Source organism: Oculina patagonica, chromosome 11 (assembly GCF_052425735.1).
Source record: "Oculina patagonica isolate OP01 chromosome 11, crgOcupat, whole genome shotgun sequence".
Lineage (NCBI taxonomy): Eukaryota > Metazoa > Cnidaria > Anthozoa > Scleractinia > Oculinidae > Oculina > Oculina patagonica.
In genome coordinates this window covers 17,323,534-17,431,569 of record NC_135768.1, presented here as the reverse complement: position 1 = coordinate 17,431,569, position 108,036 = coordinate 17,323,534, and the positions used below count along the sequence as shown (strand labels likewise).

At 39.2% G+C, this 108,036-nt stretch overlaps 1 protein-coding gene, 1 long non-coding RNA gene and 1 pseudogene across 2 annotated transcripts in view; 1 reads left to right on the top strand and 2 right to left on the bottom strand.

The window, feature by feature from the left end:
- The window catches only part of LOC144629701 (uncharacterized), a 17,305-nt gene extending 5,769 nt beyond the window's left edge, over positions 1 to 11,536 (top strand). The window contains exon 5 of the long non-coding RNA XR_013566410.1: positions 11,414 to 11,536. This is a non-coding gene — a long non-coding RNA (uncharacterized LOC144629701). The remainder of the gene's footprint in view (positions 1 to 11,413) is intronic.
- Positions 3,573 to 5,455, bottom strand: LOC144630649 (uncharacterized; annotated as a pseudogene).
- A 7,773-nt stretch (positions 11,537 to 19,309) lies between the features above and the next one.
- On the bottom strand, positions 19,310 to 104,322 carry LOC144630293 (low-density lipoprotein receptor-related protein 2-like). The gene is made up of 61 exons (XM_078488623.1): positions 103,906 to 104,322; positions 99,658 to 99,777; positions 98,796 to 98,909; positions 98,042 to 98,158; positions 97,018 to 97,143; positions 96,348 to 96,461; positions 95,647 to 95,766; positions 94,941 to 95,063; positions 94,316 to 94,435; positions 93,745 to 93,867; positions 93,440 to 93,657; positions 92,500 to 92,693; positions 90,558 to 91,478; positions 89,392 to 89,783; positions 88,781 to 88,906; positions 88,388 to 88,531; positions 87,415 to 87,657; positions 86,323 to 86,556; positions 85,187 to 85,432; positions 83,422 to 83,613; positions 81,922 to 82,107; positions 80,537 to 80,776; positions 79,544 to 79,697; positions 78,793 to 78,927; positions 77,774 to 78,042; positions 76,958 to 77,074; positions 75,591 to 75,815; positions 72,491 to 72,662; positions 64,990 to 65,387; positions 63,101 to 63,262; positions 60,470 to 60,741; positions 58,758 to 59,055; positions 56,045 to 56,315; positions 54,977 to 55,251; positions 51,785 to 51,953; positions 50,842 to 51,012; positions 49,232 to 49,449; positions 48,334 to 48,579; positions 46,841 to 47,365; positions 45,030 to 45,276; positions 42,958 to 43,943; positions 41,557 to 41,927; positions 40,658 to 40,940; positions 39,520 to 39,990; positions 37,945 to 38,089; positions 37,022 to 37,218; positions 36,175 to 36,318; positions 34,231 to 34,470; positions 33,006 to 33,263; positions 31,746 to 31,940; positions 30,158 to 30,395; positions 29,023 to 29,423; positions 28,096 to 28,218; positions 27,651 to 27,741; positions 27,175 to 27,303; positions 26,176 to 26,280; positions 22,806 to 22,940; positions 22,255 to 22,322; positions 21,192 to 21,279; positions 20,676 to 20,805; positions 19,310 to 20,111 (listed from the first exon to the last, which is right to left on the bottom strand). Exons 1-61 carry the CDS (start codon positions 103,994 to 103,996, stop codon positions 19,860 to 19,862), a joined length of 13,878 nt encoding a protein of 4,625 aa, XP_078344749.1. The 5' UTR covers positions 103,997 to 104,322; the 3' UTR covers positions 19,310 to 19,859.
- Between the last annotated feature and the right edge of the window lie 3,714 nt (positions 104,323 to 108,036).

The following is a 108,036-nucleotide window of genomic DNA, read 5'->3' as shown; positions in this document are numbered from 1 at the left end:
AATTAAGTTCCACGAAATATGCCCGTTTCATTTCCGCGAAATTGTGTTACTTAAGTGCCACTGTCAGAGAAAGTGTTCCAGGTGATGAAAGTCGGGTCAACCGATTTTGATGAAACTTGCTGCAGAAGTTGGCCTTGATGAGATATTCCAAAAGCCATTTGGGTTTGGTTTTCTGACTTTTACTTTAAAAGTTCTGGGGGTGGTCCCAAATGGAGGCTCCAGATCATCAAAAATCTTGTATTTGAAGGGGTAAGTTTGAACTTGTATAAAACGAAAACCATTTAACTTATTGACTAACTATTTGTATGCTGTTTTTCTACTATAAAGGCTCTTTCATATGATATGTGTTGTTTTGGCATAGAGGGTTCTGGCAGTGTGGGGTCCAGCACTAATATTGACTAAATTTTGATGAAAAAAACACTACTCAAAATTGCCAAATTTTAGATGTTCATAATTTTTAACTGCCGTAGTGTATAAAAAAGATACTTATATCAGGAGTTACCCCAATGTTAGTAGAATGAAAATCAACTGAGAAAAATTTGGGCCATGCAAGTTTTTAGTGCTTCAAAGACCCATTTTGAAGTACACCCTCACCTAATTTGCATAATGTCAACACCAATAGCTTAACACGCAAACTCAATATATTTATATTTAAACACTTCAATTTGCCCTGGTAAGGCTTACGTTTCTAAGATATTTATACAATAAGTATTGTGGTTGGGTTTACACTACTGTAGACTCTTGAAATTCAGTACTGACAAAATCAATCTAACTTGTGCTATTAAAAAGTTAAAATGCATACAATAAAGCAAGTCAGTAATAAGTATTCCTGGAGAGTGTACAATACTAATACATGACGTTCTTCCAAAAAAGCTTTGCTTACTTAACCAACTTACCTAAAAAAGTGTATAAATATAAACGGTTGGAAGCTAAACTTCCATCTTTCTCAAAATCCTGCAACTACAATCAGTTCATGGACAAATCGTATTTTCTGATAATCGGCTCCTCCTACATTTCTTTACATGGATCTATGTGAATAGTCTCTGATATAACAAATAAGCTTTCTATATTCGCTCAGTTCTTTGTCGCTTTTGCTGTCTTGGCATTTAGGGTTGTTTATCCGCCATTTTGGATGTGGTGGCGGGAGAACTGGGTCGAGAGTAGCCTGACGGAAACGAGTACACGCGACCTCCAGCAATTTGATATCTTTGTTTTTTTGTTCGAAAATCTATATTGTCAAATAAAACGTCAATAAAACAATTAAATATGCCTTTGCCATCTTGGCAAATATACAGATTTTCATATTTTAATCAGCCTGATATTTTGATTCCTTGCCCAAAATAAAATAAAAGACCTACAAAATGTTGTCTGGCTATTGTTAGGGGTGACCCTATTCGGCGGAATGGCGGAATGACGGAACGGCACGCGGAATGGCGGAATGGCGGAATATCCTAAAACACGGAATGACGGAATATCCTAAAACGCGGAATGACGGAATATCCTAAAACGCGGAATGACGGAATATTCTAAAACGCGGAATTGTGAAACATTAAAAAAGAAACAACAACAGCAACAAAAACAAACAAACAAAAGGAAATTTTAACTACTAACTTTCTCAGACAGCGATTTATATAAAGGCTAAGAATGTCGCTAATAATGATTCAGGTTCTTTAACTTGTGGATATTCGTTGCGGTGACAGAGAAACCAAGTTGTTTACGAGAGGGGCTAGCAGTTGAAAACCAGTTAACACTTAATATATTCCTTAAAATGACGGGTTCTTTATATATCTTCTTAATCGTTCGAGGACGTCGATCTCGAGCCGGGATTTCGTGGTAGGATATCGAGTGATCAAGTGAGGATTTCGTTAATTTACAGAAGACGTTCTCGCCCCGTTCGAGACAATGAAACGTACAAAGCCGAGGTACGTAAACGAAGCCGTTATAAAGAAAATGGAAGGGCCTGAAATTTATTGAGTTCGTACTGAGAAATAATAATAAAAGGAAACCAAAAAAAGGGGTGTCCGGTTGGTCACCCATCCAAGTACTAACCCCGACCAACAGGGCTTAACTTCGGCGATCGGACGAGAGCTGGTGCTTTCCTTGTGGTATCAGTCCCAGAGACGAGAAAAAAGTTACAAGAGTCATGCAAATAGAGAACAGAAATACCTGGTTAGGTGTAATGGATCTTTTGAACGATGCTATGACTGGACTTATACTGTTATAAACTGATTTACGCGCTCTTTCTGAGCCAAAGTTAAGCCCTGTTGGTCGGGGTTAGTATTTGGATGGGTTACCAACCGGAAACCCCTTGTTTTTGGTTTCCTTTTATTATTATTTCTCAGTACGAACTCAATAAATTTCAGGCCCTTCCATTTTCTTTATAACGGCTTCGTTTACGTACCTCGGCTTTGTACGTTTCATTGTCTCGAACGGGGCGAGAACGTCTTCTGTAAATTAACGAAATCCTCACTTGATCACTCGATATCCTACCATGAAATCCCGGCTCGAGATCGACGTCCTCGAACGATTAAGAAGATATATAAAGAACCCGTCATTTTAAGGAATATATTAAGTGTTAACTGGTTTTCAACTGCTAGCCCTCTCGTAAACAACTTGGTTTCTCTGTCACCGCAACGAATATCCACAAGTTAAAGAACCTGAATCATTATTAGCGACATTCTTAGCCTTTATATAAATCGCTGTCTGAGAAAGTTAGTAGTTAAAATTTCCTTTTGTTTGTTTGTTTTTGTTGCTGTTGTTGTTTCTTTTTTAATGTTTCACAATTCCGCGTTTTAGAATATTCCGTCATTCCGCGTTTTAGGATATTCCGTCATTCCGCGTTTTAGGATATTCCGTCATTCCGTGTTTTAGGATATTCCGCCATTCCGCCATTCCGCGTGCCGTTCCGTCATTCCGCCATTCCGCCGAATAGGGTCACCCATTGTTAGTGCACATTTGACTAACTTCTGCAGACGGTGAGGCCACTTTCACCAACAGTTGTTCCCTAAAGCGTGCAACAATTATGTTAATACTAAAACTCGCCATGCTTAAGAAAGAGGCAGTGTCTGCCTGAAAACTGAGTATGAGGGTGGGGGTTCGGTGAATTTTAATGGCAGGAGGCTATCTTCAAATCCTCCTGCATCTTCCACCCCCTTATTCGCTCTCTTTATTGACTATTCAATATGCGTGCAAACGTCTTGTGCCCCGTGCCTCTTCACCTGTATAAAAACTAGTGGCCTTCCCCCTCTTTGCACTATTAACCCTTTGTTATGATCAAATTACGGAACGTTGGCTGCGCAAACTTGTCTTCATTTTTGTTATTCTCTAGGGTATTTGTGTCATATATTTTAAGACCGAAAGGGAAGGAACTATCGCTTTATGTACAGTTATAACCCCGGGGGGGACTCGCATATGAAAGTGACGGGGATGCTCGTTGTCTAGCTTAGGGGTGTAAATTTCGGATTTTTGGTCTCGTTTAGGGTGTTCCGGGCAAAACGCCAATTTTTTTTAGCCATAATGGTCTCTTTTAGGGTTATACACGAAGAAATATACAAATATAAAATTCTATTCTTAGGTTTTTGGTATCTTTTAGGGGTCAACAAAAGGTTGAGCCACTCCCAGATTGGTCTCTTTTAGGGGTTCTTTTTAAAATTTCCGACGAGCATCCCGGTCCGTTTCATATAGGAGTCCCCCCGGAGTTATATTGTTATAACACTGATTTCTGTATCTATAACTTTCTTGTAAGTCGCTCATTTACATTGGCACTGGCAGAATTTAACTAGCTCAAACACTGCGGTAATAAATGGAGCTTTACGAGTGGCTGGGCCATCAACGTCCACTCCAAATGAATCACACATAGCTTTAAGGGTACATAACTTAAACTTTCGTAACGCATGGTCAAGTTTGTTAGCCACGAAAAGTTCACAAAGATTAATTTTTTCGTACATCAGAGGATGTTGAAGATCAATTTGTTTCTGTGCTTCTTCTATCAAATCCTGAAGAAGTTCTTTCCTTTCGATCGCTGCATCTTCACAGGCAGTGTCTTCCTCGCTTACTTCTTGACCTTTTTGTAACGTCGCCAGTCGGGAAAAATACCCTTTGATAGTTTGAACTTCAAGCCACTCGGATCTCGCGAACTTTCTCTTCAGATCCTCTGCGACGTCATCTGGCTTTGCTTTTAGTTTGCTTTTGGTACCTTCATTAAACACACGTGTGAGGTACTCCTTAACTTCCCCTGAAATTCGTACAGGAGGCTTCTGCTTCTTTAGAGCCCATCCCTGGCAAGCATGCTCGTCTGTTGTAGCATCACAGTGATAGTGACTGTCACCAATCTTCTGACTTTTTCCCTTGATAGAGGTTGTTGTAGCGGCCTACTGTCTTCGTACGGTGTCGTAAACAGATTCATTCTCGGGAAGCATGACGTGGCATCCAATATCCATATGCTCATCAGTATCTTCAAGAGTGCTAAAAGTCAAAATGCATGAAGGCTCCAAACATGAATATGTACTTGTGAGATCACTCTTACAAGCTTTGGACTTTGTTGTGCCCTTTTTTTGCTTCGGCCTAGTAACTTCGTGGCTCCACTCGCCTGCCCTCTCTAGCCCAGAAACATCCTGTTTACTTTAAAAGTCTTCAATCAACATGCCCTCGCCAACGCCGTATGCCTGCCAGACTCGTATACCATCTTGGCTATAAGAGAAGTCATAATATTTAGTAATTCCCGTGATCTTGTTGTTTTTAACGGCCTTTGACATTTTGGTTTTGTCGATTTTGCAAACTGCCACCCGAGTGCCTGCAATACCTGGTGGAGATTCTGATCCTTTTTTCACATCTTCTGCCGTTTGTACGTCATTGTTTTCTGCTACGTAATTTCTCAGACCCTGCTTGAATGGCGCGATTTTGCGGTCACAGAGATCCTTTCCTGCTTGAGGATCCGAAAAATCGTAACGTATGACCTCTACACCTGTTCGCTTGCTTGAAGAGTTAATAGTTGTCAAAAGAGAGGTGCTATGGTAGCAGCCCGCATTGTCACTGCGTAACACAGCTTTTGACACAGTTGGGTGTGTTTCCTTCACGGTAACAAGGACTTATTCGATTATACATGTCACGGAAAACCAATTTTGCTTGCAATCATCAAAGGCAGCCACATATGTATGAATCACATGCTCGCCGTTGCCTTCAGCTTGGCAGTCAGGGTGACCTGAATTGTGAATCACGGCAGAAAAATGCCAACTCAGGCCACGTTTCGCGAACCATTGAGATTGGGTTTCTCTAAATTTCATGGGTAGTAGCTTCATCGCCCAGTCGTTTATGACAATAATTGTTTTCTCGTCAAGTTGGCTTAATGCATCTTGCTTTGCTTGGTCTTGATGGAATGCCCTAAGCAGATGAGTTTTCTAGGCCTCAATGTCGCTAACCGCATGTTCAAACTCCCACTTTGCCCTTTCTTGCTGGTCTTTTGTAAGTTCTAACTCTTTGCTCTCAAGTTTCTTTTGTATATCTTTCAGAACGTTCTTTATGTTCTGGCAGTCTAAGCATGACATGTCATGGCTGTGGTTACAAGGAGAGGCAAATTCCGCTTTCTTTGGATCTGAGGGCCTCTTCACATGAGCCCGGTTAACGGGCTGCCTCGGTTACCAGGACAGATTTTGACGTCTTTTCATATGGAAAATTTTAGCCCGGTTGATGACGGGGATAAAATTCAAGAAACGAAACCAAAATTGCGACACATGAAGTTGCATCTTTTGCGACTATCGTAGCTTTATCGACCCTTGTAACTTTACTTATAAAGCTAATTCGCATATTTCTGAAGTGGAAATATATCCAAGGCAAAATAATGTCATTTTGACCTCCCAGTTACGAAAGGGAAGCTATTTTTTCAAAAAAGGTTGCGTCCCGGCGGCCGGGCTGAAGTGTTCATATGGGAAAATTTTCTTCCCGGTTACCGATATCTCGTTTGCAGAAACCGAGATATCGGTAACCGGGCTGGCCCGCCTTCTCATATGAACACATCAAAAAATTTACAAAGAAAGTAGGAGTGAGCCGATATCTCGGTAACTGGGCCAACCCGGTCAACCGGGATCATATGAAGAGGCCCTGATAATGCAAAAACTGTGCAGTGGTCAGCACAACATTCCCCTCGTCCCAAGTGACTCTTGAATTCACCTTTGAGATATTGTCTGCCTGCAGTTAGAGCTAATTTTAATTCTTCATTTTATTTCTATTTTTGTTATATGTTTTAGTTGTAAAGTTTGTTTTGTTTTTATTGTTACCTTCAGATTTTAGCATTTAGTTTCATTTGTTTTTGTTACTTGATCACAAAATTGCAACCGAAACCAGGAAGTTGAAATCGACATTCCAGAAATCATTTTCATTAGATACAATGATTAAATCTATGACGAAAGTCAAACATAAGTTAAACTAGTTTGAGATCTTTCAAATCCCAATTTTTAAGGATTTATGGATTCCTTAATTCATTCAACAATCTTCGAAGCCGGGCAGTCAACTGTAACACGCGCGTGACTAAAATGACCTTCGGTGTCACGAAACGAAGAAAACCGTACTTTTAATTTTCATTGAGAGGTTTAAAGTTAAAAGCGAATCTGGAAGTAATGTGTAGTGTAGCAATGTCATGCGTAAATGTTTCTTATAATGGTTCTGTCCATTGATGGTTGTCGGGTTTGAAAGCAATCTGTCATCACACTTGCTACCATGTTTGTCTCGTTTACTGTATATTACATTAAACATGCAAACAAAGTGGATTTGCATATTGCAGATTAGCTCAGATTTAATCTTAAAAAAGTTATTTTTCAAGTCTTTTTTTGTTTCTGTTTGTTTGTTTGTTTGTTTTGTTTTGTTCTGTGCTTGTTTGCTTTGTAAAGGGCTATTTCGTGTTGCACAACCGGCGTAATTTGAAAATTTATCATACGAATTTATATTATTCCTGTAACCTGATATTTAAAGCTTGCATGTAACACTCGACAGTCAACGCATGACCACATGCAGCAAAAACATATTTGCAACTCAAACTTTGTTTATTTTTGCCACGAATTGCAGTAATTGCATGATTATTTTAATACCTTACCGCTATTTTCGATGTGGGACGTCCTCTACTCCCGGAAGCGCCGGAACCTCCGTACTTCTCTTTGAGCCACGAGCTCATGTCACGCTTACAGTGTTGTAATGGAACCATAGAGCTGTCGTGGGCAGCCCATTCTACAGCACCGCAGGGATCTTCCTCCCCCTCCAAACGAGCACAATGCCATTGTACTATTCTGTGACTAATCGTTCAGGCTGGATAAAATAATTTCCAACAAGTTGTTTTTCTCTGGGGAGAAGACTGGGAACCGCTTATGACCCAGTTCTCTTCTTTACACGTCCAAGATGGAAGTCAGACTGAAATTTGTTTTTGTCGAATTTTATATCAATGTGATTTTAAACCAGTTTAATATTTGATAATCCGGTTTTGTCTTTAACATGTAGCAAAATCCATGAAAAGGACACGCGTTTTACCAGGTAAGAAAACACGGACATGGTTTCAGCTTAAAGTATAATGATAATATAAATATAAAGATTTGAGCTGCCGTGCAACGAGAAGTCAGTCGAAAAATATCTATACAAGACCACTTCTGGCAAAAGGGTACTGATAGAACTACTCAACTGCTTCAAAAAGCAATTCACAATTGAATCGGAGTGAAATGGAATGCTGTAAATAAATACTAGACAAAAAGATTTATTGTATACATTTTAAACTTTTTTAGTTGCAGTTACATTAGTTTTGTCAGTACTGAATTTTCTAATTCTTTGGCAATTCAAATGTCTACGGTAGTGTTCACTCAACAAAATTACTCATTGTACAGATTTCCAAGGAAAATATGCCACACCAAGGCAAACTGAAGTGTTTAAATGTAAATATATTGAGTTTGAGTGTTAAACTATTGGTGTTGACATTATGCAAATTAGGTGATGGTGTACTTCAAAATGGGTCTTTGAAGCACTAAAAACTTGCATGGCCCAAATTTTTCTCAGTTGATTTTCATTCTACTAACATTGGGGTAACTCCTGATATAAGTATCTATTATATACACTAAGGCAGTTAAAAATTATGAACATTTAAAATTTGGCAATTTTGAGTAGTTGTTTTTTCATCAAAATTTAGTCAATATTAGTGCTGGACCCCACACTGCCAGAACCCTCTATGCCAAAACGACACATTTCATATGAAAGAGCCTTTATAGTAGAAAAACAGCATACAAATAGTTAGTCAATAAGTTAAATGGTTTTCGTTTTATGTAAGTTCAAACTTACCCCTTCAAATACAAGATTTTTGATGATCTGGAGCCTCCATTTGGGACCACCCCCAGAACTTTTAAAGTAAAAGTCAGAAAACCAAACCCAAATGGCTTTTGGAATATCTCATCAAGGCCAACTTCTGCAGCAAGTTTCATCAAAATCGGTTGACCCGACTTTCATCACCTGGAACACTTTCTCTGACAGTGGCACTTAATATGTATAGATCGGTTCCAGCGAATTGCAAACTATTTATCCCGCAGTTAATAATCCAAATTTTGTGGATTCGCCAAACACAATTCCCTCCAAAAATTTCGTGCTGTTGTACAATTTTATTGATAAAAAAGAACTTTTCATGAGTTAATGTAAATGTTTTCATTAGTTCTTTCTGTAGTTACATTGTGCAAGCGCTGGCTGATCCGCTACCATGGCAACATGGCAACAAGGACATCTGTTATGGGTAAGTTTCCAAGTGCCCTTGTGTATTGATTTGTTGCCGGGCTTTCATAATGTTTTAAACTATTTTCAGGCAAATTAATAGCTTTTATGGCGGATGCAGAGTCGAAACAAACTTTTGTGTATGCAAGGATAAATTTTGGAATTTAAGTGCGCAAATTTTTACAAAGCGTATAAATCGAAGAAAAAGAGAAAATTCATGGTGAGAAAAATTACAGTAATAATTAACAAAAAAGCACGATTGAAATTGGATAATATTAAAACATTGTGAAAGAAAGGCATACACATAATTATCAAATAGTCAATTATGAAGGTGAATTGACCAACGAAGCGAATTTAGAAAGCTGAAATTTGAGCGCTTGCGTTTGTCGAAGCAAAACAATTGCTCCAATTCGCTAGGTGGTTTGATAAATTTAAATTAAATTTTACAATTATCAACTTGCTAATTGGTTGAAAATTTGTTCAAAAACTTTTCACTTTGAGAGTTAGGTCCTTTAGGTTGGAATGCTCATTTATCTGATTTACCGTAATGATTCGATTTAGCGCCCTCCTTCCAATAAGCGCCCCCTTCCGAATAAGCGCCCCCTTTGAATGTGTTTTTGTCAATAAGCGTCCCTATTCCAATAAGCGCCCCCATTCTAATAAACGCCCCATTCTTATAAGCGCCCCTATTCTAATAAGGCCCCCACTGTAGATAACTGCCACTACTGAAGTCATCAACGTCGAATAGATAAACTCGTGAACATTCACCCGTACCATACATGTATATATTTACTACTGAAATAAACAATTTTGTTTTAAAGTTAGTGAACCTTCAGCAATTTGTTACTGTTACAGTTTCTGTTATTGTTAGTAAATTCAATATTTATTGAAGTTTTGTTTTGAACATTTGGTTGTTTCTCAAAAAATTAAATTAGCGCCCTGTCCCGAATAAGCGCCCTGTCTCGAATAAGCGCCCTCCGTTGAGATGCCAAAAGTAAATAAGCGCCCCGGGCGCTAAATCGAATCATTACGGTATGGACATGCTGTTATTGCTAGTTATCAAATCTACCTAAAACCTCGCCCTACGAATCTTTTTGGACCGGTTCAGTGTTTTTTAGCTCCTTCCAGTTTGGGTGACCTTGAACGACCTTCAACAGTCATTATTCACAAAATCCGCCATGTTAATTTTCATATTGTGATGCAAATTACCTGCGTAATTTTTATAAAAACAAAAGAATTGAACACGAGGGCGTGCTGTAAAAGTGGTCTGCCTAGGGAACAACAAAGTTCAACAGCTAAAAATTTAGTCGTAAACAGATAGGAATGAAAAATTCTTCGGTTTCCTTTACCAATTATTCTGGACCTAGCGTATTCCTGCACTATATTTTCAGTGTGTAATGTTAACGATGATTGAGTTCTGACACAACATTATCATAACTGGCTTGCGAAGAACAAATTCAGTAAAGGTATACAATTCGTTTTAATTATTTCACATCTTATGGAGGAGAAATCTTATGAAGGAGAATCGGGGAAATTTGTGGGTTTTTTTTCAAGGTTTATGCGGTTTACAGTGTACCGTATGTATTCGATTAAACGCCCTGGGCGCTTAATAAATTTTTGCAACCTCGTTCCCAGGGCTTGAAATTTTTGGATCATTTGAGTGGGAGCTTATTCGAGGTGAAGGCGTACACGAGGCTGGACGCTTATTAAATTTTCACCATTTTCAGCAAGCAGTGAGTTTATTTTGCGAAATCTCTCAATACGCCCTCATTTTTATTTATTTTTATTTTTCTGTTTTTGTTTTTGGTTTGGAGTGGGAGCGATTATTTGAGGCTGGACGCTCATTAACTTTCTACCTTAAGGGTGGGTGCTTATTCGAAGTTAGGCGATTGATCGAATAAATACGGTACGGTATTTGGAGCGCCTTCGTGTTACACAATGAATGAGCTTTCTACTCGAACTCGAATATTTTAATATTCTCAAAATTGAATGCGTTTGTATTTACGGCCTGTTTACATGATTCCGGAATGACTTTCATTCCGGAACGAAACTCGTTCCGGAATAAAGTTCGTTCTGCATTTACATGACAGAGTCGACCGGCTCAACCAAAGGCATTTTCACGTGCGCGGCTTTCGCGCGAGATCAAAACAAGATGGCGCATGTTTCGCGCAAACATGTTTTTGTGCCCATAAATGGCCGTATCGGCAACTTTAACGAGTACTTTGACCATAGAGCTGCTGCTTTGGGCTAAACAGTAAATGCTATTATGTTTTTTCGCTCTGAATTCAAACTGTGGAGTCTGTATGCGGTTCATGAGTTGCGATTTCATATCGGAACGAAATTCGTTCTGTGTTTACATGATACCAGAATGAAATGTTATTCCAGAACGAAACTTTCATTCCGGAATGAAAACCGGAATGAACTCATTCCGGAATGACTTGACTTTCGCCTCGGTATCATGTAAACAGATACAGAGAAATGTATGGGGATGGAATGAACTCGTTCCGGAATGAAAGTCATTCCGGAATCATGTAAACAGGCCCTAAGTCACAAGAATTAAAAATGCATTTTTTAAGTCGTGAATTTTTTTACTGAAGGGCACATTTGTCTAGCTATTTTAAAGTGAACGAATTTTTCAGTATAATCATTACTCATGGAAGGATTTTCTGTATTTTTCCTTCAACAGTCCTAGCTTTGGATTCTCATGGATTCTCATGGACAGCAGGTAGCTGGCTGTGTTGACATAAAATAGATCTGGATCATGCTTGTATGGTTCTCCGCTAGGTAAAGAGAAGTAGTTTATGTCGAGACATATTTAGGTACAATGTGCACACGTAAGCTTTTAATTGCCGAGTGATCAAAATCCATTTTCTCCTAATTAGTCAGACAAGTGACAAAGCAATGTTGTCTTGATACGACAACAAATTTTTATAACTTATGTTAAAAGAATTATTCGGAAATCAGAAAGGAGAATTGATATTTTGATCTCAGGAAAAAGAGCTTTTAATTAACGCGCGCACCCATGTTGTTGAAGCTAAAATGAATTCTACGTTTCATTTTACGACACCATTTATTTGGACTACTTCAAATCGTTTAAATTCCTTTATCAAATTTTTTTTGTACATTTTGCTCCTTTTTCCCTTTTTTTTAAGTAAGGAGCAGCAAGAAAAACACTGGTTTTGACCAAAGTTTAAATTTATCTTACCTTCATATTTTCAAATTTTTCTGTTTGATTTCCTTTGATAACATGGGTACGCATTTTTGTCTATTTGACAACTCAATATGTTACGTTTTTATTTTTCAAGCAAGATTTATTACAAAAATCAGACACTTATTTTCTTACGATGCTTTTCGCTAAAATTTGCACCATTTCGCTTGCGTTGCTGGTTTTGATGTGTAATCGTAGAAATAAGAATTTGTCTCAATATTTTACCATAAAGTCAAATTTTTCTGTATACTTATAAGTTGTTTGTAAATATGTATTGTAAAACACGACAACTTTTTCTTGAATCTCTATATAGTTTTGTTTGAGCAATGTGTCTTCTCGACACTTTTATTTTACAAAGTTTCTTGAAGAATTATTTCTAATATCATACTTAGTTTAGCAAAAGCGTTTCGTTTTATCGATGTTATTCTTTGTAGTTTTCAAAACATGCTAGTACTTAGAAATGTAGTTAATTAATATTACGACTTGTACATCAGTTTAATAATAAATTATACTTTTAATAAAGTTGAAATAAACAAACAGTTCTATTCAACAAATGACTCTTGCTTTATTTAACATAAGACAAAAAATATTGCGCTTTTAAAAGGGGCCTGGAAACTAGACAGAATGTAGGCTATCTCTTTTACTTCATTTTGACTATGAAGGGTTGCCAAACACGGGAAAAATTTCTGCACTTGTAAACAGAGTCTAGTAATAAATCAAAATAAATGCCGTTTTTTGATGGGTAAAATCTGTTTGCAAACTGCAAAGATTTTTCCCGCCAAAAGACTTAGTTTATTTTTGACTTATTAAAATACGCCATTTAAAAGCTCAGACTTTTTTCCCGCCAAAAGACTTAGTTTTTTTTTCCGACTTTTTCCAAAAAGACTTTGAAATTTTTAAGCCTCAAAAACTTTTAATCTTTCTGACGCGTGTCACTATTCAGGCAAAGTCTTGGTAGTGTTCTTTTCTGCAATATTTTCCCTCGAAAAGTAAATGTCCAACAAGCTTGCTAGATCTTTATTGAATTCATTTGCACGGTTTTAGCTTGGAACTCGACGATCTGGGCTTGTGATATCTTCAGCACGATGAAACAGGGACAAAAACCTTTTTCACACCGGCCTGCAAGAAATGAAACCAACATTAGAAATATCGAACAAGCTAGCTTCTTGAATAAAATAGTGATTCATGATAAACTTTATAATAAAACATGACGGTTTATAGTATGAGACAACAAACATGATTCAAAGCAAAGATTTTCAAGTAAGGAAATGGTTGTACGATCGATCATTCACCAAAAACGTTGTTTACCGTGACTACCGGGAAAACTAGCCCGTAACAATGCACGAATTTAACACGGAATTCAAAGTTCTTTTGAATGCCTTCTTTTAACCTTGTATAAAAAATAGTTCTGACTCTTCCCCTCCATTTTTAGCTTTCAAAATGTGTGGCCATCGATATAATTGATGAAAATCTAAATGAATGATTAAAAAAAAAATACGTATACTAAAACATCAAAGTCTTAAAAAGCTAAGAACAAAATAAAAATTACATTTAGAGCCAGTGTTACCAACGGTCAGACATAAGACGACAAGAGTTGAAAAATGGATTTCGCTCATATTCTTCATGATTCTTAGCACGGGTAGGCCCTTAACATGAAACAAATCACTGTATTCTTTGCTTGGCTAAATATCGATTTGTTTACAAGAAAATCTAACAAATGGTGGTTTTCGAAATAAAGCTTTGCTGGCCGAAATCATTTATCTTCCACTGCTACAAAGTTCGAAGTTGATATAAAGCAAAATGCTAATACTACTCACGCCTGTTTACGTTGAACAGTTGAGACTGGACTGTTTTAAAGAATGCATTGAAAAGAACTGTCACTTCAAGACGAATAAATGAGTTACAAATGTCCCGACGAGAAAATCGGATAACCAGCTTTGCGAAGGACTTAGGTTTTGTCTTAAATGAAGAATACATCGTTTACAATGAATCAACAAGGTGAGCAAGTCTATGTTCGTATTGGACACAGTTGAAAATCACATTGGAAAATTAACCTTTGCGCGAAATGTTAACATTTAGTTGATAAGATCGACTTTGTCAGGGTCACTGAAACTGACACTTTTAAGCAGCTTTGAGACTCGAAAGCATCGCACTAAATCATTTTCCCAGGAAATCCTTCTGGTATCGCAAAGAATAATAATCATCTTTCAAATACCAAATTTTCGACCAATTATTTCGCTTCACACATACTAAATAAGGCGATAAGTTTGACCTATTTTGAACCAGATCAAAAGTGTGTCAAATAAATTTTACCATATTTTGTAAATAAAAGGACTCAAAAAGCTGAAATTACTTTCAACGTCCTTTTTTTGATGCGAAGCTAACAAACTCGGCGTAAATTTTGAGCTCCAAAAACGTCATTTTTGCTGTATTCAAGTATTGTCGATTTTCGCGAAAACAAATCGATTTTTCGCCAAAAAAGTATACAGTGATTGGTTTCATATTAAAGCCTATCTGTGGTAAGAATATAAGCGAAAACAATTTTTTGACACTTGCAAAGAATTTTCGACATTGTTTGATTTTTGTGCACATGTGTTCTTAAACCGTTTCAAAGGAAGAAGTTGAGTGCTACCTTAATATTTTGAAATGTACTTTCAAAAACAGTTATTGAAGCAAAGAAGATTCTCTCCCCACACCCATTAACTCCCACAAGGGTTACGTCATCGGTTAGAGACAAATAATTCTTTTGTTTGCGTCCTAGATATGTGTTCTTCTAAACAACTTATCTAAACGACTACAAAGACAAATACTGCTTAAAACACTTACCATTACAGTCCATCAAAAGCTCGATTTGCAAATCCCGCCATGGTGTGTTGTTTGCCAGACTTGGATGATGTTCTTTCGTAAAAATTGAAGATTTCGTTGCAGGGCCGGGTTTGCCTTGGTCATTTGAAAATAAAACAAAACCAGAAAATTAACATTTCACTAGCAAATAAAACAACATACACAATACATACATAATACAGTGGTTTACAAATACGAAATGATGCTCACCGCTATAAGTGCTGTCACATCTTTTCGCTCCTTAAGCAAGCCTGAAATGAAAAAAAGGAAATGTGAAACTGTGATATTCCAACAAGGAAATCCTTAAGGTCATTGCCCCGAAATAAAACTGAACATAGATTTTTAACCAAACTTCGCCTACTGGTTTATTACTTTAAGGGAACTAAAATTTTAAAATAAAAAAGGGGGGTCACCAGATTCGTTTAGGAGCAGGAAGACCATGTATATTCCATATAATTCCTTTATAATTCCTCTGCGAGTACTGGCAAAGTACACTTTTTTAGCGATAATTTATTTTTCAAACACATGAATTGATCTGTTTTCATTTTGCAGAAAGAATTTGATCGCTACACCCAAAATATGAGTAAAAATTGATAGGTCACCAGGCTCGTTTAGGAGAAAGCGACAATTCACTTCTCTCGCGGACTAAGCCGCATAGAAAAAAGCCGCCATTTTGTTGATGTGTGTGTGTGCGCGCGCGTAATTACGCGTAAAATTCTGCGCAGTTAGGATGCGCAATGCAATACAGGGCAATTACCTTAAGTCGTAAAGCTGTGATAATAGCAAAGCGCGCGAGTGACGTCACGACTCAAACAAGACTCAGACAAACAAACCGACATGGTGGACGATTTTCCTAAAACACTTACTAAAACAGCCGGTTTTCCAAAACACTTTCATAAAACGAAAACTTCGCCTAGATTCCTTCTATTTCCCTCACAACACGCTGATGTTTTCTAAGCCTCGTGGGGTTATATACATTTGCATTCTATTTTTAGACCTCGCGCGCTTCACTATTAAAAACTGTAAAGTGCTTCCAACTCATGATCAGTAGCCATCAAGAGCGTTTCGGTTTCAAATGAGCACCAATCGATCACTCTTAACACTGATCGCCGGATGGCTGATAGAAAAATGTTTTCATCAATTACAGGAAATGCCTATTGCAAAATGAAAATGTAAAAACCCGAGCCGGGCCGTCAAATATTAAAGAATTCATTTCTTATCACTCAATTGAATAATGAACAAACTGGTTTTCCTGCACCGGTCTCCAAAGTGCATTATTAAGCAACTGAAATTACTTATTCTTGGACCTGGCCTGTATTTTATCAGAATGACTTGCGGGCGCTATATTAAATCAAAGCGGCTATAAGCCACTAAACTCGAAAAAATTATTATGAAACAAGAATCGAAAACAACAAACTGACAAATAAAAATTTGCCAAAACAAATGATTTAAACTTTCCACACTTCAGTGCACTTCACCACTTAGTTTGATTTTCATCTTGCTGCTAATATCGAGAGCACGCCGAAAGGCCAAGAGGTAGCTAGAGTTCCCATCCGTTGCAAATTGTTTTCTTTCTTTTTCTTTTTGAAGGTTAAGCAAAATAAAATCATTGGAAAAATTACGTTCTGCTCTATTTCAAGAGAACTGAAGTTGATACAATATTTCGGCTTGTAATTAAGCATGTTGATATTAGAAATGTAGGTAATCAGAGAACAGGACTAATTAAATTCTCTAGAGGCCTTAAAACACTTGCACGCATTGCATGCCTATATATGTTTAACAGGAATCGAGGGAAGGACGGAAGGAGTGAAATTCACTTCGCTCACTACAACTCTTTTCCGAGTTAAAAATGATCGAGTCAGCAAGTACAAATAATAGCCGATTCAACCGTTGTCTCTAAAAATTTACCAACCTGAAAAACTCCCACGAAGTCGTAAATGCCACATTCAGAAACAGCGAGCTCGAATACTTCACCAGGATTTAGCGCTAGCACGTGTAGCTTGCGTTTGCGTCAAAATCATCCCTTTAGGTCAAAATTCTGCCCAATTGTCCACATCTTGCCACGGAGCATATCTACCTTCTTGTATTGACGTAACAATCTTGTTTTACCAGCTTATTAGTGTTGCAAACTTTGCCTTTTTCTAAGAGAGCAAGAACCAGCGAAGGTGATATCAAACTGAGCTTGTGATGAATAATTATCAGAGTCAGCACACACATCACACCACTTTTGGAATAATCTGCAATGATTTGCAATGTAAATTTGTAGACGGGACCAGTTTCGCGCCAAAAACAACCTCATTTAAAAGTTTGTCTTACATTTAAAGCTTGAACTGACTTTACGGGACTCTGTCACGGCTGGGTTTAGTAAACTTTATTAATTTTTGACAAATACTCGCTATAAAACTTAATGTTTGCGAAGAAATTACTTCTATGGATCTAAATGACAAAACCATACCTTAATTACATCAAACAAATATGTCTCTCGGGCGTTGTAATTGAAAGTTACTAAATTCAGTAACTTTGAAAACTGTTCAGCCTAGCAGTTTTTCGAAAACTCTTATCGCAAACCGTTTTAATCTTCTTCAATTTTTGTCAATCCATACCTTCGTTTCTGCAAGTTTGACAAATCTATGGACAAATGAACAATTTGAGGTCATTTTGACGTCAAAATTTGTTGCCAACGCAACGTCATATGAGGTGAAAGATACCCAATATTAAAACTTTTGAGGCTAATTACTCAAAATTACCGGTACAGGGTAAAAAGTTCTTGCTTTTGATATATTTTTATCTAACTGACAAAAGGAACATTTTTGCTAATTATGAAGAAAAATTCTGTAGTAGATAGTAGACTATAGGATTCGAGGTATTGAAGGAGGTGAGTTACGAGGAAGAAGAAGAAGCTATGTTATTTTTTCATAAATTTTAGGCTCAGTCTAAATCCCACCTACAAAATTTTTCTAAAAATTGTTAGATTGTTTGTTTTGTCCATTTCACCGTCTAATTTTTAAGATTCTAGCCTCGAAAGTCCAAAAATAAGGTCTTAGTCATTGACCACTTTGGTCGTTGCTATGGCAACCATTAGTGACGTCACGTTGTTTAAATTTGTTCATTAGTAAAACGTTTACAAAATTGTACTAAAAGTTTAACCTCAACGTAATTTAAAATATGTCAGATCTACCTGGAAAACGGACTTTTTTGTGGGGGGGGGGGGGGGGAAGGGAGGTGTTTTTATAGTTTAAACACTACAATATCTAGATGCAGATTTTAGCCGATCTAAAATAGATGTGAACGTAACACTTTCACACATCAAAGACGTGATTACACGCTTCCTTATGCACATACAATTTCCGGAGACTAGGGATATATTTTTCCATCATTTTTTTCACTAAGTTTGGGTCCGTATAGCCCTCATGCATGTTTACGTCAGACTGGCTAGTTTTACCACCACGCCTCGCTTTCGAAGTGCAAACTTGTAAATATTACCATGAACGAATTCCCAAAGCACAAAGATGAAAAGAATACCCACGTGAAAACTGCCTGAAGGCGGCAGATGTTTGAGAATAGTTCGCGTAAACGAGGCTTGGTGGCGAATTTTGAGCATATGACGCTATCATGTACAAGGCCGATTCCGTAAGTTTGTCCGTCCGTATTTTTGCCCCATTCTACAGTGTAATAACGTGGCATATTTTGCGCGATCTTTTGCCCTAAAATGGTAAAATGGCGCAATGGTGGAATAATAAACAAGGGTATTCTGTGAGTTAAAGGGGTAAAAAAGCTTCTGGGGAAAGCGTATGTTTCTAAGTTTGGACACGAGTTTGACAGTAAGTTGGAGACGGGAGGTGTGACGTCAAAGCTTTCCCACAGGTAACAACATTGACCTTTCTTTATTTGTTAACGTTGCCTTTAAATATCACACTACATCAATAAACGTTTAAAACCTACAGCAACCTTTTTTTACAAGGCCACGGTTTTTTTACAAACAATTTAACAACCTATAAATAAATAGCTATCTGACCATTTCAAACAATTTCTTTCGACTGCAAACATATACACCTTATTTTAAAGACCTAACACTTGTAAATATGCGCCAAATAAATACCTGACGTTTTCAACTTCTTTGCTTAAAGTTGTGAAGGAACATTACACCATTCTAAAATATTTCATTATATAACTAAATAATATAACTTAATTATTGCGGTCAAACCAGGCAATGCTGATTTTGGTTTCCTCGAATGATGCGAGATGCGTTTCTTGGCAGCATTGTATAATATATTCGCGACAACTTCGGAAAGTACTCAATTTTTTTCAGGAATCTCCGAGTACGAACTTTGCTGATGAGTGGCTGTGAGCCTTCCAGTGACTCCAATAAGATCTTGGCAATAAGTTACATCAGAAACCTGGTTACATGCAATAACGCTACATAATGTGCCTAAAAGGCGAGTTGGCCCACCAAATTTGCATTGTACGATTACTTTTCCAAGTTGTTTAGGTTTTACACCAAGCTTTATATTCAAAAGGCCTTTAGCCTTTTCCAGTCTTAAATTAAAAAAAAAATCCTGACTTTTTAAGACTTGGCACTCTCAACGTTTCGTTGTTAAATTACTGTCCAAGATTTACGTTTTCTACAGAAATTTCGAGGAAACTGGGCGCCAGTTTGTTTGATTTTAGCGCGTTTTTTTAAAGCGATCCCATAAGCGCTCGCGACGAATGCCTGGGCTTGTGTAGAACAATTTAAAATAACCGTTGCATAGCAACTTGCGACTAGGTGAATAAATAACTGGATTCAGACTAACATCTGATTACATTAATACAAAACAGCGCATAGCAAGTATAAATGTTAGATTCAATTTCTAGAAGAAACATGTCAAATTTGAGCCAACTTTGCTCCAAACGAAGCGAGAAATCTCCAAACTTCTTGTGCGCAAACAGTTCTTCCTGAAACAGTGCCGTTGCTTCACTTTAGCTTGGGATATAGTCTCTTCCCCGAGACTTGCATCTTTAAATTCTTCTCGGGATGGTGTTTATAAATTATGGGCGTGGTCCAATCAAGGCGACACGTGACATTCATAAGCTTTTATGGTCAGCAGTTTGTCTCTTGATTCCCAGAAGCATCGCCGTTCATATTCTCAGAACTTCCCCAGAACACGGTCCCCGTCCCAGACTTCCGCGACCCATTGTGCGCCAATAGGGCTTCGTATACGGGGTTTGAAAAGTCCGCTTTGCTCCTACGGTACTCCACTTTTGGCGGGTCTTTATCGCGGAACACCTCCGAGCCCAAACTGGTTTCTGAGCGGTAAACAGATTCGTAGACAGGGTTTGAGAAGGTTGTAGCCTGAAAGAAAAAATATTGAAAAGATATCATTATTTTTTTCGTAACGTGAAGAAAACTTGCCAGCACACCGGCCTTTGAAGCTTACCAAGAAATCCCCTCATAAGTGAGAGTTACAGAGTAGGGGAAAAGTGGGGGATACCAAAGGACTTCACCCCCACCTACAAGTAAGAGTTAGAGGGGAGGGAAGGGGTGAGGGATATCAGAAGACCCCTTCCCCCTCACAAGTGAGAGCAGGGAGTTGGGGAGGGGTGCAGGATACCAAAGGGCCCCACAAGCGAGAGTTAGAGAGTAGGGTAGGGTTTGGGATACCAGAGGAACCCCCACCCACAAGCGAAAGTTATAGAGTAGGGGAGGGATGTGGAATACCGGAGGACCCCCCGCCTTTACAAGCAAGAACAGGGAGTAGGGGAGGAGTGTGGGATACCAGAGGATCCCCCACAAGCGAGAAATAGGGAGTAGGGGAGGGATGTGGGATACCAGAAGACCCCCTCCCCCCACAAGCAAGAGTTAGGGAGTAGGGGAGGGGTGCTGTTGTGGAGGGGTTGCTTACTAACTCACAGTTACCTTTTCTTCTCGTAAGCTGTTCAACTCAGGATCAATATGGGGATCTTCATAGTCGTCGAGCATTTCTTCATAAAGAAAAGATGGATTTCCAACTTGCACCGTCATGCCACTATATTCAGCTTTCTTCGTGCTTTGTATGAAACAAAGTAAAAGTTAGTTTGTTCAAATGTAGCAAGGGCCAGCCGTTAGTAAAATTTAAAGGTGGCGGTTTGAACGTTTGTATACCAACTAGTGTGTGACCATTTAATTGAACTTTATTGAACAGTTCTTTCATGTGGTAGTTTATTTTGCTGTACAGGGTGGTTCCATCTTGTAAGTTTGTGGAAAACCCTAGTGTGTGACCATTTCAATGAAAGCTATTGAGCAGTACTTTCACGTGGTACTGTTTATTATGCTGTACAAGGTGGATCTAACTTTTAAGCCTGTGGATGAAACCCCAGTGTGCGATCATTCATACAAAAGCTATCGAGCAGTACTTTTATGTGGTACTGTTTCTATTGTCAGGTGAAAACTTACGTGCCACGTCGGCGGCAGTAACACAGAATGAGAACAGCGATCAACAGCAGCGCGACCATCACCACTGGTACGACAATCCGCGGCGTCACTGTTAAGAAAGACAAAACTCAGCACAGACACACACAAAAAAATAATAAAAAAAGTAGCGTGTTATTTATGTTACAGTAAAAACCCGCGAGTAAGAACCTATTGTTTTTCAGGTTAGGCTAAACAGGTTCTTACATAAAGGGTTTTTAGTAAACTCAACTGAGTTTATTGAGAAATTACTCGTTAAATATAAGCTTGAAAATATTTATTAATTAGAACCAATACAGGAAGAGACTAGCTCCTTCTCGAAACCTCGAAAATATTAAAACTGAAAACTTTAACCTCGGAAAATATTTATTAAATAACTACTAGTAGCACAGCCTGATAATATTCCAATTATAGACTAAGTGACTTGCATTGTCTATTTCAAAAGACAATGTAATATATTGTAGTGTAAGTAAGGACTGTAAGTAATTTAGCACGATCAGTAAGGAGAGATTGTAATGTATGTTTCTAAATAAAATTTTAATTGCAAAAACAAATAATAAATAAAAAAAAATAAAATAAAATAAAGGGTTTTTAGCACAAATTTAGGTTCTTAATTTCTGAAGAAAAAAATGCAATGTTGTTATAGAGATTTTAGTGGTATTCGGCCTTTTTCTTGTATAAAATATGCATACCACATAGTGTTTACGTCAAAATGAAGCAATAATCATATATTTTCCCAAAAGTATTTTTTATCAATTTTAGAAATTAAGAACCTGTTTCCAAAATTTAGGCTAAATAGGTTCTTATTAAAATGTTATCTAATTTGCAAATTTTAGCCTAACAGGTTCTTAAATGTTAGGTTCTTACTCGCGGGTTTTTACTGTATTTGCTTTGCTGCTTCACTAGCTAGATCCCTCGCTCCATTTGGCCTTGCCAGCTTTGCCGATTTACTCAATGAAAATCTATTCACAAGTTACTACTAAACATTCACAACAACGACAAGCTAAGAAAAGTATTTAACGTTATTATTAAGCAGGTAAGACCTTACCATCACTACCCACTCTTCCCATAACTTCAGGTTTCTTGCAGGATTTCGCCAACTTTCCATCTGAACATCTAAAATGACACAAACATACTGAGTTATACCGAAAAACTAAATTAATTTAAAAAATAAATAAATGGGAAATTACAGTGGCATTTCCACAAAGTGGCCCTTCGTCCACTGTTCCCGATGATGAAAATGAATGAATAATTTCCAGATTTACAAAGGAACAATTCTCTGGAGAGCATCACATGATCTGAAATGGGCAATTTACATACGTAGCTAAAGAGGTCTATTGGAATCTAGAGTGTTCGTTTTTGGGCAGGGAGGAAACCGGACAACCCGGAGAAAGACCCTCTGAGCAAGGACGAGAACCAACAACAAACTCAACCCACATATGACGTCGGATACGGTTATTGAACCCGGGTCACAATGGTTGGAAGCGAGCGCTCTCGTCATTGCGCATATGGCGCAGCTTGAAAAAGATTTTTTCACGTTTGTTATACAGGATTCAGACTGAGCAAGCGGACTCTTTTTTCTGCGTGACACTAACTTACCGGCACATTGCTTGGTTGGTGTCATTTGTGACAACACAGTCCAGATCACCGCATAACTTTCCATCTCGATTCTCTTCATAGCACGGGTCTAATGCACAAGTTTTGTTTCCAATGTACATGTATCCTTTTCGACATCTGGAAAAGAAAGAAAGGCAGTGAAATCTCACTTCTGAGCGCCATGCAGCTATACAACCACTGTTAAAGTGACTGAAGGTTTCGTGATCTTGTTTCGTAACGGCTAAAAGTGTAGCCTGAACAAACACTACAAAAAGACGTATCCTTTCGTGCGCTTAATGGTTCTTCCGCTAAAGATACCTCTAAGATTCAAACCGAATAAATTCCATATTAAGTAGCTATGCAGAGAAATGTGCATGGGTTAAGTTCGCGGGATCCAAGGAGAGCCTATGGTGCAGTTGTTGCTGTCATCAAGATGTAATTCATCTGAGGATAAATATGTGCTTCGTTATTAGTTTTGAATCATGCTTGTATGCTTAAAGGAGCTATGTCACGGCGATTGGCAGATTTTTGGTCTAAACTGTTCTGAAATTAGTGGTAGGCAACTAAACCAATAAGAAAAACATTATCTTTGAACATCTAAAGGAAGATATAACCTTAACTTGCGGATAGAAATAAACTTACGGCTATAAGTATCAATTTTTTTGATGACGCGCGGAAACAACTTAAAAACGTTAGTCTAACTTTTTCATGTTGCAATCCGTTCCCATCCGAGCCATCCGCAGCCAAAGATGCTCGTTAACAGTTTCAGTGCTCTAATATAGCAATTTTTAATAAAAATGGACTACCTAATTCTTACTAATTTTCGCGCGTACTTAATTTCGCGAAAAGTCGGAGGCCGAATTTCGCGAGTATCAATTTTCGCGATTGCAAGAAAAAGTACACCAAAAGTGTATTAAATTTCGCGATTTTGTCAGTGTTTTATTGATCAGTCGTCAAAGACTAAGGAACTACGGGAAATATACAAAGAACTGGCTCAGTGTAACTACAAGGAATCTGCAAACAGAAACTTTGGTGACTGCGCTTAAGAGGTTTTGGCTGATTTACAAGCTCACGAAAACAGTTATCAGAAGAAGGGTGCAGTCGAAAGTAAGACGGCAAAATATTTTCAAGTATAGAAAGTTGGAGTTTCAAACATTTAGAATTTTTATTAACTTTTGATATATAATATGGTATTAATTTTCGCGTGTTGCAATTTCGCGCAATGTTTTTTTCGCGCGTATAAAATTTCGCGATTATTTTGAAATCGCGAAAATCGCGAAAATTAGTACTCGCGAAAATTAGTAAGAATAGGGTATTATTTTTAAGTTTCCTGCGACACAAATATAAATTTTGGCTGTTCAAAACTCTGGTAAAATACGTGACATAGTCCCTTTAACAAATGAAAGTGTAGGAATAAATGTATTTGTATTCGGCAGAAATTATTGGCAGTGACAGAATGTATAATTTTGTATTGGCATGGAACGCATGTGCGCCGTTATGGCGCTAATTGAGTTTTTGTTTTTGTTGTTTACTTGTATAAGCTTCGGCAGATGTTATTTATTCATCTCTGTTTTTCAAAATTTTGTTTTTAGGACTCGCCGTGTTTTTTTGCTGCTGAATGCTTATCCTGCAATTTATATGAGTACTTCTAGGCTGTTTTTTTACCTCTAGCCCCCGGAGGTTTGTGTGCCTGCATTTGGTCCGGGAATACGTTTCCATTTTTCCCACTGGGTTTTTGGGTTTTCGTATCAGGCGGTTGCACAGGTCTTTTAGCATGAGATGTACTCTACTTTTTGGTGCGTAGTCTGTTTTTTTCTAGTAACTGATATTTTACATATGTACCGTACGCGGACGGCATTTTACTGAGGCCGAAGCTGCCTGCAATATATCCAATAATGCTGTGAGCCTCAGTAATTATCTATTATAATTATTGACCCTCCTAAAACCCTATTTTTCTCTCTCTGCATCATATCAACGATTTCAGTCGCTTCCACACTGATGTTTTGGTTCATGACTGCAATACGGTTGAACCCCGATAACTCGAACTCTGAAGGGAAACGAAAAATAGTTCGAGTTAGCGGGGTTTCGAGTTATCGGGGTCGATTGAATATTCAATTTGCCAAGTTAATAATTGATAGTTTATCTATTTTTCAGCACTTCAGTACACAGTACAGTGAAAATTAAACTGATCTCGTCAGAAACTCTCACACGATCATACATTTTTATGATAAGAGTGGAAAATGACTGAATGAATCTATTTCTAATTAAAATCAAATTGCTGTAGTATTCGTTTTAGTGTTTAAATCCGATTACACGACATGAAGAGCTATAAGATATCATTGGGCATACGTGGCGAGCTGCAAGAACCATAATTCGAGTTATCGGGGTAAATTTGACCCAAATTTTGTTCAAGGGAAATGAAATTTAGTTCGAGTTAGCGGGGTTTTCGAGTTATCCGAGTTCGAGTAAAAATGACTAAAAAGTGAGTTCAAATCCAAGGGAAATGGAAGTTAGTTCGAGTTAGCGGGGTTGTTCGAGTTATCCGAGTTCGAGTTACCGGAGTTCTACTGTATTCGATATATTGCAGAGAAAGAACAATAGGATTTTTGTGGGTCAGTAATTATTAACAGTAAGCTAGCTTCAGTACAGATTTTTCCGATATATACTTTTTGTATTTTTCTCTGTATACCTTTGATTACGTGTTATGATTAAGTGTGCAGTCTTTTCTTCAGGGAAGTGTTCGCACTCTGCCTGCCTTTTAATACTTGTTTGTACCTCATGTATTTATCCTTTATTCAATATTTTATTGTAATTTACATCGGACTCGGATGACTTGCCTGACTGCGAGTACGAGGGAGTGTTGGAAATGTTTAACATTTCAATCACTCCCTCGTCCTTGCAGTCAGGCATACAATGCATGTACAGCGAGAAGTGAACGAAAACAATGTGATACAAGTGCTGTATGTGGCAAAGAAATACATCTTACCTTCTCTCGCCGATGAATGTGTAACGATAGGTTTTATGGCTATCGGGCGCTTGTTTGCCTGTGCTTGGGAGCTTGGCAAATATCTCAGTTAACAACTGAGCTCTTCACGGGAGAGCGGACAAAATGGTTCGGTAAACAATGTGTTTCGATGTGGAGAGGGGAGATCAACTCGATAGAGCCACTAGCTAGGCTGCCGCCGAATCGGTATAAAGATCTATTGAGCATGCGAAAACAGACCTTTTCACGGCGGATAAAGTAATGCTTTGCAATATAAGAACAGGGGATTTTACTTGAGGTATTTTGTTTTCGAAGATGAAGAGCTGACCAAACAAAATATATTTGAGGTAATGTTCTATGAATGAAAAATAACGGACGCAAGATACTTACTTGCAGGCAAACTTGCCGTCTTGTACAATACAAGTTCCACCATGGCTACAGCTGAACAACGCACATGTCACTTCACACACTTCACCCATTGTTCGAGGTAGGCAGCTGAGCAAAGGAAAGTAACGCAACGACTATATATTACCGTAACGCAACGATTTATGCAGTAGTAACGCAACAACTAAATTACAAAATGGTGAAACACTTCGTAACGCAACAATTCCCTTTCAGTCAGTAACCCAAGAAATGCTAGAGTTTTATATTGTACTAATGGTAACAACGCAACAATAGGTCATTTTACAGTTGTCTGCTAAGCAACTGGCCTTTGAATGGTAGCGAGGCTGGAGGTGACCTTGCATTGATCCAAACCTTTCTGCTTTTCTCATGTAAATGCAAACTAGTTAGCATCAAAACAACTTGACTAATACAACAAAAACAGTGAAGTCTGTATCAAAACAAGGTTACCTCCACTGAGAAGACAAATTTAAAATGGTCTATTGGATTCTGTTCTGTTGTTGTAACATAACAACTAAATACTGCTGTAACGCAAACGTATACCATTGTAACACAACGACTAAATTCTGCTCCAACGTAACAGTTTATCCAGCCAGTAACGCAACAACTAAATCCTGCTATTAGGCAAAATAACACCATTGTAACGCAACAACTAAATACAACTCAAACGCAACAGACTAACCAGGCCATTACGCAACAACTGAATCTTGAGTTAACACAACAGTTCATCGTCTCAATAACGGATCCGAAATGAGCTCAATTGCCATGAAAAGAGACTCAAAGTAAATGACATCTTCGGCTCAACTACAGATCATCGGATAAGTCATGGACTCGAATCCCATTTGAACGCCAATGCTTGGGCTTTTGTTGCTTCGTTACTGGCAAGCTATCTTTCATTTCACTGTTTATCCGGTACTTGTAGAAGACCTTATCTTCCAAGTGGAATATTAATTATTTCTTTGTTATTTATCTAAGCGTGCAACTTACTTGCACTTCTGTTTACCATCCTGGAAGACACATGTCCCACCATTGAGGCATTTCAGTGTACATACCGCTGGCTTGTTTGTAGGCTCAATAGGTGTTTCACAGCGCATGCCTGTGAATCCTTTAGGACAACTAGAAATAGAAAGAATAAATAAACGCAAAGCAAATTGCCGGATTGAGGGCGTATAGTGTTTAATACATCACTTAGTAACTCAGTTTAGTTTTCAAAGATTCTTAACTAAGCAAGAAACACTTATTGTAACAGATAGTTTCCATTTCACTTTGCTTACTTAGCCGTTGATTTAGGTCAACTTATGTCTTGTTAGGCCTAAAAAATCTATAACTGCTCACTCTCCAACTTCACACTCAAGGAAAGAACATTGAGCGATTGGGTCGAGCTGGCATAAAATATAACATTAGGCAAGTAGTATTTTTCTATGCCGATCAACATAACAAACAAACAAAAAAGTACAACTCACAAACAAGTGGCGTTGTTCCTGATGTTGACACAAGTTCCCTTTCCACACAATCCAAGCCAACAAACTGGTGGAGGGCGTGGGGCCTGGGTAGCTGCAACAAAAAGAACGAAAATGTATAAAATAAGAGCAAGCGGTGGTTATTGCCGCTTATATTGCACAATTGCGAGTTTTTTTTTTGGCAATTATAAGCGGGAGAACTAAGGGAAGGAAACAGGGGTAGTAGTGAGGGGGGGGGGGGGTGGTACGGGAGGGTGAAAGAAAGGACTACAGAGGTTGCGGTACCCTGTTCCAGGCTCTTGGTCAGTGGGGAAGATCGAAAAAGCGGGCAAGCAAAGGAAGAATGAATAGGAGGCCTTCCCACTTTTCTTTCGTTCGCCTGTTTTTCGATCGGGACGGAAGAACGGGCGGGTGGAGGGGAAGAAATGTAAGTGACAACAATACTCACGCGTTTGGCAGTCTCCAGATTTGCCTGGGTCCCCTGTGGGACACACGCACACAGGTTTCCCAGGATTGGACAGGCACAAATGAGAGCACTTGTTCTTCCCAAATGCACAGTTGTTTACCAAGTCTAGGAAGATAATTTACACAAAACGATCAGCAAAATGAAATACAAATAAGGCAAAAAGCCGAATTTAGTACATGGGTTCAATAATAAATGCTATCTAACAAAACCTGTGAACATTCTCTCAATTGAAGGATATATAAGGAAGGCCAGCGCGCGAGGAGAGGGCAAGGCAAAGCTACGAATGAGCCATTTGCAGCTAACGCTCACATGGTACAAAATCCGCCATGTTGGAGGGAAAGCTTCGCTCTGGACATTCTAAACAAATGAAAGTTAAGCATGACTGATTGAAGTCGCTTTGTTTTGAATGTCCCAGCGGAATGCTTGTTCTCCAGCGAGGGGTTAATTTGTACCATGTGGCAGGCTTTTAGCCAGGAGTTAAAAACTAGGAATCCAAGATTTTTATAAAGCCAGACTTTGTCCCCATAGGAGGGCCTGAGGAGCATGCAAGGTGTTTTTCTGCAGATAAATGAGTGCAAAGGTACCTTACGATTTCCAAATTTGCTTAAAAAGCCTCTGTAAACAGTTATTCATATTAATTTTCTCTGAAAAGTGGCCATCCATAGGACTCCTGGACTCCCACCTGGCTAAAAGCCTGCCATGTGATCGTTAGCTGCAAAGAGTCCATTTTCCGCTAATACTTTCACTCTAAGACGCGAAAGATCTTTCCTCTCCTTACTACCCTCTTTCACCAATCGAAGTCACCAAAGCACGTCCTCATGAGAACACGCGAGGTTGCTTGGCAACCACTGTTGATTGACACCGAATTGCCACAATACATTTGCTGTAATAAAGAAACGTTTCCTTTACCATTGGGTACATATTGCTGCTGCTGTTGATACACGGCCAATCCAACAGGCCGCCTGAGCCCGTGCGCCAATACTGTCAGCGGACCTTGGCCAAACTTGTTTAACCTGCACAGCTTTCCGGATTGTACAGTGACATACAAGAAATTCTCGTGTAACGCAATCGTTGTCGGCATGTCACTGTCGGCAAACTGTCGCACAAGGTGTCTGTCACGCCCGTCAAGAGTCACGGATTCTACACGCCTTAGCTTTGAGTCACACCAGTAGAGTCGTTTTGCTGGAGCATCAAGTGCTAGGCCAACTGGCCATTTGAGTTTGCTTTGTACCAAAGCACTGAGGTTTCTTCCTTCCATGCGTGCTGTTTGAATGGCTGGCTGGTAACCAACTTCGGTCCAATACATCCGTCTGCAAAATGGCATAATTGTAATAATAATGCTAGTAATAATATTAATAACAGTAATAATAATAAACGGTCTTTCTGACAGTGTAGCATCGCCGAACAGACAGAAATAGTTATTTTGCCGGCACGGACCAGAGGACTGGGTCCGCGTAGAAGGGAGCATCATTAGATATGTATAGTTACAGATTTGAAACAGTCTAAGTGAGCACTTCACTCGAGCAACAAAATTTTATTTTACTCCGGGCGCATGACTCTTCAGTTTGTATTTGTTTCCCGCGCTTTTTACCAGTTTCATGTTTTCCCGCATTTTGCAATGGTCGGATGTTTTCTCGCGCTTTGTACCAGTTTCATGATACTTTGCGCCTTGCACGGGTTGCATGTTTTCCCGCGCTATTTTTACCAGTTGCGTGTTTTGTCTTGAAGTTCTGGTTAGTTTACTACGTGCTGTCTATAGCTACTGTGACTGCTTGTGGCAACTTTGTCGCTGGTTTTAATAGCGAAGCGCGAGAGGTCTAAAAATAGAGAGAAATAGAAGGAATCTAGACGAAGTTTCGGTTTGAACACCGGCCGTTTTAGAAAGTGTTTAAGGAAAATCGTCCACCATTTCGGTTTGTTTACGTTTGCCTGAGGGTTGTCTGAGAAGCGCGCTTCTCTATTAGAGCAGTAAAGTTTTAAAACCCATCATCAAACCCATCATTTCATGTCAGATTAAAACACTCTACGTCTTTAATCCTCTTACCCAGCCGGTGGATCAAGGACCAGAGCAAGTGGCATGTTGACACGTCCAGAGAACAGTGCGTATCTATAGTAACCATCCCTTGACGCTACTTCTATGACGCGCTTCTTAGCGTCGGTCCAGTAGATATTCCCGCTTAACCAGTCTACAGCTAAGCCTTCTGCTCTTCCAACTGGTACATGCAGATCCTGTATTTCCTGTTTGACGGCCCGTTTTATTCTATGGCTTGACTCTACTCTGTCTGCAAAGTGAACAGAAGAATTGATTAAAACAAACATGAGACGATAAAACTCTACTTTGAAAAATAGACGTGTCCAATGAGAAAAAGGTTAGCCGTTTTTTTAACATTTAAGAATGGACGAGGTCCAAAATGTGTAAAACAAAATAAATTTTCGCATGAAAGCTTCACACACCAGGTTTTTGCCCCACACTTCTTTCCACGAACCTTGAAGGCGAACGTATTCTGGGTTTTCACGTGACGTCATCAAAATTCTCTTATCCAGAATCACGATACCCCTGAGTTTTTATCTTACACTGGTTATTAGACGTCCTTAATGTATATCTTGTTGAAGGTTTTTAGCTCGATAGCATCCGCCGTCTTTCACATAGAGCGTTTTTAATTTCGTAGTTTCACGCCACACGAGATCAAAATGGCCGCTTGAAGGCTGTCACGTATACTTAAAAATGCCTCATCCTGTAATTTTTAACAATCTGAACAGTTGAAGTTTTGCGAGAAGTGTTTATGTGAATGTTTAAGTGTTCATGAAGGTGAACTGACCGCTTTTTATAGCAGAAGTGAATGCCAGATGTTTAATTGATTCCGGCGGCCGTGGTGCCCCTTCACACGGACTCCAACATAGCGTTTCCATACTGTGCTTTCTAATTGTGTGGAACATTTTAACGGATAACTCGAGTACGGAATACCGTACAGACCTGAGACTTGAAAAAGTAGACTATCTAGTAATTTTCTACAACCTGTAATGTTCTTGATTTTTTGGACTCAATAGCTTTGGATATTTTTTTTGTAGCGCGTATTTTTTTTGTAGCGCGTGACAGTAGCGTCATTGGCGTGACAGTAAAAGCCAGCAATATGTGTGAACGGGCCCTTGGGAGCGACTATCCTCCCTAACTCATTTGATATAGCGAGACAAAGGTTAGACAATAGCGAGAAACCTGATGGCAAGGGCCAACTTAATTAACGTAGTATTTCTTTCAGGATTGAAATGAGATATATCTTTAAACATCTAAAGGAAGAAATATGGGATAAAAATCAAGATACAGCTAGAAATATCGATTTTTTCGAAGACGCGGAAACAACTTGAAAATTCATTTCGATCCAAGCCATCCGCAGCCAAACACGCTTGTAAGCAGTTTCAGTGCACTAATATAGCAATTTTTAATAAAAATGGACTATTATTTTTAGGTTTCCTACGACACAAATATACAATTTCGCTGTTCAAAAATCTGTGACAAAGCCCCTTTAAGATTTTTGTTGTCGTATTTGTATAGGGAAAAATAGAGGCCTGGGTTACGCGCATAACAGCAAACAAGTCTCCCGAGTGGGGGAGTTAATGGTCACTGGTTTTGTTACCTGCAATTCTTGCCCGTTTTATCGTGCCTTTCCTCAAGTCAGTCCAGAACACCATCTGTTCTTCCCACCACACATCAAGCGCCCCTAGGGACCCCTGACTGTGAGCTACAGCTCCGTACGATCCTGTACCATTGCCGTCTAATCCCAGATGTCTGATGTCACCTCCAGTTGGGAAAAGAAGAGATGGAGCTTTTCCTGGAGGAAAAAAAACTTCACTGCAACTCATGAACTGCATATACAGTGGAACCCCTTTAATACTGACACCAATAGGACAGGGGCGCGTGTCGTTTCAACCAAAAAAAAAAAAAAAAAAAAAAAAAAAAACAAAAAAAATATCTCCCCAACCAAATATGGTGGATGTCCTTATAACAGAGGTGGAGTGTGTATGTATTTTGCTCTCATTCGGACCAAGTCCGTAATAGGGAGGTGTCGGAAAGTAGAGGTTCGACTGTACACTTGTGCTTGAATAACAGCCACCTAAGTTACCACAAGGCAAGGGAAACATTATTCCATATAAGATCAAAACTGAAAGTCATTTTCCAGTTCTTGGAACGTCAGTCAAAATAAATGACTAAAAACTAGAAAGGAGGTTTAGATTATGAGCTTGGAGCTGAAAGGTGAAAAGTTAAGGAAATAGTAAGTCAACTCTCTAAGATTAAGTGGTATTCCAGGGCACCGATTTACTCTAGTTTTCGCAGGACAGAATTCGACTTTTCACAACCCTTCTATTTTTCAACAGTCCAGACAGAAACAGTACTGGACCTTCAAACAAGATGGAATGATAATCGATCGCAGATAATCCCCCACTCCTCCCCTCACATTTGGTGAGGTCGTCATAACAATTTGCAGGCATCTATTTATACACCAGGGTGGTGAGAGGCATTGTGACAGAGAAAGGTCTTGCCAAAGAACAAAACACAAATACTCTGGTCAGCACTCACTCCAACCTGCATCTCTTAACCTAAAGCCCATCACAGTAACCATTAGGTCACTGCGCCGCGTGCAATAAGTTTCTAATATCTTATCTCTTTTTTTTTTTTTTTTTTTTCTTTTTTTTTTTCTTTTTTAAAATAAAAAAAATTTTTTTTTTGTTTTTTTTTTTTTATTATTAATTTTTTTTTTTTTTTTTTCCCTTTTTTTTTTTTCCAATTTTTTTTTCGCTTCATTTATTTTCTTTTTTTTAAAATCCAAAATCCGAAATTCTGTCGCGAAAATTCCATGTAATAAGGTAATCTATTTCCTTATCGCTAACAAACATACCTTCAGCCTTGCAGTCTTTCCCGTCCACACCATCACTAACATAGCCCTGGTCACACAGACACTTGAAGCTTCCTCGCGTGTTCACACACTGCTGACTGCACGCACCGAATGTCTGACACTCATCTATGTCCACACACTTGCGAGTGTCCATGGACAGTTGGAAACCGTGCCAGCAGAAACACACAACACCTCCGTCAACTACGGTACAGTTCTGTTCACATCCACCGTTGGTGACACCGCAAGATTTGTGTCTTCCACCTTGAGAGAAATAGCAGTGGTTAACATTACAAAGATCGGTCATCGCTACTTATATTATTACACTTCACCTTATAGCCTACGCTGACGTTCATTTTGGTTCGCAGCAATCTTTACTCCCCAACGAGGAGAGGACGGTGAAAAGATGGGCGCGACGAAGCAAAAGAACGTCTGCGTTTGAGGCTTTTACCGTACGGGCCCAGGCTCGAAATCAAGGACAGTTCACCAGTTCCTGAAACTAAATGGTTAATCCTCATACCATTTTTCATACGACCCCCCCCCATCTTCAGTGCTAAGTGTTAGCAACAAAACAATGAGACAAACAAAACAAAACAGAAAAAAAAAATAATAATAATAAATAAGTAGCCTGTTTACAAATGAACAATAGTATGGTGATACGATTGTAATAGAAAAGCGCAAGTATAACCTTCGATATTTCAACGTCGTACTAGAAATAAAACGAAGCAAATACTGAATGTATTAAATACATAGTCATTAAATTTAAACTAATGCCAATTGATCGTCCTCATTGCATTCTGCACTATCCTTTGAAACTGGCTTTAAACAGACCTTCACGTTAGGTCCACTATTCCTCCATGATACACATAACTGACAGAAATGAATGTTTTATTGGTATTTGTCATAGGAGCATTCCCATGCTAAAGTAACAAAACACAGTTACAGTTTCATGTAACTTTACGTGACAGAACGTGAGTTCGGTTTATTGTGACGAGTCACGTCACGCAGCAATGCGAAGGAAACGAGCTATTCAATGACATCGTTCTCACTACTGAATTTCTTATTAGTCGCATATAGCGCATATCAAAACGTAACGGAACATGAGTGTCACGCAACAATGTATCTATTGCCAAGCATATCTCATCATCCAAAACATTCTTCCATTATGAAGACAAAACATTACACTGTCACGAAATTGGAAGTCACGAAACGAAGCATATCCCGTACTCACCACAGTACTTCTCGTCAGAAGCGTCTCCACAGTCATCTTTCCTGTCACACACAAACGCGTTAGCAATGCACTTCCGGTTGGCACACTTGAACTGAGTTGAGTTACATCCATTAGTGGTAACTGTGCAGGCCAGTTCATCAGATCCGTCATCACAATGATTAAAGCCGTCACACACTTGCCATTTGGGAATGCACACGTTATTTGCGCAACGAAACTGTGTGTGAAGACAACTGTGGGCCGCTGCAAAGAAATGTAACCAAAATTAGGGTAAATTCTGTACCCAGACTGTTGATAAAGGAGCAAGCAACCAGGGGTTGGGTACCAGCTGTGACACGGTCTCTTATGCATGGCACGCTACGCTTCGAGAGAAAAATAGAACAAACAACAGGAACAATGCCCCTAGCCCCAAAAACAATAACAACTGCTACACAAGAGGACCAGTAGAATTACAGCTAAGGGGTCGGGTACCAGCTGTGATAAGGTCTCTTTGTGGCTCGCATCCTTCGAGGAACAACAGAACAAACAACAGGAACAATGTCCCTAGCCACCAAAACAATGCAACTGCTACCGAGAAGCCAGTAGATACACTTAATTGGGGTCGGTACCAGCTGTGATAAGGTCTCTTTGTGGCTCGCTATCCTTCGAGAGAACAAAGAACAAAAACAGGAACAATGTCCCTAGCCCCAAAAACAATAACAACTGCTACACAAGAGACCAGTAGAATTACAAGCAATTGGGGTCGGGTACCAGCTGTGATAAGGTCTCTTATGAATGGCTCGCTACCCTTCGAGAGAACAACAGAACAAACAACAGGAACAATGTCCCTAGCCCCAAAAAAATAACAACTGCTACACAAGAGGACCAGTAGAATAAAGCTAATTGGGGTCGGGTACCGGCTGTGATAAGGTCTCTTATGAATGGCTCGCTACCCTTCGAGAGAACAACAGAACAAAAACAGGAACAATGTCCCTAGCCCCAAAAACAATAACAACTGCTACACAAGAGGACCAGTAGAATTACAAGCTTAATTGGGGTCGGGTACCAGCTGTGATAAGGTCTCTTATGAATGGCTCGCTACCCTTCGAGAGAACAACAGAACAAACAACAGGAACAATGTCCCTAGCCCCAAAAACAATAACAACTGCTACACAAGAGGACCAGTAGAATTACAAGCTTAATTGGGGTCGGGTACCAGCTGTGATAAGGTCTCATATGAACGGCTCGCTACCCTTCGAGAGAACAATAGAACAAACAACAAGAACAGTGTCCCTAGCCACCAAAACAATAGCAACTGCTTTAGAAGCATACGAGAGCTGCTACAACACTGAACTACACCTCTCAACACCCGGGATAAGAAACATTTCACCACAGTATACTTTTAATGAAATTGCGTCAAGTTATGTTATCACTTTTTTTCACGAAATACAAAATTAACTTCCTAATGGAAGGAAACCTCAAAACACGTCAACGGTAAACCGGAAACAGATCAATGTTAAGAGAAGGTGGAGACGGATTACAAACAGCAATCCCGCAAAAATTACGCTTTTATTGTAAGTAGTAATAGTATATATTGTAAGTAAGTCGTATAAATACTGTATTGTGATTAGTGTACGTCTTGTTTTTTTTTTTTTTAAATAAAAAAATACGCGTTTCAAGGCTCACAACTCCTGACGTTGGCTTGCTTGCTTTGGTTTTGCACTACTACGCTTAGTGATTGGTTTAAAAAAACTCGCGCCACTTTCTCATCCAATCAGAAGTAAAACCAAAACCAATCATGACTCACTCGCACACGTTTTCCCGCGCTTTACACGGGTAACATGTATTTGCTTCGACTTTTGATTGGCTCACTGGATTGTCTGTAGCCTTTGTGATTCGCCAGAGTGATATCTTTGGTTTTGGTTTTACGACACTTACATGAAATTACCGGTCTAAAAAGACACTTACAGCAAAGCTTTGTTGCTTCGTCGCTACCATCTCCGCAGTCGTCATCTCCGTCGCAGACCCACATCTTATGAACACACACTGTATTGTTACAAGTAAAGGTCTGTGCAGGACAGTACCGACCATCTGGGTAACGGGCTGGACAACCTGCAGAAGTAGGATCAAAACAAACAGTTAGAGCAGGGGTTTTTAACATCAGTTTCTTTCCTTTACCGGTCTTTTGTTAATTTTCTTAATTGAGTCACAAACTTCTTAAAAATCTATTTAGCTTACAAGAGAAGAGCACCATGTGTTTTTCTTGGACAAACAAACTAAAACCAATCGTTAATTACTCAACTTTTATCCCACAGGTTACATGTTTTCCCGCGCTTTCCAAAAGTTATAAATGCGCCTTGCGTGTTGTTTGCCTCAAGTTCTCATTTGGTTTATCACGCCATTAACGGGCTTTGTGATTGGTTGTATGATTTTGAATTTTGCGGCAATTCCCGCCCTTGAATTGCCACTGGTTGCAAGTTTTTGCTTTACTTAACAAGTCCTGTTTGATTTTTTGGTTAACACTGAAACCAATTTTAAAACTCTTGTGTATACAGATTTTCTTAACTACACTAACTAAAACAAAAGTGACAAGTCCACTTTTTAAAAGCAAATTTTGTAGAAGAGCCTGAAGATTTACCGATTCTTTCTTTTATAAAAAAACGTTTTTTTATAGAGTCTCTTAAGCTATCGCTCGTAAAGCTATCACGTTATCTCGTCGTCACATGCAGCACGAGAAATCGTTCAGTTGCTTAGCAACACGAGATTAGTCGGTGTCGCAAATGTGTTGCCAAGGGCAACAGGTTTTTGTTTTTACCTCGTTCGTCCGAAGCATCATCGCAATCTCGTCGACCATCACATTTCCATTCCTTCACAATACAGTCACCATTACTACAGCGGAACTGTTCTTCTCCGCACGGTCGGTCTGAACAGTCACGCTCGTCTGAGTCATCTTCGCAGTCCGCATCGCCATCACACACCCAGTCACTGCTGATACAACGCCCAGAGCCACACCTAAATTAAAAATAAAATAGAAAAGAACAACGTCACTCAGTGCTTTTTGCGTTAACGATTTCAAAAAGGGAATATCTTGCAACAGATATCAGAGGACAAATAAATCTTTGTTAAATATATATCGTGCTAATGCACTTGTATGCAATCTCGGCCGTAAGTGTCGTGACGTTGGGTTGTCGCGTGATATTAGGTCGTCACGCAATGACACCGGCAGAAGCAAGGAAGGGGCGACAGATATAAAGTTAGGCGGGTTTTCTGGGGTTCCTGTACAATTTTTATCATAGGTAAGGCATTTTTGTGTTTCTTTCGCATCAAACCCATTTATTTATCGCCTACAATAGCGCCGGAGATCTTATCACAAAAATTAATAAAGCTTACTAAACTTCAAATTACAAAACTCAAGTTACGTTAAAGCGGTCCCGGTTTTTAATTAAAAGTCAAAAGTAATCCTGAGTCGCATTGATTTTGCTTTACTCTCTTTTGTGATCAGTTGTAAAAGCTTGTGCCACTTTGACAACCAATCACAAGTGAAATCAAATCCACTCGTGACTCGCTCGCACACGTTTTCCCGTGCCGCGCGCCGCTAACATGTATTTGCAAGTTTGAGTTTTGATAGGTTCACTGGATTGTCTGTGTCCTTTGTGATTGGCCAGAGCGATTACTTTGGTTTTGGTTTCACAACACTCAACTGCAAACCGCTCTTAAACTAAAATCAACTGGTTTTACCTGAATTCTGTGCTGGTACAAGTACGAGGCAGGCATCCTTCTTCATCAGAACCATCACTACAATCTTCTTCGGCGTCACACCTCCAGTCGAGTGGAATACATCGCTTATCGCGACATTGAAACATATCAGCATCGCAGTGGAGTCCTGTGAAAGTAGAAAACGTTAGAGCGTATAAAATGCGGTCTCAAAAACACTCGAAAAAGAGGAAGGGTCTGGAACTGGACTTTTCTGTTTTCTCGGGATTAGAATGGACCTACCGTAATGATTCGATTTAGCGCCCTCCTTCCAATAAGCGCCCCCTTCCGAATAAGCGCCCCCCTTCGAATGTGTTTTTGTAAATAGCGCCCCTATTCCAATAAGCGCCCCCATTCTTATTAGCGCCCCCATTCTTATAACCCCCTATTCTAAAAAGTGTCCCTATTGTGGATACTGCCCCTACTGAAGTCATTGATGTCAACTAGATAAGCTCCTGACCGTTCACCGTACAGTTCTTTATATATTTACTGCTAAAATGAACAATATTTTAAAGTTACTGAGCTTTCAACAATTTCTTACTGTTTCAGTTCCTTTTATTGTTAGATATATTTGGTTGTTTCTCAACAAAATAAATGCGCCCTGTCCCGAATGCGCCCTGTCTTGAATAGCGCCCTCCCTTGAGGTGCCAAAAGTAAATAAGCGCCCCGGGCGCTAAATCGAATCATTACGGTAGAACACTACGCAAAATTGACAGTACGGTTACAAAATTGTTCCTTTTCCCCCTCCCTCTTTCATTCACTTCTGCTTCATTTTACTGTAAAAGAACAAGGTAACTTGCGAAATTATGCTAGTGCATTACAACGAAGCATCCTGGTTTCCCTGTGTCGGGTAGCAGCTCTTGTAAGTTCTCATATGAATGGCTCGCTAAAGAGTAAAGTTTTTAGGAGTCAAATGAGTCAAATCTTAAATTAGAGTTATTTATTTGAAATAGTGCTTCCCTTAGTAACAAATAAAAGCTAACCGCAAGCAAACCAGAGTGGAACTAACCGCAAGCAATACCGAGAGTGGAACTAACCACAAGCAAACTGGAGTGGAACTAACCGCAAGTAAACCAGAGTAGAACTAACCGTAAGCAAAGTGGAGTGCTTTTAAGATTACTTGTATATAAAAAACCGTGGTTCAATGGATAATAACCTACTTTGTGTAAAAATCACCTTGACTCATGATTCATGACTCGTAAAACATGGAACTCGGCTCGCTCCCCTTCGAGAGAACAATAGAACAAACGACAGGAACAATGCCCCTAGCCCCCAAAACAATAGCAACTGCTACACTAGAGGGCCAGTAGAATTGCAAGCTTAAGAGAATTGATAAACAACTGGTCTTGCTCCACATCATAGTTAACTAGCTGTTTAAAGGCACATGCCTCTTCGAATTAGCGCCGCTCAATAGCTCAAGTGTTTCAAATAAGAACGGCTTTGTTGCTAAGGGTTGTGGTGCCTATTTGAGTAAATGCGGTATGCATATAAAGGTTAAACTGTACAGTGTACCGAGAAAAAAAAATACTTATTAGCCAAAAATATACGGGATTTATTAACCTTTGCAAACATCCAACGATTCGTCTGACCCATCGTCACAATCGGCGTCCCCGTCACACTTCCACAGTTTAGGAATACACTTGCGTGACGCGTTACACTGGAACCGCGTGACAGCATCACACGTATGGTTGCGGCAGATCTCTGGTGATTCATCACTCTCGTCTCCACAATCATTGTCGCCGTCACAAAGCCACTGGCGAGAAATACAGCGACCGCTGCCAGGGCATGTATGACGATCGCCGGCGCAAGTGGTGAATTTGCAATGAAGTTCATCTGAATTATCGCCACAGTCATTTTTTCTGTCGCACACTTGTGGTAGAAACACGCATTTGTGGTTTGCACACCGGAACTGAAAAGGTGCGCACTGCCTTACTGCGCATGACTCTTCGTCGGCGCCGTTCAGGCAATCATTGTGACCATTGCAGATTGAGATTACTGAAACACACGTCGTGTTATCGCACTGAAACATCCCTACAATTAATCACACAACAAAGTTATTCAATTCTTCTATTATTTTACGTTCTTTTAAGTTCAGAGGAGCTTCAGGTGATGACTTACAAGTCATTTCATTGCGCTCTTAAACAACTGTTCAAATGATCATTCAAAGAAACGAAATACTAAGGAGTAGAAAAAGAAAACAAGATTGGGAACAAAGATGTTTAAGATTTGGTAAGACTGACATTGGTTTAATGTCCTAACTGAAACTGCAAGAACATTGATATATTTCACTTCACATGTTCCGTCATATGCTTTAAAACCCACGTATTTCTAACAGGTTTTGAATGATTTTTAAGCCTAAAACTGTTTTGTGAAAAGTCAGCGTTTCCTGTTATCAGTCTAATAGCAGATGTTATGAAATCACTCTCCCCCGGTTAAAGAGTTAATTCAACAGTTACCAGTAACCCAATAAGCAGTGTATTAATCGACGGGGGTAGGGGGGGGGGTGAGACTTCCCCAAAAAACCCCCCCCCCCCAATTAAAATGTTAATTTAAAAATTACCAGATGAGCAATTTTTAATTGAGCAGGAGGGAAATTCGAGGCCAAGATCACTCTTCCCCGGCCAGGCTATAAGTGTTAGTACAACAGTCAACTGAGTCGAGATGCTCCCCCCGGTTTAAGTATTAATTCAACAGTTACCTGGTGAACAATGCCTTGGTGGGCAGGAGGGGGGCTCATCAGACCCGTCACCACAGTCATCATCCCCATCACAACGCCACACGCGAGGAATGCACAGATTGTTGTCGCAAATGAAGTCACTGTTACTGCAGTTGTCTAAACAAGTCTTGCCATCATTTGCCAAGTGGAAGTTGTCTGGACAGGCGCAGCGGTAGCCTCCTCCGGGCTTAAGCAAACACAGGCCAGTACAGGGGGAGTTTGCGCAAGGGGAGGGGAGGGCAGGCTGGCGCAGTGGATGAATTACCTGAAACATGAAACGGAAAAGAAGATCAATCTAAGAGTCGTAATGGTGTTTACAAGCATTTTAATAGTTTATCTAAGAACCTAAGCCAAAATAATTGTACTAAGGCTTAGATTAGAGTCCCAACCCATTAAATGTAATTAAAGAGTACCAGTGTTGCCGTATGGCCGCCAGTATTAGTAGCTGTGCATGTGCAAGAATTCCACGTGCTTTCAAGTAATCTACTGCTTTTGCGTGTCGTAGAGAGCGTTTGTGAGGTCTACGTTAGTAAGCCCTTGTCTCCCCCTCCCCTCCCCCCCAAAAAAAGGCACGGGTGCCTTTTTTTTCTACTGCATGTCACAGACAGGGGTCACCCCAATCCGGGTCCACTCACTAAACAGATCTCTGTAGAGCTATGTTATCAGTATGGATTTATGCGGGTGGAATGTGAGACGTCTTTGGATTGCGAATCCTTACTGTGCATAGTTTCAAGCGTGATTAATGCGCGCACAAAAAATGCCGGCTTTTTATTTTGCACCATAGAGATCCAAATAATCATTTTCTACCTGCTTTGCCTACTCGTCAAGATGGCGTCGAAAACCGTTATAAGGCCTATACTAACAACTACCAATGCACTAACCTGCAATCCCATAAGCCTGTGGGAAGAATTCAACAGTATAGAGTGCTGCATTCCCGTCAGCCTATGCGCACGGTGAATGGCCATCGTCATCCAATCCGTCCAGTAAACAAAGTCCTCAAACACGCTGATAGCAAAGGGATGTGGAGCGTACAGCTTGGTGAGCTGCACGCGGTTTTTGCCGTCACGATCGCACGACTCAATCACGTCTAACTTGGCATCTACCCAAAATAGCCTTTTGGTGATGTGACATAGAGACAAGCCGTTAGGCCAGCCGATAAGTTTACTGTTGATGAACCATTTTCTTCCCGAGCCGTCCAGGCCACACTTGCCGATGTGAGGAACATTTCCCCAATCGCTGTAGTACAGGTAGCCTGTAGGAGAAAACATAAAGCGGTTTTCTAATGGCTGCTGTGGAATTAAACTTAAAATAACAGCCCGAGCTGACCAATCACAACAAACAGATCAATACGCAATGAACCAATTAGAACGCGACGGAGATACGTACAACCAATACCAAGCGCGGGAAAACTTGTAACCACTGCAAAGCGCGGGAATTACCGACTGGCCGGTAAAAAGCGCGGGAAAACACGAAAGTGGTGCTAAGCGCTGAAGAATACGCGTAACGTCAAATCACGATTGGTTTTTCTTCTTATTGGCCGAAAAACACATTGTTCTTAATTGATTGGTTGTAATACATGTAAAAGCCAAAACCATACTAAACACACGGTTAATTTCGATAGTAAAATCTCTTAACAATCACCACCAACAACTGACAGTTAAAAATAAAAAAAAAAAAAAAAAAAAAATTTTTTATAAAAAAAAAAAAAAATATATTAAAAATTTTTTTATAATTTTTTTTTTTTTTTTTTTAAGTTAAAACTAAAAACAGAAACCTTTACCGAGTTTCATTGTAATGAGGCAAATATTGTAGTTATTTGAGCTTTTGCTCAAAAACATTTTAAGAAAACTTAGAGTTCTTTTTCCGAGTAGCTTGTTCCACTGAGTTCAAACGCCAACCTCGTCCCCACGGCCTTCTCAGCGACGAGTTTTCAAAATGGCGGCTCGTATTTTGAAAACTCGTCGCCGAGAAGACCCTGGGGACGAGGCTGTTCAAACGCTAAATATACTTTTTAATTTCCACGAGCGTTACTTTAACTTTACGCCTTCTTTCATTCCGGCAAAAACACAAAACTTAAAAGAAAATTAAGAATCTCCACGTTTACGAAAGTACGTCTCTAGAGGACAACAACAAGGCGAGTGTACTATCAGTGACAATGTATAATGGAAATGATCAAAAAAGTATATTGTCTAAATGTAAAACCAAAATCTCAGATCTACATTAAAGGAAATGTATGGTCGCAGTAAGGAGAATCAATATTTTGAGCTCGTGTTAAAACATACCATCACTGGGATCAACCACCACCTCCCTGGGCTCATGAAGTCCTTCTGATATCAGCGTCTTCATGTAACGTCCTTCAAGTGTCGCCACAAATATCTTGTCCTGAATCCTATCTGCAAGGTAAACATTTCTCCCGACCCAGTCCACCGCGAGACCCTCCACGTTGGAAAGTCTAGCCTCAAGAATAACTTCTACGCCTGTGCCGTTAAAAAACGCGCGTTTCAAACGCGGTGGTGCGCGGTCTTCCGTCCAATACACGCGCTGTTCCGACCAATCAAAATCGATGGCGACGGCGTTTTGAACTTTGCGTAAGATGTCGCCCTCCCAGGAACTATCCACGGCTAGCTTGTTAATCTCGTAGCGCAGTAAAAACGCCAGGAATGGTTCCACTGAAGAATCAGTGCGTTTACACGTTCTCAAACCGTGAAGTTCGTACCCCTTAGCGCAGGTACACTTGTAATGCCCTTTAAGATTGACACAGAAGTGGTTACACTTGTTAAGCTCGTACCGTTCACACTCGTTAATGTCCTCACAAGAAGAACCATCGGGTTGGAGCTTGAAACCAGCGCGACATGAACAAGTGTAACCCGTCGAAGTCTTGTTACAGATCTGCGAGCATCTGTTATCCTCGGGACGACGGCATGCGTCTGGTTTACACCGCCATTCATCAGCTCCGTTCATACAATCCTCCCGACCATCACAGACTTTACTCCTAGGAAGGCAAGTCCCGTTCCCGCAGCTGAACGATCCCGCGGGACACGAGGGGGCCACGGTTGCTCTACACAGCACCGGGTCTTCATCAGAGTTGTCTGAACAATCTCGGTCGTCATCACATACGTAGCTACGAGAAACGCAGAAGCCATTTTTACAAGTGAACTGGTTTTCATTGCAGGTGTGGTTTTGGCAATGTTTCTCGTCTGAATTATCACCACAGTCATTCTCACCATCGCACAACCAGGCTTTTTGTACGCAAAGACCATTTTCACATCTGTGGTGAAACAAATATAGTTTCAAAATCTCATTAATAACTCATTAAGAAAATACAAAGGAAAGTACTGTTTAATGAGTGTCTTTATATCTGATAAAGACACGGCTAAATTTTATGCCCAATTTTCTTAAACAAAATAACCCAAAATCTAAATGTCGGTGCAAGAATGAAAAGATCTACATCAGAGGTTTTTGAAGCCGTTCAATTTACTCGCAGTTCGTGCTTTATCAAGTCTAAAACACGAGGTGCAGCCGACTGTTTTGGACTTGATAAAGCACTCCTGCTCGTTTATTAAACAATACATCAAACTATAACCAGTACGGTCCCTTGTTTTAGCTGTCAGCTGTCAAATTTTACCAAGTGAACTCAGTTAAACTCCGGTTTTGTCACAGATTTTAACAGATATTTGAATAGTCAAAATATATATTTGTGTCGTAGGAAACCTAAAAATAATGGTCCATTTTCATTAATAATTGCTATATTCGAGCACTGAAACTGTTAACAAGCGTTTTTGGCTACGAAAGGCTAGGATGGAAATGGATAATAAGTTAAAAATATCTTGCTAAACTTTTCAAGTTGTTTCCGCGAAACTCTTAGAGAGCTAATAGTAAATCACTTCACACACTTTTGATGCTAAGGGCTAGTAGCCCGTGTACAGCCGCCCCGCTTCGACGGCTGTGCAAAGTCTAAGGGCTAGCATTACGGAAAAGAATGAGCCAGTGGTACATCATTGACAGTAAATCCCCCGAGGAACCCTTTTCTTAACCTTAACAACGGCAATGTTGACAAATGGTTGGATCTCGCTTTGGTTTAGTCTTCGACATTTACTGGCCAAAAAATACACAATTTATCAGAAGCGGGGCAGGCGACGGGAAGAGGGGCTCCTCCTTGTTTGAAAAAAATAAAGGTGGGCGAAGTGAACTTAGTGGGAAGGTGGACCGTTTCTTGCCTGAAAAATGGGAGGTGTGTGGGGAAAAAACTTTTTCGCCTTACGGGCCTTACGAGTAGGGGAGGGGTGGGGTGCCTAGTCTCCGCTAGGCCCTTCCCTGTACTAAATCATGATTGGTTAAAAGAGAGCCCCGTTACCTGAACTGTGTTGGTTTACAAGTGCTGTACACACAGCCTTCTTTAGGATGCTCATCAGAAGCGTCTCCACAATCATTATCTCCATCACAAACATACGACATCAGAACACATCTAGAGGTGTTCTCACACTTGAACTCTGTTGGGTCACACGTACGATCATTGCAGTGAAGGTCAGCTGCTGCTTCGTCTGATCCATCACCACAATCATCGTCTCCATCGCATACAAATTTCGTGGTGATGCAATGACCTGGAGAAACCATACAACGCATCTATCACTTGGCGGTTTTATTTTGGAACATCATTTTTTGTGGGATTTTTATGAAATAAAAAATAGGTAACGTTTGCGCTGGAGCCTAGTGGCGTCAGCTCTCGCAAGGTCTCACATGATTGGCTTGCTACCGTTCCAGAGGTAGCGATAGAACAAAGAACAGGAACAATGTCCCTAGCCCCAAAAACAATAGCAACTGCTACACTAGAGGACCAGTAGAATTACAAGCTTACGAGAGCTGCTACACTACTGTTCTTATGCCCACCAGGCCCAAGCTTATCTCAAGTCGTTTGGACGACGAGGCCATTTCTCCCCCCCCCCCCCACCTGCAGGATGGTAGTCCATCGCGGGTTACCTCTATCATTCCGCACGTCCGTATGATCGATTGCGCCGGGGCGCTTATTTCTTTTGGCACCTCAAGAGAGGGCGCTTATCGAGACAGGGCGCTTATTCGGGACGGGCGCTCATTTATTTTTTGAGAAACCCAAAAGTTCAAACAAACTTTAATAAATATTAAAATAACTAACAAAAACAAAACTGTAACAGTAAAAAATTGTTGAAAGGTTAGTTACTTTTAAAAGAATTGTTCATTTTAGCAGTAAATATATACATGGACGGTACGGTGAATGTTGATGAAGTTTATCTATTCGACGTCGATGACTTCAGTAGAGGCAGTTATCCACAATAGGAACACTTATTACAATAGAGGCGCTTATAAGAATGGGGGCGCTTATTAGAATGGGGGGCGCTTATTGGAATAGGGGCGCTTATTGACAAAAACACATTCGAAGGGGGGCACTTATTCGGAAGGGGGCGCTTATTGGAAGGAGGGCGCTAAATCGAATCATAACGGTACTCATTTATTCACTTGGGTGAAGAGAGGTAATGTGTGCGTAAAGTGTCTTGCCCAAAGAACACAACCCGCTCGACTGGGAGTCCAGCGCACTAACCACTAGCTGACCAGGGCCACCGAGCCTCCCAGCTTTATGATTACTGGTTGGCTTGGTTTGACAAACGTTTTAGGGAATTTTCTGCAGAACGAACGCATGTTACACACTGATTTAGGACAGAAAGATTTTTCATGCAGCAAGCAGCCTGAGCTTTTGCCTGTGTTCACAGTGGGTAATCCCGAGTGTTCAAGAAAGTCCCATCTTGCCCGCCCGGGTAGCCAATCAGATTGCAGAATTTAGTTCATCTCGGGGTAGCTATATATACCGAAAATCCCTTTAGCCCTGGGCTTATATACTTTGTAGTGGACGGGCTTATAAGCTTAAATCCGCGGAAGGGGGGTGGGGGTCTTATGCTGAATCAAAAGGTTCGAATGACTCAGCGCGTTATTGACTGTTCATACACTGTAAATCAATTCATTTCAATTTCGGAACGAAAGTGAGAGAGGGGGGCTTATAAGCGGGGGAGGGGGGCTTATTTAATCAGATGTATTTTTTTTGCCTACAGATAGATAGGCCTATAACCGGGTAGGCTTATAAGAAGGGGGCCTATAAGTTGAATATAACGTTAACAGAAACGTACAAAACAGACGTACCATTGCGACACGTGAACTGTTGACTGAGACATGTTTGGTTGTCAGCTTTACAGCCGCTTTCATCGCTCCCGTCTCCGCAGTCGTCCTCTCCGTCACAGTGCCAACGCATCGAAATACAATGCCCTGATGCGCAGCGAAAGCTCCCAGCATCACAGGTGTTATTGTTACAAACCTCTTCACTCTCATCCCATTTGTTCTCACAATCGTAATCTCTATCGCATAACCAAGAGGAGTCAATACATACGTTTGTATTGCCACATTTGGCCTTCCCTGGGGGACAGGTCACAGGGGGACAGTCGGTTTCATCTGAGAAATCCCCGCAGTCATTATCCCCGTCGCATTTCCATTCAATGCTTATGCAGTGGCCATTGGCGCATGTAAATCTGTGTGTAGCGCATTCCTTAGCAGGACAGCCTTTCTCTTCGCTACCATCAGTGCAATCACGCTCAAAGTCGCATTTCCAGCTTGCAAGAACACACTGTCCACTTGCACATTTAAATTCGTTTGATCTGCATTGCCTCCGAGCTGTAGAGGAAGATATTATATAATCAGCGTTGTAACAAAATAAATAAGTCATCATGGCTCACAAGGGAAGAATTGGAAGGGACGCGAGACGCAAGTAGACGCAAGTTTTCAACTTGCGTCCACTTGCGTCTCCGTTTGGCCAGGCCTTGCGTGCACTTCCGTTGACTTGCGATGGCTTGCATCCAATTTGGTTGAGGTCAAATTTGCACGCAATTCAACACAGTTTTTCACCGTTTGGCCACCCAAAGCAAGTCACCATGTCTTGCTGTTTACTTCAAGCACTGAATTGTAGCGCACGCAGAAGCATTGAAATGGCTTTTTTGACAACTTGCGTGCACTTGCGAGTAAACTTGCGAGTCCGTTTGGCCGCCCAACGCAATTCTGTACGTAGGTTCAACTTGCGATTACTTGCGTCCACTTGCGTTACCGTTTGGCCAGGGCTTCGTTTGCCTGTGCGTTCAAGCATGCGTACGTGCGTGCGTCCGTGCGTGCGTCCGTGCGTGCGTGAGTGAGTTCGTCCGTCAGGTAGCCTATGTCACGCTTTCAGTTATTTGGGTAGTGGCGCCAAACTAAACGAACGCCTATTCCCTGGAGGGAGAGGGGGGTTCCCGTATGAAAGGGACGGGGATGCTCGTCTTCTCACTTGAAGGTGTCAAATAAGGATTTTGGTCTCACATAGGATGATCAGGGCAATGGCAACATTTTTTTGCCATCAAGGTCTCGTAAAGGGCTGAACATGAATGATTTTTTTTAAAAAAAGGAACGCCTTCATACTGTATTAGCGATCAGGACCGATCAGGCACTAAAAATGGTCACTTTGTGGGACGAAACAAGCTTAAGCCACGCTCCTATTGGCTCCTAGGGGTTAAATTCAAATTTTTCAGCAAGCATCCTCGTCCGTTTAATATCTAAGCACCTTCCCCTCCACACACCGGGTGCTTATTTCTTGCGGTCTATTCTCTACATACCACAAAGAGCAGTTAACTCGTCAGAGTTGTCGCCGCAGTCATCTTGCTTGTTACACACAAGCGAATCCAGCAGACATTTGCCATTTGAACAAGCAAACTGCCGCCCTCTACACACAACTGATTTGTTAACGCACTGAAATCCGTCTTTTAGAATCAATCCAGCCGGGCAGGAGCAGATACGCTTTCCCGCTTGAACCTCGCATAGATGAGAACAGCCTCCGCCATTCAAACATGGGCTTATAGTACCTGGAGAACAAGGTCAAATTCAATAAGTTAAGTCACGTTACTGTCACGCCACTTTAAGTTCAGGTCACGCTGGTTTGTCACGCCCAAGTTACGCTGTAGTACATAGAATAATAAGTTTGACTTTGGGGTTTCCTAGTTACAAACCAAAAACTGGAGAACAAGGTCAAATTCAATAAAATAGGTCACGCTACTGTCACGCCACGTTAGGGCCAGGCCACGCTGGTGTCACGTCATGTTAAGGGAATAGGCCACGCTTTAGTACATGGAACAATAACTTTTGGGTTTCCTAGTTACAACCAAAAACTGAAGAACGAGATCAAATTCAATAAAAAAAGATCACGCTACTGTGACAACAGATTACGCCAGGTCACGCTTGTTGTCCCGCTATGATAAAGGGTCTAAGTCACACTGTAGTACATAGAATAGACCTTTGGGGTTTCCAAATTACAAACAATAAACAAGTAAAATTTGAACTGTAAAACAGAGGGGAAAGCGCAAACATGCATATGTACGTTGTTTCTGGTAATACTTTGGCTGATCGAGAAAAAAAAATTGAACTAAAAAACAGTACATTTTAATTCAATGTTCCACTTCATGCCAACAGGAAAGAACCAAAACAAACCTAAACCTTCAACCTTCAACAATAACTTACAGTTTTGTCGTTCTTTGGCAAACACTTGTAGACCTGTCGGTCGATAATTCACTTTGCCTAACATCACAGCATCACCGCCAGTAAACTTGTCCGCTCTCATAACAGTTCCCTGAGAGTCGACCCAGTACAAGAATTCTCCAAAGACACCAATAAAGGCGGGAGGCGTTGAGGTCAAAAAAACTCGTGCACCAGTTCCATTCAGGAAAATACTCTCCACACTGCGAATAGAAAAAAACTCGCATTTTCAAAAATATACCCTATACCGTAAAAGTTCTAGAGAAGTTCATTTTTTTTAATAACTCCCCCTCCCTAGATGGTAAATCAAGTCAATTTATGAACAAGGAAACAAGGCAATTTTACCCTTTTAAGACATTTAAAGGGGCAGTGTCACGAGAAGTGTTCTAAGATTTTTTGTGTAAACTATGCTAGAACTGTGAGGGTACACTCGCTGGTCAGCCAATTATCCTTTCAAAAATAAACGAAAGGCGTAAATTCATTCTCCAAGATGTGAATAAACCGTCATCAATGGTTTTTCAAAAACACTGTAAAACTTGAAAACATCGACCCGACTTTTTCTAGTTCTAGGCCACTTTCTTCCTACCCATCCATAGCCACACCACTTTTTAACATTTTTCGCGACTAGTTCAGTACATTTTAGCAAGGCCAGGTCACTATTAGTAAATTTCCAATCACTACCAACACCTTCATTGGATTTTCAAGAAGTACTAAATTTCGGTGATACTGCCCCTTCAACTGATATATGATTTCAAATAAGCCCCCTGTCTCTAATCCCCCCCCCAAAAAAAAAAAAATGAGTCCGGGGGGGGGGGCTTAATTGAGCTTTTACAGTTGTTCTACTACTATAGTGCTAAAACCTTTAACAAGCGGACTTCTGGGCATCCGGACATCTGTAAAGACTTAAAAATAACATCCCACAAGCCATTTAGTGGCATGAAAGCCTTTTCATTCTAATGTCCCGTGAAACTTGAACACAAGGCAAAGACTTTGATGCAAATTTCAACCATGCTGGGTTTTAATTTTCACGCGCGCCGCCATTCTGGATTTTATGACGTCACACGTTTTCTTGTAGGGCAATCACTTATGAATAATAGGCCTTATCACGGTTTCCGACGCCATCTTGACGAGTAGGCAAAGCGGCTAGAAATTACAGTGTTTGTATGGAAATCCGACGGCAAATATCTTCTACAAAAATTGAATTCTGGACAACTCATGAATTGTAAAGTTAAGATACTAGGCAAAAGTTTTTATTCGCCGAGTTTGAAGAAAGCGTTCAGTTACGTTTTTAATTTCCCATACATTTGTCTATAATTTTTCCCATGAACCGCGTCAATCATGCGGAAAAAATACAGACAAATGTATGGAAAAATTAAAAACGTAACTAAACGCTTTCTAGGCCAGCTACATCCTTCAAACTTGGAAAATAAAATCTCTTGCCTAGTAGCCTAACTTTACAATTCATAAGTTGTCCAGAATTCAATTTTTGTACAATATATTTGCCGTCGGATTTCCATACAAACACTGTAATTTCTACCCGCTTTGCCTACTCGTCAAGATGGCGTCGAAAACCGTGATAAGGCCTATTTACTTACAAGTAAGTGCGCGAGTTGACAAAGAAGAGTCGGTCTGACAAGTAATCAAAAGCAAGTGTAGGGTAGGAGAAGGATTCAGAATTGGCAAGAGTGTTTACACCACTACCATCTGTGTTAGCCGTCTTTATGCTTGAGATCATAGCCGTTTTGAGCTCTCTCCACATTAGAAGCCTAAAAAACAAGAAATTAAAGCAGGTGATCACTTGCAATGAATCAGGGAGTCGAGGTAACTATGGGCAGCACAGGCATACATGTAACCACAGGGTTACCAAGAATGCGGTTACCACAGGGGTCGCAAGGACTCCAAGAAAACATGTACCCTCAAGAATACATGTAACCAGAAGGTACCCAAGAATGCACATAGCCATGGTGGGCCCAAGAAAACATGTAGCCGCAAGCTACGCTAGTCGATTAAGATGATTATTATACTTTATAAATTTTGTACCTATTTTTAAAATAGCTGGTATCCTTGCAGGCACCTTTCTCATAGAAAAAAAATAACTATACTTTATCAGAGTTAAGTAGAAACTCACCGTGTTCTTTAAAGGGGCAATTTTTTTTATTTATTTTTGGCTTAAAAGTATATAAAATTGTAGGTTCTGGACTGCAATCTTTTAGAATTTCTACTAGAACAATAACACTACTCGCCCTCGTTTTCTATGACCGACAGACAACTCGGCACTGTTCGCTTATAGAAATGTCGGGCTTTTAGTCAGCATAGATTTTTACGATTTTATTTCTCTGATTTCTTCTCCAAGTTCGTCAAAAATACTCCGCTACGCGTCGTAATTTCAACTCTCTTCTCGGTGTTTGGAAATGTGATTGAACACTCTCTTGCGTGTTTGATATATAACATAAAGACATAGAAACGCAGGTTTCATTCCCTGAATACAATCTAAACAATAATTAAAATTGTTTATGTGACCGGTATTGTGAACACTACCTTTGACAAGGCAGAACTATCAACGTAGTCGGTGCAACAGAAACGTTACTTATCAAGGTCTGCGGACTTGAGCCATTAACGTATGCCTTGCCAATGATATCTTTCTTTCCGTCCGCCCAGTAAAGTACTCCATCGATCCAGTCCAAGGCGACTGCAGTGGCATCTACGTCTGAGAGAATAAGCTATATATTAGTCTTTATACCATGCTATACAAAATACAGCCAATCAGAATACAGGAAAGCCGTTGTATATTCGACGGTATTCAACCCAACCTTCCCATCGTGCGCTGCGATCTTATTCTCGATGAAATTTAGTAAGCGTATTTTCTATGGCATGGTATAAAATAGTTACACAACACTTTCTCGTGGTATACTATGGAATATCCCACTTGTCACTTGTATTTTCTTCGTATACACACTCGCCTAAAGGCTCGTGTGTATGCCGAGAAAATACAAGTGACTCGTGGGATATTCCATAGTATACCACTCGAAAGCGTTGCATAACTAGTATATTTAGAGCGACTCTCCCTTGAGTTTCGAAAGTGATTTGGCATTCATTAGCTTTGTTTAACTACGCCTCAGAGCAACTTTTACTACTTGAATTTCGAAAGAAACTCGCGTTTGCTTTGGTTTTGCAATACTAAGTTTAGCAGCTTAGTTATTAGTTCAAAGACTCGCGGCACTTTTCTCGTCCTCTTAAAATTAAAAGGAAAATTTATGGTGACTTGCTGGGCTAAATCACGTTTCCCCGGGCTTTGTGCCCGCTACATCATACCATGTATTTGCTTCGAGTATTGATTGGTTCACTGGGTAGTCTACGTTCTTTGTGATTGGCCAGAGTGGTTCCTTTTGTTTTAGTTTTAAGGTGGCTCAACTGGATTTTTTAGGGGTAACACCGCTCAAGTTTAAGAATTAACTACGTCGCCATTAACAACGCTATCGAAAAACGATCACCACAGCTGTATTAGATAAAGATGAATTTTTTTCAGGACCAGTGTTATATTGACATCGGAGTTGCCATAGCGACGAAATGACGTCATTACAATTTTTACTTTCGCTCGTATTGCTCGGCACCAGGAGATTTTTTCGACAATCGCTCAAAGGAGCTTATACCACACATAGCTGCCTCGATGTTGGCAAAGTTTGAACAAATTCTATGAGAGCGTTTTCGAAATATTTGGGGATGAAGTTTTCGGGGCTATAAATACAGTCAAAAACATACTAACGAGAAAATGGGGTAATATCTAAAGAAAACGACGTTCCTGTGATTTGTAATTTCATGTTATAGTAGTTAGATTCCATTTAAAATCGTGTGTAAAACAGTGGTGGGGATTGCTTTGGTCGATTGCGAGAAAAAAGAATTTGATGAGCGTACGTTCAGGTGCTCTTGTTGCCATTTTTGTATATAATTTGGTCTATGCCTACAAAAGTGACAATAAATTAAAAACCGCTCGATGAATTTTTTTTAAAATTTGACGAACTCGAGGTTTGTCATCAATTGGTATAGCTTTCAAGTTTCAAGCTCATTGAAAATATTTAAGGCAGTAAAATTGGGCCTCCAATGTACTGATTTTTTCTCGCTGATTTCGTGTTTACAAGCGAGTGTCCTCATTATTCACGGGTATTGTCTTTAAGTTTCATATCCACGTGCACGACTTCAGCAAAAAAATAATTTGCATTGAATAGGACGCTCGACTGCTTTCCGAACAATTTTCCGAAACATGCTTATATTGCTTACAAAATTGTAACAGCATTTGTCGGGCTATTGATGTCAAGGGCCTCTGTCCAAAAAACGAAAGCTATTATTCTACATATATTATCCCTGCTATTCTCACCCCAAGGCAGATTAGCATGCTTCGGAAAAATTTTCGGAAAGCAATCGAGCGTCCTGTTTAATGCAAATGAACTATTTTTTTGCTGGAGCGGTGCACGTAGATATGACACTTGAAAACAATACCCGTGAATAATGAGGACACTCGCTTGTAAACACGAAATCTGCGAGAAAAAATCAGTACATTGGAGGCCCAATTTTACTGCCTTAAATATTTTCAATGAGCTTGAAACTTGAAAGCTATATCAATTGATGACAAACCTCGACTTTGTCAAATTTTTAAAAAAATTCATCGAGCGGTTTTTAATTTATTATCTTTTTTGTAGGCATAGACCAAATTATAAACAAAAATGGCAACAAGAGCACCGGAACGTACGCTCATCAAATTCTTTTTTCTCGCAATCGACCAAAGCAATCCCCACCACTGTTTTACACAAGATTTTAAATGGAATCTAACTACTATAACATGAAATTGCAAATAACAGGCGCGTCGTTTTCTTTAGATATTACCCCATTTTCTCGTTAGTATGTTTTTGACTGTATTTATAGCCCCGAAAACTTCATCCCCAAATATTTCGAAAACGCTCTCATAGAATTTTTTGAAACTTTGCCAGCATCGAGGCAGCTATGTGTGATACAAGCTCCTTTAAGCGATTGTCAAAAAAATCTCCTGGTGCCGAGCAATACGAGCGAAAGTAGAAAACGTAATGACGTCATTTCGTCGCTATGGCAACTCCGATGTCAATATAACACTGGTCATAAAAAAATATCATCTTTATCTAATACAACTGTGGTGATCGTTTTTCGATAGCATTGTTAATGGCGACGTAGTTAATTCTCAAACTTGAGCGGTGTTACCCCTAAAAAATCCAGTTGAGCCACCTTAAGACACTAAAGCGAAAATTACTCTATGATTGGTTAAAAAAACTCGCGTCATCTACTCAACCAATCATATTCAAAACCAAAACCAAGCGCGACTTGGTCACGGCTGTTTTCCCGAGCTTAGTGCTGACTATTGTTATTTTCTTTGCATTTTTGTTGGTTTTTACTTCTGACTGTGTTCTTTCCTGTGATTGATTACTGCAATTGCTCTAGTTTTCGTTTTACGACAGTCAAATTAACGAAAACCACTCTAGGCAGCCATGTTTTACTTAATTTATCTTATAAACTGACAAGAAGATTTCGGTGTTTTTCCAAAGATTTCAGAGCTATTTCCGAAGATACATAAACACTATCCGAAGACTGTTCCGAGAGATATTGGAAAAAGTTTTGACTATATAACAACAATGTTCAGTTCACTGACTTTGAAATGACAAATCACATTTTGTTAACTTTTGGGAATACCAACATAAAGAAACATACCACTAACAATCACCCTCTCGCCAGTGCCATTTAGGAAAATTGCCTTGATATCCCTTTTGTTTGCATCAGCAAAGTAGATTAGCTTTGAGTCGTAGTCAAAGTCTAGGGCGACCACATTGCTCCGTCTTCTAGTTATTGTGGAGAATGCTGGCGGTCTGCGAAGTGGACTTGTGGCTGAAAACCCAATTTTCTTCTTTCCAGTTATGATGAGGAAGCTGCTATCGTCCAGGCAGGACATACCGTTTGGCGCTACCTGGCCAGACACACACGCACACCTATAACACAAGCACACTGTTTTGAAATCCAGTTTCGGATTCTTTCAAAAATACAGTTGAATCCCGATAACTCGAACCTCCTGCTAACTCAAACCTTTTTGGATGCCCCTTCACGTCATTTCCTTACTTATTAAACTCTCAATAACTCGAACCCCTTATAACTCAAACCTTTTCGATTTTCCTTAAAGGGAACCTCAACTCTGATGACAAGTTGACGTTGAATTGTTTGGAATAATGCCTAAATTCAAATTTTACAGGATGATAGAAATAACATTTTATCGTAATAATAAAATAGGAAAAAAAAATGTTTTTCAATTTCCCGCACGCCGCCATTTTCGATTTTATGACGTGTAATAGTTGCTTAATATTGTTTCGCACAAAAGATCCTTTGCTTCCAAACAATAGCGGCAACCATTAAACCATAAAATCCAAATGGCGGCGCGCAGGAAATATAAAAGCGAGAATCTTTTCTATTTTTTGTTGCTATTAAATGTTATTTCTCCTTTGTCTCGTAAAATTTGGAATCAAGACATTATTCCAAATAATTCAATTTCAACTTGTCGTAAGAGTGGAGGTTGCCTTTAAATGTTCGAGCTATTACTTTAGCAAATACATACATCTATCACTCGAGAGAATGTTTCATTACATTTCCAAACACCACGAAATTCTTCAAAAATACTCCGCTTTGCGTCGTATTTCAATTCCCTTCTCGGTGTTTGAAAATGAGATGGGACACTCTCGTTTTTCTTTCTTGATAACGTGAGGAGATGGATAAAATGAAGACAAAACTAACCTTCTTTGTGAGGACGACACTGCTAAGCACAGCTCTGCACACCCACCGTTATTTACGCAAGGACCGCCATATGGCTGGCGATGTGGTGAAAAAACGCGTACATCTCTTAATACATCCACTCCTGCTGTAATGACTGTAATGTTTGTTCCATTGTGTTTGTCTGCTCTGAAGACGGACTTAAGGCCCGAGTCAGTCCAGTACACAAACCGGTCAAGCAGGGTTATACCGGTGGGCTCGTCCAACGATGAACTGATAAGTTTCTGTAAATTCCCTACAAGGCGTAAGAATGTTAAGTTAGTTATTTGGCTACCACAGTTTTTTTTTTTTTCACAGTAAAAACTACCTTTTTAAGCACAATAATCCATATCAAATGAAAGAACGTAATGTTTAAAACCTTTTATTTAAATGGTCACACGCACGCACGCCGACTTAAAAGTGAGAACCACCTTGTACAGCATAATAAACAGTGCCACATGAAAGTACTCCTCAGTAGCTTTCATTTGAATGGTCAAACACTCGGTTTTTATCCACAGACTTCAAAGTTAGAACCACCTTGTACAGCATAATAAACAGTACCACATGAAAGTACTGCTCAATAGCTTTCATTTGAATGGTCACACACTAGGGATTCATCCACAGACTTTTAAGTTAGAACCACCTTGTACCTGACTCGTCCCCATTCGTTTCTTATGCGAAAATACCAAGGCGCGAAGTATGATGGGAAGGAGGAGAGGCGCTGCTCTTCTTCCTTCCCATGATTCCCTCAGTGTTCAGCTTCCTAGACTCAAGACGGACTCAAAAGACGACTGGGGATGAGTCAGTACCACATGAAAGTACCGCTCATTAGCTTTCATTTGACTGGTCACACACGAGGGTTTCATTCACTGAGCGAAACATTTGAACCATTTTGGACAGCATAAAAGAGTAAAAATATAAAAAAAATCTGGGTCCTTCGAAGAAATTAAGCAAGCCTCTCACTACCTAGTCTTTAAAGTTAAAACCACCTTCATAATAAACAGTATCACATGAACCACCTTGTACAGCATAATGAACAGTACCACATGAAAGTACTGTTCAGTAGCTTTCATTTGAATGGTCACACATTAAGGTTTTATCCACAGACTTCAAAGTTAGAACCACCTTGTACAGCATAATAAACAGTACCACGTGAAAGTACTGTTCAGTAGCTTTCATTTGAATGGTCACACACTAGAGTTTCATTCAGAGACTTAAGGGACCATTCATTATCTATGCCAGGGGGTGGGCCGGCAAGATCCATCATCAAGCTAAACAAAATATGTTGACCCCCTTACAGGTAAAAGAAGAAAGGTATGACCCCTCTACATGTAATTTTAAAAATAGATAGCCCCCCCCCCCCCCACCCCACCGACCTGCAAAAAAACACAGAAACACATTAAACCTTTTTTAACAACTACTTACCGAAGTGGAGGTGGCTAGTGGTGGATAGTTTCCTCGCCGCTGGCCACCAACACTGAGGTGCATAGTTGTTTAAGTATGTACTAGACATTGAGATAAAGTAATCCTTAATGGAATATTTCTTAACTTATTTATTCCTGTCAACGATTACAATCTTTGCGCGCGAGTTGCTAGGAGGTGAATAGCAAAGGATTTCCCGAGTTTGAGTAGCCAATCAGAGCGTGCCAACAACGCTATCCACTGTTCAATGTACTTCATTCTAAACATAGTTATTGACCAATCACTTGCAATCAGTGAGAACAACAATATTATTGTTTTCTAAAAAATTCATCTTGGAAAAAGAACTAGTGAAAGATCATATGCTTCATCTTACTACAGAGAACAAAGAATCTTCACAAAAAGGACAGATTGAAAAGCGGCAGCAGAGACAACAGAAAAGTTTCGAGAAATATAACTGTGACACTCCTTGTCGCACTGGTGAATTCCAGAAACTAAAAATCCAAGAGCTGTAAAAGTATCTTACTCACTTTAATCTCCTGTTGAAAGGCAAGAGAGATGATAATGTCTGACGGGTTATTGCACATGTCTTACATACAAAAAGAAGCACTCTACACATAGTCCCTAGGCAAGACCCAGAAATGTTATTTGATAATGAATCTAGTGATTCTGGTGAAGATAGCAAAGGAAAACGTTGTTGCGCATTACAGTATAGTGCAGAGTACTCAGAGAGCGAGAACTATGCTGAGGAAAACAATGCAAAGGAAAATCTGGTACCAGCTTAACCGTTACCTCGCTAAACTTGATCTGGACGTAATATTGAGATATCACTTCGTGATACCTTGACCATTTCCTGTATAAACTATATCATTTCAGAGTCTCTTGACATTTTCCATTATCAGAAAGCAACAATGAAATTACATGTATTTATCAAAAATAATAAAACAAAAATACACATAAAAACAGATAGCCCCCCCTCTTTGTATGGAGATTTCCTGATGACCCCCCCTCTGAGTGTCCTGGATTTATCATGACCCACCCCCTATTCTTGCCGGCCCACCCCCTGGCATAAATAATGAATGGTCCCTAAAAGTAAGAACCACCTTGTACAGCATGATAAACAGTACCACATGAAAGTACTGCTCGATAGCTTTCATTTGAATGGTCGTGAACACACTAGGGTTTCATCCACAGACTTAAAAGTTAAAACCACCTTGTACAGCATAATGAACAGTACTACATGAAAGTACTGCGAACAATTTGTTACAATGATTCTTACCACCATCGAGATCCATTTTCCAGATGGCATCATCATACCGATTCACCCAGTAGACCTTATCCTCCTGGTAATCTAAGGTTATTCCCACTGGATGCCAAACTCCGGGTGTGCCCTTTTTCTGAAAAAGAGACCGCCGGTCTGTACCATCCATTGCAGAACGTTCCACTTTCGCCACAAGGTTCCAGCCTCCATCTGTCCAGAACATGAGTCCTTTAGCTGGGTACACTGCTATGCCTTTGGGGTTGGTCAACCCCGTGGAGATAACCACTGTTCTGTAGGTGCCATCTAATCTACTAACCTTGTAAAAGAAGAAATAAGAAAAGATTGGGTGTAGTAAATGTACTCATAAAGGCCCAGCCAAACACATGGAACAATTCAACGCAATGTATAGAGCAGTTTTCACTTGAGTGTCGAAAGTAAATTGCGTTTGCTTTGGCTTTGCATTACTACGCTTAGTGATTGGCTTAAAAATCTCACGCCACTTTCTTAGCCAATCAGAACTAAAATCAAAACCAATCGTGACTCGCTCGCGCACGTTTTCCCGCGCTTCGTGCAAGCCACATGTATTTGCTTCGCGTTTTGATTGGTTCACCGGATTGTCTGTGTCCTTTGTGATTGGCCAGAGCAATTACTTTGGTTTTGGTTTAACGACACTCAATTGGAAACTGCTCTATTACAGTTAAATTACAACACTTTTGTACACTTTTATTACAGTTAAATTACAACACTTTTGTATTTTTACTTTTAAATTTCAAATGTAAACGCACTGAGACGTATGTAAAGTGCGTGCAAAGAACTGTTATTATTATTATTATTATTATTATTATTATTATTATTATTATTATTATTATTATTATTATTATTATTATTATTAACATGTTGCACACTTTTAGCCACCCTGTAGTTGCATCATGTTGAAGGGTGTTGGATGAAGATTGAAAAAGGTTAAATTTTTCGTGCAAAATATTTGGATATTGTATGATGTTGTTCTAGTTTGGCCAAGATCTTGCAACAGAGTTGCAGCGGAGCATGCACACTATATCGATTTGCTATTTCAAAGCACCATCCAACATGTTGCAACAGAGTGGCCAAACGTGTGTAAAATGTTGTACACAACAATGTTGCGCTATGCTGGGTTGAAATGTTGTGCGTTTGGCTAGCTCCTACTAGAAATGTCGCAACACGTTCCAACAATCTTGCACTGTGTTGCGTTTAAATGTTGCGTGCGTTTAAGAGGGCCTTAAGATTATTTGTTCCGTTTTTCGTCCTTGAACACTGTCAAACGGCAAGTAGGGATGATGAGAATTTGCATCACCCGACGACTTGATTCCTTGTTTGCAAATCCAACTATAATTTGACAAAAATAGCAAATATCCTTTTCTAGTTGAAGATTAACTGTTCAATTTTTTCAACCCTCCCTTAACAATGTCAAAATATTGTCGCACGGTTGGATGGACAAAAATTAGCATTGCATTGCATTGTGTGTGTGTGTGGTGAGGGGGGGGGGGGGGGGAGAAAAAGAAGAGATGAAGGCAACGACCATTTGTTGGCGAAACGGTGAAGTGTTCCACAACTTTTGTCTCAAATAACAATGATTTGATTTTTACTCTTTTACAATTTTCGACTGGCTTTGCTTTACCAAAAAGCCTCTCACATGAAACCATCAAGCCTTTTATTTCTAGTTGGAACTACGACAATGAAGCTACATATACCTCAATGACGTCATTGCCAGAATCGGTCCAAAACAGGTTTCCAGCCACCCAATCAACAGCCAGCCCTTGAGGCCTACGGAGCCCAGAGTCTATGATGTTCTTCTTTGCAGTTCCAACTCGTGATACCTGGCCAATCGTGTTTGTGCGGTCGTCCGCATAGAAGATGAGACTTGAGTTAAAGTAGAAGTCTACCGCATAACAGTTACGTACAACTCCTAACGGCTGCATTACTTGTTCCGTGCTGTTTGGGTCCAGAGAGATGCCATGAATTTCTTTTAAGGAGAAGAGAAAGAGTTTTACAGTTGACTTCAGTTTACTTCGGCCGCCCGCTTTGCGAAGAAATTCGTTGGGAAATTGGAATCTTTGTTACAAAGTTGCCAATTACGTTTAATTATGTTATCAAAAAGGGCTTTGCTACGCTAAACTGTTGGAAAGAAATGTCATAAAAATATAAGTATAAAATGTTCAAAAACCTTTATGTTCAGCGAGCCGTAAACATGTTTTATCGGCAAAACTCTTGCGTGATCGCTGATGCGAAACGTTGTCTTACGCTTCAAGCTACTTGTACTTCAGCTTTCCTTGACCAGTTCTAAAATCATCGAGGTCAGATATCGCCATGACTTTTAAGCAACATGTCTTGTTTCTCCTCAACTACCAAACTTGGAAAGTTCAGTCGGGCCGAAGTTGGGAACTTTGTATCGAAGTTCGCAATTTGATTCGCAAACTCGCAACGTAATTGGCAACTTTGTAACAAAGTTTCCAATTTCCCAACGAACTTCGCCGGCAACGCGGGCGGCCAAAGTAAACTGAAATCAACTGTAAGTAAGATGGACTATTTTGAAAGTAAAGTCAACTCAATAATTATATTGTGCATTGCATTACAATAATTTTCAATTTACAGTGTCATTTCGATTTAACAAACGAGCCCTGGTATAACAAAATCCCCGTTGTAACAAACACATTCCAGAAGCCTAAAATTTAACTTGGGTTAACTTTAAAAAAAATGGCCCAACTTTTTTGAATGGAAATGTCATCTATACCGTTCAGAAATTATCATCAATCAGTTTACTATGTGGCCGTAATTTTGCCAAGAAAACATTGAGACTAGAGTTAACCAAAATACCGAGACCAAGCTTATTTAAGGTAGATTATAATTTAGATTCTCGCTACACTAACACGAGACATTCAATGCGAAAGTTTATTAAGGTTGGGTCAGTCAGTCATCTGATACAAGACATACTCTGATTACAATGTTGAGCTATACAGAGAACAACTATTAGTTCTACGTGCTACGCCAGATACGAAAAACCGAGACCCCGAGGAAAGAGGAGGAAAAGTTGAAACTAAATACAGTAATTAGACTTTACAATTACAGTAGAACCCCGGTAATTCGAACTCGGATAACTTGAACAACCCCGCTATTAAACTCGAACAGACTTCCAATTCCCTTGGATTTGAACCCACCTTTCAGTCTTATTCAATCGATCCCGATAACTCGAAACCCCGCTAGCTCGAACCATTTTTCGTTTTCCTTCAGAGTTCGAGTTACCGGGGTTCTACTGTATGAACAAAAGCTGTACAAAAAATACTTAAAAGAAAAGAGCAAGCAAGTAAGATGAGGACTGACCGACCTAAAATAAGCTAAATCTCCCGCCAAAACCTTAATATCTACACATCACATAACAACCCGCGAACCTCTCAATCGTGCCCTCAGAATATTAATTTCTGACAGAAACCCATAAGGGTTGAAACGTGTAACTCCCTATGATTCGCATTGTACAAAGCGTTTGCACATTCGTTTACACTAAGTACCATATTTGTAAAAACACGAGAAACATTTAACCAATCAAAATTACTATATTTGGATTAAATTTGCGGTGCGCGCTAAATCGCGCTCGATGGCGTAATCTTGTTTTTGAACAAGCTTGGTTGAATAAAGTTAAATTTGGTTAAATTCTCCTGTTTCATCGTCATGAGGAAGTCTGGAGAACTTCGCTTCGATACACTTAATGTATTTCTTTAGTTTCTGTAATAAATTTACGGCGTTTAGGTCGAAATTCAAGCAACTCACCGGAACACCAAAAATTATGTTGCGTGTGTCATTACATGTATAAAGCATCCGCGTACAAATTCTTCGTGTGTCCAAATATGGTACTTAGGCCCGGTTCATACGTCACATTTCTGCCGTGTTGAATTTAATTCAATTTAGTGCGGCAGAAATGCGACTGTTGATTCATACGTCGCATTGTGTCGCACTTAATTTGGAGGTTATACTGCAAGTTGTGTTTACTGGCCAGCCGGACTATATATCCAAACGCAAGATATGTGTATTTTTATTAGATTCGACACGGCTGAAATACAACGTTTGAATCGGTGTCGCACGGATTTCTGTCGGATAATGCGATAAGACTAGTCGAACGTGCGGCAGAAATTCGACAGCCGATTCAGACGTTGAACTTCTGCCGAATTTAATTCGTTTAATTGAATTCGACACGGCAGGAATATGACGTATGAAGCGGGCCTTAGCAAAATTAATATTCAAAAGCTGTGGGCGCGCGTTACACGTTTCGACCCTTGTGGGTTTCTGTTTCTGACTAATTCATGTCATTCAAACGACAGAAATTACATTACCAAATGCTGTAGCGTAGATTAAAAATGTATCGACACTCTCACAGGTTTTGCCATCAGAAGTCAACGAGAATCCCATTGCACAGGCACACCTGACTAACATGGACCCCAGAGGAAGACACAGCTGAGTACAGTTACCATTGTTCACAGTACAACCACTGATGCCTACGACAGAATTATTTTACAAATGAACAAGCTGCTAATTTTTCATGTATACCGTAAAATTCCGGTTATAAGCCATGCGCTTATACAACTTTTTGTTTTGGGTGGGCTTATAAGCGGAGGGGCTTATATCCGGGAGGGCTTATAAGCGGAATAAAAAAAAAACGTTCCGAAACGAGCCACGGGAGTGTTGATCGAAATACGTTTTTAAGTTAGAAACACATAAAAACAACATTTAGCCTTGTTCAGTACTGTCAATCAGCAGAGGGGGGCTTATATCCAGGGGGGGCTGTTTCCTGGTAGATGGGCTTAAAACCGGGGGGGGTTTACAAATTTACAGTACTTGTCTAACATCCCATTGACACAAGTAAAACATGTTCACAGGAATAAACGTTACGTGAACAGAGATCAAGTTTAAGTCAACGAGAAATCGCCGCGTAAAGCTCAATCTCAAAAGCACTAATACAAAGTACATGTATAAACGAAAGAGAAGAGTTCTATTAGATTCAGTAAACAGACATCTCCACGTTCTTTTTACACAATGGGCGTTTGACCAGAAGTATCGTATATTGTATATCAGATGTCACGCTACAAAATAACGCATTATTTGTTGAATAATCATTCAACACAGAAGTTGTCAGCTACTTTTAACGTTATCTTTTGCCAAAACCCTTGAATTTCATCACTTCTGCAAGCATTGCTTTCCGTTTATTTTTTTCTCACGTGAGTTTTTGGCGCGGGTTTTGTTGTACATGTTGTACATGTCCACCGACAAGAAGCTCAGTTGTAGAAGGGAAAAACCATAAAAAAATGCAGTTATGCCTTCTCCCTCAACAGCTTGAAAACAGCGAACTTCAAAAAAGCAAAGGAAAAACAACTTCTACCTTTGTACGTTTCCAGGGCCGTAACCAGACTTTTGCCATAGACGAGGCAAGATCTTGCTAGGGGGCTCAGGGGGCATGCCGCCCAGAAAAATTTGAAATCTAGTAGCTCTGAAACTCTTTCAGAGACATTTTTCATGAGGTATTTCTTGAGAAAAATCATTCTCGTTCAACTGCGGATTATTTTCCCAACAAAACATACATTGTTTTTAATTTGGGCAAAAATCTAGACGAGGCAAGTGCCTCGTCTTGCCTTTTGCTAGTTACAGCCCTGTGGTTTCTGAAGGACAACCTTTCAAGAAACAGCTATTACGCAAACACCAAATGTTACATTCAAAGAACCTTTTTATAACATACCTTATTATAGGAAATTAACGCTTGTGTTAATTAAGGTATTTGAAATTAACGCGACTTAAATTAACGCGAATTGAAGAAAAATTACTTCCCAATAAAGGAAATTAACGCGAAAGAGGGGGGTAACATTTCAAAATGAAGGAAATTAACGCGACGTACACAACAGGAACAAGTTTATTTCAACACTTGTAGGCGTATAATCTTAAAACAAAAACAATGCTCATGGTACTTTTTCCACTTTGAGCGTTCTTCGCAGTATCAGTGATAGTGGCAGATCAGAAATAATGTTTTTTCCTTGGAGTCAAAAACGTCTGGACTGTAACGTGAAATTGGGGCGAAAATAATGGAAATTTATGTTATGGAAATTAACGCTCCACTTAATTAACGGTGCGTAAATTAACGTTAACAAAAATTAACGCGACTTAAATTAACGCGAATGTTTGAAATTCGCGTTAATTTCATGACGCGTTAATTTCCTATGATAAGGTACAATACCTGTTTGTTTTTCTTTAGCAAATATGCGCACACCATACAGATACTCCGAGTCTTCCTTAAGCACAGTTCGTCTCCCATAACTTTCTCCAAACTTTGGGCCGTAGAAGATACTTGTCTTTCTCCAATCCGTCCAGTAAAGGTTGTCGTTATAAACATCCACGCCAAAAGGATGGGGCGTTAATGCAAAATGAAGTTTGGGATTTGATCCATCAAAGCGCAATGACCCAATCCCGTCCAGTGCAGCATCGCACCAGTAAAGCCTATTAGCCTTAAAGTCTATGGCAAGTCCGTTAGGGTGTTTAAGTTGGCTTGTCCTGATGGGAGTCCTGTTCGAACCGTCCATAGAAGCACGTTCAATTCTGGCTTTATTGTCTTCCCAGTCAGTCCAAAACAGCAACCTGGTAGGCAAACAGAGGGACATATGTGTTACGAGTTGAACTCAAGCAATAAAAGACCACTGAAAGACCTCAGGGCTTGAGAAAAATACAGTTCAGTCGTCCAGGACAGGATGATTTTCTTGACTGGCAAGTAGCTTTCCATTTCTACTTGCCCGATGGGTAAGGGCCCAGGCAAGCCGTTTGCCGAGTAAATAGTCAAAAAAAAAATATTCAAGCATGCCACTGCCCCGGGCAAGCAAAATTTGAGAGCTGCTTGCATGTCCAAAGAGCAAGCTGGAATTCAAGCTAATTTCAAGCCCTGAACCTATTAAGGGCATGGTGGTGGAACAGTACAATCTGACCTTAGGACTAAACGATATTGTCGTTCCACTTTGAGAAACCAGTTTATTCTCTGTAAAACCCTTAAGTAAATTACCGGGGTCAGGGCTCGAGACAAACGGTAGCCAACTAGCCAAAGGCTAGTAGAAATGCAGTGTTGGCCAGTAGATTTTGGACTTTCACTAGCCAAAATGGCTAGTGGAAATTTCAGGCAGTTTTGTGAAAAAAAAAAAAAACCGCAAATTGAAATGACTCTGAGAGAACAAAACTAACAAGTACACTGTTGACATATATCGAAGAATGTGGACAAGCTAAAGTTACCGAAAAGCGAACAAACGATCATTGATAGCTTCTTTTTGGACTTTCCGGTGACGAAAGCAACAAGTGAAAGAAAACTGCTTCTGCTAATTATTAGCCGGCCTGGGAAATCGAGCATTATGTGTAGGTTGTAACGTTAATCAGTGATCGGGTAAGATTGCATGAACAACGAGGGTGAGAGGTCGCGTACGTGAACGCTTTCAAAAAAGCTTTCATGTACACATTTAAGATTCGGTTACGTTGGATACCCGAGATTATTCTGCAGTGGGTAGGAGCAAAAAAGCGAGGAAATGACCCAATGAAGACAGCAAAGTGCCTCCATGAAAACCAAGTTTTTGTCTTCGTGGAACACAGACTTTCCATGGATTTGGGAAGATAAACCTATTTTGTCCGATTTGTCACTGTCTTTTGTCTCTGCTGGTTTGGGAGAAAAAAAAAGAAAACCATGCTTGAAAGTTCTGGCTAGTAGAGTATTGGTTTTGGCTGGTGAAATCAAAGGTGTCACTAGCCACTAGGCTAGTTTGCAAAAAAGTTAGTCTCGAGCCCTGGGAGTAGATCATCTCATCTCCATTTGCCAAACGTAAATTTCACAGAGAATAAAACTGTGCAGTATATCCAACTAAGCCAAAACGCGTTTTCATTCACATTCACATCTCGCATTACATTATACGTTACACAACGTCATATTACTGATCGCTACCGATACATACTTTTGTATGTAACTGTGTATAATTTAGTTATGGACATTGTTTTTTCATCTATTTATTTCTCTTACATCTCCTGTTGTGCAATTTACAGATTTCCCATAATCAAAAATATGCGCCCAACCGGTACCTGGGAGGCCATGGGTTCGATTCCCGTCGGGGACTCAGAATTTTTCTTTGTCCCATGCTCGTGTCATGTTGAACATCTAATCTTTATTATGCCAACTAACGTTACTAAAAATTAATACAAAAATTAATTCACCAGATGACTCTAGCACTATATTCCGTTGTTGTTGTTATTGAGGTTGTTGAAGAGCGCATGCGGCAGCATGGCGTACGGACGAAATCTCTAACGCTCCGCGAAGTATGGGCGCTCATGTCAGTTCTCGAAGCAAGTAGCAGTTAAATCAATTTCCGACTACTTAGTTCAAGTTTCAAGAAATGCAAAATATCTAATTTATGGCAAATAAGAGAAACAAAAAAAGAAAACAGAGAGGATCAAACTCTTCGACTCAAAGCGAGTCCGACATGATGAACGAAGAAGGAGACCAAGAAAATATCAAAAGCTCTATCGATGCTTTGATCAAAGCGATGGAAGCCGGTTTCGCCAGCTTACGTGCCGACTTCGACAAACTCAGACAAGAACTCAAACATGAGATTGAAGAGATGAGAAGCGAAGTAACATCGTTGAAAGAAAGCGTGAGTTTTACACAAAGCGAGGTGGACACGCTGAAGGAAAAGGCGAAGGAAAACACGAAGGAAATGAAGGATGGGCTGGAAGATCTCAGCTTGAAAGTAGCTCAGCTCGAAAAGAAATTGGAATCCGCAGTAGAAGAAAACATCAAGCTAGAACAGTACACCCGACGAGAAAACTTACGTTTCAACAATATCACAGAGTACGAAGGTGAAGATTGCAAAGCTCTGATTTGTGGTGTAATCCAGAACGAAATGGGCATGGATCCCCGCGTCGAACATCAATTTCCATGCAGTGCACAGAGTGGGGAAGAAAATCGACAACAGATGTAGACCCATCATCGCCCGATTCATCAGCCGTGAAGACAGAAACGAAATTTGGAAAAACCGAGGTAAGATAAAGCGATCAGAAAATTACCCTGGTGCGTACATAACCGAAGATTTTGCGAAGGCGATACAAGATGAAAGAAAAGTATTAATTAAAGCGATGATGAAGGCAAGGGAAACCCAACAGCATCCAAACGCGAAGGTGGTTGGACGATATCTTGTAATTAATAACGTGAAATATGATTATAAGAGTATCCCTGCCTACTTAAAATAATTTTTCTCCTTTCCTCTTTCTCTCTATGTAACTTTATTTTTTACAAAAAAGCCTATGCAAATTGATCGCAAGGACTAATGAGTTGACCCATCTACCTATTATTATGATTACGACAGTCAACTCTGCTGGGACTCGAACTGACAATGGAACGTTTTTACGTGTGCTTTTTTTGTCGCCTTTTTTTTTCTTTGTATGTGTTTCGCTTGTTTTAAAAACACAAACATCATGTTCTGCTATAATAACCACAACAACATTAGTTTACTTTTTCTGCATGGTTTTTTTCCAATGTTTTCTCCGATGTTTTATTTACGGATCTTAAAATAGGTTCTCTTAATGTGAGAGGACTCGGGGATAGACTAAAAAGAAGAGAAATGTTTAATTGGCTCAGAAGGAAAAAGTTTTCAATTTACATGCTTCAAGAAGTGCACTGCTCAGAATTCACAATCCCTGTATGGTCTGCTGAATGGGGATACAAAACAATTTTTAGCTGCTGCACCAGTGCTAAAGGAGGCGTCGCTATTCTATTCAACAACAACTTTGCTTTTCAACTCGAACGAACATACGTGGATCCCAATGGTAGATTTATTATCTGCGATATCACAACAGATAAAAAATGTGTAACCATAGCCACACTCTACGCGCCTAATGAGGACGATCCTGACTTCTTTTCGAATTTTTTTGACCAACTTAATGACTTTGAGTGCGATGATGTAATAATTGGAGGGGACTTCAATTTGGTTTTGAACCTGGATGTAGATAAAAAGGGCGGACTCGCTAGAACACATACAAAATCGGTTAAAGCTCTAAAAGAGCTTTGTGCCGAACTTGATTTAGTGGACGCATGGCGAATCCTAAACCCGGACAAGCGCAGATATACGTGGCGGCGCAAACGCCCAGAAATTCAATGCCGTTTGGATCTCTTTCTTGTCACGCAAAGCTTAATGTGTAATGTTAAATCAGCTAATATCGCCACCGGATACAAAACAGACCACTCTTTAATAGAAATTATAATTGCCACCCACTCTAATGAGAGAGGCCCGAGCTTTTGGAAACTTAATACCTCGCTTCTATCAGAAATTGATTATATAAACCAAATACGAGATACAATCAAAGATACTCACGAAAATTACAAAAATGATTGTTTTGTCGACGATGCCCTTATGTGGGAAATGATAAAACTAAAAATTAGAGAACAGTCTCTAAAATATTCAACAATTCAAAAGGCAAAAGTGTCACGGCATGAAGAAGAACTTGAAAAGGAAATTAATAATCTGCAACGCTTCGTTGAATCCAGCAATATCGAGGACAAGGATAAGGAAGACACGCTGCACGCTTTAGACTCAAAAAAATTAGAATTAGAAAAAATAATTGAACACCGAACAAAAGGTTCAATCTTGCGAGCTAGATGCCGATGGCACAATGAAGGTGAAAAGAATACAAAATACTTTCTAAACCTAGAAAAACGCCATTATAAACAAGGGACAATAAGCCAATTAAAACTGGATAACGAAAACTTTGTCAGCACAGACAAAGAAATTCTGAACGAGTGCGAGAACTTCTACAAACGCCTTTACAGTTCAAACAATTGTTCTCAAAATGAACTGACAAATAGCATCTTCTTTGGTTCTCAAACGGAAAAAAAACTAAACCTAACTGAACAAAAAGGTTGTGAAGGTTTACTAAATAAAGCGGAATGTCTAAAAGCACTAAAGGACATGGAATGCAACAAGACCCCGGGCTCTGACGGTTTACCAGCCGAATTTTACAAAGTCTTTTGGAATGATATCTCCGACCTCTTCTTAAATTCGATAAACTACGCCTACCGTATTGGGCAGCTTTCAGTAACTCAAAGGAGAGGTATCATAAAACTCATACCAAAAAAAGATGCAGAACTCAACTTAATAAAAAACTGGCGCCCGATATCTCTCCTTAACTGCGATTACAAAATAGCAGCTAAAGCTATTGCTAACAGATTCAAGCAGGTTATCCCAAATATCATTAGCCATGATCAAACCGGCTTTCTTAAAGGCAGATTTATTGGAGAAAATATTCGACTTATTGATGGCATTATAAAGCATACAGCCGCAAAGAACATACCAGGGCTCCTACTCTTTCTTGACTTTGAAAAGGCCTTTGACACGGTAGAGTGGTCTTTCCTACAAAAAACCTTACAGTATTACAACTTTGGACAATCTGCTATAAACTGGATCAGGCTCTTTTACCATAACACAGAAAGCTGTATTCTCAATAACGGCTGGTCTAGCAATTTTTTCAAACTTGAAAGGGGGGTAAGACAGGGTTGCCCTCTGTCTCCATTTTTATTTATTCTCGGTGTAGAAATATTAGCCGAAACAATAAGGAAAAATAAAAATATTAAGGGCATAACAATAAACGAACAAGAAGTAAAGATTAGTCAATACGCAGATGACACTACCCTTGTTTTAGATGGATCATCCGCCTCTCTAACAACCTCTTTACTAATATTAGACCTCTTCAGCGAGATTTCTGGTCTTCGATTGAATAGCAAGAAAACTGAAGCTTTGTGGATCGGTGCCAATATTGGAAAAGAAACACATCTCTGTCCTCAGAAAGAGTTTAAATGGGTAAGAGATAAGGTTAAGGCTTTAGGGGTATGGCTCTCCACCAACCCCGAAACCACCATAGAAGCTAATTACAGCGAAAAACTAACCAAAATCAGAAATAGCTTAAGCTGCTGGGAACTGCGCCGTTTATCCCTACTAGGCAAAATCACAGTCCTAAAAAGCCTTATTGCTTCTCAACTGGTCTACATCTTGTCCCCTCTGCCATCCAACCATAGCGCTATAGCAGAAATAAATAACATTTTCTTCAATTTTCTATGGGATGGCAAGGGAGACAAGATAAAGCGTGATATAATGATCAACGATTACGAGAATGGAGGGCTTAAGATGATTGACATCAAACTTTTCAACAAAGGCCTTAAATCAAGTTGGGTAAAAAAATATCTAGATCCGGAAAATCAAGGTAAATGGAAACTTTTGCTCGATTCTGAATTACGAAATTTCGGTGGTGTCGAACTTTTTCGTGGCAACCTCAATAAGCAAGATCTGTTAAAAATTATCAAAACAACAGACAGCTTTACTTCAGAAATACTCCACATCTGGGCAGAAATCTCACTTGAAACTAGCATTTCCTCTATCGATCAGCTAAAGGCGCAAAGTCTATGGCATAACTCTCTTATACGTGTTGGAAACAAACCCATATACTACCGTTCATGGTCTGTAAAGGGAGTTAAAAAAGTGGGTCATTTAATGAATGATGCGAACAGCTTCTTATCATTCTCTGATTTCACAGAGCTTTACAACATAAAAACAAACTTTCTTACTTTTCAAGGCATCTTATCAGCTGTTAAGGCCTTACAAAAAAGCAACGGAGCAAACTTTAACAACTGCAACACTGCCTACGAATCTACTTTTGAGACCTTTCAAAAGACGTCAAAACCAAACAGACTAACGTATAAAATCCTTACGAGCAAAAAACATAGGAGCCCAGTTGAGGTCCAAAGAAAATGGGCCACACAATGTATATCTGAAACACCAGATGATATCGACTGGAAGGCAGTTTACAAAACACCCTTTCTATGCACCAAAATCTCCAAATTAATTGTGTTCCAATTTAAGCTACTACACAGAAGACTAGCGACCAACATTTTTCTTACCAAAATAAACCTCAGGGATAACGAGCAGTGCACTTTTTGTAAAAAAGATAAAGAGACTCTCATCCACTTATTTTGGACTTGCGATATTTCCAACCTTTTTTGGCAAGAATTTAAACAATGGATAATTAATCGTGGAGAACTTTCGGAAGCTTTCAATTTGTCGGCATATATTGCACTTGGGCTTAAGCCAAACGATGACAATAAACTAAACTTCTACTTTTTGGTCGCTAGATATTTTGTATGGATATGCAAAACACGCAACACCTCTCCGGAGATAAAAAGCTTTCCCCTTTTCCTCTCACATTATAACACAGCGATCCTTTCCGCGTAAATTTTGAGGAAAAAAAAAACCATGCTCAAATCACTTTATGTATTTGCTTTATATTTTATTTAACTTAGTTTACCTATATTTCGATGTTTGTCTCTTTTTTTTTTTTTTTTTTTCTTGATCGTTTTTTTTTTCGTTTATTTATTTAATTTTTTTTTTGTGTCCTTCTAAACTAACGCTTTTCAAAAGTTTGTAAGCACTGCACTGTATAAATGTACTATTAACATAATAATTATTGTACTATAAACGTCTTGTAAGTCTTGTAGGTACTGTGTCCTTGTAAATATTGTAAGTAAATGTTTTGCAATATCAATAAAATAAAATAAAAAATAAAAAAAAAAATAGTTTACACTTGTTGTTGATGTCGTTGAATAAGAATACGAAATAGCACTTGTTTTGCAGATAACGGTTTTGGCTCCACAAACACAGAAGTTCATATCTTACCCCATCAAGGGATGAACAACAATTCCTCTGGGTTTAGCCACACCTGAGGAAATCAAAACCTTTTGATAACTGCCATCCGAGCGAGCGACCCCAATAACTTTCTTCCCCGCGTCTGTCCAGTAAATGTTCTTTGCTGTCCAGTCGTATGATATACCCTCGGGTTTGGATAAACCTGGAAACAAAAAGTAATTTAAGGTCATTGCCCTGAAATAGAACTGAACACAATTTTTTAACCAAACTTCGCCTATTGGTTTATTACTTTAAAGGAACTTAAATTTTGAAATAAAAAAGGGGGGTCACCAGATTCGAGTACTAGCAAAGTACACGTTTTTAGCGATAATTTATTTTTTAAACACAAGAATTGACCTGTTTTCATTTTACAGAAAGAACTTGATGGCTACACCCAAAATATGAGAAAAAATTGATAGGTCACCAGACTCGTTTACGAGAAAGCGACAATTTACTTCTCTCGCGGACTAAGCCACATAGAAAAAAGCCGCCATTTTGTTTATGTGCGCGCGCTCGCGCGCGCTTATTACGCGTAAAATTCTGCGCAGTAAGGATGCGCAATGCAATACAGGGCAATGACCTTAATTGATCACTTGAGTGGTAGAACCGCCGTTAAGAATTTGAACCGGTGGCGTCAGAATTCTTATCACGTGATTGAAAAAAATTGGCACGTGGACAGCACTTGTTCATTGGGAAAACCAACAAAAAGCTTCGTGATTTTCGGAAACTCTGTGCTGCAAACAGCATGGAACACTTTATAATTTAACAAAACCTGCTTTTCTTCAAGGTTGAATACATCTCATGAGTTTTTTCAACCCTTTTGCCTCGATAGGGTCATTATTTTTCCTACAAATTCTGGAAAAACGGTGTTTACACGGCCATGGAGCGACCTTTTAAATCACATCATCACTGACAAGACGATCGCAAACACGAAGCACGTGACAACTTTTTTTAGACCCTGTGACAATTTTTTTCAATCACATGATCTGAATTGTGCCGCAGCTGGTTCAAATTCCTAACAGCGGTTTTACCACTCTATCACTCTTTTAGTAAACAAAGCTAAAAGCTATAAAAACATCAAGAAAAACCGAACGTTTTCGACGCATTGTCATCATCAGGGTTAACACGTTGAAAACGTTCAATTCGTTCTCAATGTTTTTATAAATGTTTAGCCTTCTATATAAATTATTTTTACCTTTTTAGCGAATATTTTGTCAAAAAGTCATTTGTTTGTTACACTTAGAAACACTAATAATAATCAAAGGCTCTTCGAGCAACCTCATGGTAATTCGATGAAGTGCCGACCTTCGCATTTTTTCCAAATTATCCAAATTAGCGTCCAATAATATAACGCAATCTCACTTTATTACTAACGTTCATTACTAACGTGACACGAGATGTCGTGACACGAAACAAAAACGTGCTGCTGTGGATGTCGTGTTAACTAAAACATGTCACGTGGCAAGCGTAATAAAAATTTATAATAATTTAAGCGTAACTGCATATAGCTTATGGCTGCTATCAATAAAATCACAATCTCACTTAATTTGCCTTTTAATGTTTTCTTGCGTCAATGGGTCATTGATAGCTTTTTTTTCAAATAAGCGTCCAATAATGTAAAACAATCTCACTTTGTTTGCGTTTGAATGTGTTATTTTTCATGGAAGCTGCGGCATTGATGGTGCGTGCTTTCAGGTTTCGTAGCACGAATTCTATTTTTTCACCACAAAAAATATTAAACTTTTTAGCATTAAGTAAATTTGTTTTGTGAATATGTTTACCTTTCTGTCAGCACATATAGCGTTATTTTGAGCAGCGAATAAAATTTGAGAGAAAGATGGGCGTTTCTGCTCGACTTAAAAAGATGATAATCGGATTACGTTGACACGAGATGACGTGACGCGAAACAAAAACGTGCCATGAATGTTGTATTTACTTAAACACATCAGATGGCGAGCGTAACTGCGTGTAGCTTATAGCTGCCATCAGTAATGTCACAATCTCACTTCATTTGCCTTTGCATGTTTTCTTACGTGAATGGGTCATTGATAGCGTATGCTCTGAGGCTTCGTACGGCGAATTCTATTATCTGTTATAACCGGATCAGAGGATATGTGTAACTGATCCTCTTTCGATTTGTTTTGTAAAAATTCAACCTTGTTCCCTGGAAGAGGGAGACCCTGGGAACGAGGTTGGAGAATAATTTGGTTTGATCGACATGTGCTGAATGGCGTTTTAAAGAACCTTTCTGTCAGCACGTTTACTGTTAAATGCATAAGTTAATTGCGGTTTAATATCAGAATGGAGTGAGTGAGTGAGTGATCCGTGAAAGAAACACGTGACTTCGAGAATGATCACTACACCTTCATTACCATTCGGTAAAAACCAAAACCAAAATGTTCTTACTCGGTGAAACTATTCTGAAAAAAAGTGGTAGGCAACTTTACCCATGGAAAACATTATAATTGAACACTTAACTGAAGATATAACCTTTATTTGGGGATAGAATGTCTTTGGCTATAAATATCCATTTTTTTAAGGTGCCCGGAAACAAATTGAAAACGTTGGCTTACGTTTTCAAATTGCAATCCATTTCCATCCGGGTCATCCGCAGCCAAGTGCGCTTTTAAACAGTGTTAAGCCCGGGCCATCCTCGTTTGGCCCGGGCTTTAGTGCTCTAAAATAGCAATTGTTTATAAAAATGGACCGTTATATTTAGGTTTCCCATGACACAAATATAAATATAGGTTGTTCAAAAATCTGTTAAAATCCGTGACATAGTCCCTTTAGAGCGGTTTTCACTTGAGTGTCGAAAGTAAATTGCGTTTGCTTTGCTTTTGCATTACCACGCTAAGTGATTGGTTTAAAAATCTCGCGCTACTTTCTCAGCCAATCAGGACTAAAACCAAAACCAATCGTGACTCGCTCGCGCACGTTTTCCCGCGCTTCGTGCCAGCTACATGTATTTGCTTCGAGTTTTGATTGGTTCACTGGATTGTCTGTGTCCTTTGCGATCGGCCAAAGTAATTACTTTGGTTTTGGTTTAACGACACTCAATTGAAAACTGCTCTAAGTACACATAATTGCTTACCATCGGAAACAATTGTTTCACGACTGGAGCCATTCAAAAACACCCTTGATATTGTATCAGTAATGACGTCGCTCCAGAAAACGTACTGGTCTTCAAAACTAAAATCAACACCAACTGCTGTCTTCAGTTGTCTCACAGGAATCATCTGGTCCTTGGTGACGTTTGGATTTAGAGATATTCCTCTTACTGTTGCCTTTTTGACATACAGAAGAATTGCTTTGCTTTCTGCGGAAATAAATAAAAGTCCAGTTTAACAAACGTTTAATAACTGATTACACACAAATTGCTATGTGACGTACTTTTAAGTCACCATCTACACAAAAAGACAGTCAAACTGTAAAACATTTTACTTGAACTTGGAAACTAGCATTCCCTTACTCTTGGAGACACTTGTGGGCGACATTCGAACAATACAAACACTAATAAACAGCCAAAATGAACGTCTGAGTGCTTAAGAAGGGACTGGGAATATGACCTTATAGCACTACCTTTAAAGTTTAGAAGTTAGAAATTGGCTATGCCGAAAAAAATAAAAATCTGTTAGACAAATTTTGGGCAAAAATATTAATAGAAAAATGCGATACTTTGCCTATTTCAAAAATAACTGGCGTCAGGCAAAAAATCATAGTGTGCACTATTAAGTCTCGGAAAAAAATGTAGTAAGCAACCTAAAATGAAAAGAGTCAAAAGTACGAAAGGTCAAGCTTTTCTCCAATTTAAAGAGGAAAATTACAAAGGTTTACTGTGTGTGTTTCTGGCCCAACTCAACTCACCATGTTTGTTTAGAAATTCTTTGCAAGACTTTTTCCTCCTTTATCAGTTACCTTATTGTTACTTATTTTCGCGGGAACTTAATTTCGCGAAAATGGAACGGGAATATTTCGCGGGACTTAAATTTCGCGATTTGGCCAAAAAAATATGTTCAAAGGAACTTAATTTCGCGAAAATTGTCAAAATACTGGTCTGCAGTAACGAACAGTAAGTCTCAAATTTGGCACAACTGATTTGCATTTTCCACAGCAATAGTTTCCAATGACACTGAACAAAACCATATCAAAACGAAACTGGCTTAAAACAGTTTGACATGTTCCTTTGTAACAAAAGTATAGCTAGTTTGACGACTGTACCAAGATAATTATGTAGTAAACTGACTGGAATATTGATTAATCATAACGAATCATATTGAAGGGTATTAAAGTTTGCGTCGTTATTTTTCGCGAGAACCTTTTTTCGCGGGTCTTTAATTTCGCGAATTTTTGAAAATCGCGAAAACTAAGTCCCGCGAAAATAAGTAACAATAAGGTTATTATCAAAAAGGACAGCTAAATACGGGAGTTATCTAAATCAAGACTGACACGCAATCTTACCAAGACAAGTGATGTTATCGTCCTGTAGCACCATACCCACAGGACAGTCACAACTGTATCCTTGCGGTTTAAGAAGACACAAGTGAGAGCAGGTACTGTTCACACAGTAGTTCACACCTGAAACCACAACAACAACAAAATGTTTATTAACCAAGAGACCTATCGGCAAAGGTTTCTGTGATATCCAAAAAGGAAGCGGAAGGATGATGAAAATGACAGTAAGCAGTGACAAGTTAAGACTCGGCATGTGGCATAACGCACAAAAATGCACTGGACCGTTAGGCAAGTGTTTGCTTGAATGTTTTTGTCTATCACAGTTTACCTCAAATTTTTCAAGATCCAAGCACATGCAACATGGCTGCTAACCACAAAGAAAAATTAAAATTTCCTGACTTTTCATTGCCCAGAAAAACAATTTGCACTGGCCAAAATGGGTAGGTAATAAACGTGGGGTAGGCCACATGGCCTACCCCATAGTCTAGACCCGGCCAAAATGATTGGCGACACTGACCAAACAAATAACTACTTTAATTTGTAGAAAACAAAATTAGTTTACAATCGATAATAAGATGGTCGTTATCGGCAAGAACGATTTAACAAGAAATTTAGAACTCCCTGTTCAGATACTTATTTAAGTGACATTTACTTCACCTGTGGGATCCTTTACAAGCCGCACATATTCTTCTTCTTAAAGATCTGTGCATTTCATTTTTCCTTAAACCCACTGATAAATTTGCCCTGTCTTAATGTTTGACAACCTTATCTTCCACGTCAAACGCCTAACATTCACTCATTGTGTGTAATGCAATCGCTTACCTTGTGGTTGTTGCAGAGGATGTACAACATGTAAATCCATCGGTCGGAATCCTGCAGCATGAACTAACGTCGTGTTACCACCATGGAACTTATTTCCCTGTTTAACTTGTTTTCCATTCCAATCTGACCAGTAAACTGTGTCCTCAAACAACGCAATGGAAAACGGATGTCGGATTTTTGCACCGTCTCTAAGCACGGTGAAACGGTGAGAACCATTGTAATTACAAAAGCCAATGTAGTCCAACCTTGCATCAATCCAGTACAGTCGCCTGCATGGGTAATGCAAGCAAATGACATGTGATTATCATTGAGTGCAGAAGGTAACACCCCAATGCCCGAACATTAGTGTTCCCAGTCCAACGAAAACTGGTTTGAGAAATCGGAAGTTTCGAGAAACGAGGGGTCTTGAAATCGGGATTCTACTGTATATCGGTCATCAGTCTAAAACTCGTTTTATGGTTTTATTACCCACCCCACCCCCCCCCCCCAAACACACACACCCTAGGCTCCCCGTGTAATAAGCCTTCCCTAAATCCCTTACGAAATTGTATAACTCCAGGGCTTACAACCAACTTTTTTGTGTAAAAAATACAGGATTCAATCTTTTTCCTCCATCAAGGGGTAGAGCCTACGTCCTTTCATAATAGGCTACGGAGCAGTGACTGTGTTGCAGAACTCAGACATTTTCAACCGTGAATCACGTAATCGCAAAAAATTACCAATTTCTGAAAACCATGTACAATGTAAAGCTAAGATGGGAAAATGATATGTTAATCACCTATGTCACAAGCATGGAGCATTGAAAAAACCCAGACGGTCCCTGATAAGGCTATTACCTATGACCCGACAGTGGGGCACCCTAAACACTAAGCTACTTAGAAATCCTGGCCTGCTAGAACATTAGGTTCTTGAGCAACATGCCTCCCAGCTATACTGCTGGAATTAGCAATGTCAGAACGTAAAATGAGTGACAGAAATTAACTGATGGTAAATGTGAAGCACAAGATAGTTGAACAAACCTGTTGGCGAAGTCAAGTGTGATACCATTGGGCCATGCAATTGTAGTGTTGACGACAACTTGTCGAGAGCTACCATCCATGTTGGCTCTCTCTATCCGGGACTTTGACGAGCCCCAATCTGACCAGAAAAGAAGCCTGCCACAAAATCAAAAAGGTCACTGCTGTAGCGCAAATCTTAGACAAAACAGTGTGAGTTCTGATAACCATTGCTTTAGTGTAGTGTAAACTGTATTCTTTAAAAAAGTATAAGATTTGTTAAGGGCTAAGTGGTATCACAAACAACATTAATAATGGTACACTTCCAAGTTTTCAATCTGGGATAAAACCTTTGGCGACAGGAACTGATATACCTGACTAGATTTTGGTTATAATGAAATACTGGTTACCAAAGCCAAGAAACTCTCACTAAAACCCACAATGAAATAGAAAAAGTTCAACACACGTATAACCAAGTGTAGACTATACATTGACTAGTTTCAACTGTTCACGTCTTCTTCAATTTGTTGCCATATTGGATTTCAATTTTTTGGTGGCCGATATTCAACGAGATTGTTCTCTTTCATTACGCATTTTTTGTTAACAAAAATTGAAAACAAAATTGCCTCGTTTGAGCTACAGACAGAATGCGAGTATGAAGAAATCAGTCAAACTCACAGATGACTTTAAACTACAACTTTAAACTTAATAACTTTAAACTGCAACTTGAAAGCCAGACATTGATTCTAGCACAAGTTAACAAAATAGGACCTACCCATCCCTTGGGTCAACTGCAATCCCGCGAGGGGATTTGAGGTCATCAGATATCAGAACCATTCGCCATCTACCATCCAACTTAGAGACCTCAATTTGGTGGGTCTGCATGTCTGTCCAGTACAAATTACGACCGACCCAGTCAACAGCAAGTCCTGCAAGGGATCATCAATCGTCAGCCTTAAGTATAAGCGACTGGGGATGTCTATGCATTAGCTACAGAAAAGGGCTTTCAAGCATTTTGGTCTGATATAATATGTTCATTTCACGCGAAAATATGTACGGATTTTTGTCCCAGAACATTTGATTTCAAAAACCGAGCAGCTTTCTGAGAATGAAACTTTTGAAAGCTTTTGTTAAAACTAAATATGAAGCTTCTCTTCATCTTGTGTCACGATGTATTTGATAAACACAAAAATGAAAATGTGATGTAGACAAATTAAAGTGAAGCTAACCCCTTTTTTTTGCTCAAGCAAGTTGCCATATTTTTGAGTATTTCTGCACAATAATGTTTTGATTTGGTTGAATGCATGATTTTCTATGCCCTATTGAAATTCAGAAAGTCGCGCTAAAAACCCCGCCATTTTGGTTTGTGACCAAGTGTAAGGAGCATTGCTCTAATATAATGGAACTGTGACGTCAAATCAAGAAGAGGACAATTTGCATAACGCATATTTTGCTTGTTTCCTTTAGAAAAGTGCGTGCAGTATATGGAAAAAATATCAACAAAATGCGCTGTAGAGGGTTGTGACAGCGCTTGAAACTTACAAGAGGGTATAGCGCTTCACAGGATACCATTTTATGGAACAAGAATTTGTTTTACCCAGGTCCTCAGGCAAATAATAATAAAAAAAAAATACACAGGTAACGGCAGGGTACTAAAGATTGGAGATGATTGAGATAGACGAACTGAAACAGTTCAAACTAAACTTTTCAAGGCGCACCATTTCTGAAGTAACTCCTAAAAGAATTGATAGAAAACTAAATAGTTTACCTTCTGTCATCAACAGCCCTGTCGTAATGATATCCTCGCATTTACTGCCATTCAAGAAACATCGTCTGATCCGATCATTATTGACATCAGAGAAGTAGAGTCGTTGTTCTGACCAGTCAAAATCGATTCCAATTGTGTTTGACAAACCATTCAGTACTGTGGTATAGTTGGAACCATGCCGAAGATTTATCTTCCTTATTTCACGTCGAGTTGAGAAATAAAGGTATGGGGTGACTGTATCTGTAAATAACAAAAGAAACATCAACTTCAGACCTTTTTGTACTAGAGATGCATAACCAAACAAACTGAAAAAAAAAAAAAACACAGTTCGTCCAGACGGTTTACGTGTCTCTACACAGCTTCGTCTCCAAGATTAAATTTTTCCGATTGAACAAGCCCTTTAAAGAACCCTGTCGCATGAAACATAAGGGACCTTACAAAACCACGGCGGCGATTACAACAAGAACGTCGCCAAACAAAAGGTTTAATGAGCAATAAAATAACTCTGCACGTGCGTTATCCATCTTGGTACATTTCTTTGTCATCCTCTGCAAAACGACGTGAAATGCCCAAATTCTGCGTATTCTGGATATTTCCGGTTTGAATTAAAATAATAATGAGCTTATATATTTAGCTCGAGATTACTTCTGACACCAATGAACGCACTAAATAAATTAGGATAGTTGCGAGATTGTTAAGTAAAATATAAATTCATTTTTTAGTTGACGTTGTCGTCAGAGTCGCCGTCGTGGTCTCGTAAGGTCCCAATTGACAATAATAACAGATGGTTGTGGTACAAAATGGATGCCAGAAATGTTCCAGATCTAAAATTTGCAAAGGCCTATCGACGACATCTAGCTGTTATGCGGGGTAGAAATTGAACTTTCGAAGAGTTTGAGTTCACTAAAGCTTCTCACTTGCCAAAGTGATTACCGTAAAAACCTGCAGATAAGACGCACCTTTTTTCTAAAAATCTTCGTGCGGCTTATCTGTGGGAACATTTGGAAAAGGTGCCGAAAATTTTCGTGAATAGACACTTTTATGGAAAAGTATGCAAATTAATAGTACTTAAAACTGTAAGGGAGTACTGGTGATTTTGCAAGTTTAAAAGCCGCTAAAAGCTGTTTGCAGTGTCGACGGCCTATATTTTCAACACAATAAATATTGATACACCACGAGCGAGAAAATACCACGAGTATTCGCGTGGTAGACGTGGATCATGGCCTACTAAAGAAACTACTCTGCTGCATCGGTGGGCAAGTGAAACACTTAATTGTTGATTATCTACAAGAAGTTGATAAAGGTAAATTAACCGGCTTAGTCATTTTGGAAAAGCGGAAGTTTTGAGCGTTAGTCCTTCGTCCAAGTTTCTTCCGATTTCTTACCTATAGCTTTACACCGTTTCATGTCATATTCCAGTTTGTAGCCGTCAACACACTTGCACCAAAATGAACCTCTGTTATTGAAACACTGTTGGCTGCACGAGCTGGGGTCCTCACACTCATCAATGTCATGGCATGTCTTGTTGTCATCAGTCAAGTGAAACCCATTAAAACACGAACATAACACACCTGTTGACAAAACGAAATAACTGAGAATTTTTTTTTACTGGCGAGGATAAGTCGGTTGGCCTTAATTTTGTATTGTCATTAATTTCTCTAGGAATGTATGTCTGCCTTTTCTATAGAGCAGTTTTCAATTGAGTGTCGATAGTAGTCTGGCACTGCTTTGGTTAAATTACGTTACTATATGCGTAATGATTGGTTCAAAATGCCGCTCCACTTTCCCATCCAATCAAAAGTAGACTCAAAACCTATCGTGCCTTGTTCATGCATGGCCCCCCCACCACCACCCCCCCCCCCCACCCCCGTTTCGTACCAGTTACATGTATTTGCTTCGAGTTTCCGAGTTTTGTGATTGACTAGAATGATTACTTTGGTTTTAATTGCAAACACTCGATTAATTAAAAAACCGTTCTCAAGCAAAAACAAGTGATCAAACTTAACAGGTTTCTTAAGCAAACCATGACTGCAACTCGCCACCATGGAAATGAGAATGATTTATCATTTTCTTAAAAGGATTAACTTTAGTAAATGATTTTATTATTGCACAACATTTGAACACTGAATAAACCACCAGGGCCCGCTTGTTCAAAGCATGATTAAGCTAATCCAGGATTAGCGTGAAATTTGATTTCAATTTTATATAATTTCGTTGAGGTTTTCTGTTAATATTTTCTGTCCCATGGACCAATCTCAAACTTAACAAAATATTAGCTTTGGGAAACCCTTTAAAACAAGAGAAATTAAAATCTTGATCATCTTTTAATCCTGGGTTAGCGTTAATCGTCTTTCGAACAACCCGGCCCAGGTGTTAAAAAATTAATCATGATCCATCATTCGCTGTAAATTCAAAGCAAATATCCCTGAATAGGCTCTTTGCACGATCCGGTCACATGATACAAAAATCCGTCATGCTGGGATGCAAGTGACACAGTGGGACATTCAGAACAAAGTGACTCGCACCAGTCAAACTTAACCTTTCTTTGTTTTGGTTGTTCCACTGCTTAACTTCATTCCAGCATGGCTGATTTTGTACCATAAATAAATCGACTTTGTTAAACGAGGGTTGCACGTAACAGTCTTGCAACTGACAAACCTGTGGCCCTCGGATTCCCGATCGAATTGAAATTTAGAAGTGTTGGTTTCTCTGGAGGGAGGAAAACCAGAGATCCCAGAGAAAAAAGGACGAAAACAACCAACAAACTCAACCCACATATGACGCTAAGTCCAGGAATCGAACCCGGGCCACATTGGTGGGAAGCGATTGCTCTCACCACTGCGCTATCCCTGACCAGATAATGTAAAGAGCCCATATATACACACCTTCTGCGACATCACTGCAGACCTGAGAACAGCCTCCATTATTCAGATCACAGCCATGAAGTAAGCAGCCTATTCCCTCGTCACTGCCATCAGGACAGTCTCGACGCCCATCACAAAATCTTTTCTGTTCCACACAGACAGAGGAGTTGGAGCACTGCCGCTGAGTAGGGCTACATGTCGGGGTAATCACAGCTGTCGTACAAAGAAAATACATGTACTCTTATTATTGGTGTGCAATTAAAGAGACTGTGTCACAGATTTTAGCTAACTTAGGCATAGGAAAATGACCATCGAATTCAGTGGGGAAAAAATAACCTCTTAAATCAGTGAAGGAACATTTCAATAACACAGTAAATACAAAAGAACGTACAGATGGATACAGATAGGGCGCTGGTGTTGTAATCCGAAGGTCCCCGGTTCAAGGCCTGCCCCTCCCACTAGCTGGATTTGTTTCTCGGTTGTCCCGAGTTCAAATCCTCGATCACGCTTTGTATATAGCCAACTGGTCTGCCTCCTGCCAGTGGGGATTTTTAACCCAGTTATGTTCATTTAAAATATTTGTTTCCTCTGTTTCAGTGGCATGCCTGTAAACTAGCTATCTCGAAGCTAAGTGCATGACCACTATAAACAGCATTTACATGTTTGTTTTTTTTACATTGAAACGGTTTGCGATATGAGTTTTTGAAATATTGTTGGGCTGAACTGTTTCAAAGTTAATTTCGTTTTTTTTATTAAAATTTTACCTGGCAGACAAACTTGGTTTCATTGAAGGTTGGTATGGTTTTGTCATTAAGATCCATAGAAGTAATTCCTTTGCAAACATTAGGATTCATAGCCAGTATTTGGCAAAACTAAATAAAATAAACTTCACTTAGCCGTGACACAGTCCTTTTAAGCAAAGGGCTAAGTTGCTGTACAGCCTTAAGCTATGTTACCAATATGGTATTCCAGGGCTCGAATCTTATACTACGTTCACACTATCACCGAACCACGTTTCTCATAAACACACATTATCCAGATAGGTTGTTTGTTTCCAAGCACATGGCACGCATGGTTCTATAACTTATGCGTTTATACGTCGCTTGCATAAAATCTTTAAAATTTCACTTAAACTGAAAAACAGATGAAGCTTAGTATTGCTGGTACAATTATACTGTGTTTTAGTCTCATATTAACTTTATAAACCCTCTGGGAACGTGCTTTCCCTTTGCTGCTGGCTGCAACATTTCATGACTGTCTTGTCTGATCTAGTTTGAAACTACATCGTCAGGTTCTTTCAATCATACTTTGAAAAAACATGTTTTGATCATGATTCACGCAATGTACCGCCCGATGGATGTGAACACTTTTCTCAGTGAAACATATTTTATCCATGATCAGACATGTTACGGCCTAGTGTGCAGTACAAGACATCTACCACATGCAACTGAATGAATCACACATATGAAAACAGATGACAGTTGGCTAAGCCTACCACCCCTGGCAAAAGCATTGGGAAGTTTTGCACTTTTGTCCCCCCCCCCATTCAATGTTGAACTTATAGCGACCTTACGCACACAAGATTGTAAATTGAGGAACCAACATTAACAGGGGGAACAAGGGGGATCTTACAGCAGTACACTGTTCAATTCAGCAATCCACATTTTTGTACTATAGGAATGGGGATCCTTGAATTGAAATCGAAACTCTGTAATTGCGCATAACTTTACAACCTTCCCAATTATTTTTGACTGCAGTTGTATTTTGTTTTTGTTATTCAACTTACAGCAATTTCGCTCATCGCTCAGATCACCACAATCATTATCCCCATCACATTTCCATTCCGTCAGAACACAGCGTTGGTTGTCGCAAGTAAACTCATTGGGACGGCAGGTGGGTCGGGTGCAACTTGGAGGCTCATCTGAACCATCGCCACAGTCATCATCAAGATCACATACAAATCGTTTCGGGATACATCGTGTGTTGTTACATAAGAACTTGTCTGAGCCACAGCCATCTGGTGAAGAGGTAGCTGTGAAGTGAAGTTTAAATTTAGAATTTTGGTCATTTGGTCATTTTGGTCATTTTTGCAAGTCAGGTATACAAGTACAGTCAAATCTCTTTAATAGGGGCAACAGAGGGACAGGGAATAGTGCCTGTATTTCAGAGGTAGAGTTTATATGAATTTCGGTCTCTTTTGTACCAAGTGAACTGTCCGTAATAGGGAGGTGTCGGAAGAAGAGGTTCTACTGTTTACAACATACCAAGTGTTGTTATTGCGGTATTCAGTGAAATACGAACTCTAAAATTCAAAATCCAACAAACGATTATGTTTTTCGCTGCCATCAATCATAATTATGGTGACAGCTAACGATCCACGAAAAACAGAAACAAACAAAATGGATCGAAATCTACCAATCACCACAAGACTTGACCTTTTGACCTGATTGAAGTGAACTTCTGCTTCCCGAGAGGTCCGCTAAGATGATTGACGGCAGCAAAAAGCGTAAACCTTTAGTTGAGAATTGAATTTCAGAGTTCGCATTTCACTGAAAACCGCAACAAATAGGTGTACAAGTAAGGTCAAGCCAGCTACAAAACAGCAGCTGCTCTAAATAGCTCAGGAAAACACGAAAAATGTGACCGTAATATTACTCTTTCTGTAAGTCTGTAGCGAACTATTTTGAAGCGATGAAGTGGAATATTTTAAAAATCCCTTATTCGATGGTTTTTCAGATAATTTTCACTAACACTTCACTTATTTGGATTCTTGCAATTTTGCTCGCACCTGCGAAGCTTGGAAAAGTACAATGGCATTCGTAAACTATCCACTCTGTCTGCCTGTAAACTGAATTCTCCCAGCTAGTACTCCAAAAAATATACGAAGATTGTTATAGAGAATTTGTATGTTGAGTCACTCACAGCATCCTGCTTCATCAGAGCCATCTTGACAGTCATGTACCCCATCACAGCGCCAGCGTCCAGTGATACAAACTCCATCCAGGCATCGGAATTCACGTTCAGAACACTGCTGCGAAGGACAGCCCTCTTCATCTGAGTTATCACCACAGTCATCGTCACCATCACACCGCCATTCATTTGGGACACATCGTCCAGAGGTGCAGGAGAAGTGTTGATCTGGACAACTGTGGTTATCTGGATTGAGAAGAATAAACAATCAGGGCTGCAAATAACAGTCGGACATCAGATACTGGCGGACCACAACTTGCCAATGTCCGATGAAATTGCAACTGTGGTCGGATAGAATGTCTGGACAACGTTTTTTTGGTTTCCAGTGCAAACACCAGTGTTCTCCGTTTACAATGCATTTGATTAGCAAGTTCACATATCGAGCAGTATTGTAATATGATGTCCAACCTCACTTTTGTTTTGTCCGATCAAAATTGGGACTTAGTTCGGACGCATGTTCTTTCAAGGGGAAAAAATTATTTGCAGCCCTGAGCAATGAAATGAGATCCACACTGACAGGGTCCTCAGTACAAGACAGGACCTGGGAACCAGTACCAGGAAGCAAGAGTAACTATAGTCAACTCCCACTATAACGGATACCTTTGGGACCAAAATGTTGCACCTGTAATAGAGGAAGTCCGTAATAGCGGGATTTTTTTTCAGGTAATTATTTGCTGGGACTTCAACTTCTGTCCTTACTAATAAAAGGGTGTCCACAAGGCGGAGTTGTTTGTACCTGCCTACTTCCAAATTGGACAAAAAAAAAATGACTTTAAGTGTTCTTTTCTATCCGCTTACTCTGCTATGGGGTTGCCCACATAGCCCCTGATAACTGGATAACTTATTACCGAAAGTGACACCATTAATCTTGAAATAATCGAAACAATCAAACTAATGTTTGCCAACAGTCCCAAATGTCTCCAGCAAGTTATTGTACCAGGGAGAATAATGCAGTTAGAACACAGCATTTCATTGTTGACTCTTTTACGTGATTAGGGACTTTCCAGGCTCACCAGGGAATTATACTTAACTAATAGTGCTTACCACATTTCAACTCGTCAGAACCATCACCACAATCATTGAAACCATCACATCTCCAGCTGCTTGGAGTGCATTTACCATTGTTACAGCGGAACTGTATGTTAGTGCAAGTGGAAGATGTGCAGTTAGATTCATCTGAAAGATCTCCTGCACCACAGTCATTGTCCCCATCACAATACCAGTTTTCAGGGATACACTTGCTGCTGTTTACACAACGGAATTGCTTCTCACTGCATGACGCACCGGCTGAAATAGAAAAAAATGCAATGTTGAGAGTTCTACCAGCTCTAGAGGTATCCAAGACTTAACTATGGTTCTTTCCTTAATTAATGCTAGCAGTATACGGGTGTTTCCAACATTTCTATGGCCTAGCTACTTCTAGTCTCCTGTAAAGTCTGTTGGAAACTATTAAATCTAGCATCCAACGTGTGCGTGGGACATCATGTGTTTGACTCCTAATGGGCGACCTTGGAAATAATTTATTGTTTAATCAATTGGACAGAAGTAAAGTAAAACCAATGCAGGCTCAGGCCAAACAAGAAGAAAAGTTCAAGGTCTCACTGTTTAAAGGGTAAAAAGGTAAAGCAACTTTAGAACTTTGTTGGGTACTTAAGAAACCCAAATGGTAGGAGGCTGACCAGTTGTCTATTGGAGGAGTGTGCAGGAGTTGAATTCTGAATCTGGGATTTCTGGATTACAAGTCCTGCTGTTTCCCCAGAAACTCTCCCAGGTGCTCGATCTCGGTGACTCTTATGGAATCTGGTGCACTGTAATGAAGGGTGAGTTTTTTCATGTTCGTGCATGCTCACTGAGAGTTCAGAAGAACTCTTGCGTGACTCTCACTCCTCAACTCTTAGCAATTCTCGTTCTTGTTTGGCTCCGAATTAATAAACAACAACGTCTTCCCATCTATAGGTCATGTTGTTATTCTATTACATTCGTAATAGTATTGTAACAGACATTTACAGTCACTTACCACAGCCTGCATATGCTGTCTCATCTGAGTGATCCAAACAGTCAGTTTCACCATCACACCTCCAGTTGTTAGGAATACAGGCTCCATTATGGCAAGCAAATTTATTAGGTGGACATCGAGGTGTTGGGGTGATAGTTACATTCACTAAAAAACAACGAAATAAACAACTTATATTCCTGGGCAGAGAGAGGCACTGTGAGGGTAAAGTGTCTGTGAGGCTAAGGTGTGAATACGACACAAAGGCAAAAGGCAGCATTTGAACCTCTGAGACCAACCAAGCAACCATAACGCCGCTGCACCTCTCAAGAGCTTGACGTACAGTACACTTAGATGCAAAGAATTGTATAAACCTTCCATTTCTCATATAAACCTGTTTCCTGCATAACAACTTACCAATACATTCTCTGTTACTTCCATACTCAAACTGCATACCATAAGGACAGGCACAAGTGAAACCACCAGGACGCAACAGACACAGATGACTGCAACCATCAGAGCCATTTCTACAAGGACTTTTACCTGAGAAAAGATGAGCAAGTTAAACTTTGATTAGAGGATACAGAGCTTTAATTACATGTGAGTGCATTATATATTGTGGAAAATGCCACACAATAATTAATCCTACATAAAATTTTTGACCCCAACCTCTAGACCAAACTTGACCACTCTTAGGTCGGAGCTTGAACTGGTAACTTTTTATAGCATAAAGCGATTAGGAATATTTCAAAACCTCCCTGGATGGGATGCTAGGCTCTTTAAGAGTCAAGTGTCTTGCCCAAGAACACAATGCAGTGGCAACAGCCAGCGCTCGAATCTGGAACTCCCCTCTTAGGTCACCATGCCTCCCAAGCTCTAAGGTTGACAAAATCAAAAGCACCGTGCACTTAGTCTCCAGCCTTGCTTTATGCTTCATGCTTGTTATTGTTCATTTGGAATGTTGAGATTACAGTCTTGTTTGTGTCTTAGTAACAGGTCATCAACTATGAGCAGTCTGTAGGACCCACCTGTTTGCTTTGTTGAATCATAAACTCTGATTTCCATCAGCCCTTCCAGACCTGACCTCAATACCACAACAGAAGAAGGATCATTGATCTTTGCCCTTCGAATATCTTTACTGGTCCAATCAGTCCAGTAGACGAATCCATTGTGAACATCAAGGCCAAAAGGGTGTGTCATATTTCCAAGTACCACTTCGCGGTTGGAGCCATCAAGATCAACACGCTCAATAGTGTCAGTTCTGGCATCTGCCCAGTAAAGTTTCTTGGAAGTGTAGTCAATGCTTAGGCCATTTGGCCAGGTAAGACCACCTCCTTGAACAAGGATGCGACGACCTGTGCCATCCATGTTGGCTACTTCTATCTTGGCTGGGGATTGCCAGTCACTCCAATACATCTTCCTAAATTAAATGTTCAAATAATGTGAATGTAAAGTATGCATTCAAGCCTCCCGGTAATGGCCCATCAGGCTGAGCTTAACCTGGTTTCTGTAGCATGAAGTGGATAGGAGTATTACCCCCTCCCCCCCCCCCCCCCACTGGATGGGATGCTCGTCCATCGCACGACTGCTCCCAGTATTCAATTTGCTGGTACCCATTTATACACCTGGGTTGAGGAATGCACTGTGAAAGTCATGTGTCTTGTCCAACCACACAGTGACACCAAACAGGGCTTGAATTCAAACCACTCAAACTGGAGTCCAGTGCATTAACCATTAGGCCACCACACCTTTCTTTGTATCTTCAAGAATTGTTTAACAGTGCAAGCTACATGCATGCACTGTCACTGTCACTGATGTCTCTCAAGATTCAGGTAGCATTCTTCCAAATGGCACCTGCAGAGACTGAGAGATTCTGTGCTGATAAAGTTTTACTACTACTCCTTACTACTATGTGAACTGCAGAGTTTGCACTGTACTGCCTGGCTAAAATTAATAACGTAACAACCAGTCAACGACTCCATACAAATCTCTGAATGCCCAAGTGAAAACAGCAGGAAGGCGTCAGAGACTCAAAAAAGAATTTGGGAGCCTTATGCTTGGCGCAACCAAGCATAAGGCCTATTTATGGTAGCCCTATGAGTAATTTGTTAGCACTTTGGTTAACTTGAGATCTCTTCTATCATTAATGTTGGCTTTTGTGAGTGAGAAATTCAATCTAAATGAACAAACTTACCCTTCAGAAGGATCCAAAACAATGGCTCTGGGTCTCCCTACATCTTTATCAAACAAAACTTTCTTGAATGATCCATTTAGCTTTGCAACCGTCACTTCATGTTTATCGGCATCTGTCCAATACAAGTTTCGACCAATCCAATCCACTGCTAAACCATCTGAATTTTTCACTGATTTGACCAATACTTCAACCTTTCTATCAACAAGACTAACCCTACTGATGTTGTCTCGTATAATATCAGAAAAGTAAATCATCCGATCTTTGGCATCATAGTCAATACCAACAGCATTTCCCAGCCCAAGCAAAGGTGAAATGGCATCACCAGATATGTTAGCCTCTTTGGGTATACCTGCGATTTCTGTTCCCCGTGCATAAATCAGGAAGGTGTCCTGTAAATTGCAAGACTTCTTGTCTGCAGCTAGTTGAAAACCTATCTTACACCTGCACACACAGCCTCTGGTTGGAATGGGTGTGATAAGACATAGCTGTGAGCAACCACATTTGCTGTCGTTACAGGGATTGGAAGCAGATGGTTGTCGAGCACTGTGGTACACATGAACGTCCATTGGCTGTCCAAGATTCTGCAAAAGAACTCCACTCTCATTGCCAGAGAACTTTTCAACTTTGACAACCGCATGCCTCGTCCAGTCGGAGAAGTATAAAAAATTCCTAAAAACAGTAATGGCAAATGGATGGGCAACACTTGGATAACCAAGCACCCGTCTTCGTCCTCCACCATCGTAAGTCATGGCTCCTATGTAGTCAAAATGGGCATCAGCCCAATAAATTTGACGAGCTGGATAATCCAAGGTCAGTGCATTGGGCCAGTAAATGCCGGTGTTTGCAATGACTTTTCTGTTTGATCCATCCATCCCTGCTCTCTCTATTCTGTGTTTGCCCCAGTCTGTCCAGAACAAGTAACTGCATACAAATACAGGAAACCAAAATCAGACCTGCTTGTGCACCAAAATTCATATAATAGGGAGCTTTAGCAATGACGACAGCGACGCCGAGGACAACGCCTGGTACAAAAAGAATTAAAATTTATTCGAGCATCTCGTAATTATCCAGAGGTATTCAGTGTATTTATTGGTTTAGAAACTAGCCAAGCTGAATATGTATAGAAAGCGTTCTTCCCAAATTGAAATACGGAAATTTAGCTTTCATTGTTCACGTTCTCCAATATACAAAGTACTTGGTCATTTCACGTTGCTGTTTCGCAGAAAACGGCCAAGAAATGTACCTGGATTGAAAACGACGTGCAGAGTTATTATTTTACTTGTTAAACCTTTTGTTTGGTGATGTTCTCGTTCACGTTGTCGTTGTGGTTTGCTAAAGCTCCCTAATTTGTATATACCTGAAGACAATAACAAGCTATTGAAATTATTAATAAATGACAATAATAATCTGTTGTTCTGTTGGTAGTAATCTTTAGCAACTTCGGACAGGATTACAGTCACTCTGGTTGCCAAAATTCCAATAAATAAATAAATACATGTAAATAAACAAATCATTTGATTAATGTTTTACCACTGCTGTGCTAATTGTGGACACTGTAAATAAATAAACAAATATTATTGCAAATCGAACATAATCTTGTTAAAAATCCCAACAAGGCAGGAGGCTGGCCAGTTACGCTGGCTATTCACAAAGCATGGAGGAGTTGAATTCAGGACTACCGAATGCAAATTCATCTAGTGGCAGGGAGGAGGATTCAAACTTTGCACCTCTGGATTACAAGTTCAGTGCCCTAACCACTAAGCCATGCTTCCTCCTACAACAACAACAATCTCTTCTGCACACCACTCTGTCTTTAGTTAGACTATCACGCTAAACAACAGACATGACATTTCCCTCATTTCTTGAATTCACAATTGTGTAAAAAAAGAGAGACAAATAAAGAAATACCAGAGAAAAGAGTAAGATTAGTTCAAAGACTTACCCATCCCTGGGATCAACAGCAATACCCCTAGGGTTAGCAAGGTCCTTAGTAATTAGCGATGACAGATGACTTCCATTCAGTTTGCACACAAAGATCCTTTTTGCTGAACTATCCACAAAATACAAATTCTTGGCAACCCAGTCCACAGCAAGACCATCTGGTACAGCTAGTCCATCTTTTACGACAGCTTCTACCTGGCGACAACAGAACAACAACGAGGAGCAAAGACCCCCACGAATGGAATCTATTATTAATATATTTCTTTCTCTTTTTCCCACTAATGTCAACTGTACAGTATTTGTTGTATTGCAAATTGATGGTGCTGCACCACATATACATGTACAGTGTAAGATATCAATAATATTAATTTATTATTCAACAAATTATCACAATAATGCCCTTTTATTGTCCGTTAGTCCTTGTTATCTGCCATCTGTACATAACAGATATTCTACAATATACAAAGTTAGCCAAATTTCATCCAAAGTCTCCAGATTATGTAGCTGAAAGAGAGTAACAGTAATAAAATAGTTGATCTTGCAGAATGTTATCTTATTTTTACCAACTCAGCTAACGGCCTTGTCAGTTAAGTATCAGTCGATATTTCACATAATTTTGCAGGATAATTGTTACATACATAGCATCTCCTATCCTATGCTGAACATCTGATTGGGTCATTGGCAACCTCCGTCACAAAGCCCATCTAGATATTTTTTCAAAGAAGCCAAAACAATTTTGAACCCCTCAGATGCAACAATGGTGTTGGAATCATGCCATGTATGTGGGGTTGGGGGAGGGGGGTGGGTTGCATCAGTTGTCCGTGAAAAGACTTGATTGCCCATTGATAACACACTGGAGGTGACAACCCCTTCCCCCTCCCCCCCCCCCCAAAAAAAAAAACAAAACAAAACAAAATACCACCGAAGACCAGGCAACTTACCTTCCCTGGATGTCCCCCATCTTTATTAAATGAAACCTTTGTTCCATAAATGGCATTCTCTGTCACATCTGTCCAATACAGCTTCCCTTCATCAACATCAAAGTCAATGGCCACTGTTCGGCTCAAGTTTGAGAAGACGTAGTTATAATATTTTCCATTCAGGCTAACTTGGCGTATACTCTTTCTGTTTGCTAGCAATAACCAGGGTACTTCACCTCCTACAATAAAAATAACAGTCAGTCCAGAAAGCTTGAGAATAATAATTTATTCATGATACAATTTAGACACAAAGTAGGAGATATTACCCTGTGGTCGGCAGGTTCGTGGTGGTTCAAATACATAGCCTTCCAAACAAGAGCATTTGAAAGAGCCTTCAGTATTGAAACATTCATGATCACATATTCCAAGGGTTAAGCACTCATTTACATCTGTAGAGAAAAAAAAACATGTCATGTACTATTTGATAGCAAAGATATGGAATTTATAATTGCATTAGATTTATTTTCAAAACAACTTATAATGTGCATCATCATTTGATGGGAATCTTGGTCTACAAGATACATGTAGATGAATTTTACCCAAACCTCCATCATTACCTTCCAGAACTGCGTTTTTTTTAAATCACACATTGTCAAACAACCTTGTAAAACTATGAGGGTAAAGAGAGACAACTGTGCCAACAATTCTGATGCAGAAAACAGCTTCTTTATGTGGCAGTAATGCCTTTCATAGTGTGAAGTAACCTGCGACATTTGACATTTTCAAGACAGCTACTTAAGTCACAAATAACTGCAGCACAATTCTTGCAACTTACTTGGATCCAAAATTAAGACAACCAATTAAGTTGACAAAAATGAACAATGAATTGCCACATACCCTTGCAAGAAATGCCATCAGAATCCAAGACATAACCAGGTTTACAAAAACACACCGCTCCACCTTGAGTCTGCCTACAGAGCTGGCTGCAGTTTTTTTGCCTTAAGCAATCCTTATTTACTGAAAAATGCAATAATCACAAAATGTTAGACAAAGGCAACAACTTTAAATGTAACTCCTCTTGGCGTAGACACGCTAAGGTAAGCTTCTGAGCTTGGAAACAGAGCCTTACTACATATGTACATATATTTGTCTCCCAAAATCTATCACTTAACGATATCTTTTGATATACCGTATTTTCTCGATTAGACGCCCCCGGCGTTTATTTTAAACTTGGCCTTATGGACCCGGCGTTTATTTGTCTTTTGCAGTTTATTCGAGCCCGATTTTTTATTAAGCAATGGTTTTTATTCGTTATTTTTGACAAATATGTATCTGGCTAATATGCCTTCAGCTTATTATACCTTAAATAAATACCCGACGGGCCTATTTTCAACTTCGACTTGGAGACCCGGCGTTTATTCGATACCCGGCATTTAATCGAGAAAATACGGTATATATTCATTGAAGGAATAATAATTGATCATGATGAACAGCTACGTGGTGAGGCTAACAATGTACTTACAACAATGAGTGCCCTCGTCAGAATTGTCACCACAATCATCATTTCCATCACACACTTGTGTCATATCTAAGCAACGAGATGTTCCAACACATTGCCAATGGTTTGGTGGACATGTCACAGGGGCTGGTATTGGAAGACAAGATTGTGAACTTGTTAATAAAGATAATTAATCCAATTTATACAACAGGGTGGTAGAAAACCAAGAATCAATCATCCAAAGATGTACAACAGAAACGCTTCTAATATCATGGAGATAATCAAAAATATTGTATATGTTTTACAAAAAATAAAAAAAAAAAACTCCAAAAATAATCAAAAAATATAATCACAGAATTATATTTTTCGCTACACAACACTTAGTGCCATTTAAAATTTAGAATTTATATGGAAAGCACCCACCCCAAAACCCCCAACAACAATCCTGGACAGAAGTATTGGGATAATTGGCTAATTTCCACTCATTCTGGTACCACAGCTCATTTATTCCATCCCCTTATCCCCCATTTTAAGTTGTCGTGTTGTGAATTGCAAACCTCATAAAACAACATTGAGTTGGGGGAGAGGGGGATAACATGTTTTTAACCCGCTTGCAAGTCAAGACATTTGTGAAAAATGTTTAAAATTGATTTCTCTCAGCTGGTTTTGTCCAAGATTGTAGCTACCCTATTGTACATGTACTACTGTAGAGCAATCTTATAAACATTACCACAATCATATTCATCAGAATTATCTGTGCAGTCATTATCTCCATCACATTTCCAGTTTATGTTAATACATGTCCCATCAGAACATCTGAACTCTGTTGATGCATCGCAAGTACTTTGTGCTAAGTATGAAAGAGGTAACAGACAAGATTGTCAAATAAGCATTCTATCATCCTGTGATTAATAAAGTTTACATTAGAAAAAAATCTAAAGAAAGAACTTGAAGAAAGTTGAATATCAGTGCCATATTTAGTTTACTATAGTCAACACAGAACCATCATTCACAATCTACTTTGCCCCATAACATTTTTTTAAGCATGACACCTTCTTAATCTACCACAAAAACAGTACTCTCTTACTATATATACTATCTAGGGAAAAAGAAAACTGGGTCAAGAAAACAGGAGTTTGCAATTTAACTGGGGGCACACTTGCAGTGACCGCGTGAAGCAAATCCAAGGAAAATGACTTCTGGTGTAAGTTATCAGGAGGTTCGAGATGAGAAAATGGGATTTTACTGTGTCTGTAATTTTACAAGTTTACAATACTTAGTACAAAACATTAACTTATTATAAATGGGCCCTACAGTACGTTCTACCACAAGTGAGAATCCTGAAACATCTTCACTGCATATACTTTTCAGATGATATATCACTACAACAAGCTTTTAAGTGAATATGGTAGTCACGCAAAGGTTACTCACTACAATTGAGCTCATCAGTAAAATCCCTGCAGTCATTTTGTCCATCACATATCCAAGATGCATCAATGCACAGGCCATTTGCACACCTAAACTCATCGGGCTTGCATGGTGGACCTGAATAAATGTGCAAGCAAGAAATTAACATGATGCATGATTAGTTGTGTCTAAACATGAACACTTAGTAACTCAAAGAGGACACAAAGTCAGCAAGGCACATGTTTTGCAACTTAATTCCCAGCATACTTTTGTACACATAAAAAACCTTGCATTTTAAGACTATGTCATGCTAGACATTAGACACACTTCAGTTTACAACAACTTGAGTAACCAGCACCACTGTCTGAACAGATCTCCGAACAAAACAAAAAATTGAGTACACAGCACCACTGTCTGAACAGTTAAAAGAGATCCAGGCAGTGAAACTAGTTGCCTTGATGACATATATTTGTAAAGCACAACTGACAGAGATTCTGTCTGATTATTTAAACAAGAATAGTAACCAATCCTAAGGGCCACTGCAAGAATCTTGTATGAAGCTCAGGTATTACAGGTTGAATTCTTGTCAGTTGATACACGTATCTAGCAGGTAGAAGTTTCTTATGCAAGATTTAATTAAAAAAAAAACATAATTAAAAAGAAATAGATGTTACAAAATTTATGATGTACTCACTTGGTTCACAACCAACTTCATCTGACATGTCACCACAGTCATCATCCTTATCACACCTCCACTCCATTGCAATACAGATCTTTCCATTAGCACAGCTGAAGTCATGGCTGGCACAAGTATAATTTCCTATATGAGGATTCAAACAACAAAATAATATTAATTCAAACAAAACTTCATACAGATACACTTGGCTCTTTGATGGTAATGTTATAAGCATAGATCAATAATTATTAAGCTCTAACTCACTAAGCTGTCAGGAACAACACTTTGTTGCATCAATCTTTTCTCAAACCCTGACCAATGTAATAATAAATAAACACTTCAAGCATTTTGAGCAGCCAGTTAATAAAGGAATCAGTGTTGGATAATTAAATTGAAAGCGAAAACTCATTTGCAAAGTGAAGTTCTTATAAACTGCACACAAGGCTGTGTCAGTCGACAACTACTTGTCACATCTTTAAAGAATAAGAGATCGGAAGTAAGCAGAGAATAAAACTTCCTTGTCCCTCAGTTTAATATATCGCTATTGAGAGCTTTGACTTGGGTAAAAAGTAATAAAAATTAGTAGTTTCTGAATGCTGATGAAGAATATTTTATTGTTTCACGATACTACAATATTTTGTTCAAATACCAATATTCGTTTCTTGACAAAAAATATCGCGATTCACCAGTGCACCGGTGTATCATTGCAGCCCTAGTTAGTACATGTACCCAGTGGCCAGAAAGATTTTGTTGACCATGCAGTAAAAATGGCACTTTGAGAATTCACCTTAAAACAGATTTGAGAAAAAAAAATCCCTTGGGGATTCAGTGACTGTAGAAGACAATTCTCTGAGAATTATAATGTCATTATAAACTCTCTTAAATCATTAACTTCTGGGTCACTATTTGGAACAACTTCCCTCATCTGCTGAGACTTGATTCTTTACCTCTGGATGTTCCAAGGTTTTATCTTGAGTGTATTACATGAAAACACTCTCCAGAAGTTTTTTATTTACATTATTATCATCAACTAGGAACCTACTGCAGTCCAGTTCATCACTGCCATCATCACACTCCTCATTTCCATCACACTGCCACCTTGTGGGAATACAGCGAGTTCCATCAGCACATTTGAACTGAGTACTCAGGCAATTCACAGCTGTTGGAACAAACACCAACAAATTAAATCCTAGAAATAGAAACTCATATATCACTCTTCCACCCCCCCCCCCCTGCGATGGGCTGCAAGTCCATCAAAGGCCACCCCCTCCCCAAGTTTGAAGGTACATGTACACATCTACATGTAGAGTGAGCTTGAAAATTGAGGGCTGAAAAATTGAGGGAAAATTAAGGTGCCTACACACAGCTTAGAGAAATGTTGCAGGGACATGTGGCTGCGACATGTAGCTAGGACAGAAATTGCAACATGTACTCATGCAAGAAAACGTACAGGGACACATCGTGGCAACAAGTTCCCTTGCGTGTGCCAATAAGTTTGATGGATGTGTCCCTGAAATATGTCCCTGCTACACTTTCTTCTGTGTTCATATGACATTGCAGTCATTTTGTCCTTGCTACATATACTGCATGCTGCTGTGACATTTCCCCGCAACATGTCTCTGAAACATGTTCTTGCATATGTTAGCAGTTTATACCTACAATGTAAAGGAAACTCTTGTGCATCTCTCATCTTTCAACTCTGGGTGATTTTCATTCTCATTTGGTGTGGACTTTTGGCACAGTAGATAAAAGTGCAGAAGTGATCATGAATCAACTAGAAACTCCTCAATACTTACCACAACCCTTCTCGTCTTCTCCCCCCTGACAGTCCATGTCTCCATCACAATGCCATGTTAAAGGTATACACTTGTTGCTGCAAGCAAACTGCAGTGCTGAACAGCTCACCTCACCTGAAAAAAATTAAGCAATCACTGTATCATCAATGAAAGAAAATAGCTTCAAGGCTGTCACCTTGTTTTAATCTTAGATGTGGACTATAAATTGAAAGTCAGTTTTGGGTTCACTTGGTCTTTGCCTTTTGAATAACTGAGGCAAACAACTTAAAGTACCAAATGGCTGATTGATCCAAGTATTTTATGGGGTTACTCAAGTGAAAAGTTTTAGAAAACGGATGCAGAATTATATTGTAGGTATGACAATGGGAACCGTTAATCATGGAGGGTACATAAAAGGGTTACTTCCACCAAAAATGGTAAATATAAATTCAAAGGATAAAGGTTTGGATTTTGGGCGGAGCCTCTCTGCACAAAACTTTGTTGTGATTAGTACCCCACTCCCCACGGGCATTCACAACACTGAGGACCTGTCAGGGGGGGTCCTCGTGTCGCTTGTCTGAATTTAAAAATGTTATGTGTCGCTGTTTTATCGCTCTTCATGTCGCTGTCGTAACTAAATTGAGGGAAAATTGCTTGTCCTTGTCGGAATTTAAGTTTTTCTATAAGCGTTGTCGTTTGTCGCAATTTTATTTTATGTCGCTACTTTTTGGGCCATGTCGCTTGTCGGAATTTACCCCCGCAGGGCATCAACACTCCTAGTTGCAGCACTGTACTGATAATATACCAGTAAACCACCTGGCAACTCCAATCCCTTCTATAAACTGATTGAAGAAGACTAATAGTACACAGAAAGGTTACTGACCACATAATGATTGTTTTTCATCACTGCCATCAGGACAATCAGGATATGTGTCACACTTCCAAGACTCTTCAATGCAACTCCCATCTTCACAGCGGAATTGGGAAGCCTTACAGCTATCACCTAAAATAAAAAGAATATGAGTTTTTATTTATTTACTCAAGGGTGCTTGGTGTTGGACATGTATAAATTAAGATAGGATTGAAGCTAATTGATAGATAACAATTACAACAACTAAATGATAAAATATTAAAATTTATAATAAGAACTAAATTTTCAGTCAGCCGTGACCATTCTCAGGGAGAAAATAATAAATAAATAAAATTAACGATTAACTTCTAATTTATTTTACTGGTTCCCGTATTTTCAGTTATATAAAAAACAGAACTTTGTCAGTTTGTCGCTATAAATTAAAAATTGAGAAGGCCATGATAGTGATAATGCTTTCAGTTCTTCATTGAGAAAAGGTTTTATGTGCTGCTTAGGATTTCAAAATTTAAAAATCTCGATGATTTGGTAAGTGCAGAATGCAATATGGAACAATTGAAAGTATGATGTTTTATATATGTTTGTGATAAAATTTATAATAAGAACTAAATTTTCAGTCAGCTGTGACCATTCTCAGGGAGAAAATAATAAATAAATAAAATTAACAATATTATTAACTTCTAATTTATTTTTTTACTGGTTCCAGTATTTTCAGTTATATAAAAATCAGAACTTTGTCAGTTTGTCGCTATAAATTAAAAATTGAGAAGGCCTTTTTAAAAGAAATTGATGGTATATTTAGTCCATGATGGTGATTATCATAAATTTTAAAATGCTTTCAGTTCTTCATTGAGAAAAGGTTTTATGTGCTGCTTAGGATTTCAAAATTTATAAAGTCATGAGATGTTTTACAGCTTGTGTAGTTTACTGTAGTTCACTAATTACGAAATTATTATAATTATTATTTTTGTAATGATGTTGAGCACCTTGTTCATGTTATAACAGGATTTCAAGGCTAATTTACATTCATTTGCTGACCACCCACTGGGAACTTTATTTGATAGCCTCCTATTTATAGAAGAATGGTAAAATTATTTACTGCACATTAATCATGAACACAAACAGCTGGCTGGCTGGCTGAGTGGTTATGGGTTAAATTGGGCAAGTTATTTGATAGTATTTTGTTCAATAAACATTACACTCAATAACTATTCTAGTCATAACTATCTCCATAACCATTCAGTCCTGAAAAAAATAAAGTTAACAAAGTCACTCTTACAAATCAGCTTTTATTAATAATTTTGGTTTAAATCCATTTGCCAGAGGCAGACAGGGCATTAAACAAGCAGATTAAATCACAAAATAATTTGCCTTAAGTTAATTATACTAAATGAGCAAGTAGTAAATGTATTATAGGTGGCATACTGTATCTTCTTGATTAAATGCCCCAGGCATTTATTTCAAACTTGCGCCTGGTGGACCCGGCATTTATATGACTCAGACATACAGTCAGTTTATTTGAGTCCGGTGGTTATCAATCAAGGGGTTTAATACAATATTTTTGAATTTAATATCTTGCCATTACAACTACAGCTTTTAATAAAAAAATGTTCTAGGGGGTTATTAACAACTCCACCTTGAAAACATGACGTTAATTTGGGACCCTGGGTTTAATCGAGAAATTGCGGTATTGTGTAATTAACAAGTGTATTGTGTAATTCTAATCAAGTGTGACAATTTAATAGAGCTACATGTACTATGACACTGAAGATGTTGCAGTTTATAAAAAAAACTATTTTGGTCAGAAATTTTATATTAAACCATTTTCATTGATTTTTGCTTTCACTTCTCTTTGATTACCAAAATGATAATAAGACAAAGAAAAAAATCAAACTGCAGAAAAAAATTAAATCAAAATTATGTAACACACCACGGCAGGGTGCTTACAACACACTGCAGGGAGTACAACTCAACATAAAACGTTCCTGTATGTGTGTAAGTACTACCGGTAGTTCTTTGTATTATCATTTATGGCGGTTAAGGGTGTTACGTAATTATTATAAGACATAAGTGCCAAACTGGTATAGAGTCTTTAAAAACATTAAATGACTGCATGTATAGCCAAAATTAGTGCTTATTTAAATTTATGTAAAGAGCAACAAAAATTACAACAGTAAAATACCGAAGGAGTAAATGGATTATTATGTTAACATTCAGAAGTTTATATTATATGGGACAATAACTCTTCCAGGGTAAATTAATTATGTCTGATCATGAGGTGTAATTATATTTAAGGCATTATAAAAACTGATGTTGCAACTTTTTTAGTAGCAGTAGAATTGATGTTTCTAATATTAATTGCTTAATATATTTTTTTGCATTGCCTTTATTATACCAGGTATAGGAAATATGTGATATCTATATTAAGTTGCCACACTCAATACAGATACTGAATTCATTCCTTTTAGAACAACAACTACTTAAGACATTTGGAAAGCTTTATGCATCATGAAATTCACCCTTGGCAGTGATGAGTCATTCTCTATTGTCAACTGTAGAAGAATGTTATGATTCTAGTTGGTGATTAAAATCGTTAATCATCAAGGCATGAGTTGTTCATTTACATTTTAAACTTTGGAACTCATAATTAAACAGGACAAGCAAGCCATAATTATAGTTACTTTGCTTCTCAAAAATGTTGCAAATAGTCAAGTACCGGTAATGTCAAACAGAAAATTGTAATTCTTGTTGAAAGCTTTCTTAAAATGGCACCTAAAATAGCCGAAAACAATATAATGAAACGTCATTGACATTTGTAAAAGTTGGAAGGCTTATCTGTTTGTAAGAAGAATGCACTTCAAGTTGAAAAATAGCAATAGTACCACACAAAAAGACAATTATATGGTATGTAAGGATTTCTTCTAGAAACACTGATTAAACTTTTAACACAGCTGGCCGATATATTGTATATAGATACATATCAAGAAGTATAGATATAAATTATAACTATTCAATATCATATATCAATACATGACATTAATTAATGCAAATATTAAAACAGTTTGACTGTTTTGACTGTTCAATACTTGTATGCACTGGTGACTTTCACAGTTATGTACCATTTTTGAATACCTCCTTGAACAGATTAATAAAATTTAGAATCTTTTGTTAGCAATGACACCCAACCTAAACTTGCCTAGAAAAAATAATTCACATATTTTTTTCAATGTTTCATAATTCTGAAGTAATAATATATTGAATATTAATAAAAAATCAAAATAATTTTTAATACAATAACATTACAATTTAATAATCATACTCTAATAAATGATAATAAAACAGCCAAAAAATGTAAGATGTTTAAATTGATTTCCTTAAACTAAACAATCACTAAGTTTTACAAATCAAAGAACAAAACGTCTAACAAATTTTAAGAATTGACCTAAGAAATTTATTTCAGGTTTTCAGGGGGGTCTTATTATCAAGTAAGTTATAAACAATTATTTATTATTGAAATGCGATGTTTAAATGTAAATACACAATATTTTGTCACCAAAGTAAGTTACACAATACTGTATATTATTTTGCGATTTACTGCAAAGAAAAAACGTCTCAATTTGTCACGCCTAGGCTCTCATTATTCAACAACAAGCAATAATATTTCAGCGCACAAAAAACGACAGCAAAACCGATATTTGTAGCTTTCAGTGTCGTTTGCGTAGTCCTTTGAAAAGCATTTCTATAAACACTGAAAGGTTGTTATGAATAAATCCAATTATAATTCATAAAAACCGATTTATACCCCTCTCGACTGAACAATAGTCTGTTCACCTTACCCTGTTATGTTTGTTTGAAAGCGCTGAAAACAATCGCGAACACGTGTAGCGAGCACGGTAAGGGTTTCTTGTCCAAATTGTAAGCGAATTGCTTCATAATTAAAAGCTGAGCCTGAAGTTTACTTCTTTCAGTTAAATCAAGTCACAAAATTTTGGCTTGAGATCAAGATGAGTTCATCGGATGACATAATACGCGACGGCGAGTCGTGACCTCATGTACATTTGAGAGATTACGTTCTTCAACACCAGTGCTCAACATAAATCTACAAAAACCCCAATACGACGCAAATTCCTTGCGCCAAGAAAACAAAACAGTGCATTTAATACTACAGTTGGGTAGAAGAATGATTATACTAACTACATTTGAGGGTTCAGTTAGCTAGGTTACTGTAAATACTAAAGTTAACTAACTTTACGCTACGCTTACCGTTTGCAAGTCGAGAACAAGCGATAAAGGTCGACAAAACGAGTACAAACACTTTATAAACCGCAGAACTCGGCGGATCCATGGCTTTCATGAGATGTAATGCTCACTTTTGCAAGTTATGACGGCATTGCACTGGTCGCTGTAGTAGTAGAAGGGCTTCTTTCGTTGAGGTTCGCCGTAAAACCTCGCGGGCCGTGATTTCAACTGACCGTGACCTACACGTCTTCGCTGGCGCGCGGACGTTCAATATGCAAATATCGAGCTCAATGACTTCGCTTATCGCCCGCATATCTGCATGCATGATTTGATAACGACATAATTCACTTTTTCCAGAGACATACTCCGCGATATGGGCATTGACATTTCCATATAACAACAACAAGGCCATAACTCTTATGGCCTTTACCTGTTGATTTCTTGGCCGGTCTTTTAAACGGCCCTGCATATTCTCCGTACAAAATTTGAAAATATTCGCCACTTGTTGAATCGGCGCCCGCAAAGTTAAATTGTGTATAATAATATCCCCAAACACACTTGGAAAATGAAAGCGCGGTCAACTAGGTATTTGCTGAATTTTGATCTGGAATTTCAGTCTGTTTTGCTGTGCTTTGCGGCGAGTTGCAAGGCTAAGGATGAATTGAATGGGTTAATATTTAACAGACTTGTGCTTTCCCGCCGGGGTAGGGCGCTGTGCGCTATGGCCGTCGACGTCCTGAGGAGGAAAGGGGTACCATTTGTTGGACATTCAAAAACTTTTGTCCAACTCCAACAAGCTCGGCTTTAAATAAAATATAATATATATTTAGCAGCATGGTCTGTGTGTATTTTTAATGGATTAAGAATTGGTAAAGATTTTAGCATTCATCTGATTTGGACAACTTGGAAGGGGTATGAAAAATTTTCCTCGGCAAACCTTTTTTTGGTGATCCCCTCCGCAAACATTTCTTTTCGAAATTCCACCTATGTTTTGTTATACATACCGTGTTTGCAAACAATTTATTGTGTCTTTCTAGGCCATGCAAACAATTTTTTAATGGATTGAGAATTGGTAAAGCCTATTTTAACGTTCAACTGATCGAAATGGTTACTGATAACAAAAAAAGAAATGTATAGGACTGAAATTAACTGATAGCTAAGATATTGCCGTAAATTTAACCAATAAAGATTCCAAAACTTCGATCCAGACACTTCTGTAGATCCGTTGCAAAACTTTGTCACGACTACCTTAACCGCAAACATGCGTGAGGTTAATATAGTTCTTCCATTCTCAGTCGCGGTAATCGATTGTTTCAGCAAGTATGTGTGTGAGACGTGTGATGATCAGGCGACGAAATAGCGGCCAAACTTACAACAATACTAGACCAATATACAATTGGCTTTCGAGATGAAATCATGTTATACCACAACTACATTTACCGTATTTCGTTATGATATGTCTTGGTTTCTATTAAACTAACATGGACGGCAGTGTCTAGCGGGAGATATCACCGAAAGGCAATATTATACCTTTTCGAGGCTTTTGATTGGTACGTTGTACGAACATAAATCATACAATTCGAATAAATTTTATCAAAGCGCGCGAGCCCCTGAGTGCTGCAAATGGCTTTTGAAAGTGACCAGACTTTCAGTTCAATTTCCCAGCTTTTTTGTTGGCTTCGATGTGGTTCATAGGTCCGTTATGCGTACAAACATTTAGTGATTTGTTTGGCGTAATATCAGTTGTAAATAAGCTGAGGCCTAGCTGGTAATCAGGTATCCGTGGGCTAATACATCATAAACAGAGGCGTTGATGCTTTTTTTGTTGGGGGCTGTTTACATGAAACCGGAATGACTTTCATTCCGCAATGGGTTCATTCCATCCCAGATATATATTTCTCTTGATCTGTTTACATATACCTAGACGAAATTTCGTTTCCGCGCAAGTCATTCCGGAATGAGTTCATTCCGGTTTAATTTTCACTCCAGTCATCCCGAAAGAAATTTTCGTTCTGGTACATGTATGGCATGTCATTCTGGTATCATGTAAACTGAAAACGAACTCCGTTCCGAGATAAAACCGCCTTTCATGAAAACGCATCGTGAGGCCACAGTTTGAACTCAGAACTGTTCAGCCCAAAGAAGCATGAAGCTCTTTGGTCAAATACAAATTTGCAGGTATGGCCATTAAAAGGCAGAATAACATTTCGTGCTAAACTTGTGAACGTCGCGCAAACGAGAACGCCTTAGGTTGCGCTGGTCATTTGTTTCACATGAATGCAGAACGAACTTCATTCCGGAATGAAACTCGTTCCGGATTGAAAGTCATTCTAGTATCATGGAAACTAACATGCAAGCCGAATAAAATGATCTGTTCTTTTCGGGTTTGCTTCGCTTTAAGGCTCCAAAAAGGAATTCGCAATTTACTTTTTTTCCAGTGTATGTTTTAGGCGTTTAATCTCGATTGAAGATTCTAAATTTCGAGTCGATGCCGGCAATTGATCTGAATCTCATCCTTTGAAAACTTGTCGTCGGAAATCGACGATTCAAACCTGAGTATATAATGATTTAACTAAGTACATAATGGGCTACTGGCCGAATCATGTTCTCGTTCCTCAATAATATAAGCTTGATAAAGATGCTGAAAAACCCCCAAAAATGTTTGATTTTTGCTAAAAAAACATAATAGATTGTAACTACAATTTGGTTTGTTAACTGAAATCGAGGTGTTAAGGTTGTTCCGGATTTATAACTTACGAAAACATTTCCCGTACCAAAATGTTAAGTGTGCGATTGAGATGATTAATGTTGTCAAGGGAATTAGAAACTAGCCCTGTGATCTATGTGAACGGTACAAACTTCTAAAAATGGTTAAATTCTTTTAATAGTTTGTCTTTTTTCTGTCTATAGTTGAGATCGTACGCGTGTTAATCGACTAAAGTTCAACCGACTTGTTCTTAGATTTCTTATTGAAATTAAGCAAACATAAGCTATAATAAATATATAAAGACTAAAATTCCCAGCTGTAGTATTAGACCGTAAAATCACTTTGAGCTTTTATAAACAATGAAAGGGTCACGGCAACAGTTTATGTGCAAATTAGCACAATGACTCAGCAGCACGTATGTTATAAATTTCGGTACATTTCTTAATAATCCTTGCATAAAAAATCAGGATCAAATTTTTGATTTTGTAGTTTGTGAAGCAATACAGTGATTTTTTTTTCAATTCACATGGCGCAAACTGAATTGATGACGATAAACGCGAACTGAGTACTAATCATTTATCTGTCTCTTTCCGCGATACCCTCTGATAAAACTCAAACTCATGAGTCTTGAAATGGCTTCTCAATCTCACAATGCTGCGTAATTTGTTAAATCATAAAGAATTCCAACGTACGTGCACACCCGTATAATTTTGTTGTGGCGAGATATCATTCATTGTCAAGTTTTTCAGTGTCACCATCAAGCGCCGCTTGCTGCAGTTTCTTCTTTTTCCAGTGGGCGGGGACAGGGGGGTCTAAACCTCTCGCCTCCCGTTAGTCCCGTGCCTTTTACTCCCGCTTCCCGCCCCCTTCTGTGGTGGTTCCCATCTCTTTGTCCCATGTCTATTGCAAAATATCACGAAATGTTGGGAAATTTTACTCGTTTTCTCCCAGTTCTAACCATCTTAGGAATCCCGCTTCCCGCCCTCCCTTCCCCCGCCCCTTTTCTCCCGGGCTCCTGCTTCCCGTTCTCCTCCACTTCCCAGTAAAGCCTGGATTTCACTAGAGACACAAGCACAAGCGCAATCACGCAAAAAGGACAAAAATGCAATGCGCTTGTGCTTTTGCTTGAGTTGAAGCCCTTTTCTGGGAAAATAAGGGCTGTTATGCTTGCGCTTAAATGCAGGGCTTAAATGCAGGGCTGATCAAACAGCTAGGGACTGTTTGATCAGCCCTACATTTAAAGTTTGTTTGAAAACCAACATGTCAACCGTCTCAGATCTTGTACCATATCCAGACGGCTGTATTCCCAGGATATTTTAGGGGGTCTTTTTTTCCCCCTTTTTTCCCCCCCCCCCCCCAAAAAAAAATCCGTCCCTTCTTTGTTGTTACTTACTTTCACTTTTCAAAGACTTCAGTGAGATTTTGAACTGGGAAGCAGGCATAAGTGG

Bases quoted from the DNA above. Each gene is read 5' to 3' on its own strand.
- LOC144630293 (XM_078488623.1), bottom strand. From the start codon at position 103,996: ATGAAAGCCATGGATCCGCCGAGTTCTGCGGTTTATAAAGTGTTTGTA. The intron at 48,580-49,231 runs GTAAGTTATTGT...CTTGTTCTCCAG, and splicing joins TGCCAAAGAACGACAAAACT to GTACTATAAGCCCATGTTTG. The intron at 36,319-37,021 runs GTAAAAACAAAA...CTACTTCTGCAG, and splicing joins TGATGCTTCGGACGAACGAG to GTTGTCCAGCCCGTTACCCA.